Genomic DNA, 144,179 nt, shown 5'->3' on the forward strand with positions numbered 1-144,179 from the left:
CGGCCCAGGAAAAAAGAGTTCAAAAACACTAGACTCTTAGGGTTGTGTCTAGGCTTATATATATGATGCAGCATTTACAACAATAAGAAAGCAATTTTCATTCACTAAGACTACCTGCCCTAGGCTACACAAGTAAGAAGCTTACATAAAGCCACCTTCTCTATGACTGGTGCTCTGTAAATTGTCCTTAGGTCTACACTTGCTGATGAGCAGCATTCCGCAAAGTGCCCAAACTCCAATGTGGAGGTAAAGCTATCATCAACTTCTACAACAGAAGAGATGAGAAACACCTGTGCTCTGCATATTGACCTCCACCATCCTCCTCAGTCTCCTTCAAGGTCACAGATCATGTAACAGTGATCTGACTGACCAAAAGCAATTCCTGACACATGACTGTCATTCTAACATACACAACGCTTTACAGCCCATCCTCCTGAATAATGAAGCAGGTAGGTGGGTGAGTTTGGGCAAACCTAGCAGTTTCAAAAGTAGATTCTCCCAGTGAAATGAGCAAAAGGGACACTTAGTGAGGTTTTTTTAGTTGAGTGTAATTTCCCAATAATAAGAAATGTAGTATTATTTGCACATTCAGTGGTTTTCTCTCTAAGGGTACTAGGACCCTGGCCTAAATTTATTGGCAGGCTAGATGTAAAACCATTAGGAAAATAATAGTTACTGATTCATGCCAATGAGGAGATGTGAATCTTCTCTAGTGCCTGCCCATGGATAAGATGAACCGGTCCTTATCTCTTTATTTAAATAAAAATAAGATTTCTGTCATCTGAATGTTAATCCATGCAGTCTCACAGATGTTATTTGAATGAACAGAAACTGTCAGCATGGCTCCATTTAAACAGCATGTTGCTTGGACTTTTCTGCATGACAGAGCAGGGCTGAAATGTGGCAGGTGTGGATATGCCAGATGACACACTGAATCAGGCCATGCTCAGGGGGATGAGTCTGATGATGCAAGCCATTAACAGGAAGGAAAAAGTACGAAATAATAAATATGTTCTTCTTAAAACACAGCCTCAACCACTAACTTGGAAGAGGAAAAAATATGGTCGTGCTTAACAACTGGGTTGATTCAGAGAGTCTGCTAGGAAACCACATAATATAACAGGCTCTAATCTGCCTTGGCCCATGGAGAACAGCAGCACTTAAGATACCAGTTCTATACAAAGTGGCTTTATGTGTGGCCTTCTATGTAAAGGGTAAGTGTTATTTACAATAACAGTAACAATAAATGTATTGTTACTGCAATATCTTCTATGTACTTCAGTCCAAGTTCATGTCCAGAAATAAAATGTACAGGCACCATGAACTCTATCTCACATTTTTAGCCATACTCAAACCGCAGTCTCTGATAGTCAGTCATAGGTTTTAGCTCTAAAATTTCTAAGGTAATTACAAGCAAGGCATGAAGTGCAAAAAGAACCTCCTTGATGCTTGCAAATTTAATTTGCTGCAGAAGGTTTGTCATTTGGCAAGCATAAGCCCTTAGTTCCAGTGGGCCGTCCAAGCAGCACACAGTATTCAAATCCCTACTGGTTCATCCAGGCTAAAAGATTTGCCTCAGTTTCGGCTTGGTATTATAGTGTTATTAGGTCTGTCCTATTTAGCCAGGATTGTGAGCCTGGTTAACTATTTGAAACTGTTCATTTATGGAGAGCTGAAACCCTCCCCCTCTGATCTCAGCTGTAGTCTAGTCTGGTTTGGAATAATGATGATCTGGAGAACTCATTCTGATGCCTCCTGAGCTTCACATGTTAGCACTGCCTAAATCCTTCTATTGCTATCTACCATCTTCCAAACTGCACCACCACTGAGCCAAAGTTTACTCTGGGGATCAGACAGCTGACTACCCAACTTGAAGCAAATCTTAGAGCAAAGACTGTTCTCTCTAGATCCACAGAACTCTGGATGACTCAAGGGTAAGTTTCAGACAATCTATGAACCCTCAAAATTAATTTTATATAAAGTTTGGGGTATATGCAAGTGAATTTCATCAAAGTTTCAAAGGATCCATAGCTCAAAAGAGGATTAAGATCCATCATCCAGGAAAGAGACCTCTTTTTCTTGTCCACGTTTCTCCTAGTCTTATTTCTTTTCCTTACTGATAAGCACCACTGAAATTCTATTTTTAAATATTTTATTTATTTATTTGAGAGAGAGAGAGAGAGAGAGAGCAAGCAGAGGGGAGCAGCAGGCAGAGGGAGAAGCAGGCTCCCTGCTGAGCAAGGATTGCGGGATGGAGTCCCCAATGCGGGACTCCATCCCAGGACCCTAGGATCATGACCTGAGCTGAAGGCAGACACTTAACCGACTGAACCACCCAGGGGCCCACCACTGAAATTCTTAAAAAGTACAATGAGCAAGATGGAATTATAACAACTATAGAGCAGGTTTTATAGGTCAATTATGTTATTCCAAACTTTACTCCAATTTCTTCTTCACATTTCCTACTTGCAGTTAAGAAAATCAGCAACTGCTATTACTTAATGATACAATATTCTAAAACAGTTCTTTAATAGACACTTAATTGATTTTCATTCAATTAAAACATTTGCTTTCAAATTGCACAGGATGCTAGTGAAAGGTATCAATTTCCAAGAATATTCTCGGCCACAAGTTTTGTTTCTTTTCCTTCACTTTGCTGTTCCTGCTGTTTTTATTAAGCTATTATCATAGTTAAAAGGGGAAAAATATCCAAACTCAATGTAGTTGACAGTGAAGATTTTAAACACATGCCAATTAGCTTTATTTGAAGAGCCATTCTCATACTTCACATTGTGATCTTCAGAAACTAAAGTTCTCCTATCAAATCACAATTCATAACTTTTATCACTTCTTACTGATTTCTCCTTCCTTCCATTTTAATTGCAGTCAAATACACATAACATATTTACCATCATAACCATTTTTCAGTTCTTACTCATTTCTATAGAATATTATTCACATGACAACAGTTTTTTATTAGATTTCATTTTCATTCTAAACACTAAATTTGTTGATTTATTTTTATCAGATATTTTTCTTCAATCTATGTCTAGCTCTCTCCCAGCTCCTCCCCAGAAATGAAGTTAAGACAGCTCACTGGTTGGTTGGTTCTGCAGGAAAATTAACAAGAAAAAGAAGGACTCCTCTTCTTGGACACTTCTATGTTGTCTTTTTTTTTTCTTTCAGTTCTTGATTCTTTATAGCTAAATAGTCACACTATCCCCACAGAAACTACTAATAAAAGCCAACAGCAAAGAGAAAATAGAATACATTGCCAGGTATGGAAAGAATGAGGTTAAGGTCTGAAATTCCTTACAATAGTAATACTTTTGTTTCATTATATCAAAAATTATAGGCAATGTATTTGAAATCCTAAATAAAAAAGTCTTTTCATTTACTAACATGTGAATAAATTAAATTTAAAACTAGAACTTTCAACAAATGAATTCTTTTGTTTCAACAAATGAATTCTCAACTGAAAAGCTGAGCGATTTTTTTGTTTGTTTGTTTCAAGTTTTTATTTAAATTCCAGTTAGTTCACACATAGTGTAATACTGGTTTCAGGAGTAGAATTTAGTGATTCATCACTTACATATAATACCCATTGTTCATCACCACAAGTGCCCTCCTTATCAGCCAGCCCCCACCCACAACCTCTCCAGCAACCCTCAGTTTGTTCTGTATGGTGGAGTCTCTTATGATTTGCTTCCCTCTCTTTTTTTCCCCATTCCCCTTTGTTCATCTGTTTTGTTTCTTAAATTCCACATATGAGTGATATCATATGGTATTTGCCTTTCTCTGACTGACTTGTTTCACTTAGCATAATACACTCTAGCTCCATCCACATCATTGCAAATGGCAAAATTTCATTCTTTTTGATGTCTGAGTAATATGCCACAACTTCTTTTTCCATTCATCACTCAATGGACATGGGCTCTTTCCATAATTTAGGTATTGTAGATAATGCTATAAACATAGGGGTGCATGTATCCTCTGGATCAGTATTTGTTTTATTCTTTGAGTAAATACCTAGCAGTGCAATTGTTGTAGGGTAGTTCTATCTTTAACTTTTATGTGGGTGTAGGTATGTGTCAGAATTTGCTCTATTTTGTTTTTATTGATTTTTCAAAAGAACAATAAATATATACATGTGTATATATATGTATATATTCCTATAGGCAACTGCTTTCAGCATTTGAGCATGAACAACTTCAGTACCCAGCAAAATAAAGGCTTGTGTATTAAAAAGATAAACAGTGGTGGAGAATACAATCTATGAGGCTAGCTTCAGAAATGAAGTTAAAAAAATCAAAACAAAGATAAAAACATTTACAGAGCTTTGGAGAAGCCCCTTCTCCTTTCTCCTGAGATCTAGCCATAAAAGGCCTCACCCTACAAAATTCCTGGGAAGAAGTAAAAATACATCTCCCCATACTTCATTTCCAGCTATGGGATTGTAATCAGGATCATAAATGTCTTCAAGATTGGGCAGCCAACATAAATAACTGAAACTGTTGTGTATTTAGTAACAGGCAGTGGCGCCAGTGGTAAACTGAAGACTCCACACCTGAAAGCCTTCAAACTAAAGAAATAAAGGAAGGAAGGAAGGAAAGAAAGAAAGAAGGAACGAAGGAAGCCAGCCAGCCAGCCAGCCAGACCGTCGCCAAACAAAACAGAGTAGACTCGGCTGTGGTTTCATCCATTTGTTCCCCAAGACCTCTTCACATTCCCCAAATCCAAGTTTCTGATTCAGTCCTCATGGCCTGGGGAGGGACTCCAACAGAACATAGCTCGATGGGGTTCTTAAGAACTGGAGTGATGATAAATAAGGCCACCGTCTTGGTCAGCACCCTGTCACCCCTTCCTTATCTCCTGAAAGCCTTGAGAATTAGCCAAGCTACTTCTACTTTTGGTACTATGTCTTTTGTTTCTGCCTAGGGCTTTTCTCTGGCCAAATGAGAGAAATAGCAGTCTCACAGCATTTACCCTTTTCTCTTGGTCTTAAGGCAAACATAAAACTATTTTTGTGGCTTTTCTCACAGTTTTAATAGTTATCAGATAAAATGTGATTTAATGATAAAATGTGACTTACATAATGCATATGTATATCAAATTACCATACACTTTAAATACCTTAAAATTTTATTGTCAATTATACTGTAATAAAGCTAAAAAATAATAAATGAATAAATCAAAATGTGACTTAAAACACTGCTTGCTACATACCTAGTTTCGTTTTTTCTTATTTTTCTACTTCAATGCTAGTAGAAAAGATAGAGAGGACATAGATGGTAAGGGCAGGGTTATGCAGTAAAATATGCCTTGTGTTCAGAAGAACTCTAAAGCATTTCATAAGAGCATATGGGACACAGTCTCTTGGTAAGAAGCTAAATGGGGAAAGGGGTAGGTTTTGAGAAATGAAGGGAAACATTCCAACAATCTGAACCAGTCCTGGGGCTAAGAGAAAATAAGGGTAAGAAAGGAAACAGCAGCTGCCTTAGTGGCTTATAGGCTTACTCTTTTCCTACCTCTGTTCAACCTTTTCCCTCTTGCTTCCATAGAATCTACATTAAAACATAGTGAGAAAATGAGCAACAGAAGAGATGCTTTTGAAAAAGCAAGAGAAAAAGACAGACAAGGGGTGAGACAATCCTAGGCTGGAGTAGATAGAAAGAAGGGGGTGGCCTGAGCCCAGGGGACTCTGTCTGTGTAGCCATTCTCATGAATGGGAAGGAGATCCACCCTCAGTTTGGGCCAACATCCAGTGTTGGCAATACGAGCCAAGCAAATCCTTCAGTCTTTCACCTGTATTCAGAGCAGGCATGCCACAAACATGATAGCAATAATGTGAACTAAGCACTCCCAAAGAAATGTCCGTGGTTAGCCAATATTTGAGCATTGGTTTTATTCTACTTCCTGTTTTAATAGTATTAATTAAAGTTGTCATACAATTCCAGACTCAAACAACTGAGAACAGTATTTGAAATATTCACTTGGTTTCAAACACAGGGCAGTGTGTATTTCAGTCAGTAAGAGTGTGTGTGTGTGTGTGTTTATCAGTAAGAGTGTGTGTGTGTGTGTGTGTGTGTGTGTGTGTGTGTGTGTTTATTCTAGCTGGTTTATGTTACTGAAGTCAAACAGATAACTTTTCTGTATTCCTTTAAAAAGCAATTAAATACAGAATTTAACTGATAGGCAAAAACTCTGTGAACAAATTAATCCAGAAAAATGAAGAGAAAGAGCAGAAGATGGTCTGTATTCATTTTTGTAAAACTAACCAAAACATACTAACTGGAACGTGTGACCTTCACTATTTCAACAGGGAAAAAGGAAGTCAACATCTCAGATTGACAATTTCGTTGGAAGGCTCTCTCAAGCAATTTTTAACTGGATTGGTACAAATGTTTTCTGCCAATTAAAATTGTGCAATATTCTCACAGATTAGAATATTCTTGGCAACTACATCTCCTTGGGAAAAAAAATAAAGAGTTGAGTTTAAGTGCTTAATTTAGGAATGTCTTAAATAGGCCTAACCAGTAAATATTCATTTTTAAAATATTATAAACATTTTAAATTACCATTTTGAGGCACTGAAAGTGAAGGCCCAGAAATCTCTCCATTATCAACACAAAACATAAAATAGTCCCCAATGGTTTGCTACATCATTTTACAAGTCTAAAGAATTTCTAAAAATTATTAAAGTCATTTCCTGTTGATCTACTACGAGTTGGTTCTTTTGATCTGCTACAGGTCCAAGGCACTGGAAACACAGCAACGACAAAAAACCACTCTCATTTATGTAATAAAATTTCATCATCAAGTGTCTATGTAAATAAAGCAAAGGACAAGGGATATGAAAAATAGATCATTCACATAAAAGGAAATCCACATGAACAATAAACATACAAAAAAAAGGTAACATAACTCATAATTCTCAAGAGCATGGCTCTAGACTCAGACCATCTAGATTCAAGTCTAGGTTATCACTTCCTAGGTGAGTGACTCCGGACAAGGCATTGACCCTTCTATGCCTTTTGATCTACAATGTAAGGATCAGATATTCTAACTCTTAATTGTCATGGTATATGCACTCAATTAATATTAGTTATTATAACTATTACCAGAAAATAGACTCAACCTCATTAGTAATCAGGAAACTGTTAAATTAAGATTTAATTTAGGAATTAATAGTACCCAGTGTTAGCAAGAGAGTGAAGAATGTAGTATATATATATATGTATATATATATATACATATACATACATACATACATACAATTAGTAGAAATACATATTGGTTCTGCCTCTTCGGACAGCAATTCAGGGTGAAGGAGGGAAGTGGGTTGTGGGAGAGAAGAAAGGCAAATACGCATATGTAGTGTTCCTAAACTCATCTTACTAAAGGATATTTTTCATGATCATCATCATTTGTTACACCCTACTCCTTGCAAGTCATTTACCAGAAGTTGTTCATTTAGGTACTGTATTTTACAAACCAAAATAAGATCAAAAGAAACCGAATACACAAAAACACCCTGTATTCATGTGAGTGCTCTTTTCTAATCCAATGACACAACACTTTTCTTTCAGGGAGTCCCTGTAGATCTTTAAATTGACTCTGTATTTAACAAAACAACCATGTGGTATCTACTAGCTCTTTATTAAAAATATTCCTTGATATATAATATCTAAATTTTTTTTCTTTCTTCCTTTCTCTTCTTTCTCTACTAGGAAATATTCCCAAGACTTCATTCTTCTAACCTGAATCAGACTAACATCATACATTATGGTTGGGAAATTCCTTTGGCCACCTTTTATAAAAATAAATAAAACATAAAATAATAAACTGTTAAGTGGTAGCCATGGCGTGGTGGAAAGAAAACTAGTCCAGTCAAGAAGCCTGAGCTGTACCATTTTGAGACCTCAGGCAAGTCTCTTAACCTGGCTGAGACTCAACTTTCTCATCTGTAAAGCATAAGAATACTATGATTTCCTAAAAGCATAACATGGGAAAAAAATATATCACCCCCAAACTGCTGTTTTGTTAATATCTGGAACAACTTTTCTCCTCTCAGTTTCTATGGCAACAGAGACACGACCTTGCAGAGCCCTCCCTTGATCTTATCCAAGTTCAAGAAGAACAAGACCTTCAGTAGATCAGTGCTGAAATGGGATCCTCCAGTATTCACTATTACATCAGCATTACAATAATGATGACCATCATTGTGGGAAAGGGTTAGTAGGGAAGGGAGAGTTGAGAGAGGGGAGAGGAAATTATTTTTAAAAGGGGATTAAAGTTTATTCCCTTCATTTGATTCTCACAGGGAGAAACAAAGGGATTATAAATCAAGCCAGAGGGATCAGTTCTCTCTTTACTGCCCCCAAAGAGTAATATCAAGAGAGACCCAAGAGGGATGACGGGGTGAAAGAAGCCCAGGAGGGGCAGATGGAAGGAAGCTCAGGCCTAAACCTATCCTAGACCTTAACCCAGCATAAAAATAATCCCTCAGATCTTGGATATGAGGAAACAAGAATCAAGCATGAGCAGGTGCAGTGCCTGAGGATTTCTTTTATCTTTTCTTGATGTTCTAAGCAAAGTCCTAAGTGACTCAAAGGGCATTTGAGATTTTGAGATTGAGGATTTGGCTTTAACTTGCTCAATAAAGGTTCAAGCTTTAAAGTCATATAAGATCTGGAATTGGTTCCCTCCTTTCTTTCCTCCTTGCTTCTTCCTTCCAACATGCACACAATATTAACATTTCCACATACACTTCCTGTGATAATCTTTAACTCCTTCAGTCTTAACATAGGTTAGGACTCTGGAGACAATGCCCAGAGGCCTGGTCTTTCATTCCTTGAGGCCTCTAGATATAGGACAGTCTGTTCTAACAGAGCTTGGGGCTCCAGGAACAGAGCTTTTGTTATTATTATTTTTTTTTATCTCCATGATCAATAACACCTCTCTGGTAACTCCAAGTGCAATCAGAATCCCCAAAAGGATACTCCCTCCTGGAATTATTGCTTCATTTGGGGCATTAAAAATATTTATAAAGATTGCTAAGTTTCTGAAGGCTTATGTTTCAAACCAGGAAATCCTACAACAACTCAAAGTAAATGTTCTATAGAATTTCTGCATTCCCAAGGATTTATTCTGAATAACTCTGGGGAACAGTACAGGAAGTACAGGGAGTGCTCATTTGGATCATTAAAAGTGATAAATGTCCACCATTACTTGCTGTCATGGGTTGATGCAATCTGAGAAAGTGTCCCAAAATAATAAATGGTGTTATTTAAAAATTAATTAGGTAATACATAACATTTTTACTTTTATATGTCTTAAGATCCAGAAATTGGTGATGCCCAGTTTAATGTCAACAAGGCAGAGTTAGCTGTAGGCAAATTTATGAAAAAGAAAAGTTTTCTTTGGCCCCCTCCAAACATCATCTACCCTCTACTCTGTCACTTTGTGAAGAACTCTCAGCACTTAACTCCCTCTTAATGCCTTGTGGTGTGCCAGATACTCCCTGGAAGTGTCCTTCTCTGATTAGCCCGCCTAAATAGGGCCTCATTACTTAAGTCTTTACTTCACAGTAACTTCTAGTCAAAACTTAACCTGTCATATATTCTACTCTTATTAGACTTTTTTTTAGCTTAAAAATTGTTTATTACTAAGAAGTTAAAGTCTGTTAAGCCTTATTACTCATTGGATATAGTTGTATTATCAAACACTAATATATTAAAAAGAAATTCATAAGATCCACAGTATTTTTGCACAAGACGCTTTGCCAGAGTTAGCGACAAAGCAGTCATCGGCAGCACCCCCACCTCAAATGCTGCAAGCAAAGGTTCTGTCATGTATCAAGGCACAATGCCACGTTAGGGGTACACGGTATGGCCACTATGAAACGACGCCTTGAATTCACTCTCTTCCTCAGTATAAACAGACGGAACATTTTATGGATGGAATTAAAGGGTGATAGAATTATGGCATTACATCCTGCATTTTTTCTTCTCTTTGGCAAACATTTGGGGATCCAGCCTTTTGTTTTGGGACATCTTTGACCACAGTTCGCTAAGGGGACAAGAGTACTACCCCCAAGGAAAGAAGGAACCTCATTTGGATGCCCAAACCTTGGTCTTATGGTCATTTCAAGGGATAGTCATAAAAGAGGGTAGAAAGAAAGAAAAGTGGAAAAAGATTCAGGATAGAAGCCCTGTTTAGAAATAAAGAGTGTCTCTGACCAGGGACGTTTTCATTATTGTACTTCTCGAGACTCTAAGCTCAGGAACAGTGACTAGAAGGTAAGTGGGTTTAATGGAAGCAAACAGTTTCTCAGTGAATTACTCAGTTTTCCCCCAACAATAAATTACATTATTCTGTAACTATTTCTTACTCCTTTCTTGTTTTGTTGCCTCTACACATAATATCTAAGGAAGAAATCAGTCTCTCTTTTTACCCCCAGTTCATAAACTGAATTTCTCCTTGTTTTTCACATTTGGTAAGCTAAAAAATCTTTCTCTTTCTCTTTTTTTGCAGCCATAATTTAGCCTCCATCCTCAATCACTGGAAATTAGATCACTGGAAATCCAGGGTCCAAATCCAGAGTAAATAATCTTGACAAAATAAGTTCATTTCTGTCAAAACATTCAGACCTTGTCAGTGGAGACCTTTTACCTTGCACCATTTTCCCACTGAGTGATCTTGGCCTGTGATATTTGAGCGCCTTAAAACAGTGAGATTATAATAGTTATTAGCTCAATGATATGAAAGGAAAAAGACAATTCAATGATAGTTGGAGACTTCAATATTCAACTTTTAATAATGGACAGAACAACTAAGCAGAAGATTAACAAGGAAATAGAGAGTGGAACAACACTATAAACCAACTAGACTTAACAGGTATCTATAAACACCCAACAATGACAGAAAATACATTCTTCTTAAGTGCATAAGGAAGATTCTCTAGTATAGATCATATGTTAGTCTATAAAACAAATCTCAAAACTTAAAAGGATAGAAATAATACAAAGTAGGTTTTCCAATGAAAATGGGATGAAAGTAGAACAACAGAAAAAGATTAGGAAAATCCACAGATATGTGGAAATTAAACAACATACTCCTGAATAATCAATGGGTCAATGAAGAAATCAAATAAGAAAAGAGAAAATATTTCGAGATGAAGGACAATAAAGACACAACATACAAAACTTACGGGATTTAACTAAAGGAGCGCTTAATGAAAAATTTATATCTGCAAATGCTTATATGTAGAAAGAAGAAAGATCTCAAATAATACACCTAAGCTTCCACCTTAAAACACTAGAAAAAGAAGAGCAAATTAAATCTAAGGGAAGCAAAAAATAAAAATTATTAATAAAAATTGGAGCAAGAATTAATGAAATAGGGACTACAAAAACAATAGTGAAAAATCAATAAAAACAAAACCTGGTTCTTTATAAAGATGAACAAGTTTGACAAACCTATAAATAGATTAACCAAGAAAAAAATAGAGAAACTCAAAATACCAGAATCAGAAATAAAACAGAGGATATTACTACCAAACTTATAGGGAAAAAAAGTATTATAAAGGAATACTATGGGGCACTTGGGTGGCTTAGTCCATTAAGCATCTGCCTTCAGCTCAGGTCATGATCCCAGGGTTCTGGGATTGAGCCCCGCATCAGGCTCCTTGCTCAGTGAGGAGCCTGCTTCTCCCTCTCCCTCCCCCAACTCATTCTTTCTCTCTCTCAAATAAATCCATAAAATCTTTAAACATAAGTAAATAAAGCAATACTATGAACTGTATGCCAATAAATTAGACAATCTAGATGAAATAACAAATTTCTAGGAACACACAAACTACTGAATTGACTCAAGAAGGAATAGATAATCTCAAAAGATCTATAATAAGTGAAGAGAATGAATTACTAACCAAAACCTCCCCAGGAAAGCCAAGCCCAGATGGCTTCACTAGGGAATTATACCAAAGAATTAACACGAACTCTTCACAAATTCTTCCAAAAAATATAAGAGGAGGGAACACTTCCTAACTCATCATCTTGTAACCTGATGTCAAAATCAGACAAAGACATCACAAGAAAAAAAAAAAAAACCCACAGACCAATATCTCTTATGAATATGGATACAAATATCCCCCCACAAAATACTAGCAAATTGAATCCAGTAACTTATTTTTTAAAAACTTATATACCATGACCAAGTGGGACTTATCCCAGGAATGCCAGGTTAGTTTAACATCTGAAAATCAATTAATGAAATACATCATATCAATAAAATGAAAAATAAAAATCACATGATTATCTCAATAAACACAAGAAAAGCATTTGACAAAATCTAGTAACTTTTCATGATAAAGACACAAGACAAACAAGGAATACAAGGGAACTTCCTCAACCTGATAAAAGTCATCTTCAAAAAACATATAGCTAACATCATACGTAACGGTGAAAGACCAGATATCCTCCCTCAAAGATCAGCAACAAGACAAAAATGGCCTTCTTTCAGCACTTTTGTTCAACATTGTACTGGAGGTTTAAGCCGGGGCAATTTAGGCCAGAAAAAGAAATAAAATACATCCAGGTTGGAAAAGAAGTAAAACTATCTCCAATCACTGATGGCATACTATATACATGAAATCATAAGGAATACACTAAAAAATGATTAAAACTCAAAGAAATGGAAAACAGAATGAAGGTTCCTCAAAAAGTTGAAAATAGAGCTACCCTACGACCCAGCAATTGCACTACTGGGTATTTACCCCAAAGATACAAATGTAGTGACCCAAAGGGGCACCTGTACCCCAATATTTATAGCAGCAATGTCCACAATAGCCAAACTATGGAAAGAACCCAGATGTCCACTGACAGATGAATGGATAAAGAAGATGTGGTATATAAATATATACAATGGAATATTACACAGCCATCAGAAAAATGAAATCTTGCCATTTGCAATTACGTGAATGGAACTAGACGGTATGCTAAGCCAAATAAGTCAATCAGAGAAAGACAATTATCATGTGATCTCACTGATTTGTGGAATTTAAGAAATAAAACGAGGATCATAGGGGAAGATAGGAAAAAATAAAACAAGATGAAACCAGAGAGGGAGACAAACCATAAGAGACTCTTAATCATAGGAAACAAACTGAGGGTTGCTCAAGGGGAGGATGGGTGGAGGAATGGGGAAACTGGGTGATGGACATTAAGGAGGGCATGTGATGTAATGAGCACTGGGTATTATATAAGACTGATGAATCACAGGCCTGTACCTCTGAAACCAATAATACATCATATATTAATTAAATTTAAATTTAAAAATGTTAAAAAAAAAAGAAATGAATTCAGCAAGTTTTCAGGATACAAATACAATATACAAAAATCTATTGTAATGGAAAAAATATCCATGATCATGGGTTGGAAGACTTACTATATAGCAATATACCCCAAATTGATCTAGAGATTCAACACAATGCTTATGAGAATTTCAGCTAACTTCTTTGTAGAAACTGACAGACTGATTTTAAAATTCATACACAATTACATGGGACCCAAAATAGACAAAACAATCTTGAAAAAGAGGAACAAAGTAGGAGGACTTACACTTCCTGATTTTAAAACTTACTACAAGGCAATGGTAATCAAAACTGTGTGGTACTTGCAAAAGGATAAACAGATGAATGGAATAGAATTAAGAGTCAAGAAATAAAATCATGTGTCTATGGCCAACTGATTTTTGACAAGGGCACCAAGACCATTTAATAGTGAGTATTTCAACAGATGGAACTGGAATAACTGGATAACCACGTGCAAAACACAGGACTTTGTCCCACACCATATACAAAAATTAGCTCAAAATGGATCAACAACATAATCCTAAAACTATAAAACTCTTAAAAGAAACCAAAGGATAAGTCCCCTTGGACTTGGAGAAGATTCTTGGATATGACATCCAAAGCTCAAGCAACAAAAGAAAAACAGATACACTAAACTTCATCAAAGTCAGAAATGTCTGTGCTCCCAAGGATATCCCTGAGAAAGTAAAAAGCCAACCCACAAAATGGACAAAAAAATAAATCATATATCTGATAAGGAACTTGTACCCAAAATATATATGGGGCGCTGGGTGGCTCAGTCCATTAAGCATCTGCCTTCGGCCCGGGTCATGATCCCAGGGTCCCAGGATCGAGCCCCAAGTCGGGCTCCCTGCTCAGTGGGGAGCCTGCTTCTCCCTCTCTGTCCCCTGGCTCATGTTCTCTCTCACTCTCTACCTCAAACAAATAAATAAAATATTTAAAACAAAAAAAGTATACAAAGAACCTTTACAACTCAATACTAGACAGATAAATAAGCAATTTTTTTAAAAAAAGGTGAAATATTTAAATAAACATTTCTCCAAGGAAAATATACAAGCTCATAAAAAGATGCTCAACATCATTAGTTATCAGAGAAATATAAATTAAAGCCACAAAATAGCACTTCATACCTACTAGAACATTAGAATCAAAAGCCAGATAATAACAAATGTTGACAAGGATGTGGAAAAATCAGAACTCTCATACACTACTGGTAGGAATGTAAAATGGTGCAGCCACTTTGGAATAGCAGTTCCTCATTTAAACACAGAGTTACCATATGATCCAGTAATTCCATTTCTGATATATACCCAAAAGAACTAAAAGTAGTTCTATGCAAATACTTAAGCAATACTGTCCATTACAGGCAAGAGGTGGAAATAACTCACATGTCCAACTGATGAATGGATAAACAAAATGTGGTATATCCATACAATGGAAATATTATTCAACCATAATAAGTAAAAGAGTACTGATGCATGCTACAGCATGGATAAATCTTGAGCACATTATGCTAAGTAGAAGAATCCAGTAACAAAAGACTGCATATTATATTATTCCATTTATATAAAATATCCAGAACTGACAAATCTATGGAGATAAAAAGATTAGTGGTTGCCCAGGGCTAAAGAGGGAGTGAAGGGAAACAAGTAGGGAGGGTAATAACTAAAGTGGATGGGGTTTCTTTTTGAGGTGATGAAAATGCTCTAAAATCTGTTGTGACTGTAGCATTTATCTGTGAATGTACTAAAATCTACTGAACTGCACAATGTAATGGGTGAATTGTATGTAAATGACATCTCAATAAAGATCCTTTTGAAAAAGCATTCTTCTGGTTTGCAAAACAAAAATTACTGACTCCAAACACAAAACAATTTCCACAAAATAAATGTTATATTTATTTCATATATTGTTAAATTTAATACTAATAACAATTTAAGGACCCAGAACAATTTGTCTCATTTCTCATTTCAAAATAATTCTCTACTAGTAAGCACGATTCTTTAGAAATCAGAACTAAACATAATTTCAAAAACAAAACTATAAAAAACATTTACATCCTGTTCACTGGGCAGATATTACCTTTAATGAGACAAGTGGGTACACTTAAGAATGTTTCATATGATGTGGAGCACGAGTTCCAAAAGTTAAGTGTTGCACACTAACAAACCCTTAAAATATCCCTGCTTTTACCATGTCTTTCACCACAGGCACATGCCCAGACACTGTGCTTGTCAGTAAAAAAAAAAAAAAAAAAAAATTACAAATTTCAATGTCATTCCTCTTGACTCAACACATTTTGGTTTCCAGGGACTCTTAGCTCCAGGTTTCTCCTCTGGATTTTGATCAAATTTTTGTCATCTTTCAGCACACCAAGGCTTATGCTTTCAGGTAAAAAATAAGGAAAATGTGAACAGATAAACCACTATAATGTGGATTGAACAGAAAAGGACTACAACATGGATTAGCTCATTTTCATGCAAATGTCTTTATGAAGAGAAAATGTCTTTATGTCAAGATAGAAGGGTTAAAAGTGCCAATCTATGAATGCCTGAAGTAAAATTGGTATAGTACATAAAGTTATTCCTCTTGAGATAAAATTGTAGCTAGTAAGTATTTTAAATGTGGCCAGTCATCAAGATAGAAAGCTTAGAGACACTTCGGAGACCGATTATCCCAGGTTTGGATCCCCTGGCTTTCATTTACTGGCTGGATGATCTTGAGCCAGTTGCCCAAATTCAATTCTCTTATTCACATAAAAGAGGATAATAAATTATGCATACATCATAACATTATAAGGAAAAAAGGACTATGCCTAGCAAAAGTAGGCATTCAAAAAACTTTTTTACCTCAATATTCTGGAATCTCAGTTAAAACAGAAATTCCATAATGGCACCATTGGCCGTTCAAGAAATGTTACTAATAATCCCTAATAACTAAAAAGATTTATTCTCTGTTTGTTCTAAATACCAGAGATAGATCAGACACTACTGGTAGAGTACAAATAAACCCTCTCCCTACTGCTGCTCATACTCTCTAAGTTTTTATAATATCTAATGAAATAGTTCCAATATAGCTTCTTATGAAAATTGGGAAGTACAGACTCCAGAAGAGGGCAATCACTGGAGTACATGTAATAATAAACAGACAATAGGCCCTCAAGTTTACTGACGGTAGAATAACTCTGGTCATTTCTTCCTCTCTGGTGTAGCATTGCATCTACAGACTGCCTTACGTCACAGGGATGTTGTAAAGAACTAAAGACCCAAAAGAAACTTATAAAATGATTATAGGCACCAAATGCCTAATGAATTAATGAATGAATAAATAAAGCATAAAAGAACTAAAGGATGGGAAGGAACAAAGTAAAGATGAAGTTATCTTCAGCTGTAGAAAAAAGGAAAAGCAACTTGAATAAGGTCAAGAAAACATGTTAAGTAGAATAGTTGAGAGAAGCCTTATAAAGGTTTCTGAGTATCAGTGATTTTGTTTCTTTCAACTTGAATTTCTTTTTTATTCCTCACTTTCCTTCACAAATCAACTCTTGTGAAATTGTACTGTACCTATAATGGAAGGGCATACACATAGTGATAGAAATTTTCTAACGGGGTAAGATGCACAAGATAAATTCTGACCTTTTCATTTGCCTTCTCCAGACCCTGTCAAAGTTAAGCTTAAAAGAACTGGCGTCAGGAAGAGCTGGGGACTGATTTAGTTAAGTCAATTTCTAAAGGAATTTGGAAATGAACCACATGGAAGAGAAAGGGATTTCCTTGTTTGTGTTTGTATTTTCCCTTCTGCAAAATAAGACTACATACTTCCTACTACTGGAGGAAGGAAACAGATAAAGTTTTGAAGGTGTCTTTATAGTCAAGATGATTTATGCAATAAACTGTGGCATATCCTTAATCAATACATCAGAATCTACACACAGAGTTGAAAAACCACATATTTTTAAAGTTTTTAAAATTGTGATAAAAAAATACGTAATATAAAATTTACCATCTTGGTGAATATGGCCAGACGGCTCGGACTGAGCATGGTTTTCCTTGCCAGTGGATTCTGTAGAATGCACTGCCAGCCTCTTGTCCGCTCTTCACCATGGCTTCTTCTGATATCCCAGTGAAAGAACTGGAAAAGCATGCCTCAGGCCAAGTTTTTGAGTTGATTCTCAGCCCTCAATCAAAAGAATTCATCCCAGAATTCCCCATTTCCCCTCCAAAGAAGGATCTTTCCCTAGAGGAAATTCAGAAGAAATTAGAAGCTGCAGAAGAAAAATACAAGTCCCATAAAGCTGAGGTCTTGAAAAAGCTTGCCGAGAAATGAGAGCATGAGAAAGAAATGCTTCAAAAAGCAACAGAAGGACCACCTCAGTAAAATGGCAGAAGAAAAACTGACCCACAAAATGGAAGCCAACAAAGAGAATCAGGAGGCACAAATGAATGGCTGCCAAACTGGAGTGCTTGTGAGAGAAGGAAAAGCACACTGAAGAAGTGTGGGAGAACAAAGAATCCAAAGATCCTGTTGATAAAACTGATGCTGACTAATTTGTTCTGAGAACCAACTTTCTCCCCTTCCCCTTCCCAAATACCGAAAGACTGTACTGGCCAGTGTCATTTTATGTTTGCCCTCCTGACAAATATTCTAGAAGCTGATGTCGGACTGTATTGATAGAGCTAGACGGTATGATGTTGTCTTAGGGGCTAAAGGGGAAAAACTGAGTGTTGCACTCTTTTTCTCAAGTATTGAAGTCTTTCTAATGTAGCTATTTTTGTTGTTGCATCTTTTCTACTTCAATACACTTGGCATCCTGGGTTAGTAGCTAGTACCGTACCGGCTGTGTGAAAACATGTTTGTGAAAAGAGTATATAGTGGCTTTTTTCAAACTGTTAGATGCTGAATATCTGTTCACTTTTATTTATTTTTTTAAAGATTTTATTTATTTATTTGACAGAGAGAGACACAGTGAAAGAGGGAACACAAGCAGGGAGAGTGGGAGAGGGAGAAGCAGGTTTCCCGCTGAGCAGGGAGCCTAATGCGGGGCTTGATCCCAGAACCCTGGGATCATGACCCGAGCCAAAGGCAGATACAACGACTGAGCCACCCAGGCGCCCCTCTGTTCACTTTTAAACCCCAATTCTGTCCTGATCTTACCAGATGCTACTGTACTTGAATGGTTAATAAAACTGCACAGTGCTATTGGAAAAAAACATTCACCATCTAAACCATTTTTAAATATATAGTTCAGTAGTTATAAGTATATCCATATTATTGTGAAATAGATATCTAGAACTTTTTCAGCTTCCAAATCTGAAACACTATAGCCATTAAACAACTCTTATTTCCTCCACCCCAGCCCCTAATAACCACCACTCTACTTTCTGTTTCTATGAACTCTATAATAATTTTAAGTACACCTCATATAAAAGGAATCATATGGTATTTGTCTTTTTGTGACTGGCTTATTTCACTTAACATAATGTCCTTAAGGTCCATCATGTTGTAGCATGTGAAAAAATGTAAAAAGGATCCCCTTCCCTTTTAAGGCTGAATAATGTTCCACTATATGTATATACCACATTTTGTTTATCCATTCATCTATTGATAAACATTTGGGTTGCTTCTTCTCTTAGGCACTGTGAATAGAGCTGTTATGAACATGCATATGCAAATATCTCTGAGTCCCTACTTTCAATTCTTTTGGATATACAGTCAAAAGTAGGATTACTGGATCATATGGTAGTTCTGTTTTTAACTTCTGAGTAACTGCTTTCCATAGCAGTTGCATTTTACAATCCCACAGTGTACAAGGGTTCCAATTTCTCCACATACTCAACCAACATTTATTATTCCCTGTGTTATTTTTAATAGTAGGCATGCTACTGGGTACAAGATAGTATGTTATTGTGGTTTTGACTTGCATTTTTCAGATTATTACTAATGTTGAGCATCTTTTCATATGGTTGTTGGCCATTTGTATTTCTTCTTTAGAGAAATGTCTGTTCAAGGCCCTTTGCTTATTTTTAATCAGATTATTTGATTTTTTGTTGTTGAGCTGTAGCAGTTCTTTATTTATCCTGGACATATTAATCACTTATCACATATATAATTTGCAAATATTTTCTCCCATTCTGTAGCTTGCCATTTCACTCTGTTGTTTGAGCCCCTTGATACCCAAATTTTTTTCAGTTTAATGTAGTCTTATTTTTCCCTTTTTGCTTGTGTTTTCTCTGTTTTGGGTGTCAAATTCCAAGAAATCACTGCCAAATTCAACATGATGAAGTTTTCCCTCTTTGTTTTCTCCTAGGAGTTTTATTGTTTTAGATCTTTATGTCTTTAATCTAGTTTAATTTTTGTAAAAGATAAGGATCCAACTTAACTCTTTTATATATGTATACTCAGTTTTACCAAAAATATTTGTGGAGGAGACTGTTTTTTCCCATTGGGTAGTCTTGGCACCCTTGTCAAAGAACATTTGACTATATAGGTAAGGATTTATTTCTGGGCTCTCTATTCCATTGATGTAGTTGACTGTTAATGCCACACTGATTTGATTACTGTGACTTTATGATATGTTTCAAAATCAAGAAGTATTCCCCCAACTTTTGTTTTTTTATCTCAAAATCGTTTTGGCTATTCAAAGTCCACTGAGAATCCATAAAAATTTTAGGATAAATTTTTCTATTTCTTCAAAAAATGCTGTTGGAATTTTGATAGAGATTGCATTGAACATGTAGATCACTTTTAGTACTATAGACATGTTAACAATATTAAATCTTCCAATCCATGAACATGAGATGTCTTTCCATTTATTTGTCTTCTTTTAAATTTCTTTTAGCAGTGTTTTGTGGTTTTCACTGTACAAGTCTTTCACCTCCAAGGTGGCTCTGTGGCACAATGGATAGCGCATTGGACTTCTAGTGACAAGTCTTTCACCTCCTTGGTTAGATTTATTCCTAAGCATTTTATTCTTTTTGATGCTATTATAAATGTAATTGTTTTCTTATTTTCCTCTTTTGGATTGTTCATTGTTATATCTGATAGATTATTAAATAAATCACCATTAGCTGTCCTCTTCTTTGGCCATGATTCCCTTCCATGGTAAGTCTAATTATTCATGGATGCCAGGGTCTATGTTCCTCTGATGCACACCCATTTCACTGTCAGCATTCTCCCTGTTTCCAACCATGGTGACTTCAGTATTTTAAGACAACAGACTCAAAACAGAGAGTCAATCAGGATGGTAACATAGGAGGCTCTTGAGCTTTGCTCCTCCCATAGATATACCAAATATATAGTTACACATGGAGCAATTCCCTGTGAAAAAGATCCAGAAACCAGCTGAGTTACTCCTATATATTGGGCAAATGAAAAAATACATTGAAATGGGTAGGAAAGGCTGAGACACACTTTGGCCATAAAACTCATGCCTGATACAGTGCCGTCCAATCAGAATGGAACTCCCAACTGCCAGATTCTTCCTGAGGAGCAAAGAGTCCCCACCCACATCTAACACTCCAACTTTTAAGACTCCTACATTTGAGATAGGCTCACAAATACTTAGTTTGAAAGCCAGTGGGGTTTTCATCCATGAGAACCACAAGATTATATCAAACAGAAAAGCAGTTCTTAACTGGCTATCCCATCCAAGGCACAGGATAGAGGAACAGGCAAAAAATATCCATCTCCCTGAATAGATAAAGAAGATGTGGTGTGTATATATATATGTCTGTGTGTGTGTGTGCACACACACACACATACACACACAATGGAATATTATGCAGCCATCAAAAGGAATGAAATCTTGCCATTTCCAACAATGTGGTTGGAACTGGAGGGTATTATGCTAAGCAAAATAAGTCAATCAGAAAAAGACATGTATCATATGATCTCCTTGATATGAGGAATTCTTAATATCAGGAAACAAACTGAGGGTTGCTGGAGTGGTGGGTGGTGGGAGGCATGGGGTGGCTGGGTGATAGACATTGAGGAGGGTATGTGCTATGGTGAGCGCTGTGAATTGTGTAAGACTGTTGAATCACAGACCTGTACAAATAATACATTATATGTTAAAAAAAAAAAAAAGAAGAAGATAGTAGGAAGAGAAAAATGAAGGCAGGGAAATTGGAGGGGGAGATGAACCATGAGAGACTATGGACTCTGAGAAACAAACTAAGGGTTCTTGTGGGGGGTGGGGTGATGGGTTAGCTTGATGATGGGTATTAAAGAGGGCACATATTGAGTGGAGCACTGGGTGTTATATGCAAACAATGAATCACGGAACACTGCATCAAAAACTAATGATGTCATGTATGATGATTAACATAACAAAATTTAAAAATGCAAAAAAAATATTCATCTCCCATTTTTTTTCCCTGAAAGGGCTTTATCTGCACATTTCAAAAGCTGCTGCCTTAAGTTCAGGCCTATAATTTAGCAGGCATCTAGGGGCTCTGCTCCTCCTTCACAGACTAGGAAAGTTGGCATACATTCCCCCCCATCTTCTCCCTCCACCCTACTCCAAGTCACCAGTGTTTCCCTGAGAGAAGCTTGTATACACATCCATACCTCAGTTTTTGCAGCTGCTGACCACGGGATGGATCTCTAGATTGCCTAGCTCTGACAGCCAATGGAGTTTCCATTCATGAGTTCCACAGGGATGCAGCAAATAAAGAAGCAAATCTTAACCAGCTATCATCTCAGAGCTCAACACGAAGAAAGCAGGCAAAAATGCCCATCTTCCAGTTTTTATTTGAAAGGGATTTATTTGCGTACTTTAGAAGCTGCTGCCTGAGGGCCAGGTTTCTAATTTAGCATGTACCTGGTGGCTGGTAACCATCATCTCCAGACACTGGGAAAACCAACAGATACCTCCTGTCTTCTCCCTCTAGCCTGCTCCAATTCACTCACCAGTATCTCCCTAGAAGAAGCTTGCATACACATCTGCACTCCAACATTTACAGCTGCCTCAAGGGATAGATTCGCAAATCACCTGGCTCTCATAGCCAGTGGGGAGACCTTTCGCCACGCCCCACAGGAGTGTAGGCTGGCTATCCCTCAATACAGAAGCAGGCAAAAATGCTCCTCTCCAAGTTTTCCTTGAAGGGGATCTAGCTGTATACCTTACAAGCTCATGGCTGAGCTCAGGCTTTTAACTTTAATACATATCTAGGGCCTGACTGTGACAAAAGTATATACTTTCCAAGCTTCTGTGTGAGATTCCAGCTTCTAATCAATCTACATCTAGGTGCCAACTGTAATCCTCCCTTTTGGAACACTGATGGCCTTAACCACTGGGAGCCACTAAAACAAAGAAGGCATCTTGGTGAATCACAAAGATTTGAGAGAAAACCAAAAGCTTGGTTGGGCTGATTAACCAGGTTGGTCTCCTACATGAGATAATATGTCAAGAGTGCAACAGGTGGCTACTTTATATAATATACAGAAACCACCAGAGTCTAGGGAAATGGAGAACAGAGAAATATGTACCAAACAATAGTACAAGATTAAACTCCAGAAACAGACCTTAATGAAATGAAAATAAGTGATTAACCCGATAAAGAGTTCAAAATACTGGTCATAAAGTTGCTCACTGCATCAGAACAATTCAGTGAAAATTTTGACAAAAAGAAAATATAAGAGACTGTCAATCAAAAATCACAGAGCTAAAGAAAGCAATAACTGACCTGAAAATTTCAATAGAGGGACTCAAAAGCAGAGTAGATGAAGCAGAAAAATAGATCAACAAATTCAAAAGACAGGGTAGTCTCTAGCCAACTAGAGAAGTTAACAGAAAAGCAATGAAAAGGAGTGAAAATAGCTTAAGAAATTTATGGGACACCATCAAATGGGCCAATATTCATATAATAGGGATCCCAGAAGAAGCCAGAGAAAAAGACAGAAAGCTTATTCAAGGAAATAATGGCTAAAAAACTCCCTAACCTAAGAAAAGAAACAGATGCCCAGGTCAAAGGATCCCAGAGAGTAAAAAATAAGAGAAATCCAAAGAGATCCACTTCAAGATGCATTGTAATTAAACTGTCAGATGTTAAAGGTAAGGAAAGAATCTTAAAAGCATCAGGAGGAAAGCAAATTGTTATGTACAGGGAACCTACATAAAACTATCAGCAGATTTTTCAGGAGAAACTGCAAGCTAGAACAGAGTTGGATGATATAGTCAAAGCAATGGCAGGAAAAAGACCGCCACCCAAGAATACACTACCTGGCAAATGTATCCTGCAGGATTGAAAGAGAGAATTTCCCAGACAGACAAAAGCTGACAGAGTTTATCACCACTAGACCAGTCTTACAGGAAAGGTTAAAGTGACTTTTTCAAGCTGAAACAAAACAGTGCTAATCAGTTACATAAAAACATATGAAAAGATTAAACTCAGTGGTAAATACATAGCTAAATGAAGAATACTTTAATATTATAATGGCGGTAGGTAAATCACTATTAACTCTAGTATAAAAGTTAAAGGACAAAAATATTAAAAATAAATATAACTACAAAAATTTGTTAATGGATACGCAATATAAATAAAAAGATGTAAGCTGTGATATCATAAACACAAAATGTTGAGGGGAACTTAAAAATGCAGAGCTTTTGTATGCACTCAAAATTAAGTTGTTCCCAGCTAAAAATAGGCTGTTATAAATATAAGATAATTTATATAAGCCTTATGGTAACTACAAGGCAAAAGCTATAGTAGATACACAAATAATAAAGAAAGAAATCAAAGCATACCATTACAGAAAGTCATCAAATCACAGAGTAAGACAGAAAAGAACAAAGGATTTACAAAAGAACCAAAAAACAACAACACAGCAACAGTAAGCCCATATCTATCAATAATCACTTTAAATATAAATGAACTAAAATTTTCTAATCAAAATATATACAGTGGCTGAATGTACAAAAAAAACCAGACCCAACTGTATGCTGCCTACAAGAGACATATCAGCTTTAAGGACACACACCGACTGAAACTGAAGGGACGAAAAAAGAGATTTCATGCAAATGGAAACCAAAAGAAAGAAGAGGGAGTTATATTTCCATCAAACAAAACAGACTGAAGCCAAAGATTATAACAAGAGACAAAGAAGATCATTATATAATGATAAAAGAGGTCAATTCATCAAGAGAATATAACATTTGTAAATATTTATACAATGAATATAAAAGCAACTAAATATATAAGCTTATATTAATGGATATAAATGAAGAAATAGAAAGCAATACAATAATAGCAGGGGACTTTAACAATCCACTTTCAACAATGGATAGGTCATTCAGACAAAAAATCAATAAGGTAACATTGGAGTTAAAGGATCCGTTAAAGCAGATGCAACTATTGTGTATATACAGAACATTCCAACCAATAGCAGTAGAATACATTTTTCTCAAGCACGCATGGAACCACCTCCAAAATGGATCATATGGTAAGCCACAAAATTATTGAAATTGAAATTATTTAAATTCAATTAATAAACTGAAATTACATCAAATATTTTTTCCAACCACAATGGTATGAAACTAGAAATCAATAAGAAAATTGGAAAATCCACAAATATGTGATTGAACAACATGCTCCTGAACAACCAACAGGTCAAAGAAATCAAAAAATAAATCAAAATAATCTTGAGACAAATGAAAATGGAAACAAAACATACCAAAACTTATAGGATGCAGCAAAAGCAGTTCTAAGAAGAAATTATAGTAATAAATAATTTATTAAATAGATAAATTATTAAATAGTAATAAATAAAGGAAAAAGAAAGATCTCAAACAACCTAACTCTACATCTCATGGAACTGGAAAAAGAACAGACTAAGCCCAAAGCTAGTAGAAGAAAGGAAAATTGTGTAAGACTATTGAATCACAGACCTGTACCTCTGAAACAAATAATACATTATATGTTAAAAAAAAAAGAAGATAGTAGGAAGGGTAAAATGAAGGGGGGGGTTATCGGAGGGCAAGACGAACCATGAGAGACTATGGACCCTGAGAAACAAACTGAGGGTTCTAGAGGGGACGGGGGTGGGGGGATGGGTTAGCCTGGTGATGGGTATTAAAGAAAGCACATATTGAATGGAGCACTGGGTGTTATACGCAAACAATGAATCATGGAACACTACATCAAAAACTAATGATGTAATGTATGGTGATTAACATAACATAATAAAATTAAAAAATAAAAATAAAAAAATAAAAAGTGGTTTTTAAAAATTAAAAAAAATTGAAGTGGAAATAAATGAAATAGAGACTAAAAAGAAAATAGAAAAGATCAATGACAATAAGACCTGGTTTCTTTGAAAAGATAAACAAAATAGACAAACTTCTACTAGACTTATCAAGAAAAAAAAGTAGACTCAAATATATAAAATTAGAAATAAAAGAAGTGATGTTACAACTGATACCACGGAAATATAAAGTATCAGAAGAGACTAGTGTAAACAATTATACACCAACTAATTTGACAATGTAGAAGAAATGGATAAATTCCTAGAAACATACAACCTACAAAGACTGAATCATGAAGAAATAGAAAATTTGAACAGACCAATTACTAGTAATGACTTTGAATGTTTACACAAAAACCTCCCAACAAAGAAAAGTCCAGCACCAGATGGCTTCACTGGTGAATTCTACCAAATATTTAAAGAGGAACTAAAACCAACCCTTTGCAAACTCTTCCAAAAAACAGAACAATATGGAACATTTCCAAACTCATGTTACAAGGCCAGAATTACCATGATACCAAAACCAGACAAGATCACCACAAGAAAAGAAAATTGCAGTTTAATATCACTGAGGAACATAGATGAAAAAATCTTCAATAAAATATTAGCAGAGTTCAACAATATAAAGGATCATACACCATAATCAAGTGGGATTTCTTCAGGGTTGTAAGGATGGTTAAACACCCACAAATCAATGTGACACATCACATTAACAAGATGAAAGATAAAAATCATATGATTGCAGAAAAAGCATCTGACAAAATTCAACATCCTTTCATGATATAACACCCAATAAACTGGGTATAGAGGAAACATACGTGAACATAATAAAGGCCTATATAACAAGCCCATAGCTAACATCGTATTCAACAGTGAAATGCTAAAAACTTTTCCTCCTAGATTAGAAACAAGACAAGAATGCCAATTTTATTCAATATAGTACTAGAAGTACTAGTCAGAACAATTAGGAAAGAAAAAGAAATAAAAGATGTCCAAATTGGAGGAAAAAGTAAAATCAGTTCTATTTGCAGATAATATATCATATACAAAAAATCCTAAAAAATCTACCAAAAGCCTGTTAGAATAAACAAATTTAGTAAAGTTGTAGGCTACAAAATCAATATACAAAAATGTTTCATTTCTATACATCAATTATCAGAAAGAGAAATTAATCCCATTTACAATAGCATCACAAAGAATAAAATACTTAGGAATAAATTTAACTGTGGAGGTAAAACATCTGCACCCTGAAAACTGTAAGACACTGATGAAAGAAATTAAAGTCATAAATAATGGAAAGATATCCTACGTTCATTGATGGCAAGAACTGATACTGTTAAAATGTCAGTATTACTCAAAGCAATCCACACTTTCAATGCAATCCATACCAAAATTCAAATGAAATTTTCCCCAGAAATGGTAAAAAAACAATACTAAAATTTGTATGAAACCACAAAAGACCCTGAATAGCCAATGCACCTTGAGAAAGAACAACAAAGTGTACTGCTGGAGACATCACATTTCTTGATTTCAAATTATATTACAAAGCCATAGTAATCAACACAGTATAGTACTGGCATAAAACCAGACACAAAGATCAGTGGAACAGAATAGAGAGTCCAAGAAATAAATAATTACATAGATGGTCAATTAAAGGGTCTAGGAGACCAAATCAAGAGGACAGAGTTTAAGCCAGTAAGAAGACAGGTTGGAATATAAACTCAGGAAACCAAGATAGAAGTTCCCTCATTTGGACTTTGCAGATACAATTAGGATTTGGGGAACGGTTCATCGAAAATACTGAAGCTCAGCACTAAGCCTCACCCTAGACATAGCAGTACCTACAGCAGAGAATTCTGAGGTAATATGCAAAACATTTAATAACTAGGACAAAATAAGCCCTGACCATCAAAACAGATGCTACTTATAAACACACTGTCCAGAGGTACCCATACACAATCCCTGAACAGTATCCCTGCATAGTAGAATACCTTCAGTTCAAAATAAGTAAAAATTCCAATCCAAACCTAAAACACTAAAAGTGATTCTAAGCTGGAAACTGCTATTAGCATTTTACCTAAGACAATGCCTTATTATTCACAACTATTCTTTACATCACAAAATGTTTACCATCCCTGGCTTTAGGAACTAAATGCCTGTAGTAATGGCTTCTGACAGTAGCATCCCTCACAATCAAAAATAGGGGATAGTATAAACCTTGGTTTAGAATGGCTGCTAAACAGTTCATAAGTAGGTTTCAGGTCAGACTTAATCTAGACATTTGTCAAAAGTCAATAGTGTATCTGTTCTCTTTAGTTTGTTCAGTTGTTCCCTCCTTCACTGGCCACCACTGATCTCAGGTTGGCCTCTATCCTAACAATGGCTGCAACAATTCCAGACTTCACATTCTTATCACATTGTCCAGAAGGAAATAGCATCTTTACTCCAACATTCTGAACAAAATTCTTGAGGTTCGCTGTAATGAGACTGCCTTGGTAACATCCCATCCTTGAAACAATACGGACTGCAGGGGAATGCAATACTTCATTGACCTTGCTCACATGCTCCTCTGGCTGGGTAAAGGGATGGAGCTGGTTTCCTCAGGGTGAGAAGCAACCCCAGAGAGAAAATTAAAGTCTTCTGTGAAAGGGACAAGTTGAGAAATGGACACTGGGAATATAATCAACAAATGAACACTCTAAGAGTGCAACTCAAAGTATCAGTGCCTGAGTTGTTACCAACTAAGGACAATGTAACAAAAGTTGTACCATAATGTACATCACTATGTCACTAGATTAAACACAGTTTAGCTGATGTTTATTTCATAGTAAGACTCAGTGATGTTTATTTCATAGTAAGACTCAGTGAAATAGACATCATGTGCTTCCTGCACTGAGAAAAAAAAAAAAAACAGCACATCATCACTTTTGGGGCCTTCCTACCAAAATTTACACATCACCTAAATCTCATCATGAGAAAACATCAAACAAATCCAAACTGAAGTGCATTCTACAAAATAACTGGCCCATCCTCTTTAAAAATGTCAATGTTATAAAAGACCAAAAAAAAAAAAAAAAAAAAACCCTGAGTATTCTAGATCTAAAAAGACAAAAGAGACAAAACAACTGAATGCAACATGTGATCTAGGATTTCCTTTTGTCATCAAGGACTGGTAAATTTGCAAAAGTTGCCTAAGGTCTATAGATTAGATGATAATATTTTGTGAATGTTAATTTCCCAATTCTAACCATACTATGGTTACATAAGAGAATATCTTTGTCTTTAGAAAATAAATGCCAAAGACACCATTTTTATAGCTTCCTCTCAAATGATTCACACACACACACACACACACACACACACACACACACACACACACGAGGGAGGTGGCGAAGACAGAGAGGTGTGTGCATATGTTTATGTGGAGAGAAAGAATGATAAAGCAGATGTGGCAAAATGTTAAATGTGAGAAATCTTGCTTAAAGACGTACACAAATTTGTTGCACTATTCTTATAAATTGTCTGTAAGCCTGAAAGTACGTTTATTTAAAATTAAAGGAAAATAAAATTTTAGAATTCATAAATAACAGCAATAATAAGGATGCTTCTATTTAAATATTCACTCAATCTTGCTTAAAATGCATATGTAATTTTTTAGCTACTGCCTCAAGGTCTTATTTTTATTTTTGGAGTGTATAAATCAATATACATGTGTGCATGTGTGAGAATATCAGCTATTTGAAATAAAAATATTTTTTAATAGGAAGCCAGAAAAAAAACAGAAAAATAGAGACAGTCTTAGAGTGTGAAAAGTGAAATTTTTATACTGGTTTCATAAAATCTGGGATTAAAAAAAAACTTTTTTGTTTAATTTTTAAAAATTAAAAAATTTTTTTAAATCCTATCTATACTTCCAGCAAACCTCCTGAAAGCTTTTTAAAGATAATGTTGACACCTTTAAATATCAAATCCAGAAGAAAAAAAATGAATGCAAATTTATTAGGGCCCTGCAGATGTCCAAAAGTCTCACCCAGAGAAATCTCCAGAAAGGCCCCATCTAATCTTTGGTCCATCATTTCATAGTAAGACTCAGTGAAATAGACATAATTGCAGAGATGCCCATGGGTACTTGACTTCTGTGCCAGATGTAAAGGCAATGGAATCCTGGCAAACCTGGGGTCCTGCCACCTTAAGCGCCCTCGCAGTCATTCTTTCCCAGTCCTGCCATCTTACTTTTCCTCCCACAACAAGGCACCACCACTGAATGGGGCCTAAGCTCCCCATACTCGCAGACTTACCGAGTTCCAGCTTTCTCCCTATCTCACTATGTGAGCCTCTGTTCTCCATCCACTACAGCATTCTCCCTCCAGCTGCACCTACCTGCAAAAAACAAAAGCCTGCAAAATCTTAGGCCAAGTGGCTTCTATTTCCAGACCTATCACTAACTTTCCCTGAGGAAGGTGGTCTCTATCTACCTGCAGGCTTGAAATGAGGAAAGCGGAGAATATAAGGAAAACAAACTCAGTACATTATCATTTCATATTCATGAGCCAAGACCCTTTTTTGTTGAAAAGAAAGAACATTTGTTCAGTAATTTTCCTGATATGCAGTTTATCCATTTTTAACTTACCCTGGAATAGAACAGTGCCAGCCACTGTTTCAAATGGTTAGAGTGAACACTGTTGATACTGTGACCATGTCCCTTGGCCTCTGCAGAGGCTACCTTGGTGGACTGTTCCCCTAACAGCTTTTTAGCACAAACACTGGCATCTCTCTGCCTGAGGCCTGTCTCTGGCTACAGAAGCAAGCTTAGCTTGAATGCCAGCCTGCCAGAAGAAATTAACTCCCCCAGGAGCAACTCTTAGTCAGTGAAGGATCACACTGTCCCATTAGGGGCAATTACAAAGTATGTTCTCTATGCTGTCCAATACGGTAGCTACTAACAAATGTGCTTATTGAGCCCCCAAAGTGTAGCAGGTCCAAACAGACAGCCACTTTAAATGTAACATATACACTGGACTTTTAAGATGTAGCATAAAAAAAAAGGTAAACTACATCATTAACATTTTTATTGATTATATGCTGAAATTATAATACTTTGGACATATTTTTCTAAATAAAATATAACATCAAAATTAATGTTACCTTTTATTTCACTTTCCTTACTAGAAAATTTTAAATTACATAAGTAGCTTATACTACATTTCTGTTGGACAACCCTATATACAGTTTATTAAAGTTCTTTTGCAGAAATGAGCTGCAATTGCCCTCACTAACAGCCTCACCATTTTGATATATCTCCCCTACTTTTGTCTGTACTGAAAACATTATTTAGGAACTGTGACACACTATAAAGAGATGGGGTTTTTTTTGGATGGAGGCTTGCATAGACGAAATCAGATTGAAATCTGTGCCTGTTGTTGTAGGGATGGCAGAAAATTTGTATTTGGGGAAAGACAGCTCCTTGGTAAAATAATGTCTTTTTGTGGCCCTTTAAATTAAGCCAAGCAAAGGAGAAAATGGAAATGGAATGCATGAGACAATGAGAAAGGAATGTGCTCTATTTTCCTTGAGGCTATGTGTTATCCCTGCAGAGATTATGATGATGTTGGCTGGTTTTTGCTTTTCCTTGAGAAAGCTGGAGACAGAGCAAGTGGGGGACTTTTCACTTCTGAGAGGCGAAAGCAGGAGTAAAGGGACATCCATCTGGGGAAAATGAGTCAAGCCCTGGGCCACAGAGACAAAGCAGGGGAAAGGAAGGAAGCTCTTTGGAAGGCATGACTACTGAATGAAATCCAGGAGAAATGGCACCCAATGCTTCATCTTAGGTTTCTTTTCCTGAATTGTATTATCACTTCTTGAATGCTTTAGTGAAGTCTTATAAAATGCCAAAGCTGTGCTTTGGGCAATTAAAGGTCAGGAGCCATGTCTGTCTTTGGGGCATAACTAATTTGATAAGATGAAGTACGCATAAGACAGTGATGAGCAGAAAAGCCTGAAGCAGTGATTTTGTGGGGGAAAGTGAGCAACAAACACTTTTCCAGCTAATAATAATAATACATTCATGTTTTTTTGAGCCAGACACCTTTGAACTACTAGGTTCCAAGTATTTTCATAGGTTATCTCATTTCATTCTCACAATAACCATGTTAAGTAATATTATTATTACTCCTGCTTTATAGATAGAAAACTGAGGTACAAAGATACTAAGTAACTTGATCAGGATCAAACAGCTAGCAAGTCAGGTACAAAGGCAGAGTCAAGGTACAAATCTGGGCAGTCAATGTTGTCTTGTGCCTTAACCGCTGTGATATTCGTTCTCTTGGGACGAGTTTGTGAAACAAGGACCTACTCCCTATGAATTTTCAGAAATCAGGAGGCAAACTTTATAAGAGAACCGTACGGCAAATCAGGCCTTTCACCGAACCTCTCAAGTAGATGGGAAAAAATCATTTTTCACAAAAATTCTCAAAGAGGCAGAAAATTTGAAAGGAGAGAACAAGTTCCTAAACGTCACACACTTCATCGTATCTCTCACTGTAATCTGTGCTTAACAGTAATTCCTGGTTACTGATGAAACACACAAATGTGGGAAATGTTCTTTATTTCCTTTTATACCTAAATGTCCCAATATATTAAACATTGACTTTTAAGCTGTCCAAACAGCGTTTTTTCCTAGCACAGCTTTGAGTGTGTGACAGAGTATCTGTAGTATTCTAATAGTGTTAACTAATTTGCTAACTACAGATATATGACTTTAAAAATACTATCAAGTGATATTAAATTTTAACTCAATATAAACCTCAGCTTCAGGCAGTGAAATCCCCATTATTACTTTTTCAGGGTACTTTCATTCTACTTAATCCAAGGATTATCAAACACATGCTGCAGGACTGAATGAGACTGTAGAGACCTTCTCTCTTCATAATTATAGTCTGGCCATTTTCCTTCACTGAATTGCTTATTCAAATGTGTACAATTTTAACCAAACTGCTTATTCAAAAGATTTAGAAAAAAAAAAGACCTTTTTAATATGCTATACATGATTTAAGCAGGAGAAAGCTCAGCCGTCACTCCACTCTTCCTTCCTGGGACCTGCTCTTTCCCTATGATTTTCTCCATATAGTTGTTCTCCATCCCAAACTTTCTGTTTCTATAAGGATCTAGGCTTTTGGAAACCAAACCAGGAAGACCAGCAGGCCTGTAGCATCCCATTTTGTCATATCTTACTGCTCAGGAATGAGCCAAGAAAACCAATTGCTTGTATGGGAGAAAGGAAAAGGAAATCCCTAGGAGCAAAAAATGGTCAATATTTCAAAATTATTATTCTGCGTAAGGCACCATGTTCAGCATTTTACATATATCATCTTAGTTCATCCTTAAATAACCCTAACGTTATTTATTGTGTTGTTTAATGCTCCAAATGCTATTATTTACCCTCATTTTAGAGTGAAGGAAACTGAGACATGGTAGGTTGGGCTACCTAGCTGCGGTGATAAAGCAGCCTCTGAGATGACGTCTGGAATTCACACCCTTGGGTCATCCCCTCGCCCCGAGTATCAGGTGAGCCTAGTGACTTGATTCTCACCAAAGGAAGATGGTCCAAATAATGAGGTGTCATTTTTGAGACTAAGCTATGCTTTCTCTCACCCCTTCTCACCTGTTTGCTCTGATGGAAGCCAGCCACCATATTGTAAGCTGTCCTAGGGAGAGATCCACATCAGTGGCCGGGAACTGATGACCCCAGTCAACAGCCAGTGGGAAGCTGAGGCCTGCCAACAAAATTATGAGTGAGCCTGGAAGGGATCCTCTCCCCCAGCTGGGCTCTGAGTTGACTGAAGCCCTGGCCAACAGCTTGACTGCAGTCTTGTGAGAGATCCAGCCAGAGGACCCGGCTAAGCTGCACCTGAATCCTGTCTTGCAGAAAAGGTGAGATAGTAAGTGTTGTTTTAGGCACTAAGCCTTAAAGTAATGTATTGTGTGACAATAAATAACTCAGACAGCTGGTAAACTTAAACTCAGGTGATTTGGCTCCGGACATCATGTTTTAGCCAGCATGCTCTTCTGCTCCCTAGGAACTGGGACTGGTTCTCTCAGCTTCTGTCACAGAGGCCACCATGTGCAGCCAGTCCCAGTATATTCCCTCCCGTCTCTCAAAAGCCCGAGTGGTGCCGAGATTCCAGCACAGAAATCAGGAGGCAATCAGGAGCACACACCATAATCACCTCCTTCTCTTGTACTAAAGAAAGATGCCTGTCCTTTTGCTTGCACTACAAAGTCACTGGTAATGTCTGTTGGGTTCTTGTATCCATTCTCATTACCATTTCATTTATTTCTCTCCAATTCCTTACTTTCTCTTTTTTCACTGATTTTCTGCTCTTTTTTTTTTTGTTCTTCTTTACTCTTAGACCCTATTTTCCTCTTCATTTCCATTTTCTCCTGTAAACTGTTTTCTCCTGCTTCTATTTTCACTTACAGAAAAAGGTACTATTTGCCTCCTGGAAACTTTAATGCTTGTCTGAAAAGAACAGCTTTCTGGAAATATCAACAGAAAGAAAAACACAGGTGGAGAGTGGGCTTGGGGGTGGTGCAAGAGAACTCTCTTTAGTGGGTTTTTTGTTTTTGAGGCCACCCGCCTCCCATATCAAAACATCCCTTAGGGCAGTTAAAAGCTGCTGGCCACCCCAATTAAAGTGTTTTCAAAGAAACTGTAAGAAATAGTTCCAAGAGCACTTTTAACTTATTACATGTGGGTTACATAAGCACTGGAAGCTTGTTAAAACATTCAAAATATGATATGAATTGAGTCACACAACAGTGGGTCAAAGCTTTAGCTTTTTAGTGTGACTAACATGATCGTCTGTGATTCAGGCGCCCTGGACAAAAACGGATCTTAAAGAAAATCAATTAAGGGATATCTTTTGCTCCTTCTAAGAACCTACATTCCTAACTTTAAAAATATGGCTATAATTCCTTTGTATTTGGATTAACTATGCTTTTAAGCATAGCTGTAACAGGACTGGTCATATTACAAATCAGATATGGGAAGCAAAGGTAATTCTTTATTTGATTTAAACAAATCTTATCTTCCTCAAGAGCCCTACCCACTAGGTTGTGTGGAAAGAAAAAACAAAACAAAACAAAAACAAAAACAAAAACACCCAAGCTGTTAAGCCACCCTCTAAACCCAAATGAAGAGCATGATTTAAACAACCCCTTTCATATTTCTCATGATAACTCAAATGGCATGATGGGTAGGACAGTTCTTAGAGCTTGGCAGGCATTGAGCACCATCCCCTTCTTATCACCTCCTTCTACAAAAAACCAGTAGCAGCCCTTCCTAGCATGCTGACAACCTTAACTATCCTTACACATTTCCAAACCACCCCTTTGTGGGTCAGTACTGCCCTCCCTCTAAAATATAACAAATCTAAGTAATGCTCAAGTATTTGAGTAAATTATTTAGTGTATGAGATCCATCTCTCTCCCACCTCCTCTCCAAGATGGCATCTGGACTTTACACAAAAAGGAGTTAGCCAGGATCCTTAAATCAGTGCAGTGTTCCCAGGTCCTCTGGTCTCCAAGGCAACGGTCATTACTCAGCTGGCTGGCCTCCACAGCAAAAGTCAACAGCTAGTGTCATTCCTGAGCTGGTCTCCATATATAGTCAACCCTTGTTGATACATGATTAAAGGAGAATTATTCTCAAATGTGACACTTCAAGTATGACCTTGTTGCACAATTGATTTGTCCAATTATACCCTGGTACAAAAAAGGAAATATTCTTATCAATCCTATGTAAAAAATCACAGTGCTGTGAAAGTAAAGAGACTTAGTAAAAATATTTGTTTCTCAATTCTTAGAAGTCAGGAGCATCAGATCCCAAAGGCAGAGTCTATTAAAGATTTGAAATAACTTTAAAAAAAAAAAAGAAAGAAAGAAAGAACTCTCTCCTATGTCTATGAGAAATACAACATTAAAATAATACCAAAAATATTCTGAATAAATTACCACATTAAAATTTTCCTCCTTAACTTACTAGGTTCACTGTAATTAATATTTATTTTAGGGGCACCTGGGTGGCTCAGTCGGTTAAGTGTCTGCCTTCAGCTAGGGTCACAATCTCGGGGTCCTGAGAGGGAGCCCTGTTGGATTCCTTGCTCAGCGGGGAGTCTCCCTCTCCCTCTGCCCCTCTCCCCACTTGTGCGTGCTCTGTCTCTCTCAAATAAATAAAATCTTTTTAAAAAATACTTACCTTACTTTGCTTTAGATCAAGCAATTAGGTTTGATCAAAATATGTCTGCTTTTAGACAGAAAAGAGCCTTGCAAATTCTGACTTGGTCTACAGGTACAGACTGAAAGCTTCCTAAACAATGTTACCTTGGAAGATTGTACCCAAGTCTCTGTTCTTTGAAATATCCATAGTTCAGAGTACCTAGTGCCGTCTTTTTCCACAGGGCCCCGAGACTGTTTTTTCTTAAAAACACAATCACTAGCTTGTTGCCTAAACTGAAATCTCAGGCAAGCTTCAGAGGGAAGCAGAAACCTGTTTAATGATGAGACTGAATTGCTCTGGACCACTGATTATAGTACCAATAAAATCAGAATGAAGAACAGTAAAATTTTCTATTATCTATTTTGTAAGGGTTTAATCAATGTTTCCCATGAACTAAGAATGTATTGTGGACAGTAAGGGCAGTGACAAATTTCTAGGGCCTTCCCTTAAAATCTGCAATCTGTGAGATTTTTATATAAACTTATCCTAGGGAAGGCTGAGATCTCTTCTGGTCCAACAATCCTTCCCGTGCAATTATTACAGCAGTAACGCAGAACATACCAAACAAACCTAATACTTTCTAGCATCTCTCCAGTGTTAGTACCTGTTGTGTTAGACATAGAGAAGCAGCATTCAGACATTCACATCCCTCTTCAAGAAAGGACTTGTGGCCTCCAGCTATTAACTCCTTCAGCTTGGCTTCTGCTTTTGAGCTCAGGTCATGGTCCTCTTGTGGTGGCCCAAGCTAATGACCAAGCAAGATGTGTCACACAGGCCTAGACTTTCATCCAATGCAAGACTCTTCTAACAGGCAATCTTCACTCTGGACCTCTCTGTTGAGCTTTCAGAGACTCTGTCATATCTGCATCATGGTACTGTTGACTCTTCCTGCTCAATCCTACTTCCTGTCTTTTTCCATTCTCAGTTATTACTCCCACATAAATCGTTTATATGCCTATCTTCACCTCAGTGTCCACTTCTCAGAAGACCCAACTGACACAGTGGTACCAGGAATGAACAAAAAAAGCAAGTGGTAAGTTGGGATTTTGCGATTGTATCCCTACCTGTTTGCCTGGCAAAGATGAGCCCATCCCAGGTGGTATGTGGGGTAAAATTAGTCTTTGGCACAATATGGTAGTGCAACTGCTAAGCATAACACTAGCTAGGAAGAGTTTATCAATTTGGGGGTACTCTCTTGGAATACAGGATTGAACACTCTGGAAAGGATCCAAGGGGATGGAGCAAATTCACAGGTAGGGCGACTCCCAGACACCTGGAGAAAGCAAAGACTTGTGCTGAGTAAAAATGAAATACCTGAATTGTCACAGCTGACCCCAGAGGAAGGAAACAAAAAGCCCAGGAAAATGGATATGCTAGAGTAGTGAATATAGGAGGCCAGAAAACCTACCAGGGAAGTATTTTCCACAGGAGGGCTTGGAGAGCATATCATTTCACAAGGCTAACAGGAATGTGCTAGTTACAGGGACATTAGCATCATGAAGATGTCCAGTGCCTGTTCCTCCTTACAGGTAAGAGCTGACTATAGAAAGTGCTGTCATGCCATATATGAAAAACCCAAAACTAACATCATCCTCAATGGTGAAAAACTAAGAGCTTCTCCCCTAAGATCAGAAACAAGACAAGGATGTCCACTCTCATCACTTTTATTCAACATAGTACTAAAGTCTTAGCCAGAGCAATCGGACAACAAAAAAAAGTAAAAGGCATCCAAATTGGTAAGGAAGAAGTAAAACTTTCAATATTTGCAGATGGCATGATACTATATATGGAAAATCCTAAAGTCTCCACCAAAAAACTACTATAACTGATAAAAAAATTCAATAAGTTCATAGGCTACAAAATCACAGAAATCCATTGTATTTCTCTACACTAATAATGAAGTGGCAAAAGTAGAAATTAAGAGAACAATCCCATTTACAATTACATCAAAAATAATAAAATACCTGGGAATAAACTGAACCATGGAGGTGAAAGGTCTATACTCTGAAAACTGTAAGTCATTGCTGAAAGAAATGGAAAACAACACAAATGGAAGGGTATTCCATGTTCATGGACTGGAAGAACAAATACTGTTAAAATGTCCATACTACCCAATAATGCAATCCCTATCAAAACACCAACAACATTTCTCAGAGAACTAGAATAAATAACCATAAAATTTGTATGGAACCACAAAAGATCCCAAATAGCCAAATCAATCTTAAAAAAGAACAAAATAAAAGGTATCACAATTCTAAATTTCAAAATGCACTACAAAGCTGTAGTAATCAAAACAGTAGAGTACTGTTACAAATATACACACAGAGCAATAGAAAAGGATAGAGATCCCAGAAATAAACTCACAATTATATGGTCAATTAATCTTCGATAAAGAAGGCAAGAATATGCAATGGGGAAAAAAAACAGTCTCTTCAACAAATGGTATTGGGAAAACTGGACAGCTATAAGCAAAAGAATGAAACTATATCACTTTCTTACACCATTCACAAAAATAAACACAAATTGGATTAAGGGTCTAAATGTGAGCCTTGAAACCATAAAAATCCTAGAAGACAGCACATGCAGTAATGTCTCTGACATCGTCCCTAGTAACATTTTTCTGGATATGACTCCTTAGGCAATGGAAACAAAAGCAAAAATAAACTATTGGGATTACATCAAAATAAAAAGCTTCTGTACGGAGAAGGAAACAATCAACAAATCTAAAAGACAACCTACCAAATGGGAGAAGATATTTGCAAATGACATATCCAATAAAGGGTTAGTATCCAAAATATATAAAGAATTTATACAACTCAACACCAAAAAGTAATCTAATTAAAAATGGGCAGAAGACATGAATAGAAACTTCTCCAAAGAAGACATACAGATGGCCAAAAGACACATGAAAAGATACCCAACATCACTCATCATCAGGGAAATGCAAATTAAAACCACATGAGTTATCAGAATGGCTAAAATCAGAAACAGAAGAAACCACAAGTGCTGGTGAGGATGTGGAGAAAAAGGAACCCTCGTGAACTGTTGGTGGGAATGCAAATTGGTGCAGCCACTGTGGAAAACAGTATGGAGGTTCCTGAAAAAATTAAAAATAGAATTACCACATGACCAGTAATTCCACTACCCAAACAATACAGAAACACTAGTTCAAAAAAATATGTGTATCCATATGTTTACTGTAGCATTACTTACAATAGGCAAATGATCTACTATTGGAATGAATCATGTGCCGGCCAGGTAATAAATGGAGTTATGGCCAAAGTCTGGTTCACAATGGGTCCACTGGGACCACAGATCAACTCAGTGGTCATTTACCCAATCCCAAATTGTATAATTGGAATGTATATACTTCACAGTTGGGAGTCATTTCCATTTATTGTCCTCGGCCTATGGAGTAAGAGCTGTCACGGGGGGAAGGCCAAGTAGACATCTTTGAAAATGCCTCCCCTGGCCAAGAGAGTGTATCTAAAACAATATCACAATGCCAGAGGATGGTGGAGATTAATAATACACTTAAGGACATAAAGGATGCAGGAACAGTAGTTCCCATCACACCTTCATTTAATTTGATACTCTGGCCTGTAGAAACCAGATAAATTAGCGGAATGATTGTTGACTACTGTAAGTTCAACAAAGTAGCAGCCCCAACTGTAGCTGCCATGCCAAGCAAAGTATCATTATTAAAGCAGGATAACATGGCCTTAGGTACACAGCCACTGATTTGGAAAATGGATTCCCAATCCATTCTCCAATATATCCCAATCAATAAATATAATTAGAAATATTAATATACAAATGATAAGCAGGCAACAACATGCATTGACACTTTAGCCCCAGGGCTATGTTAACTCTCCTGTCTCTCTCATAATATAGTCCAAAGAGATGTGGATCATCTGAAAATCCTGTAGAGTATCATAATGATCCATTATATCAATGACATCATGCTGATTAAACAGGCTGAGCAAGAGGTGGCTAGCATGCTGGAGGTTTGTGCCCCGGAAAGTAGGAAATTAACCTTATGAAGAGGTCAGGGATCTGTCCCTTCATTAAAGGGTTTAAATGCCCAGTGTTCTGAGGAGTGCTAGAACATCCCCTTCTCAGTAAAAAACAAATTGCTGACTCTTGCATCCCCTACAAGAAAGAAGAAAGCACAGTGCCTACAAGGCTGCTTTGAGTTCCGTTAATCAACATACTGCACATCTAGGAATATTTTGGGGGCCCTCATTCCAGGTGACACAAAAAGCTGCCAGCTTTACAAGCTGGCAAAAGAGCTTGACAACAGGTCTGAGTGGTGGCGTGAGCGGCCGCGACACTTGTGGTATAGGATCTGGCACATTCTAGGGTGTTAAGAGTTGTCACTTTTAGAAAAAGACGCAGTATTGAGTTTACGGAAATCTTAGTGGGAGAATCACAGTTCAGGCACCTGGATTTCTGAAGCAAGGTTCCACACCTTTTAAAAATTAGGTCTTGGCATGCTACTGGAAAAAAAAAGGGAATGTTTGACCATGGGACACTAAACGATACAAAATGAAATATGTCTTGTTGAACACATAAGGTCATAAATTCTGGAGGGCCCAGTCATATAATTCATCATAAGATGAAAGTATTATATTTGGGATGAAGCACTAAGAAGATGAGAAGGTACAAACAATCCACATGAACAGACAGTCCAGACCTTGATGTCACCCTTCAGTTGCATCCACACCCCTCTCAGCTTGCACTGATGGCCATATGGGATAGGGGTGGTGTCTTCAACAACAAGCTGAAGAAAGAAAAAAATGGCTGAGCTTAGTTTACAGATGAACTGGCTAAGTATGTGGATGAAACCTGAAACTGGACAGCAGCTACAGTATAGCCTCACTCTAGAATAGCCCTGAAGACAGGAGAGTGACAATCTTCCTATGGGGTAGAGCTTCAGGGGGTGCGCCTAGTCATCCACTTTGTATGGGAAGGAAAGAGGCCTAATTGTCAGAGTATAAACAGACTAACAGGAAATGGCAAAAAGCTTGGCTGGCTGGTCAGGGGTCTGAAAGAAAGAGATTTTAAAAATTGCAGACAAGGAGATCTTAAAGGGTTAGAGGTATATGGATATGCCTATTGTTGTGGGTAAAAAGTGTGAAGATCTTTTGAACACAATCAATGTCCACAAGAAAGCATACATTATAGAAGAGGCACTAAACAACCAAGTAAACAAAATTACGCAGCTAGTTGATGTTAGCCTTTGTTCGTGGCTACTCCAGGGCTGGCACATGGACACTTGAGTGAAATGGTCATGGTGACAAAAATGGAGTCCATGCATGGGGTCCATGAATATGAAGCCCATTTACCATAGCTGACCTACCTACTGTCTCATTTGCAAGTTCAATCTGCCAGCAAAAGAGAGCAATGTTGGGCTTCTAATGTCATCACTCCTTTAGGAGATCAAGTAGCCATTCCGTGGCAAGTTGACTACACTGGAACCTTTCATCCTGGAAGGGGCTGCAGATCCATCCCATGGGAACAGACTACCTATATTGGGTATGTGTTTGCACTTCATATCCACCAATCTTTATCTAGCACCACTATTCAGGAACTTATACAATGCCTGATTCACAGATGTGGAATACAATACAATATAGCATCCAACCAGATAACACTTAACAGTAAAGGTAGTGTAGGAGGGTGCCTGTGACCATGGGTTCCACTAGTTATATCATATGCTGCATTTCCCAGAAGTTGGAAGCCTAATAGAGCACTAGTATGGCCTGCTGAGGGTAAAGTTCAAGCACCCAATGGGAGACAATACTCTACAAGGAAGAGTTGCCCAGGATGCAGGAGATTTTGATATGGGCTAGAGTCCCCATTAGGAACAATACATGGCTCCACAAGACAAGGGATTAAAACAGGATTAGCCCCATTTACCATCATTTCCAGTGACCCATTCCTGCAATTCTGAGTTTTGTGGAATTAGAGGTCCTAGTCCCCAAAGGTGTTATATTCATGTTAGAGGACACAGCAAGAGTCCCACTGAACTAAGCTTCATCAGCTGCATGGGCACTTTAGACTTCTTGAGTTCAGGTACAAGTAGGCAAAAAGAGGACTCAACACCTTGGTAGGAGAAGCTAACTTTGATCAGCAGGAGAATGTAGGCTTGATGTTACATAACAGGAACAGGTAAGAAAATGTGTGGCACTCAGGTGATGACTTGGGCATCTCTTTGTGGTACCTTGCCCAATAGTGACTATAAATGGGCAAGTGCAGCAACACCTGCATGAGAAGACAATTATTACTAGGGACTCAAGTGTCTCAGTAACTAGGGTTTTCACACCACCAGTTTAACCACTGAGACCAGCAGAAGTGGTAGCTGAGAGGGAGAGGAATTTAGAATGAATAGGGGGAGAGAAAGGTTCAGTTGTGGCCCAAGACCAACTGCAAAGATGGGTACTGTAGTTTGTTCCACTAACTTTTGTAAATTTCTCTTCAGGAAGAGAGGCCACTGGAACCCCATAGGAATTACTCCCTGAATGTATATACAGCGTGGATCTAAACAGTGCAAGGGGTGGACTGTGACAGACGAAGAGATAATCTACTCAGATACCTTTTCAAGAAAAGGCTCTTTGCTAGGAGTGTGGTTAGGTGACAAACTTCAACTGTTAACACTTCCAAGCACATCTCAGGTTTTGAATGGAGGCCACATTTTCCTTGAGGTGGGTCTAGCCAGTGACTGGGCAGGACTGTGTTACAAGGGCCGAGCCATTTTATCCCAGTATGGGACTCTTCACCTTTGCTCTGGGGTTACCCATGCCCCATCCAATTTCCTCCCTCTTCCTTTTACCATTTTACATTCCGAACCCTGTATCACAGTTTGTTTCCTGGAGGAAGCAAATTCCAAACGACAAACCTAGTCTTTTCCAGCTCCATTTAGCTCCCCTAGCTTCAATTCTAACTTTCCTATTTCTATTGATAATTGTAGAGGTGGTATTGTGCTTTTTTTTTTTCAGATATGGATACAAATGTTTACCAGACTCCTCTCCTGTGCCCTGTATTGGTACAACCGAAATCTAGTCACTTAAATATTTAGACACCAAAATGTACTTTAACTATGGTCAAATATGTTAACTATGAAAAAGAATAGGTAATACTGTTATGTAGTAGGAATTATGTCACATACATCAAGTATGTGCTAATTCATTCTTAAAAGTATTCTATGGGGTAGGTACTAATTTTTTTCCCTACCTAACAGAAAATGGGCACACAGTGTTGCCCCAGAAAAATCATCCAGGAGTACATCAATAGAAAGAGTTAAACATAAGTAGGCCTGCTCCAGTGCCTTTTTCTGAAATCACTATACCCTTCTGCCTCAAAAAAAAAAAGGGGTGGGGGTCATTAGCATGAGTACTCTAAAATTCTAATAGAGAAATGTTTGGAGAAACCAGGCCTGGTGTATAGAAGGTTGGGGAACATAAAGATACAGTTGCTTTAGGAAAAGAGAGTTTCCAAAACAGTAACAAGGAGTTGAACTTTTAGATTTTGTTACTATTGAAAAGTAAAGAAAACTATTCCACTGATTACCTCTGATCTCTGCACAGTCGGCTATTTCCAAATTGGCCAGCCAGTCTCCTTATCCTCAGGATGTCTTCCCAGCTGGTACCTTAAACTCAAACAGAGGCATCATCCTCTCTACAAAATCAGCTTCTCCTCATTGCTTCACTTTGTCTGTGGTCCCATTCCCGTAGGCTTGAAATCTTGGAACTTTATAGGCACTTAACGCTTCTAACAGTTTTGCTTAGAACCTTATAAACAGGTTCTTTATATAACCCCACTGAAAAGAGTCTGAAAAAGGTGTCTGCTCTTCTTAAGATTTTCACGGAAAAGTGACTAGAAAGGTTTATTTTTTGCCAACAGCCGAGAACGAGCTTTAGAGTAAATTTTGCCAGAGCCTCATCACTCCCAGGTTTCAGACGAGCCGACTGTATGTCTCCGGCGCCTACCGAGAAGAACTACAATTCCCGTCGTACCTTGCGACCTTCTCAGCCTTAAAAAAATACAATTGTTCACGTCATTTCCGCCCTCACAGGCGGCGGATGCTGGACTTTGTAGTTTGAATTAACTTCTCTTTTGTCGCCGTCTTGGAAAAAGAAAATTAAAGCCAAACCAGCTGCTCTAAATTTGTAATTACGATAGGGCATTTAAAGTAAATTAATAGATAACGTTTTAAAGTGAATTTAGCGTCAGGTTTTTATGTATTTCACGTACCGCCTTCCTCGCACTGCCGGGCCGGGAAGGGGAAGTGACGTGTATCCGGTGTAATGGCGGCGCGGTGTAGCTCCAGGTAATTAACGAACTCCGTAGACTCGCCTCAGGCAGCGAACCGGAGTGAGGGTGGCGGGTTGCCGGTCCGGGTGGGAATTGAAAGGGGACCAGGAGTGGGTACCAGCTGGGTGGGACCGCCGTGGACAGCGCCGGGTTGTGCATGGCTCTCCTCTTGGCGCCCGCAGACCCGCGAGGCTGAGGTGTGAGAGCCGGTCGGGCGGAGGAGTCTGAGCGTGAACTCCGTCCCTGACTGCGCGGACGAACCTAGCTCCTTGGTGAGGTTCCTGGAGCTCTCTCGCCGTGGTGTCTTTGTTGCTGCAGTCTAGCGCGGCGGTGGGCCTCTTCTTCTGTCGGAACGGCTCACTTAGAGTTTCTTCAGTCGTTTTGGGGTTCCCAAGGCCTCTTTCTTAGTGTCCGGATTCCAGGCCGTGGGGGTGGGATTAATGAACTGTAGTTAATTAAAAAGTAGCGGAAGTTCCACTCTTATGCCTGCTTCTAGCGTAATATACCTATGACAGCTTCTTTAAAATTTCATTAGTCGTTTCTTTTCCATTTATTTGCCCCGTAAATAAAGATGCTTTCTAGTGTTGACTCCTGGGGCTCTTCGTTCCTCATTAAGTGAGCCCTTTGTCCCCTTTTATCGTTGATCTACTTCCAGTAAGGTGATACTCCCCAACTTGGGCCTCCAGTGTGTCCAACTATCCAGCTTCGGATCCTACAATACACTGGTACTTATCGGTCATAGTTAATTTCTCTGAGTCTAACTCCAATAATCGCTTTACTTATTTTACCTTAATCCTCACGACTTTTTGAGATAGAGAAGGAAACGATTTGAGAAAGGTTAAGGGATTGAAAGGATGGTAAGAGTTCCCTTTACATTTTTACGTGTCCCACAGACTAGCAATAGCAGATAGAAAAACAAGCAAATTTGGCCTTCAGAAGACTACTTAACCTGCCTCCTCCTTATCATATTTAAGCTTGTTTTAGGATTGCCTGTGAACTTGGGAGTTAACCTCAATTATCGTCCTACTGTAGAAAAGCGAATTTAGATTTGGCATTAAAAGTGTGACTTTGTTCGCAGAAGCGTTGTGACAAGTAGCATCGGTAGGAGAAGACCTAGTTGTGTTGATGCTGGATGATGGACTAGTAAACCAAAGATTCGGCACTTACTAGGTCTGTCACTTGGGGCACGTTACCTATCATTTCTAGTCTCAGCTTCTTCACCTGAAAAATGTGAATGATAATAATATCCAACTTCGTGAGTTGTTTTGAGGATAAAGGAAAATGATGGATATAAGGCACTATGCATAGTGCCTGACATACAATGTTAGCTATTATTGTTACTGCTGTGATATAGTTGATGAATTCTCTTGCGTCATTTCTTTTCCTTTAGTTTTGAAGGTTGCCCTTCCACTTTTAAGTGTCCATGCCACTTTCATGGAGCATTTCCCACTTCATTTGGCTGGGGTCTCGTTTATTGTCTTCCCTGATGATTGCACATTGCCAGGTGATCTACATTAACTTGTACCTGAGACCATCTAAGAGAGCACACAATTAGTGTGTGCAACAAGTTGGTGCCCTAACTTAAACATTATTTTCTGTTTATTATCCACTTGTATCGAGACTAAATTTTGTACTACCTGGTATGTCCCTAACTTGGTATAAGTTAAGGCTGGCCTAGAGCTAGTTTAAAAGAGAGGTGGTTATTGGTAATATAGCTGATCCTACTGATGACTCCATGGGCTTCCTTGTTGCATTTCTCTACCATCTAAATTTGAAAATTTTAGCGTGGGAAGATGATAAAACAAAAAGGCCTCTGGCATATTAGTTTCAGCAAACTTCTGGACTTACTAAACATGTAGCCTATATATTTTATCAGTGTATTCATTTCCCAAGTGAATTTTGGAATAGATAATTCATTGCCTACAACAGAGTGCAAATTTTCAAAGCATTTTCTTAAAAAATAATACATCAGGAGAGGAAGCGATGGATTAAAGCAAGCCTTTGCTATTTGTAGCCAAGTTAGTGAGTCTTTTCCCAGAGAACAGATACCAAAAGGGTGGCATAAGCTGCCTTGGTCTGGAGACATTAGGGCTCCTGTGATTATAGAAGCTAATGGGAGCCAAATTATGCAAAGAGCCCAAATGTCCATTGAGTGATGAATGGATAAAGAAGATGTGGTATATATATTATATTGTGGTGTGTGTGTATATATATATGTATATATATATATATTACTCAGCCATCAAAAGGAATGAAATCTTGCCATTTGCAGTGACCTGGATGGAGCTAGAGTTTATTGTGCTAAGCAAAATAAGTCAGTCAGAGACGACACCTCTCTGAGGTGGCTCAGTTGGTTAAGCATCTGCCTTCAGCTCAATTCATGATCCCAGGGTCCTGGGATTGAGTTACATATCGGGCTCCTTGCTCAGCAGGAAGCCTGCTTCTCCTTTTGCCTCTCCCCCCTGCTCCTGCTCTCTCTCCCTCTGACAAATAAATAAATAAAATCTTTTTTTAAAAAAGAGAAAGAAATACCATATGATTTCACTCATAATTGGAATTTAAGAAACAAAACAGATGAACATAGGGGAAGGAAGGGAAAAATAAAATAAGATAAAAACAGAGAGGGAGACAAACTATAAGATACTTAACTATAGAAAAAAACAGTGTTGCTGGGGGGGGAGGTGGACAGGGGGATGGACTAAATAGGTGATGGGTATTAAGGAGGGCACTTGTGATGAGCACTGGGTATTACATGTTAAGTGAAGAATCACTAAATTCTACTGTTGACTAACTTGAATTTAAATAAAAACTTGAAAGATAAAAAATAAAATAAAATTCATCATGGGGGAAAAATAGAAGCTAATGGGAGGAAGAAACTCAGTGAAGATTCATATTTTCCTTCACTTTGGGCCTAATTCAGATGGATCAGGATAGACAGAGTTTAGCACTTCCAGATGAAAGGTCACCCTGTGAGTCCTTTCCTCAATTTTATTGAGACAATTTTATTCTACATTTGGTGACAAGTGCCTCAGTAATGGAATATAGTGCTGTGTGTCTGGGGGCTACTTCATAAATTTCTCAGTGGAGGCCACCACTTCCAAGTTTTCTTTAAAAACCCTGGTTGTGGTTTACTAAATGGCTCTTTAATAATCAGAAAGGCCACTTTAAAAGCTGTGCTGTGAGTGTTGGCAGAATATGTTCAACCCATATACTTATTTAGGCAAGCAGAGGAACACATTTTTGGGGAGAGGGAACAAAGTGGTATGAATGTTTGAAGGCATGAAGTATATTCAGTAATTAGATGTGGTTTTGTAAGTTGAAGTATCTACACCTTTAGGTTCAGATTTCCCCTTGGAATGCCTTTAAAGGAACTGGTATTTTTTTCATCTCAATAGGGAAGTTTATTCAGGCAGCTCTCCAGGTTAACATGGGGTGAAGACAAGGGATGACACTTGATAGTAGTGCTGTCTTGCAGTTGATGACAAACAGCTTGGGGGTTCCTAAAAGTTGGGGTTGATAAATGAGACAAGTCTGTTGTGATGGTCGTTGGTAAAACACCTGTCAAAATATCATTATAGGGAATTCTTTGTAGGAAGAGATACGGATAATCATTAGAAGTCTACATGCCCCCCATATTTAATTTTAGAATTGGAATCTATAAAGTGGCAAGCACTGTCCTAGGTTCTTGATATATGGTAGTGACCAAGAACCTCAAGAATCCAGTGGTCTCATACAAGGTCTTTCATGCTTTAGCTTCTTGAGCCTCATGTACCATCTCATTTCTGCTCAATCTTCTGTATATACCCTGTACTCTGCTCAAAGGGCTGAGAATCCCCTAAACTCTTTTATATCTGGAGTCTTTACACATGCTCATTTCATTTTCTGAATGACCTTTTTCTCCTCTCCATGTGCGAAATTACCTTTTCCCCCTCTTCTACTTGTTCTTCGGAATTCAGCTTCTAGAACCACTTCTTTCTGTATGCCCCAGAACCACTTAGTTGCACTTCCTCTTTTCCAGAAGTACTATGTCTATAACATTGCTACAGCACTTAGACTTTTCTTCTCTGCCTGAGGATAGGAACTTTCTTCTCTCAGACATCAGTGCCTTGTGTGCAGCGTAAGGTATGTATCACCTCACTATTCACAGACACTGCCTTTAATCTCTCTTAATTTGTTTCCAAAGAATAGGGGTAAAGTAAAAAACCAGGAGGAAAAAGACTATGAACCATACTTCTCTTTCTCTTAACCTTATACTTGTTTTATTTTTTCTATAAGTGCTTTACTGTACAACTTCTTAATGTAATTATCAGTTTTGGCTCTATCCTCATTGTTTTTTTAGTTCTGTTTGCCTGTTTGTGTTGTACAAAGTTTCTCAATTTTTTGACCTCAAAAAGAGTCTCTTCACAAATTCAAACTTTAATGCAAAATGAAAAAGGAAGCATTCAATGGGTGATAAGAAGCACTAGAGCCGTTTCTTTACTACAAGGCTGTTCCTTTACCATTAAGTGGTGAGGGTTATGGTATTGATTTGAAATTTAAGGTTTTGTCTCTTCTTTGTGATGATGAAAATGGATGTAAATTTAGCTTAATCACTAGACCAAGAAAACCCATAGTGATAATATTTGTTCAATGAATGAAGATGCTGGAGTTAATGAGGAAAGTTAAATCCTGTTGCCATGCAGTTGAATTATGAACCAAGGGGTATATGGGCAAGATGAGGTGGGCTTAGGAGGATGTAAATACAAGTGATTGAGGGTGCAGTAGTAGCAGAGATCTCCCTTAGGATTTGTTTTTATTCGGTAATTAGAGGAGTGCTACTGAAGAACAATCATATGTAGAAACAGATTGTTAATAATTGAGCCATTGAGACAGAATTTCCATTTTAAAAACTTAGAAGGTAACTTGGAAAGCATGAAATAATTTTGAATATATTGTGGTAGGATGTGCTTTTAATTTAAGGACTAGGCTTCTCTATGGATGGCTTTGCAGATATTTAAAGGTACCTTTTGTCCTGTATGGGTGGAATACAATGAAACCTGACCAGTTAGACGTATACATAAGTAATTAATATTTTAGAGGCAAATTGGAGAAGTTCTTATAACATAGACATAAAGAAGACCTTGAGGGAATCTTATTAGAAAGGTCAAAAAAATTTTTGCCTTCCTCTAAAATGAAATTAAGGTTGTCTGATTATGGAAACTTTCGAAACTGAGCCTTCCCCCTACCTTCTTCTGTACACAATGGCAGAGAGAATAAGGAGAGGGAGTAGATTTGATTCTATGTCCTATTTATAAACTTGAAGGTAGAATTATTAGGATTTAGTAACTAATTGGCAGGAAGGAAAAGGAAATTGTCACTTAGCTGGGTTGTAGGTAATATCTTAGAGGAAGAAGGGGTTTGAGGAGAGGAGGAAATGATGAGTACCAGTTTGGACTTCCCTAGTTCTGAGGGCCTTTGGGGCATCCACATGGATTTTTTTCTGTAGACATTTGGACATAAAGATTTGGAACTCTGTAGAGAAGATGAGGCTGAAGTAAAAGTCATTCTTGTAAATGTTAGTTGAAAGTGTGAGGATGTAGATGGTCTTCCAGAGAGAATATGGAGAAAGAAGAGATAGACTATTCATTTGTTCATTTAACAAATATGTTTTGAGGGCTTTCTCTGTTGGGAGAATGGCAATGAACAAAACAGACAAAATGCATAAGCAAGATTAAACTCTACAGGATAGTAAATGTTAGAGGGGTGGACAGGAGAAGGGAGACAAAGAAAACCCAGTAAACATGGTGTCCTATAAGTTGAGATTCGAGAACTTCAAGAAGAGGGATTTAGCAGTACCAATTGCTAGACCAATGGCAGGTAAAAGAAGGAAGTGGCCCCAGGATTTAGCAACAAGGATGTCATTGTGTAACTTTAATAAGTACTGTGGAGTAGTGGGAGTGGAAAACCAAATTGTGGAGTGTTAAGAGGGGTTAATGGAAGGTTAAGAATTGTAGGCATCAAGGGTAGACTCATCTATCAAAATAAGTGTTAATAAAAACTTGGCTATGTAAGGAAAGAGAAAGAGAATGGAACTTGAGAGGGAACAGGATAAAGGGAATTTGCCCCATAAATATCATAATTTATATTTAAGTGAATCAGTAAAGAAGTTCAGTATGTAGAATTTTTCTTGAAAACCAACTAAATTGGAAATCAATACTATGAATCAAGAAAAAGTTGATAGAAATTTTGAAACAAAAAAAATTGACAGATTCCTGCTGTTAAAGAACCTACATTCTGGTGAAAAGGAGCACATTAGAGGATCTTCCTATGTACCAACAGAAGAATTTTTTTTTTTTAATTAAGTAGCATACTGAAACGATCATATCACCTTTCATTTTATTTAGTTAAGTACGGACCATTATGGACCAGCTTCATGATATGGGGAAATGAATGAAGGATAATAACTCCTCTCAGTTTATGAGTAATTTTTAGTATGGCTATTGATAACACTGAGTTCATTAAAATGTTAAGAACTTTTAGATTTTGTCATTTTTTTTTTTACTCATCTGAGTGTCACTGTCTTAAGATGTCCCCAAATTGGGGCTGTCTCCCCTATGCAGAGTCAGAAACTAATCAAAATCTTTTATATTTTGTTCATTCCTGTACAAACAGTAATTTAGGTACTATCTGCACAATTTTCATCCCTGTACTTGAACATGGGAATCTTCTTTCATTCAAATGGTTCTAAGTTAAAGAGCACGCCTGATGTATGCATTGACTAGGAAGCAAACAACAGGGAGTAGAGGTCTCCAATTCTTTATTTGTAATTCTTGGAGCCAGAACTGTTTGACATTCAGAATTTTTCAGATTTTAAAGAAACACAATGCGTATATACTTATGAAGTAATCACTCTTTTGGGATCCAGGGTAACATCTAATCAAACACGTTAATATTTCTGCAGTGCATCAGATTAAGAGTTACCTTAAGTCTCAGGTTGGTGCCAAATGAGTTTCCCACGAGCTTAAGAAAAATCTTTGGAAGTTGTGCTGAGCATAGCATAATGTATAGAGTTGTTAAATCCCTATGTTGTACACCTGAAACTAGTATAACATTGTGTGTCAACTATACTTCCATTAAAAAAAAAAAAAAGAAAGGTAAAGAAAAACCTTTGTGTTTTCAGAGCTTTTCAGATTTCATAATTGCAGATAAGGGATTGTAACCTGTACCTGGTGACTTTTTCTCAAAATGATAGTAGTGTTTGGGTGCTTTTATTTTCTTGAAATTGTAAAACTATGCTGAAATCAAATTACAACATCATTTTTCCTTATGTGACATATTATGGGGCATATTTCTCACTAATATGTGCACATTTTTAAAAATAGCAAGAAAAAAGTAGGAAAGCTGTTTTCTTAAAAGATTTTTCCTTCAATACAGATATATAAAGGCCATAGCAATCTTGTCATAGTTATGACATATATAAGTTAAGAAATGTGGCCAATCTGTTTTTCATATCTGTTCCCTGAGAAGGAAAATCACCGTGTGGAAGGGCCAAGGGATTGGGTCCTTTTTGGGGATTTTCTTGAGGATCCCATTACCACCTCCTTGCCCCCATTCAGTTTTGCATTTAGAACATATTTAAACTAGTTTTTCTTTTGAATATTGTTTAATATTATCATTTTCCCTGTTGAACAACTAAGTTGTTTTTTTTTTTTTAACTCTGTTACAGTGGTTGAAGTTTGCCAGGTGTGCTGCTATGTAGAATGCAGAAGAGTAAACTAAAGGGAATCTACTTTGTTGATTCCCCTTTAATTTTTGATAGTAAGTTACAGCAAGTTCCTTTAACATTGGTTGAGGACACCCAAGGGAAAATGGTAGGAGTACTCAACCAAAGTCATTGAGTATGTTTTCATCTTCTGAATTTTTGAGATAATTGCAGAATTTACAATTTCATAGTTTCCAGTTAACAGTCTAAAGTGCATCCTACAAATATTATTAAATATTTTGCTTTCTGATGCTTGCTGAAACTGATAGGAAAATTATTTTTAAACTACATCTTCTTATTATAAAATACGCTCCTTGTTCAGGGGAGCAGGTGTGGTTTTGCCGAGTTGCTTTCTTGTGACAGGAGAGAGAAATTTAATAATTCATCATAAAATCCACACAGTGATACTAAGAAGAGCAGCGAGAGCTATAAACTCTAGATAAATTGCTCTCATCGCAGGAATTTCCAATTAGTCTAAATATCAAGCATGCACATGTTGAACTCTCAGAATTTCCCTATGGGCATATTCTGTACAAATCTGGACGATGATAGGACTTTATGCATTTTTTGTTAGATCTGTAGTAGCAGTCTACTTTATAATATTGTCAATTTCACAGCTACGTTTTGAGACACGGAAATCTAACAGATTGTGTTTGATTGCCAGGAAATTATTTGGTGATGATGGTTGAAGGATAGAAAGGGAAAGACAGTACACACTGATCAAAAAGAAAACTCACAAAGTTCAGATAAATAAGGTAATTTGAAATAAAATACACAGAAAATTGCTGTGTGTATGTATGTGTAGATAAGTTGAGAAAAGAAGCCAGGCTTCAGAACCAAGAAGGATAGCCAAGGAAAATGTTAAATTTTGCACAATAGAGTTAAGTGACTTATTTGCTTATAGAGTGAATTCTAGCTATGCTGATTAAATAAAGGGAAACTTTAAAATATTATTTGGCATGTTTAAAAAGATGTACATAGGGCCTCATATCAACACCTTTGCTATCTGGAACTTTAGAAGAATGGTTCAGTTTAGGATAGGAAGATTTTCTGGATAGTAGAGACTATATCTGTTTACATTTTATAGTTTACCAATTTGGTATCAATATATTAATGTTATTTTCATTGGGATGCAATATCATTTTCATTGGGTTTTGGCATCAGAAAAACCTTTTGATTTTAGCTCTGCCCTTTACTAGCTATAATTTACTTCGACACATTGCTTCAACTCTTTTAACCTCAGTTCTCCCATTGAAAAATAAGGTTAAAAAAATAAAGCAAGGTAATTATGAGGATTGAATAAGAAGATATAAATGAAATGCTTAGTGTTGTATCTTTGTGGCTGTGCTAATTTATCATTCTTTATTGTTGCTGTTATCTTAAATTACACATTTCAGACTTCTAAAACGGGAAGTATATGTAGTTAATTGGTTAATCTCTGGATATCTCAGGAACCTCATTGTAATGTGCTATAGGCTCTATTAGTGTCAATGGTAAATTAGTTTGTTGAAGAGCTACTGTGTACATTGACGGTTCTCCTATTGGCTGGTTTTGAACAGTAATGTGGAACATTCACCACTGCACATCAGCTTTGGGACACTCACCATTATATTATTTTAAAATGACTTCTATATCAATGGAAAACGTGTTTATATAGTTGAGGAAAATACTTAAAAATTTTTTTTAAGATTTATGTAGAGGGCGCCTGGGTGGCTCAGTTTGTTAAGCGACTGCCTTCGGCTCAGGTCATGATCCTGGAGCCCCGGGATCGAGTCCCACATCGGGCTCCCTGCTCGGCGGGGAGTCTGCTTCTCCCTCTGACCCTCTTCCCTCTTGTGCTCTCTATCTCTCATTCTCTCTCTCTCGAATAAATAAATAAAATCTTTAAAAAAAAAGATTTATTTAGAGAGTGCCCACGCATGAGAGTGGGGGAGGGGCAGAGGGAGAGACTCTTCAAGCCAGACACTCCCTGAGCAGGGATCCTGATGTGGGGCTCCATCTCACAACCTGAGCCAAAACCAAGAGCCATGTGCTTAACTGACTGAGCCACCAGGAGCTCCAGAAATTACTTTTTAAAAGTTTGTGTATTATTGGCATTAAAGCTGAAAGTATCTCCATTATCAACTTGGGCACAGTATTTAGGTAACAGGTGATTTTGAAATGAGTCTTATTTCAGGTACATACTAAGATAAGTTTTCCTGAATAGAAAATATGTAATAAGGATTTAAGTAATTCCAGGAGTCCATATCCCACCCTGTCTTATTCTTCCCCAAAAAACCATGATGTGAATATGCTAATAATATCAGCAGGTTCACAATCAAACTAGATTAGAAAATGTTCTCTTCCAATAATTCATCCTTTTTGCAGAAATAAGAACTTCAGCCCATCTCCATTTTAGAAGGAAAGTTGGGGAGAGTTTATTAGTCAATTGAATTAGTACTGAATCAAGTTAGTAACATGGGTTCTACTACATAAATACATCCCATTTTAGAGAAGGGAAATTGTTCAACTCAGGATCTAAACAAGGGCTGCACATTACATTGAATCTGTTAAGTCACTTTTATTCTATAATAACTATCCTGCTTTTTTACTTTTCTTTCTTCTTTTGTCCCCCGTGGCATTGAATTGTTTGAGAAACTGGATCATTTGTCATATATGTTAAAGCTCACTAGTGAGTAATCACCAATATCATACCTAATTAGTAATCAAAGTCAAGTTTATTAATTTGCTGCAGCAAGGGAGACAACATACTCTGAGGGACTGTGGGGTATCTCATAAGAGGGTTTAAGAAGGGTACTTACAGACTTTGTGAGAGTAGGGGTAGTTATCAGATGGTCTTGGCAGGGATTAAGCAGAAATTGTAAACTAGTGAGTTGCTAGAACAGTAGATGGTCATACCTTTAGAACGTACAGGTCCTTGCAGACATAATTTTGTGTTCTTACTTTGGAACAGATGGGTCTAAAGTAACTAGAAATAAGAATTTGACCTTAGCTAATCCAGGATAAGTATATTGTGACTTAAACCGGCATGATATTTCTGTTTTGCAAATTAGTGGAGTCCATTTTACAAGTAGTAAGGTTTATATTTCATTTGTCAGTTCTCTCTTCATAGCTGTCATCGGGGTTATTTTTAAATTCTATTAGTACCCCTGGTTACTCAGCTTAAGCTGCAGAATAGACCATTATCTTCTGGGAATGCGATCAGTCCATATCTACACTGTTGTTCAGTGGGTCATGATCATGTATCAAGTTTGTGATTGTCATAATATCTCTAATACCAGATTTTCTTGCTGTTTATGTTAAATGATCAATGGCGTCATGGTGGCTGCACTGCATTTAAGACTCTAGAGATCCCACATTGGTGATTGCAACATAGACAAACTCTAGGACCAGGATTATTATATTATCCCTTATTTCCCATAATCTGAACCTTTCTTAGAAAATAACCAAGTGACTTTTCCTGTAAATTGGGTATGAGTTATTTTGCTTTGTTAGTATCTGAAGAATTAACACCATATCTAGAGATTGTCAAGGACAAGGATCTTGAAGTACCATGACTAAAAGGCCTAAATGTCTAGTAATCATTTAGAAGTATGCTGTCCAATATGTGTAAACTCTGATTTTCTCAAATCTGCTAGGCACATTTGAAGTGCTCAATAGCCACAGGTGGCCAGTAGCTGTTGTGTTAATGAAGTAGCTACTGACGGTGCAGAATATGAACCTTTCCATCAGTGCAGAAAGTTCCATTATACAGATTTAGAAGCATCAACCAGCAGAGAGGGGAAAAGTAAATAACCAAGAGGATAAAAAACAAAAATATGCAAAGAAGTAGCATTTCTAGCGTCAGGGGAAGGAGAGCCTTATTCTGATAGCCTTGGACAGAAGCAGTTTTCAGTGATTTCTGCTTCTGGACCCAAAAAGTCCTGGAAATCAGTCACAGGTGATGTGTGGTGGTGATCATGGCAGCAGTATCCATCAGGTTATTTCCTGTAAATTAGTGAACAGTAGTGAGTAGAGTCTTTCACACAGATTTCTTTTGATGTTCCTCTGTACAATTCAATTCTTAATGTTAGTTTATAGAAGGAGTGTTTAGTTGAAAGTAGGGAAGCAGAAACTCCTGTGGACAATAAGTGACTCTGGTTAATTTATATGATAATATTAGAATAGAAGGGAGTGGAATCCTCCATTGACGTATAATATAGTACCAATTTTATAAGGACTTAGTCACTGATTATCCTGGATGTAAGAACAAATTAAGGACACTGACAAATCTCTAGGCTTTTAATTTTTCCCTAAAGTATATTCCAGATTTCATTAATTAGCATATTTAAACCTATAGGCAAAAAATTTTTTACAAAAATTATTTGTCCTTGTATATGAATATATATGAAATTTGTATCTAGTTTACCTAGGAAGGCAGTTAATGTAGGTTTTTTTCTCTTTTCCTGTCTCAATTTTTCATGTCTTATATTCATTTTAAGAATAATAAAAGCATTTTATAAACATATTTTGTCATCTGGATGACTCCATTTCAGTGCTTAAAATTGTGCTTGTGCCCATGTTGCAGTAGGTAATGTTAATTATCATGGCATATATGTTAAACTCCCAATGAACCTGTGCTGTGGCAGTCATTACATAACCAGTGAGAATTTTCTCCCTATGAATTGTGCCCAGAATTTCTCAGATTTAAAAATCACTGATATTGATATTCTTTTGCATGCATATATACACTTCTTACCAGTGAGTTAGTATGGATTAATACATTTGGAATACAATTTGGAATGTATATGTCCCTTTCCAAATGATTTATGACCACATACTTCACTATAAAGGAGGTAGGCTATGAAGTCTCCAAATTTTATCTAAGTAGTTCATGGTTTACAACAAACTGAGAACTAAGATTTCTCATCCAAAATTGGAAAGCTGAAGAAACCTGGGGAAATACCTTGGGGATGCTTTCATAGAACAAGCATGCCTAGGCCTCCCCATTGCCCCGCACCACACACACACACACACACACCACACACACACACACACACACACACACACACACACACCCCTGATGTAGTAAGTCAGGTAGGCCCCCATATAGGTACTAGTACTTCTGTTACACAATATTCATAATTTAATATAACATAATGACTTAGGAAACCAGCTTTACATTAAATAATGATTTGAAACTTGCATGTAAAAAAAAAAGCCCAACAAGCCACTTTGCTTGAGCAGCTTAGTGCTTTGCTTATCAATATAGATTTACTTTTTGTAACTAGGATATAAGCTCCATGTGGGCAGGGGATTTTGTTATGGTTGTTCACTGCCATGTACCCAGTACCTAGAAAAATGCCTGGCAAAATAATAGAAGTGTAGTAAATATTATTTGTTGTTGAATGAGTGTATATGTAAATAATACTGTGTGATAAAGGTGATAAGAATTTGTTAGAAATGATATGCAGGTTGTGCTGGTAGGGGTAAAAAAAATAACCATTACCTTTAGGCAAAAGTTAATTGAGTAAAATTTTGAATTTTATGGCTCTATACATTTATAGCCATAAAAACAGGACCTTTGAAAATAGTCATGTAAAAAAAGAAGAGTCATGTGATTTGTAGAATATGGCACAAAGTCAGCTTGTTGAGAAGACATGGGGGGCCTAAAACCCATCCAAGACAGGATCTGTGCCTTCAGGGTTGCATCCACCTGAGGGGAGGGAGAACTAACTTCTCTTTGTTAGACATGTTTGTTCATTAATATTTGATATAATTAGCAGTTAGATTAAGTCTGCCATCTTTTTTTTATTTGTCCCTCCTGTTTTTTGTTCCTTTGTTCCTTCTATCCTGTCCTTTTAAATTATTTAAATATCTTTCTAAATTCCATTTTAATTTATCTACAGACTTTTTAGCTATATTTTTTACATTACTTTTTTAGTCATTGCTCTAGGGAACACAATATATATCCTTAACTTTCCACAAGTTTCTTAGAGTTGATATTACTACCACTTCACAAAAAATTTAGAAACCCTAGAACATGTAGGTCTGTTTTACCTCCTCCTCCTGTATGCTACATATCACATATACCCCATCTACATACACTATAACCCCTCAAGATGTTAATTTTTGCTTTAAGTAGACCAGTGTATTTTTTTTAAAGATGTATTTATTTATTTTGAGAGAGTGAGAATGAGAGAGAGAGAGAGAGAGCACATGAGAGGGGGGAGGGCCAGAGGGAGAAGTAGACTCTTCGCTGAGCTGGGAGCCTGATGTGGGACTCGATCCTGGGACTCCAGGATCATGACCTGAGCCGAAGGCAGTCGCTTAACCAACTGAGCCACCCAGGCACCCTAGACCAATGTATTTTAAGTGAAGGAAAAAGTAGCCTTTTATACTTCCTGAGAAAGTTACCCGTTTCCATTGTTCTTCATTCCTTTTTCAAGTCTCCATCTGGTATCACTTCCCTACAGCCTGAGAACTCTAGCATTTTTTGTAGTACAGGTCTGCTGGTGATACATTATCTTGCTCTTAGTTTTCTTTGGTTAGTTTTAATTAGTAAATGTGTTTATTTTCATTCTTAAGATTTATTTTTGCTGGAATTCTGGGTTAGCAGTTTTTTATCTTTCAGCACTTTTAAGATTGTTTGTCTTCTGGTCTCCTTAGTTTCTGATGAGAAGTCAGCAGTAATTTGAACGGTTATTTCCCTGTATGTACAAGGTATTGTTTTTCCCCTTTTGCTGCTCTCAGGATTTTCCCTTTATCTTTGATTTTCAGCAGTTTGACTGTTGACCATTATCTATGACTATGTGCATAGATGTGGTTTTCTTTGTATTTGTCCTACCTAGGATTCCTTGAGCTTCATGAATCTGTAAATTTATGGCTTTTGCCAAATATTGGAGAAATTTAGTTATTTCTTTTTTTTTTTTGAAATTTAGTTATTTCTTGAAATATTTTTTTTATTGCATTTTTTCTCTCTTCCCTTCTTGGACTTTGATTACACAGATATTAGGTCCTTTGATATTGTCCCACATGTCCCTGATAATTGTTCATTAAATTTTTTTTGTTTCTCTGTTTTTAGATTGGTTAATTTCTTTTGATCTTACTTCACGTTCATTGAGTTTCTTTTATCTCCATTTTGCTTTAAGTCTAACCAGTGAATTTTTCACTTCATATATTTTTCAGTTCTGGAAATTCAATTTGGTTCTGTTTTCTTTTTGTTTCCTTTTGTTTTGTTTTTGCTGAACTTTCCTGTTTTTATTCCTTGCAAGCATGTTTTCCTTTACACATTTGAATAAGCTTTAAAAACCTTGTATTGCCAATTCCAACATCTGGGTCATCTCAGTGTTGGTCTCCTTTGATTGTCTTTTTTCTTAAGCTTGGACCACAGTTTCCTGATAAGTTATTTTTAATTGTATCCTGGACATTGTTACTGTTATGTTCTTAAGACTGTAGATTCTGTTACATTTGTCTGAGGAGTGGTGACTTTTTAGGCAATTAACTTGATTAGACTTAAATTGTAAGTTCTCTTAGGTGGCTGTTCATATCACAGTTCACTTCTTTGATCCTTAGCAGTACTCTCTTTTGTATGTGTGTTGGTTCAGAAGTGGTCAAGAGATTAGGGCACATGGGGCTCCTCTCCTCTGGCTCTCTCCCTGCTGGAAGTCCCCTAGAGGCATGTTAGTCTAACTGCAGCTACAAATACAGAAGTGGTAATGTGCTTTACATTGCAATTATCTTTTATAGATTAAGTTTATAAACTCATATATTCATATATTTTGCTTTTAAGAACTTTGATGCCATGTTAACCGCTGTAATAGAAACTTTTCTTGACCTAGTGATTTGTGTACTTCCCTATCTGCATTAAATGATAGTAGCTCTGTGTCACTATTTTATAGTGTCAAGATTATTTGTGTATGTTGTCTAGTGGAAAGAAAATTGGGTATCCTTAGGCTAAGTTTCTGGTAGTATAGCTTAGGACATTGAAATGACTTATCTGGCCTTAAGTATTTTTATCTTTAAAAAGGAATTGAGCTAGATAATCTATAATCCTTTCTGGCATTCAAATATAAAAATTTTCCTAGCTCTATTCAGTTATTTTGGTACTGGGCACAGTTCTTTCTGTATATTCTCTACCTCTTTTAATTCTCTTATTTTCTTCTATTTCATTTGATTTTTGTGATTTCATTACCTTACACCAAACCATAAACCACTTAGATATGTAATTAGAATTAAATACTCAAATGGTAGTTCTGTGTTGACATAAGTAGCAATTGAGCATTTTTCAAAAATTCCTAAAACGTAATTAACAGGTGTATATTGAAAAAAATTTTATTTTAGCATTTAATGTTGGTGACTAGGTTTATTCTGAGCCAAATAACTTAGTTCTCACACCTGCATATATCTGAAGTCCTGTGCCTTTGACAGATTATGTTAAAATTTAATTATTTTAACACCTTACTTTTTATGCAGAGCGTATTTATTTCTGAGTGATCATTATTATAAGAACATTGGATAATTCATTCTTAGTTTATATAGAAACATGGGATATTTTATGCTCAGTTTATATAGACTATCTTATATAATTATTTCTTCTGTTCACTTGTTTTTTATAATATTACAGTACTGTTTTATGATGTAGGTTTAGGTGTCCCTCACTGAAAACAATTTGAATAAAGTTATCTGACATCAGTTATTAAATTAATTTTTGTTCCTCTCAGTCATTAGACTAAAATACCTTATGGTGCTTAATAAGCCCTTATTATTTGCTCTCTTATTCAGAGTCTTTTCTATGAATGTGTTCTTTTTATACATTGTTATGTGGAACTGTTTAAGGAATTTTTGAATTTTTATTTAATTGATTATCTGTGCATACTGATTAAGAAAAATAAGATGGTCAAATGTTCATTGTGTGTAAATAATAATGTTATTTCACATACATTTTATCAGTGTTAACAAAGCTTTCTTTGGTATATCTTTCAGGTGACATTTGCAGACAGGAAAAGTAAACTGTCAAGGAATTCATACCATTTGGTACCTGTTATTTGGACCAACTTAAGGAGTCTTTAATTTATCAGATCAACTGGCAACAGAAAATGAAAAGTAGTGTGGCACAGATAAAAGTAAGTGTTTGAAATTTATAATGAAGAACATAAACTTGTACCTGTCATTTAATCAAAAAATGCATTTATAGAATTAGGACATTAGAACCAGGCAGTAGAGTGGCATCATACACATATCTAACTTACACAATTTCAAGTGTTGCTACATGATCAGATAGAAGCAATAGTGTGCAAGAGGGCAAGTGAGAGAACGTGCAAGATGTATGTATGTGTGTCCATGTACATGTATACGCATATGTGTATCATTGCCTGCCCAAATCAGGAAAGTGCATGTGAGTGAGCACATGCAAAAGAAGAATAATTAACAGGGCAGGGAATTCCACCATTCTTCTTAAAGAGCATACTTCCCTGAATGCGCGTGAAGTGGAAGACAGGCATCTCCTTCCTCAGGTTTTTTTTTTGTTTGTTTTGTTTTTTAAAGATTTTATTTTATTTATTTGAGAGAGAGAAAGAGAGCACAAGACGGGGTAGGGTCAGAGGGAGAAGCAGACTCCCTGCTGAGCAGGGAGCCCGATGCAGCACTCGATCCCGGGACTCTGGGATCATGACCTGAGCCAAAGGCAGTCTCTTAACCAACTGAGCCACCCAGGCGCCCTATCCTTCCTCAGTTAATCATAGTTCCTGCATGTCTATCTACAAGGGAGCCTTTTATTGCATTTCATGTGCATAAACAAGCTCTTTATTCTGTGCTGTCCTTTAGACATTATACACTCACTTATTCAACAAATATTCACTGAATTCTTAACTATGTCCCAATGACCATTGTAAGCACTTTAGGTAAAATGGTAAACAAAACAGAAATCTGTGGTCTCATGGAGTTTTCATTCTAGTGGCGGAAGACAGAAAATAAATTATAAACTTAATCCATAAGTAAATGGTGTGGGAATAGTGTTCTTAAGAGCTAGACTTGTGCTATAGACAAAAGAAGTAGGGTAAAGTTGATCATTAGCATTGGGGGTTGCAATTTTTGATAGGGAGGGCCCACTGAAAAGGTAGCCATTTGAGCAGAAGCTTGAAGCATATGAGGAAGTTAGCCCTGCAAATACCTGGGAAAAGAGTATGCCAGGCAGATGGAACAGCAAGTATAAAGGAAAGAGTCTAGTGTGGCTGAGGCAGGTTATAAGAAAGGGAGAATAGTAGATGCAGTCAGAACAGTGATAGGGACCAGTAACTCTGTCGACTCTCAGAACTGTTCCTCTGCTTGTCAGTGGACTTAGCAGGAGAGCAAACCATTCCACTTCTTTTCAACTGCACAGATCTACAAGCAGACATATCACTCCTTGGGGCTTGGAGTAAAGGGGAAGGTGTATTTTTACTTAATTACAGATCTAGGCCCTGCTCCCTTCCTCTCTCCTCCACCAGTTCTGCACCCCTACACCTCCTTCTTTAAAGAGAACCAGTAGACTGAGCTTAACAGTAGACACCAGGTAGTAGGCCTGGTGCCTGGTAAGTGTTTAATAAACTGAATTGATAGACTTGCAGACTGAGGCAGGCTCTGCTGCCATCTTTTCTAAATTTTGTCGCGTATGATACTATCAAGTATAAGGCTTGGTAGACACCCAGCCCATGCTGCATATCTCTTTTGGTGGGAGTTCGTTGTCTCAAGCTAGACCCAAAGGTCAGTAGATACTTTCATATATTGTTCTGAAATCTGCCTCTTTGGACTTGTACTCATTGGTCCAGTGGCACTTTACGCAGTTAATTAATTGTGGGCCTAGTAGGTGGCCGACTGTGCTAAAAGCTGGGGACATAGAGAGGAGACCTGGTGTGGAACTGGCTCAATTGAGCCATATTAGATGAGAGCACTCAGATTTAGCCGGATACCTTTTACACAGAGGGAGATGTGTTTAGTCTTTTCAGAATCCTTGTCCTGCTCCCCTTACACTGTGCTTCTCCACCTTTACCTCCTGTGGCCCCCATGGGTCCTCAGTGGCACCCTCCCATCCTAGGAGTGGGTATCTTCAGTCAGCATGCCCTCCAAGCTTAGTGGCTCAGCTGTCTCTGCCAGTTCGTAGCCTAGTCTGCCTCCCTTTCTCCATCCTGTTAGCCCCAGGCAAGTCCACTAGCTGGGTGGGGCCCATTTTTCACCTCAGGTGAAGCTGACATCTTCCCCTTGATGTTCTGAGGACTCATCTGCTAGGTTCGGGAGGGTTCAGCTGAGGATCCCTTGTTTTTCCATTGAGCCTTGCTGCAGCTTCCTTAACTATCAGGAACCAAGTTTCCTACTTGTTTCAGCCCTTTCTCTCCTTGCTCTTAAAGACTGGTTCCTGAGCCTAATGGACGCTCAGACTCAGGCTCCCTGCTCCACTTACTATCTCATACTGCTGTCTTTTTATCGTTAGAGATTATAGGTAGGTAACCACATAGTACAAACATTTGTTTTGCTCCATGAACAATTGAGAGAATTTTTTAAAGGTAATTTTGACAATATATTATTTTCAGTGCCTACTCTGATTTATAATCTGGACTCTGTGATAAAGGAAATAGGAAAAATCTGGTTATTATTATTTTTTCTTTTTCTTTAATTTTTTTATTGTTATGTTAATCACCATACATTACATCATTAGTTTTTGATATAGTGATCCATGATTCATTGTTTGCATATAACACCCAGTGCTCCATGCAGTATGTGCCCTCCTTAATACCCATCACCAGGCTAACCCATCCCCCAACCCCCCTCCCCTCTAAAATCCTCAGTTTGTTTCTCAGAGTCCATAGTCTTTCATGGTTTATCTCCCCCTCCAATTACCCCCCTTCATTCTTCCCTTCCTGCTATCTTCTTTTTTTTTTCTTAACATATCATGTATTATTTGTTTCAGAGGTACAGGTGTGATTCATCAGTCTTGCCCAATTCACAGCACTCACCATAGCACATACCCTCCCCCATGTCCATCACCCAGCCACCCCATCCCTCCCACCCCCCATCACTCCAGCAACCCTCCGTTTAAATTCAGGTTATTATTTGAATCACATCTCAAAATGTTATTTTACTTAGTGAAATCCTGTTCATCTACCAAAGCCTAGTTCAAATCCCCTTCTACCCACCTTCATCCCTCAGTATTCAGTTATTGTTCCCTACTCAAGATGTCCTGTTAACACTTCTGTGTGTGTCAGTCACGTTAACGTCATCATATTTATGAAATCATGATTCATGACTTCAATATTTTTGGTTTCCCCCCTTGCTTACAACAGATGTTGCGGAGATGTGTTAAAAATCATTAGCACAGCACTGAGGCCTTCTCCCTAATGTAATCAAAATAATTGCTGTGCGTTGTAAAAGAAAAAGTAGACTGCAGTTTTGTTCTCTTTGTCTCTTCCTCCTCTCCTCCTCATCCTTCTCTTCCTCCTCCTCTTTTTCTTCTGTTATCTTATGTTCTCTCAGGAACTCATAATCTGATATGTTGAACTGTGGAAATCTTGACAGCTATCTTTCTACTGTAAGATCATAAATTCCTTGAGGGTTTTTACTAACTTCTGTGTCCTCCAGAGTGTCTACACAGGAAGGGCTATGTCTTAAATGATCAGTAAATACTGTGTTTGGTGTTGCCATGAATCAGATGAGTCTTGTGCTCCATATTGGTTTGGGATCTTGAAGTCAAGTTTTATAGAAAACTGTGTCGCACATATTGAACAATTTTATCTCATTGTGTTGCTAAGTGAAATAATTTTTAAAACTTTCTTATATACATTAGAAACAGGATTTTAAGATGGTTGCATTCAGTATAAAATAGCAGCCAAACTACGGCTACCATAAATTAACAAATTTTGATCACATGCTTATCCACCTACACCGACTAGTCTAGGTAGTATATACTATTAGAAAAATTCAATAGTTAATGAGACTGTTTGGCAGTTTACTTGTGACAATGTTAGACTCAAACTGCTGTTAATTAGTCATAAAATAAGAGGAAGTTGGACCTTATTTACATTCCTGTGCAATATAATTTTCTATTTTTATTTTTTATTTTTTTTAAAGATTTTATTTATTTATTTGAGAGAGAGAATGAAATAGAGAGAGAGAGCATGAGAGGGGGGAGGGTCCGAGGGAGAAGCAGACTCCCCGCTCAGCAGGGAGCCCGATGCGGGACTCGATCCCCGGACTCCAGGATCATGACCTGAGCCGAAGGCAGTCGCTTAACAAACTGAGCCACCCAGGCACCCCTAATTTATTTTTAAATGCTTCTTTTTCCCATTAAGGAGGCAAGCATGTAAATATGCAGAACAAGTTGTTCATTATTTGATTTCCTTTTTCTTAGCTTTTAAGGTAAAGCTGCTTTTTAAAAACATACTATTTTTCCTTTCTTATACTTAGGTTAGTTAAAATTATTTTAGTCCTTAAAAAAAAGGCCGGTCAATGTGAATGTTCATCAGTGATATAAAAAATTTACCTATTTACAGAGATAAATATTTTGGCTTTTTAACTGTATTTGGATTTTTAAACTAAGATTTGTTCTCCAACTGGATAGTTCATATCTCTGTCTCTGTGACATTTCTTTTCAGTTTCATGTTACAGTGGAGTTATTTATTTGTATGTCTTGTTATTTTTCAAAGGATTTGGTATAGGAGCTCTCTCTCACGAATCATGTTTTTCAAATCTGTAGAGTCTAACATAGTGCCATACATATCAGACATTCACACAATGTTTCCTGAAAGTGAAAATGAATTTTTATAAATATATTAGAGTCAGTTTCTTCTAGCTGTTTATTTTATCCAGATTTAAAGATGACAGAGAGAGGCACAGTGAGACAGGGAACACAAGCAGGGGGAGTGGCAGAGGGAGAGGGAGAAGCAGGCTTCCTGCGGAGCAGGGAGCCTGATGCAGGGCTCGATCCCAGGACCCTGGGATCCCGACCCGAGCCGAAGGCAGACACTTAACGACTGAGCCACCTATGCACCCATTTTAGTAACCTGAACTGCAGTGGTTTTTATAAGACCAAGTAGATCCAGGAAGATAAGTGCAGTATTATAAGACTTTGATATAACCACAGGAGTGAACTCTTCTTGCTAGAAGATCTCTGGCCCTTAGTCATGTTTCTCACCAAGAAAAAGCTTTGCTCTTGTTTTTTACCAAGAGAAGGTGTTTATAAAAATGATGTTCTATATATTTAAAACTTAATACATAGGAATAAAATATCAACTAAGTGGCATCGAAAATTTGAGAATTATTTTCTTCTACCTTGAATTTTTTTTGGTTGAAAAAAGTATGTGGTCCATAGTGAAAACAGATTATCTGCCACAGATACTCACCTTGGAGGGCCTGAAAATTTTGTTTTATCTTATATACTGTTTAGACAACATGAATTATTCTTATGATTAAAAAAAAGTTTTGAAATAATTTGTAAAGCACTTCTAATTTTCTGAGATACATATTTCATTTTCTGTGTGTTTTATCATAATTTTTTAAATAACCCCTCCCCCTCTTTTTTTTTCCCTTTGAAAGCATTCTTCTTCTGGTCATGACAGAAGGGAAAACTATAATTCCTATCAGAGGACCTCCTCTCCAGAAGACAGGTAAATAATTTTATGTGCTTCTAAAATTTAAATTTTTTGTAATAAGTTTAAAAAAATTATTTAGCTCTTAGTTTCTTCATTTTAGGATGAACAGTTTCTTTTAGATGGTTTTACAATATTACTTGAATAAGCTTGAGGACAAATTCTTGAATGACTGTTCTAGGAGTTTCTAGTAAATCTAGATTTTATCTAATTTTGGAGGTGAGAATAATTTCAGTATGTCAAATACTACATAAAAGTTTTATAAAATGAAATGAATATTGAATGAAACACTAAATGAAAGTTTATAAAATGGAAAACTGAGTTGAAATCACCTTATTTTGAAGTGCTGCTTTTACTGTTACTACTATCCTTTACATAGCTCTTAGTAGATTTTAGAATACGTTTATATATATGTATTATATCTTATAATTGTGTTAAGATGAAAGATCTAGAAATACTACTGTTAGTGTTCATCAGGCATTCATAGTAGTACTTGTTATTTCACTTAGTGAGCCATGTCCATTAAAAATAATTTATGAAGAGAGAAGCATCCTCTGAACTTCCTTTCAGTGGTCTCATCTGTTCCTTGCCCCATATGTACTTTCTTCTTATTTCACTCTGTTGTCTCTAAAATCTTTTGTTTCATGGACATTGAATTAATTGTAATGGTTTGCAACTACTTAGTACCTTTCATCAAAGTAAGCTAGAGAAAAGAAAATGTTACTAATGAAGTCATAGGAGAAAAATACATTTATAATAGTGTGCTATATTAGAAAAAATTTGGTAAACCCACACAATTCAAACCCGCAACTGTTCAAAAGGTTAACTGTATGTAAAATATGAATTACTATATATATTACTATGTATATTTATTATGTGTGTATGTATTTAACTTCTCTTAAGGTTCTCTGACTTTATTAATATTTAACGGTCAAATGGCAGATCTTATTACTGTCATCCTTGTTTGCTAGTAATTTCAATCCTTTCTCACGGCTATTCAGTAAAGCAGGTTCAAGAATAATAGCTAATGTTTTTTGGATGTCTCTTGGAATGAGTTAAACTGCTCTTTATGGAGGCCAACCAATGACATTGGTCTCATTTGTTCAATGCTTTAATAAAATGTGCCAACTAGGCAAAAGGAGTCATTTGCAGGGTGGGCTTTTTTCATGCCAACTATATATGATATCCAGATATCTATCTTTTACTTAAGACAGTGTGAATCAAGATGACAGGTTTGGTTACGTGAACTCCAGTAGTTGTTTTGTACACAAGCTGAAAGCTTTTATAATCAAGACTAAATAAATGGTGTCAACAAAATAAGCTGTTTGTTAAAAAGTTCAGTAAGACATCGTTCAGTCATAGAGTTGCTTTAGCATTACCGATATATGATTTTCCTAGGTATTTATAACATGTAGTTTTCATCTTATAACTTTGGTTTTCTTATTTAATGTGTTAGATATGCAGAACAAGAAAGATCCCCTCGGGATAGAGATCACTTTGATTACAGCAGGTCAGACTATGAGCATTCAAGAAGAGGGCGTTCTTATGATAGTAGCATGGAGTCACGGTTAGTATTGGAAATTTTAACTATAGAAAAATCATATTTGTTTAAATTTTCTTTATGCTTCATAAAAAAAACAATAGTAATAGCTAGCATTACATGGATGTTCTTAGGTGCCAGGCTTTCTAATAAGGATTTCATGTAATTAACTCCTTATTGCAGTAAATATATGAAGTAGACACTATTGTATGTTTTATAGATGAAGAAACTGAGGCAAAGAGGATTTAAGTCATGTGTTTGTGTTTTAGAAGCATGTCAGTGGGAGGTCCAGGTCTGTCTGACATTGAGCCTAAGCTCTTATTCATTACATGGTACTGTACTGCATGAAGACTTGGCAGTGTGAGTTTTTGAGATTCCTTACTGAATGAAAGTCGTTTATATTATATGACAGTGATCAAAATATACTTTCCTGCATGATTGCACTGGGACAGTGAGAATGAAGTTACCAGTCTAGTTTTTACCTAATATAAATTATTGTTTCTTGAGCCTTGGAGAATTTGACTACCCACCCTATTAGTCGTCTAGTTTCAAAAACTTGTCTACCGTATTTTATTGTTCACGAAGGTCTGTATCCTTTTGATGTCTCCCTCATATTACCCACTCCGTGACTATCAAGACTATACCCCCACCAAAATTTTGATGACACTCCTGTGCAGTTTGGAGCTAATCACATTATTTGACATCTGCAGCCTAAGTTTCCTTCTCACTGCTTAGTTTCTAATATATACCCAAAACTAAAATGTCAGATTAAATTAACTTCCAAAAGCCAGGCTCATCTGCTGTCACCGTAATGACCCCTTGGGAGAACCAACTACTGCCACCATAATTGGTGAGCTAAGCATTCTGCACTTTTTCTCAAATACTGTTAAAATTCTTAAAAAATAGTATTTTTTTCACAATTTGCAAAAAAAAAAAATGAAGTGGGTTTGAAGTTATTATGTAACTTACCTGAGGTTGCAGTTGCCCATCTGGTAGACAATGAAAATGGGATTTGAACTCAATTTTGACTCCAAAGCCCGTGTTTTCTTCCATAATCTCTGACTGTATTACTCCATTGTAACTGTGTTTGATCCAGTGTGTGTACATAAGTCTCATTTGATCCATACAGTCACACTGTGAAGTATGCAAGCTGTGTATTATGTAGCAAATACAAGCTAACAGTATGAAAGCATTGGAAGAGAAATATTTCTATTTAGACTTGAAGAAGACTCTATTACTTCTACACTCTAAAGGAACAGTGAAATTCTAAAGATGCAATTTTATCAGCCAGCTAGCAGTCTCACCTAGTGTTTCTCAGAAGAATCCTAACCAATGCCAGTAAATCCCTGCTGTAGCTACTCTCTTAGAACATAGTACACTCACAGTAAGAAGCAACTCAGTTGCAAATCACTGCCTAGATTACAGTGCACCTGCCTTTGTGACTAATTGGGGTATCTATTTAGAACCACTTTTTTTCTGTTCACTCTGTCTTTGCGTGTACAGTGGTATACTTCAGTTTCAAAACATCTCCTCTGAATCTACCTGGCTAGGTGACCCTCCCTCTTTTTGTAAGTTGTATTACTATATATTAAGACAGACCATCTCAAATACATCCCCCCTAGATCTAGCTGAAATCTGTCAAGCAGTTTCCTGGTAATCGTGATAAATGACACTTGTTTTTATTTACTATATTCATTTAACTAATGGTTGCAAAAGCATGAGCAGAATGATCTAAATTTCCAAGGTAGTATAGGTAAAAAAAAACAACTAAGTGGACAGACTCCTCTAAAAAAGCAGGAATTTACTCTTCCCATTAGTTCTTGATAGTTTCAGAGAATAAGACCTTGATTGTTTTAAAAATGTTAGCTTAAGAAAAGATACCTACAGTAGTCGGGAAGAGTTATAGCTGGAAAATAGTTGATTTTTTTTCACATTGTCTCAAATAACCACATGTTTTTGATATTCTGAGGTTTTAAATGTCAGTTCTATCAAGAAATAATTCCAAATGTTACAGTTTTTTAGGACATTTTTATTCCTAAATTGCCATTATTGGAGATAAACTCTGATTTCTTCTTTATACAGTATATTGTGTACATCGCGGGCTAAATTGTCTTCTTAAAACACTATTTTCATGTCACTATCACATTCAGAAACTATTAGTGATTCTCCATCAACTCCATTATATAAAACTTAGTCTTTTGCTTGTCTTTTAAGATTTCATAGTCTGACTCAATCTTATCTTTCCAACTACCATTATACATGATTCTTTATTGTTTCCTGACAATACTACTTATTAGCTTGAACACTCCTGCTCTCTTTTTCAGTAGTTACTCTATTCTCCACTAGTTGCGGAATGCCCTCCTTCCTCCTCCACCTTCCCACCCTTGCCCCAGTATAAATTCTGTCAAGCTTTGAAGCCCTAGTTTAAGTTACATTTTCTCTATGAAGCACTTCCTCATCATTCCAGACCAGTTTCCCTTGTCTGAATTCGTGGCCTGCAAATGGTCTCGTTCATTTGGTATGCAGCTCATTTAAGAATGTAATTTATATTGCCTTTTCTCCATTAAAAAATTTTTTAATATTACAGAAGTAGGGACCGAGAAAAACGCAGAGAAAGAGAAAGAGATATGGATCGTAAAAGGTCTCGGAAATCCCCATCTCCTGGGAGAAGAAGCCCAGAACCATCAGTAACCCAGAGTTCCTCTGCTCAGGATGAACCTACTGCAAAGAAGAAGAAAGATGAGTTGGATCCTCTTCTTACTCGCACCGGTGGAGCATATATTCCTCCTGCAAAGCTCAGGATGATGCAAGAGCAGATCACAGACAAAAACAGGCATGTCAATATCACTGAGTATACAATATCGTTGAAAAAAAGTCAACTATGGTCTAATTAACATTGGCTATTGAGAGTTTACATTATTAGTCCACAATGGTAGAGACCTCAAATTAGATTTCTCCTCTTTACTCCATAAGCTTCCTTGGAGCTCTGCTTACTATTTTCCCTGACATTAGCTCAGCTTCTTTATTTTTTTACATGAATAAATAAAAAGGGTTTGAAGAAAGATTTTTTATTTTTACTATTTTCAAACTATTCCTTTTTTAGTTGTATGCATACCTATTAGTAGTGTCCATTTCTTCATAGATAATCAAGAGAATTATTGATATTTTAGAACTAAAATCCATCTTTCCAGTTGTACCAAACCACGAGTTGGCAAACTTTTTCTGTAAAAGACCAAATATTTTAGGCTTGTGCAGTGTTCTATGTCTGTTGCAGCTACTCAGCTCTGCTGTAGTAGTGAATACGGCCATAGGTAATATGTAAACAAATGAGTGTGGCTATGTTCCAGTGAAGCTTTCTTTACAAAAATGGGCTGTAGGCTGCATTTGAGTCATGGATGTAGTTTGCCAACGCCTATACTAATCTATGAAATGAAGTTGACTATGAAATGAAGTTGAATCTTATCTACTCCATAGTTTTCTTAGACCTTACCATCTTAGACTGTAATTTTTTGCTAAGGCAAACAATCAAAATTCATTGATGAACACTCACCCTCAAAATACCTTCACTTCCTTTTCAAAATAATTGAGATGAGAGGAGCTATATATGAAAGTATCGCTAAGTTTTCAGGACCTTTTTCTCTAGCGGAATGAGAGGATAATTACAAAAAGTATGGTCCAAGATTGAAATGGTCACTCAGTTGCCAGTTAGGTAATAAAAAGATTGGGATAGAAGGTAGCTACACTTTAAGAAAAACAGATTTCCAGGTGAGCCATGAAGGAGTATTCCCACATCTTTCGTAGGTATTTTAATGGCAACTTGAAAGTACTTGAGACCCTTAGATAAATGAAATCTAAATTTACTTCATGAATTAGCTTGAAGTATAAATGTCATTTATATAAAGTATAAATATTTGAAATAAAATTTTTAAAATTTATGAGCTAGCAAGGGACATTAGATGACATTAAATTTAAAACTAATTAGTAAGTTTCTCTGTATGTGTAATATTCCAGTACGTGGTAGTGATGCCTGCAGTGTTACGTTTAGAAGGGATTTGGAGATGGCTTCTGTGGTGAGCAGGAGCTTCAGGAGCACGTAGGCCTTCTGCTCCCCGCTCTCTAGAGGAGGCAGCAGTGGTGGGTTTAGTGAGAGTCGTTGTCTCCAATCCAGTCCAAAGCTATCTTGATTATAGACAGAAACATTGTTGTGAAGCCAAGTCTTACTTCTTTATATATAAAGTGGGTGGAGAAGAGTCCCCAGTATATGTAATTTTACATAGATTTCTGGAAGATAATTTTATATACAGTTTAAATCTGCTCATGGGCTGTAAAGGGGACGAGGAGAAGTAGAAGTCTCTTAAGAGAAGTCTATAGACTTTACTGTGAGTAGATACTAAGTCGGGGGAATTACGGGCTTCTCAATCAGGAAATACAAGTGTGCTTGGTTATAGTTTTTGTTTGTGTGTTTGTTTGTTTGTTTTACCGAAGTTTAATAGGACAGAATGTGATTATGTATGAGCACTCTTATTAATTAGGCTAGTTTTAAAGCCATTGATCTTGTTTCTCAAATAGTAGCATACCAAAGGGTTGGGGTTGGGGGCCATTGGAAATGTTACACCACCTCAAATGCAGCCATTTAGGGAATACATGATCTATAGGGAATTAAAAAACAATATAATTTAACTGCAAGTCAGTCTGCTTTTTGTCCTTACTGTCTGCTGAGGACAATGTCAGTGATAAAATACTCTTCCCCACCAGGGTAGACTGCTGTCACCACCTCTCCCTTGGCATACCACTCCAGAACAGGGACCCTTAACCTACAGACCTTCCAGAGGTCCATAGGTAGAATCTAGGCAGTCCATGAATGTAAATGGAAAGAAAAACTTGCATCTTTATTTTTACTTATGTCTAACTAAAATTTCGCATTTCTTTCTCTCAGGAATATAGGCAGGAGACCATAGTATTAACAAAGTATTTGCTGCAAATATCTTAAGATATTACTCAGTGGCTGTGCTACTTGGAAATTAAAGAAGTTATTAGGCCTACCACCACTTCTTGTTATTTAATGAAGCACAAAGAATTCTATATCAAACTTTTTTTTCTTTTCATGCTTTGAAAACTATTTAAATATGATTGGTATCCTTTGTAATCCTATATATTTATATGTATTATTCCAAGAAACCCTTCAGCTTCACCAGACTGCCAGAGAAGTATAAGGAAGGAAGATGAAAAAGATAAGACTTTCTGCAGCTGAAATCATATTCCACAGAGAAATAAATATAAAAAGCATAGAATTATAGAATTTAAAAGACCTTAGTTGTCACCAAGTTCAACCTAAACAAACCCAGTTAGGCTAAAGTATTTGCCTAAGGTCTAAGTTAAAAAACAAGTAATACAGATGTGGGACTACTGCCTAAATGCAGAGATGTTCTTTAAAATACAACAGTCTTTCAGCCCCATGATTTCATATGACTTTTCCTTTTCCTGTATTTATCACTATTTCTTTACAGTTTAAAATACTTAATTTTGTTTTCCTTATGCTTTTATAAGAAAAGATGTAATAAAAATCTCCCTTTGTATGGCTTATACTTGGGTATTTCATATTATAATTTAAAATTTTTTAAAGTTGTCATTTTAAAATATTTTCTTTAAAGACAATTTTAACTAAACAGAGTATAATAATATAAAATAAGCATGTATTGAATCTAATAAAGGAATGTTATAATTTCCAATATGCATGGACATAAGAACAAAACATTATCCTTATATATCCTTATATAATTTTATTATGTTATTAAAGAGAAGTGATCTGTAGTTGAGCATATGTACAGAACATCAAATGTAGATTTAGGTATTTAGGTATTTAGTAAAATATATAGTCATATATTTTACTGCACTTTGAGGTCATTTTGTGAAAATAATGTTAAAAACAGAAGAACTCCAAGTATTTTTTATGTTATTATAATCTGCAGTTATTGTAATTGTTGATTAAGTTTTCATCTTTATTAAAATCAATTCTTTTTAGCTTAGCATACCAGAGGATGAGCTGGGAGGCCCTAAAGAAGTCAATCAATGGTCTTATCAACAAAGTCAACATTTCTAATATAGGTATTATTATTCAAGAACTTCTTCAAGAAAACATAGTTAGAGGAAGGTAAGCATCAGCTATTTTATTTATAGTATTTCATAGCAATTTTTCAAATGAACATAATATCTACATGGACAATAATCATTGATTTATTGTGCTACTTCAGTAGTAGTTGAGAATAATTATTTAAAATGCATTTCTTGTAAAAATGTAAGCTATTAACAAGTAACTTGTACTTCACCATTAGAAATTGTTGCAGAGTTTTTGCTTTTTGAGAAGGTTTGATGTCACATACTGATTTTTGTGCAGACATTTGTTTACTGAATACTTCCAATAATTTAAACCCATAAGAAATAATGAACATTTTATTTATATATAATTTTAATTTCTAATGAAAGTAAAGTGAGAATGTAAAAGAAATGAGAAAGATCAGTGATAAATCTTAGAAAAGCAGAAGAGAATGACAGTCATTTTTGTGTACTTTTAATTGGTTGTGATTTTAAAAAAAGGATCAGGAAATAGAAATATTTTATATTCTATTTTTTATTTTGAAATCTAAGGGATGTTTTCTTGTGTCATTTCACATGACCCTGATTTATCATCTCCAAAACATTGGTGAGGGGGCGTATAAAGTAAGATATAACATGTTGTGGGGATATAGAAAGTTGACCAAGAGGCAGCTTCTGTCCTCAAAAGTAGGTAGGTAGAGCTCTCCCATTTTAGTCAGAAAGCACCAGAGGCTATATGGGTTGCTTATGATCTCACAATTTATAAGCTGCGTTTTCTTTTCTCATTTTCTACTCTGTTGATTCAGTTGTCAAAGTTCAACCTGATAACTATTAAGATACTCTTTTACTGCCTTTTGGCAGTCCAATGATTATTTGTCATTAATTGCTAGAAATAACTTTGCATCTCTCCCCTTATCAAATGCATATAGAACCGTGCTCACTTCAAAATGAGTTGGAAGTGGAATCTTGTTGACTTTTTTTTTCGTTTTTAAACAGAGGCCTGCTGTCCAGATCCGTTTTGCAAGCGCAGAGTGCTTCTCCAATCTTCACCCATGTTTATGCAGCGTTAGTGGCAATTATCAACTCAAAATTTCCACAGATTGGAGAATTAATCCTCAAGAGGCTAATTCTTAATTTCCGAAAAGGCTATCGAAGAAATGATAAGGTATATATGATGGGCTTATAAGTCGACTGCCACATAGGGACAGTCAACTGAGCATGCTATATTTTATATATATACTAATAATCTAGTATCAACAGTGATAAGCAATGTTGATTGCAACATAGGAATTCTTTTTAAAAACTGCATTTCATGAGAACATTTTTTTGTTCCATTAAATATCTCTGGCCACTAGTGATGAGCTACAAAACTGATGGCTATAACTGTAGAATTATAATTATTTAACCAGGAATGGCACTATTTCGCATGTAATAGTTTTTAATCTTGTAGCTTTCTTATATTATAAAAATTATCCTTATGTGCTACATATTTTAAATAGAGTGTAAATAAGCTATAGATTTAGTAGTTAAATGAAAATGGTTTTAGTTTATAGATTAAAATTGTCTCTACCTTCACTTTTCAGCAACTCTGTCTTACTGCTTCAAAATTTGTGGCACATCTTATTAACCAAAATGTGGTAAGTAATTCTTAAAATTTGGTACCATTCACTGGCATTAGATATCACATGCTTGATGCCACTTCATTGACATATCTCTATCTTTGTTTTGCCTTATACTCTTTCAGAAAAGTATGTTGGATGATATTTTAGTTTTAAAATGTAATAAATGTGTTTAATATTCTTAAATATAAAAAGAAACCTAGAACAACTATTTTATCAAATTAATCTGACTCTTAATACTATACATAGTTATTCAACTACAAATTGTTCCTTCAAAGAATGTAATTTAATCATATTTATGAGACAATAAAGTTGATAGTTCTTCCACTCTTTTCTCCTGTACCTGTTGTTCATGAGAATGTAATACTGATATTCTATAAAAAAAATAGTCTTTTCAACAACATGGTATATAGTCACATATTCTTAGAATCAGTTTATAGGGGTGCCTGGGTGGCTCAGTAAATTAAACATCTCCCTTCAGCTCAGGTCATGATCTCAGGGTCCTGAGATCAAGCCCCGCATCTGGCTCCCTGCTCAGCAGGGAGCCTGCTTCTACCCCCCACTCCCGCTCATAATCTCTCTCACTCTCTCTGTCAAATACATAAATAAAATCTTAAAAAAAAATCAGTTTATAAAATATAAATGAAGTAATTTTAATCTGTTTTAATTGCAAGTAATTTTGTTCAGGTTTTGTGCTTATTTTGTATTCATCCATTCATCTATTTCAGAGGGGTTTTTTTTATATTTGAGAGTTTTGAGTTAGCTTCTATTTAAACTTAAAAATAATAGAATTGCTCTTATTCATACTCAGAGGTTTCCTTTAGATGTATATTATGTTTAATTATATAAGGAAGAATTTTGAAGTCACATTTGATCTTATTTATCACCATTAATATTTTGATTCTTTCCTACATAAAATTCTTTCCCATGTTCATTTTTTTTTTAAAGATTTATTGATTTATTTATTTATTTGACAGAGAGAGAGAGAGACACAGCGAGACAGGAAACACAAGCAGGGGGAGTGGGAGAGGGAGAAGCAGGCTTCCTGCAGAGCAGGAAGCCCAATGTGGGACTCAATCCCAGGAACCTGGGATCATGACCTGAGCCGAAGGAAGATGCTTAACAACTGAGCCACCCAGGCATCCCCATCTTCATTCTTAAAAACCCATTAGATATTAACCTAATGAGTTAAATTATTACAATGGTAACTTGCTTTTTAAGACCATGGAGACTTAATTTCACGTATCTATGTGAAAGCACAGAAAGTAAGTTTTAGTTTTTGAATGTATATTCATTAATATTGAAAATATTTTTGTCATTACCACAAACCAGTTAAAAGGTTAAATATTTTAGATCTTCCAACTGTGGTACAGGGCAATATTTTCTTTTTCTTTTTTTCCATTGGTTTATTTATTTATGTATTTATTAAATTTTATTTTATTATGTCAATCACCATACATTACATCATCAGTTTTTGATGTAGTGTTCCATGATTCATTGTGTATAACACCCAGTTCTCCATTCAATACGTGCCTTCTTTAATACCCATCACCAGGCTATCCCATCCCCCCACCACCCTCCCCTCTAGAACCCTCAGTTTGTTTCTCAGAGTCCATAATCTCTCATGGTTTGTCTCCTCCGATTTCCCCTGCTTCATTTTACCCTTCCCCTACTATCTTTTTTTTTTAACATATAATATATTATTTGTTTCAGAGGTACAGATCTGTAATTCATCAGTCTTACACAATTCACAGCACTCACCATAGCACATACCTCCACAATGTCTGTCTATCACCCAGCCACCCCATGCCTCCCACCCCCCACCACTCCAGCAACCCTCAGTTTGTTTCCTGAGATTAAGAATTCCTCATATCAGTGAGATCATATGATACATGTCTTTCTCTGATTGACTTATTTCACTTAGAATAATACCCTCTAGTTCCATCCACATCATTGCAAATGGCAAGATTTCGGGTTTTTTGATGGATGGGTAATATTCCATTGTATATCTATACCACATCTTCTTTATCCATTCATCTGTTGATGGACATCCTGGCTCTTTCCATAGTTTGGCTGTTGTGGACATTGCTGCTATAAACATTGGGGTGCATGTAACCCTTCAGATCACTACATTTGTATCTTTGGGGTAAATACCCAGTAGTGCAATTACTGGGTCGTATGGTAGCTCTACTTTCAACTTTTTGGGGAACCTCCATACTGTTTTCCAGACTGGCTACACCAGCTTGCATTCCCACCAAGAGTGTAGGAGGGTTCCCCTTTCTCCGCATCCTTGCCAAAATCTGTCGTTTCCTGACTTTTTAATTTTAGCCATTCTGACTGGTGTGAGGTGGTATCTCATTGAGGTTTTGATTTGGAATGCCCTGATGCCGAGCGATATTGAGCACTTTTTCATGTGTCTGTTGGCCATTTGGATGTCTTCTTTGGAAAAATGTCTGTTCGTGTCTTCTGCCCATTTCTTGATTGGATCATTTGTTCTTTGAGTGTTGAGTTTGAGAAGTTCTTTATAGATTTTGGATACTAGCCCTTTATCTGATATGTCACTTGCGTATATCTTCTGCCATTCTGTCGGTTGTATTTTGATTTTATTGACTGTTTCCTTTGTTTTGCAAAAGCTTTTTATCTTGATGAAGTCCCAATAGTTCATTTTTGCCCTTGCTTCCCTTGCTTTTGGCGATGTTCCTAGGAAGAAGTTGCTGCGGCTGAGGTCGAAGAGGTTGCTGCCTGTGTTCTCCTTTAGGATTTTGATGGACTCCTGTCTCACATTGAGGTCTTTCAACCATTTGGAGTCTATTTTTGTGTGTGGTGTAAGGAAATGGTCCAGTTTCATTCTTCTGCATGTGGCTGTCCAATTTTCCCGACACCATTTGTTGAAGAGACTGTCTTTTTTCCATTGGACATTCTTTCCTGCTCTGTCAAAGATGAGTTGACCATAGAATTGAGGGTTCATTTCGGGGCGCTCTATTCTGTTCCATTGATCTCTGTGTCTGTTTTTGTGCCAGTACTATACTGTCTTGCTGATGACAGCTTTGTAATAGAGCTTGAAGTCCAGAATTGTGATGCCACCAGCTTTGCTTTTCTTTTTCAACATTCCTCTGGCTATTCGGGGTCTATTCTGGTTCCGTACAAATTTTAAAATTATTTGTTCCATTTCTTTGAAAAAAGTGGATGGTATTTTGATAGGGATTGCATTAAATGTGTAGATTGCTCTAGGTAGCATTGACATCTTCACAGTATTTGTTCTTCCAATCCATGAGCATGGAATGTTTTTTCCATTTCTTTGTGTCTTCCTCAGTTTCTTTCATGAGTATCTTATGGTTTTCTGAATACATATTCTTTGCCTCTTTGGTTAGATTTACTCCTAGGTATCTTATGGTTTTGGGTGCAATTGTAAATGGGATCAACTCCTTAATTTCTCTTTCTTCTGTCTTGTTTTTGTATATAAATGCCACTGATTTCTGTGCATTGATTTTATATCCTTCCACTTTACTGAATTCCTATATGAGTTCTAGCACTTTTGGGGTGGAGGCTTTTGGGTTTTCCACGTAAAATATCATATCATCTGCAAAGAGTAAGAGTTTGACTTCTTCTTTGCCAATTTGGATGCCTTTTATTTCTTTTTGTTGTCTGATTGCTGTCGCTAGGACTTCTACTACTGTGTTGAATAGCTGTGGTGATAGTGGACATCCCTGCCGTGTTTCTGACCTTAGGGGGAAAGCACTCTGTTTTTCCCCATTGAGAATGGTAATCGCTGTGGGTTTTTCATAGATGGCTTTTATGATATTGAGGCATGTGCCCTCTATCCCTATACTCTGAAGAGTTTTCATCAAGAAAGGATGCTGTACTTCATCAAATGCTGTTTCTCCATCCATTGAGAGGATCATATGGTTCCTGTTCTTTCTTTATTAAAGTATTGTATCACATTGATTGATTTCCGCATGTTGAACCAGTCTTGCAGCCCAGGAATAAATCCCACTTTGTCGTGGTGAATAATCCTTTTAATTACTTCTGGATCCTGTTGGCTAGTATTTTGGTGAGAATTTTTGCATCCATGTTCATCAGGGATATTGGTCTGTAATTCTTCTTTTTGATGGGGCCTATTGGTTTTGGGATCAAGGTAATGCTGGCGTTGTAAAATGAGTTTGGAAGTTTTCCTTCCATTTCTAGTTTTTGGAACAGTTTCAGAAGAATAGGTATTAATTCTTCTTTAAATGTTTGGTAGAATTCCCCTGGGAAGCCATCTGGCCCTGGGCTCTTGTTTGTTGGGAGATTTTTGTGTTTTGTTTTGTTTTGTTTTTAAAGATTTTATTTGTTTGACAGAGAGAGACACAGCAAAAGAGGGAACACAAGGAGGGGGAGTGGGAGACGGAGAAACAGGCTTCCCACGGAGAAGGGAGCCCGATGTGGGGCTCGATCCCAGGACCCTGGGATCATGACCTGAGCCGAAGGCAGACGCCTAATGACTGAGCCACCCAGGAGCCCCTGTTGGGAGATTTTTGATTACTGCTTCAATTTCCTTAGTGGTTATGGGTCTCTTCAGGTTTTCCATTTCTTCCTGCATCAGTTTTGGTAGTTGATACATCTCTAGGAATGCATCCATTTCTTCCAGATTATCTAATTTGCTGTCATATAGTTGCTCATAATATGTTCTTATAATTGTTTGTATTTCTTTGATGTTGGTTGTGATCTCTCCTCTGTAATTCATGATTTTATTTAATTGGGTCATTTCTCTTTTCTTTTTGATTAAGTTTGGCCACGGGTTTGTCAATCTTACTAATTCTTTCAGAGAACCAGCTCCTAGTTTTGTTGATCTGTTCTACTGTCCTTTTGGTTTCTATTTCATTGATTTCTGCTCGTATCTTTATTCTTTCTCTTTTCCTGCTGGGTTTAGGCTTTATTTGCTGTTTTTTTCTCCAGCTCCTTTAGGTGTATGGTTAGGTTGTATATTTGAGACCTTTCTTATCTCTTGAGAAAGGCTTGTATTGCTATATACTTTCCTCTTAGGACTGCCTTGGCTGCATCCCAAAGATTTTGAACAGTTGTGTTTTCGTTTTCATTGGTTTCCATGAATTTTTTTTTTAATTCTTCTTTAATTTCCTGGCTGACCCATTCATTCTTTAGTAGGATGCTCTTTAGCCTCCATGTATTTGAGTTCTTTCGGACTTTCCTCTTGTGACTGAGTTCTAGTTTCAAAGCACTGTGGTCTGAAAATATGCAGGGAATGATCCCAGTCTTTTGGTACCGGTTAAGACCTGATTTGTGATGTAGGTTGTGATCTATTCTGGAGAATGTTCCATGGGCACTAGAGAAGAATGTGTATTCTGTTGCTTTGGGTTGGAATGTTCTGAATATATCTGTGAAGTCCATCTGGTTCAGTATGTCATTTAAAGCCTTTATTTCCTGTTGATCTTTTGCTTAGATGATCTGTCCATTTCAGTGAAGGGGGGGTGTTAAAGTCCCCTGCTTTTATTGTATTGTTGTCGATTGTTTCTTTGCTTCTGTTACTAATTGGCTTATATAATTGACTGTTCCCATGTTAGGGGCATATATATTTACAGTTGTTAGATTTCTTGTTGGATAGACCCTTTAAGTAGGATATAGTGTCCTTCCTCGTCTCTTATTATAGTGTTTGGTTTAAAATCTAATTTGTCTGATATAAGGATTGCCACCCCAGCTTTCTTTTGATGTCCATTAACATGGTACATGGTTTTCCAGCCCCTCACTTTCAATCTGGAGGTGTCTTTGGGTCTAAAATGAGTCTCAGGCAGGCAGCATATAGATGGTCCTTGTTTTTTTATCCAATCTGATACCCTGTGTTTTTGATTGGGGCATTTAGCCCATTTACATTCAGGGTAACTATTGAAAGATATGAATTTAGTACCATTGTATTGCCTGTAAGGTGACTGTGACTGTATATTGTCTGTGTTCCTTTCTTGTCTACATTACTTTTAGGCTCTCTCTTTGCTTAGAGGACTCCTTTCATTATTTCTTGTCGGGCTGGTTTGGTGTTTGCAAATTCTTTTAGTTTTTGTTGTCCTGGAAGCTTTTGATCTCTCCTTCTATTTTCAATGACAGCCTAGCTGGATATAGTATTCTTGGCTCCATATTTTTCTCATTTAGTGCTCTAAATATAGCATGCCAGTCCTTTCTGGCCTGCCAGGTCTCTGTGGATAGGTTTGCTGTCAATTTAATGTTTCTGTCATTGTAGGTTACAGACCTCTTGTCCCGAGCTGCTTTCAGGATTTTCTCTTTGCCTCTGAAACTTGTAAGGTTTACTATTAGATGTCGGGGTGTTGACCTATTTTTATTGGTTTTGAGGGGGGTTCTCTGTGCCTCCTGGATTTATTTATTTTTTTTCTTTTGTATTTGACAGAGAGAGAAACGGTGAGAGAGGGAGTACAAGCATGGGGAATGGGAGAGGGAGAAGCAGGACTCCCGCGGAGCAGGGAGCCTCATGTGGAGCTCGATCCCAGTACCCTGGGATCATGAGCTGAGCCGAAGGCAGACGCTTAACTGAGCCACCCAGGCACCCTAGTGCCTCCTGGATTTTGATGCCTGTTTCCTTCCCCAAATCAGGGAAGTTCTCCACCATAATTTGCTCCAGTATACCTTCTGCCCCCCCCCTTCGTTCTTCTTCTGGGATCCCAATTCTAATATTGTTTCATCTTATCGTATCACTTATCTCTCAAATTCTGCCCTTGTGATCCAGTAGTTGTTTATCTCTCTTTTTCTCAGCTTCTTTATTCTCCATGAATTGGTCTTCTATATCACTAATTCTCTCTTCTGCCTCATTTATCCTAGCAGTTAGAGCCTCCATTTTTGATTGCACCTCATTAATAGTCTTTTTGATTTCGACTTGGTTAGATTTTAGGTCTTTTATTTCTCCAGAAAGTGTTTCTCTATTATCGTCCATGCTTTTTTCAGGCCCAGCTAGTATCTTTATAATCGTTATTCTGAAGTCTAGTTCTGATATCTTACTAATGTCCGTATTGAATAGGTCCCTGGCAGTCAGTACTGCCTCTTGTTCTTTTTTCTTGAGGTGAGTTTTTCCATCTTGTCGTTTGTCCAGAGAACAGATGAATGAGAGAACAAAATGCTAACAGGGTAACGACCCCCAAAAAATACACACTAACCAAATCAGAAGGGACCTGAAACCGGGGAAAAAGAAAGGGAAAGAAAGGAAAAAGAAAAAAAAAAAAAGAATGTGGTCAAATATCATCAGGCTAGTGAATAGATCAGTGCCACACACTAGATTTTGGGCGTATTTTGATCTGTTAGAAGAAAGTGCCTCCCAAAATTTTAAAGAAAGAAAAACTTATATATGTACAAAAATAAGGGTAAATACGATGAATGGATGGAATATGACTATAAAGATGAAAATTATAAAAGATTTTATAAAAGGAATTGATAAGATGTTTGGAAAAAGAAAGAAGAGAAATTAAAAAAAAATAAAAGGGAGAGAATGTGATCAGGCAGGAGACTAGAACAAAGCCATACACTAGAGATTTAGGGTATATTTTGGTCTGTCAAAAGAAACTGTATTCCAAAATTTTAAAGAGAGAACAACTTATATATATACCAAAAATAAGGTTAGCTACAATGAAGGGATAGAACATGACTCTAAAAACGAAAAATTAAAAAAAAAAAAAAAAAGGAATTGAGAAGTTGTTGGTTGAAAAAGGAAAAAGAAAAATTCAAAAAGAATAGAGAAAGAAAAAAAAGAAAATTAAAAATTTAGCTTTGAAAGACTAAAGAATCATGGGGAAAAAAGCCATCAATTCTATGTGTAGTATTTCCTTAGTGCTGAAGTTCTGCTGTTCTCATTGTGATCGGTAAACTCGGTCTTGGCTGGCTGTTCTTGCTGATCTTTTGGGGGCAGGTGCTGTTGCAGTGATTCTCAGATGTCTTTGTCAGGGGTGGAATTGTCCCACCCTTGCCGGGCCGGGCTAAGTAATCTGCTCGGATTTGCTCTCAATAGCTTTTGTTCCCTGCAAGCTTTCAGTACAGCATTGGAGGACGAGAGTGAAAATGGTGGCCTCCCAGTCTCCGGCCCAGAGGAGCTGAGAACTGAGGTCCCCACACCTCAGTGAGCCCCCAGAGAAAATCAGTCAATCACTCCCATCTCCCCGGTCTCTGGTGGCACTCTGTGCTCACCCGGCCACTGTCTCTGGCACCCAACACCGTTTGGAGTCTCCAAACCCAGCAGATTCCTGCGGTGCATTCCCACACCACTTTTCCCAGGGGAGGAAGGGGAGTCTCCCCAGATTTGCCGCTTGTTGGGTCCCTGCTGGAAGAGCAGTGACCCTACTGTGCCATGGATCACGGTTTATGGCAACCCTGAGCTGAGAGCCCACTCCTTGGTTCCATCTTTGCAGCCGGCTTCCCGGCTCAATACCTGGGAGCTCTGCTGCACTCAGGTACCCCCGGTCTTTTTGTGACTCCATGGGTCCTGAGACCACACTGTCCAAGTGAGGGTTCCACCTCCCGCTTAGCCACTGGAGCGACGTCCCTCAACGGAGCAGTCTTCTAGAAGTTCCGATTTTGTGCTCTGCTGCTCTATCACTTGCCGATAGGGGCTGATGGAGGCTCCCTTCCCCCGTGGTCTGTCTTCCTGTATATCGCCTCTGATTCACTTCTCTGCACCTCCTACCTTCCAGAAAGTGGTCGCTTTTCTGTTCAGAGAGTTGCTGCTATTCTTTTCTTCGATCTCCTGTTGAGTTCATAGGTGTTCAGAATGGCTTGATACCTATGTAGCTGAATTCCTGGGACCAGACGAAATTTATGTCTCCTACTCCTCCACCATCTTGCTCCTCCAGGGCAATATTTTCTTATCACTGATCTAAAATTGTTAGACCTCCCCACCATCCCACAAAATAAAAGCAGTATGTATTTTTGATGTTGTGCTCAAAGGAAAGGATGTTTTCCTGAGTTAAGACTTAAGACTGTTTCCTTCCCCATCTCAAAGAAGTGTCTGACCTTAGGAAGGCATACATACGGTGTCTTGAAAATGCTTCCTAGTACATTTCCTTTTCACAGCAAGCTACTCAATACTTTTATTCACACCCTACCTGGCATTGTTTTTAAGTATTAATTTTTGAACATGGCGAGTGTCAATAACTTTATTTAGTAAAGAAAAAAGAGGGAAGTGTTCCCAAACTGTCCTTCAGTTCCAGAAGCAGTTAAGATATTTTCTGATAAAATTATTGATGTAATTTAAGAACTATTTGCTGTATAACAGAATTGCTGATAGAATGAACTAGAAAATGGATATAGTTATGGGTGTGAAGAAGGGCATTAGAAAAAGTGTAGTTTAATTTTTAACTTCTATTTTGAAGCTAATTATGGCATTTCCTGTAGATATTTTATGTAATGTATAGAATTATTTCTTCTGGAAATAAATAGTTGTATTTAATGTAATCAATTTAGATTTTTGGAGCAATCACCTGGAAATTTTTAACAGACATAATGAGAGTGAAAGAAAAATTTTATCCCATATTTGGAGTATTTCTGTATGCTAAAACTTTGCTCATCATATGTATAATGTTATTGCTGCAAAAACCAGATTTGCTAATTTTTTAAATTACTATCAGTAGTAGGTTAATATATGTAAAAGCATTTTCTCAATTCCATATGTCCTCAATCTGTTTAAGGCACATGAAGTTTTATGCCTAGAGATGCTCACTTTGCTCCTGGAAAGACCAACAGATGATAGTGTTGAAGTAGCTATTGGTTTTCTCAAGGAATGTGGCCTCAAATTAACACAAGTGTCACCAAGAGGAATCAATGGTAACTATAAGCCCTTGGCTTGATATTGAACTTTTGTTTGAGTATTATAATATCTTTTGCTTATTTTATTGCTTTTTTCTTTCATTTTAACTTTAGCTATATTTGAGCGCCTCCGAAACATTCTCCATGAGTCTGAAATTGACAAAAGGGTTCAGTATATGATTGAAGTGATGTTTGCTGTACGGAAGGATGGATTCAAGGACCACCCTGTTATCCTAGAAGGACTTGACTTAGTGGAAGAAGATGATCAGTTCACCCATATGCTCCCTCTGGAGGATGACTATAATCAAGAAGATGTTCTTAGTGAGTCTGAGTTGGGGTGGGGTGGGCCGGGTACAGGGTGAGTTGGGAAGTGGGGCACCAACAAATGTAAATATAGAAAATAAACAATTTTTAATTTATGTTTTTAAGATGTTTTCAAGATGGATCCTAATTTTATGGAGAATGAAGAGAAGTACAAAACTATTAAGAAAGGTATGTACAATTTTATAATCTATTTTTGATAAGTAGAAGCAATTCATGTAGTTATATAATACTAATAGAAAGGTTTAGATCACTGACCTAATGAAATCTCTGCTATTATGAAGCCATTCTCTTCACTGTTTTCCCATGCATTATTTTCTGTCTGGTGCTTGTTTGTGGTATTACTTCATTCTAAATTGTTTACCTCATTGTCCCTGTTGTCTTTCCTTCTATTTAAATTATACAGCCCTTAAGTCTCATTCCTCTTAAGAAATGTCTATATAGGGTCGCCTGGGTGGCTCAGTCGGGTGAGCATCCAACTCGGTTTCGGCTCAGGTGATCATCTCAAGGTCCTGAGATTGAGCCTTGTGGTAGGCTCAGCAGGGAATCTGCTTGAGATTCTTTCCCTCTCCTTCTGCCCCTCTGTCTGCACATGCGCACGTGCTCGCTCTCTCTCTTTCTCTCTTTCTCTCTCTAAAATAAATAAATCTTTAAAAAAAAAAAGAAATGTTCCTATATTACTAGTGGCCCTTATTTTAACTTCACTACCACTTAAGAATTGGTGTTTAAATTGATGTCCAATGTAATATTCAACTAGATGCTATACTTTTATTATAAAGTACGGTATTTTATTATTTCTTCAGAGCAGGTTGATATCCTGATAAAATCAATGACAATTCCAGATAGGCTATCAGTGCTCAATACATTAATAAATTGATTATTATTATCATTTGTACATCATCAATATACTATAAGCACTAACTTTGGACAGACTTTGGTTTGTATTTTGCCTGTGCCGTCACTAGCTAAATGACCTGGCACAAATTACTTGTTTGATGTAGATGTTACTTGTTTGTTTAAGAATAAATAAAATACAGTGCTTTGTATTATCGTAGAGCAAGTATTTAGGCGATGCTTTTTTTTTTTGACATTTGTATCATTTCTAAAGTTAATTTTTAGGGATAACTATATAATTATAATTATAATTTTATAAGTTCATTTCCCTTGAGTTGTGATTTTATGTGAGAAGTACTTACTGTTCTGAAAGCTCTCAGGAAGACAGCAGGAGGCCTAGAGCTCTGTCACTTCCTCCATTCTGTGCTTTAGCCAGGCTTGGAAGTAGAAGGAAGTAGAAAGTAAGGCGTAAGCAGCTTTCCATTTCTATACATTATTCTAAAAATGTGCTACAATAAAGAGATTGCTCTCCTTAGGTGCCAATTTCCTAGGGACATTTCACTGCAATTACAATTTAGTTTCTAGACATGGGGAATTTCTCAGACCTATTTTGCCTTTTTATGAACTTCTTTTTCTACAGTATCACTCAAAGATTCTGAATGGTTTTATGGAATTTTTATCATACCTAGTATGATTTTTTTTTTTCTTTTAACTTGGAAACTCCACATCCATTTCTTTAGGCCAACAGTGGTTGAGCAATGCTAGGAAAGTAGTACTTTTCTTTATTATAGCACTTAAACTCTCTGAACTTAAGTTCCCTTTATACTCTTGAAAATTATTTAGGACTCCAAAGAGCTTTTGATTGTGTGGGTTACATCTATTGACATTTACTTCATTAGCAATTAAAACTGAGAATATTAAAAATATTTATCAAATCATTTCAAATTAACAGTAATACACAGTGTTATACATTATATACTTTTATGAAAATTACTTTATGGAAACAAAGAAATTTAAGAAAAATGGCATGTTTTATATACTTGATACAATTTAATGTCTGACTTAATAGATGGATTTTCATATTGTTTGTGATTTCAGTCTCTTGCAATAGGTTGTTTTCATCGAAGTATATGAAGGAAATTTAGCCTCATGGATAATATGTATTTGCAAAAGAGAGAAGAATTTTAATAACCTTTTTAGATAGTGTGTATATTCTTCCTTAATACTATGCCAGTATTTAAAAGCTAATTTTTTCTTAAAGATTAATTGCAGTGTGAAACCTGAAACAATATTCTTGAATTTTCATACTCTATTACATCAAAATCCATTGGCCTATCACTTTGAATGGATCTTTTACCCATGCAGGATTTTGCAACATATTCCATTGGTCATTTAGAAAATATCAGTTCACTCAGTTATGCATATCTTCTAAGTGTTAACATGTTAACATTATCAAAATTAACACATTAACACAATATCAAGAAATCACATTTATTAGTATTGCCACCTACCTCATCAGAAAAGTCTAAACATTGGGAAGCTGTCAACCTCACAGGAATGGATCCAAGTTCTCCAAAGTTCTAATTTTCTCTTGAGAACTCCCTATTTTATCATGGTAATAAATACTGTTAATTATTTTCCTTGAAGGGACCGTCTCACTTTGTTTATATTTGAGAAAATGTCCGCCAGATGCCTAACAACTATAGTTTGCCAGCCATTCTTTCAAGTAAAAATGGAAAACATCACTAATTGACCTTGCAAGTCAAAGAGTCACACAAGTGCTTTTCTTTGAGATAACCATCACCATTGTGCATCTGTCTTTAACAGAAGGGCTATGTATGAATTCATGTTTTGCTACTCAGATGATTATATATGCTTATACTTCAGGGCTGAGATTGAGTGAAATTAGCAGTTTTCTACTTCTTCCTCAAGGGCATCCTCAGGTCAAGCTGGCTCTTTGTCTGCCTCCAAGAACATGGCAGTAAAGAGCACAGTGATGGCTGTTCAGTTTGATGCTTGATTTGTGCTCAGATTGCAACAGCTTCAACTCCCATTGCTTTTGGATGCTTGTAGATGGTAGCACAGAGAAAAGGCAGATAATGTCTGGATATTGTTATGAAAATAGTTGTGACCTCAGAGACCACCTGACAGGTCTCACTAATCCCCAAGGGACTTACAGATCATACCTTGAAACCGCTGCTTCATTCAGTTAATGAAATCCCGTTGTCATTTCCTAAGTGATTTCAGTAAGTAGATTCTCAAGTGGAGAGATAGGGAGAGGATGATGTAAACGACCAGACAATTCATTTGACCTTCATTCTTTCATAAAATGTTCTTCTAGAACTGGCATTAAAAAATGGCCACAGCAGGAAGTGGGCACAGCTTTAGTAATTAGCACCTTAGAGTGACCCAGGTGCACTTGTGTTTTAGGTCTTACAGCATTTGGGAAGACAGCAGGAGTGCCTGTCTTCCTACTATTGAATACTAAATAGTTTCCTCTCTTAAAAGTCTGTCTAAACTACATTATATAATAGGAAACTAGACACTTTAGATTATTTCTTGAAGTCACATTTGTTAGAGATATTCTTGGGATTTGTTTGTCAGCTAAGGGCTGAATGACAACTCTTTGTTTTAATAAAAATTTATTTTTCACAGTATGAAGTTTTCTGCTAGCATTAAATATTATATGTGGCTCCTGATTTATAGTGCTCAGTTAAATATAAGAAATTAGAATTTCCCTAAAAGTAAGTTCACCCTAAAACTTTATCTTTTTTTTTTTAAGATTTTATTTTATCTGACAAAGAGAGACGCAGCGAGAGAGGGAACACAAATGGGGAGTGGGAGAGGGAGAAGCAAGCTTCCTGCTGAGCAGGGAGCCTAATGCAGGGCTTGATCCCAGGACCTGAGCCGAAGGCAGACACTTAACGACTAAGCCACCCAGGCGCCCCCCTAAAACTTTATCTTAAAAACTCTGATTTTAGAAGAAATGCAAAAGTGGAATGTTAGCCAGGTTTGTAAAATCTTTTATCAGATCAACAGAGCACACACCATTGGGCGAAATATAACTTTAGTTTTTTTTCACTTGTTAACTATTAATATGATGACTAGCTTTATGTAGTCTCTTATTTACATTGCTGTTGTCATCCAGTTCTAGATGTAAGTTGTATTTTAAGAAGTGATTTTCCAGTGAAGTGTTCATCTTACCAATTTTTTAAAAGGCTTTTAAACTTCTGTTTCTGTTTACATGTGGAAAGTCTTGAGATTAATTGTAATGTTCTATTCAATAGGTATACATTAGAATAAAAATCTCATTACTGTTTATTTAAAGTAAACACTAAATTATGCAATTATTTTTTCTCCCTTCTTTGTCTTTCATAGCCTAAATTCTTATTTTCTATATCTACCCTTAGCTTTGTATAATAGACTGTATCCTTTCTGATGCTGTACTAATAATATTTTGATTCCAGTATACTAGTTTCCATTCATAATTTGTTTTTCTGGTGCTCTTGCTCTTTTGGAAAACCTTCATCTACTTTTTCGTTGTTGTTCTTCTCATCCCTTCCTTATTTTATGACCATTTTCTACTTGGCAGAAGAATGATATGTATGGCTCTCTCACCACCTAGGCAATAACATGAGACCCCTGTGCTCACTTCGTTGGTGATAAACTGTAGCCACTATGGATTTTGGCGAACTGAGAATTATCTTCTCAGAATGAGATTCATGTGTATCACTTGCTCATTAATATTTTCCCATACTTTGTTCTGATAGAAATTCTTGATGAGGGAGATAGTGACTCGAACACAGACCAAGATGCTGGAAGTAGTGAAGAGGAAGAGGAAGAAGAGGACGAAGAGGGAGAAGAAGATGAAGAAGGTGAACGTATAGCTCATTCAAGTAATACTGTAAAATACTCTGAAATTAAATTAATTCTAATGTAATCCTCTAAAATAGTGGTTCCCAATCTGTGGAGGGCTGGGGGCTGCTACTGCTACTGGCATCTAGTGGGTGAAGGCTGGGGATGCTGTTAAACATCCTACAAGTCACAAGACTGCCCCCACCACAACAGAGTATTATCTGGCCCAAAATACCAGTATTGCTAAGGTTGAATAACCATGCTCTAAAAGTATTAAAGAATGAAATCGTTTTTTAATATCGGCATAATTTCAATTTGACATTATATGCCTTTGAGTATAAACCATGAAATAGATGCATTCGTGTTGAGTGCATGTGATTTCTGCAACCCGACATGAATGTGACAGATGAATGTGGCTAGGTATTTGCTATTCGTTTTGGCAGAATAAAGTGGGGAGGCCAAAAGCTGTGTTTGCACAAAGCAGGCATGATGTTCTTGTTCAGCTTTGATTACTTTATTTCACAGAAAAATAAGCTCAGAACATTATTTTATTTAAGTCTTAGTTAAAACGTCAAAACATACGTAAGACTGGTCATTATTTACTTATATTGCATATTGAAAATATTAAGAGTATATCTTTCCCTATTAGGGCATAATATATTTTAGTTCTGTCCTAAGGTGTAATTATTCTTCTACAACATATTTTATAAAAATAAATTCAATTTTTTTCCAGTGTCTTTCTTACTTAAAACATTTCCTAACTATGTACTATATTTAGCTTTAGAATTTCTTTGTTTTATGTGAAAATACTGTTCAAATAAGAACTACTAAATATTTATAGGGGAAGTTGTCATGCATTAGATAAGAGAAAATTTTGACAAATACACATATTCATATTGGACCCGTCTAGTCTGCCATGATGACCCAGTGTTCTCTGAAACTGATTTTCTATCCATAATTTACAGTTTTTCCAAATTATCAAGATACTGTTTATAATTCTAGAAATAATATTTTACCAAACAACAGCATGAGTGCTGCCTTTTATAATGTCTAAATGAGCAGGCAACACAGAAACAAAAATATTTCTGGCTTGATTCTGGACTTCTTTGAACTGACAAAAGTTATTAAAATACTCTAAGATATGGCAGAAGACTGGAAATGGTTACTTTGAGCTCTGCAAATACTATTTTACACTGTAGAAAAGAGCATTATCGTTAAACTCATAGATTCTAAATATTTATGAAAAATTATAATCTAGAGATATATCTTCAGTCCTTCACATTTATTTTTGCAGTCTCATAATTTTGTTATGTTTAATTTCTTTCAGGACAAAAAGTGACCATTCATGACAAAACAGAAATTAACCTAGTCTCATTTCGTCGTACAATTTATCTGGCTATTCAGTCAAGGTAAGATACTGTAGCTTAGTTGATCCTTATTTTTGATAGGGGATTGACAAGAAGATGGGATTTTTAGAATCTGATGACAGTAAACTAGATACCATTTCAGGGATTCTCAAACTACCTGCCCAACTTCATAGATCCCTGCTGTTGGTTCTTTGCTTCAGGAGAAAATTATCTTTATTTGGAAGGTCTAATTGTGTTACATAATTAAATGTTGTTTTTTTTTTTTAACTGTGTCATTCCTTATAGTTAAATATCACTAATAAAAACCTGAAGACAACTCTCTGTTATAGAGCTGGCACAGTATATAATTGTAGTGGAAATATAATATTTTTTTAATTTGGTTTCTAATTCTGATTCTAAGCAAAGAAGTACTTTTATGATAACTTTTGGACACTGATTTTTTTGTGTGTGCAAATGGAAATGAACATAAATGGAAATAGGAATTGGGAAGGTTTTGAGGACCCTTTAAAGTAATGTTAAGTAAGAACTACTGTGATCTCATGTGAATATCCTATTCCCTTTGAAGGCTGTGAGTTTGGTTTGGAAGAGAAATAAATGAAATATTAAATGCTTAGTACATCTGTTGTTTTTTATGCGAATCAGCCTATTGATTTAATGGGCACAGTGTTTACATTTTGCACCGGAGGAGGAATGTTTTCTCAGTTTTGTTTTCTTACTAGGTTTTGTATATTTCCATTTAGTATGATGTAATAGCAAAAATGATTCATACGTAGGAGTCATCCTGTTTTTATTCTGTCTGAAAACTTTTTGGCTTAGATTCATCTTCAGAAAGGGAAATGTTAAAAAACAAAACATTGGCTAGAAATATTTTTGGTTTATCCTTACCTATTTCTTTGCCTTTCACATGAAAGAAAAATCTATTAACTATTTTTTCATACAAACAAAGTGAAAAATGAGAAGTTTTTGTTATAGGTAAAAATTCCTAGTTTGACCTTTCATTTATCCTTTTTTAGAAATTTAACAGTAATCTATTGAGAACAGCAGATTCACTGTTTTAATATTGCTGTTAACATTAACTTTGAAGAGTTAGAGTGGAGCTGTTTGGATAACTATTTAAAGGAAACTGTTTTTTTAGTTTACCAGACCTTGATAATCCTTGAACCACACAAAAGATTTGAAAAATGAAAGCATTAGACAGGTGACAATCACGATTATAAAGTGGTACCAACGCTAGTAACAGCAGTACTGTTTTATGTGTTGGTATTTGTTAAGAGTTCTGAGCCCCTGAATGTCTAGTAAAAATAATTTATATATGACAAAGTTAACTATACTTAAAATCTCATACATATTTTAGAAAGAACCACAAGGACAGATGTTTAAAGGACATGGTTGAGGGAGTCATGTAATGGGATCCTGAATCATAAAGTTAGTGAACAAATATCACTCTAGACTAATAAGTGCTATTATTGGTCATTAAAACAGCTGAAGTGATGTACTTTAATTTTTTTTTCAAAGCAGCAGTACTCAGTATTAATGATTTTACTAAGATACAGGTAAACATCATTGATACACTCTTTTTAAATTTAAATTGATACGCTCTTTTTAAATTTAAATTGATACACTCTTTATGGTAAGCCTTTTAGTACCATGAATCAGGGACTTAATGTCCATGCCATTTGACCATTCTTTTTCATTATATTTCTTAAAGAAATAGAAATTGACAGAATTATATATAGAATTGTTCAGTACAAAGAAAAAAAGACCATCTTGTCCAATACCAATCATCAAATGTCCAGTTTATGCCACCATTGAAAGTTAGGCTAATGTGGGTCTTGTTACTGATGTGGGCAAGTGGTCTGACTTAATGTGAAATGGGGCAAAAACTGTATAGACACTATAGTACTGTACCAGTAGTATTATCTTTACTGTTTAAATAGGTAGACAGATTCTAAAAGTGATACATTAACATATCAACAGTGGTAGTCTTGAGAGGAGATTGGATTACAGATTTTTTTGTGTCTGTTTTCCAGTTTTTTGTGTTTTTCAAAAGTCTTACGTTTACAGTATACCAATCTGTACCAAATATAATATAAATCAAGAATGGAATATAATCATCAAGTCAGATGGCAGTGAGGGCATTTTATAGAGTTTGCTTTTGGAAATCTTGCAAACAAAAGGACTGACAACTGTGTGGTGATTTTATTTTTTTAATTTCTTTCCTTTTAGACTTGACTGATCTCACCTGTACTCTTATCTTCTTACTATCCTGGCTCCTAAATGACCCTCTCTCATTTACACAAAACAAAATTATACAGTTGGTTTTGTTATTAAAAAGTAAACATTCCTGTTTATTCTTGCTTTCAAATGATATTCCACTCTGATTTTGCATTATTGAAGCTGTAGCATCAGAGGGAGGTGGGTTTATCGTTTTCCCACCAAAGTTTCTTAGATTGGAAACATCAACAAAACCACGTGTAAACACAGCTGGGAAACTAGCATCATGTAAAATCATTTTTCTTTACCCTTCCCTCAGTCACTGTTTATTTGTGTTAAACCTGAAATTCATTTGATTTAGCAACCTAAGATAGCTGAACAACAAGCAAATTTAATTCATTTAATATTTACATTTAGTACAACTTCAAAAGAATCTTGGTATAGGAAATTACCAAATACTTTTAAAATAAGAACAAGGAAAATAGACTATCATACAGCTGACTTTCTCACTGGTACTTAATAGATAAACCGAAAGTTATAAAATATTTTTATTAATTGATTGACTTATTTTTCAGAAATTGCAGGGTTTTTTTCCTGCATACTAATTCTGTTTGAAAAAAAAATTAAAACTAGAAAAGAAAATGTCAACATCTTTCAAAATACTTTTTGGTAATATTGCTATATTGTTGAAGTTTATCAACTACAGTTTAATATTTTAATCTTACTGCCAGATATTGTTTAATATTACCTGTTGCAAAAGCTCTTTCTGATATATTTCTTTCTTCATTTTAGTTTGTTTTTTTAAATTCTACTACATTGTACCATTCTGAGTTATTACTCTATTGTGCTTATGAAACTCAGTAAGTATCAGAAGCTGAGGAATCAGATGAACTATAAAACTAAATTCATAATCATTCTATTTCAGTGGCTGATTATTTTATACTGCTTTTATCAAAAAAATGAAGGTTTGAACATTCTACAAAAAGTACAAATATATTAGTATTATTCCTGTATTGAGCTCACATTAAATTTGATAATTTTCTTAAGTATATTGGAAATATTTTTAATGAAGCTTACATGAATGTATAAAAGCAAATTATTTTTCCTTGTAAGTGATTTTGGTTGTTTACTATTTTTATACTTAGTTTTTGAAAATGTAGAAGCACTGTGGTTGGGTATGAATCATGATAACTTTTAAATGTGATGATTAAGCACTAGATGTCATGCTGGGCTCTGGGGCATCTTTTACCTCTTACTGACTTGGGTCAGAGATAAGTGGAAATATTTAACAATGTCATAAAAATTTGTCTACTTTCTTTCTATATATTTGCCCATTCTGGACAGCTTATATAAATGAAATCAAACTATATGTGGTCTTTTATATCTGACTTTTTCACTTCACATAAATCAGAGTTCATCCATGTTGTAGTACATCTCAGTACTTCATTCTTTGTAGAATTAAGAGCTATTTCTTTTCTATATACATGATACAGTACTGTGAAGTTACAATAAAAAAGTTATTTTAAACAATTATTAAAGCAAGATCCTTGTTTATAAAAGAGTGCTATGGTTTAACTAACAATGCTGCAAGTTTTTAACTTATTGTGACCATTTTATCTCTACAGTTTAGATTTTGAAGAATGTGCTCACAAATTGCTGAAAATGGAGTTCCCTGAGAGCCAAACAGTAAGTTAATATTTTTTTCTTCTATTAGGAAATAATATTGGTTATAAAAATGTTTAAGACAATATAGGCTTTATGAATTGAAATAACTTAGTATTGAATATTCATTTTTTAATGTAGCTATTCTAAAATTTTAAAATAACTTAAAACTTAGTTCTGGGGTGCTTCATAAATGCTACTCATTGCAGTGAATTAAATGGACTGCTTAAATTGGATGTGGGAAAAGGAGGAAGTCTCTGAACCACTGCACTTTACATGAATTTCTGAGTGGTTGCCTATAAATCAAATGGTGGCTTAAAATACAATAGGAAATTTGTTCCTTAATGAATTGCCTACTCCATCTACTTAATGCACTAAAACATTCTTTTGTGGTAGAAATTGTAATGATCACCATACATGTTGTTACATTGTTTTAATTGGATATAGAAGAATCTGTCATTTTTTTTTCATTAATTCAACAAAATGTATTCAGCATATACTACATGTCATACTCTCTCCAGGGTATCAGGGATTCAGTAATCCAGTACATATTAGCCCCCTCTTAGTCCAGGGGACTCATAATTTTATAACTTAGTATATACTTCACTGTTCAAAGTATCATAGAACCCTAATGACAAAAATAATAAAGACTGGATTGAGTAGATTATCTTGGGTGTTTTTTATAGTTGCATTCTTATCCATAGTGCTCCCTGCCCATCTATATTTTAAATCCTTGGAACCTGAGCCAAGACTTTTGGGGTTTTGTTTTTCACACCCTGGTTTACACATGGTAGACCCAGCAGAGATGCCACAGTGAATAGATCAACTCTAGGCTGTTTCTATTTCTAAAAGATCTTGACTATCTGAACTGTTACTATTAGGTGTAAGTGCTTTGTTTTAAGGCTTTAAATATGATCTGTTACGGGGATTGGCAGACTGTGGCCCAGGCCCACTACCCATTTTTCTAATTAAAATTTTATTGGAATACAGCCATGCCCATTGGTTGGTGTACTGTGTATAGTTGTTTTCACCTTATGGCAGCAGAATTGACTGGTTGCAACAGACATCTTATAGCCTCTAAAGCCTAAAATATTTACTGTCTGGCCTTCGATTGAAAAAGTTTATCAATCTTTTTCTAGATTGTGGATTTCTTCTTGAAATGCCATGGTATGTAATTTTGAGAGGAAATGAAAGTTCTTTTTTCCCTCTTAAAGTTTGTTTATTGGTATATTAGAAACAGTGTACCTATTTATACCCTGGGTGCACTTGATGTGTTCACTTTTGAAAGGAAATAAATTAGTGAATTAACCTTTAAAATGATAATTGAAACTGAAATTACTATATGATCTTGTCACATTATTGAGGAGTATAATTAAGTCATTATAACTTTTATTAATATTAATTCAGAGCATAGTTGTTCTAGAACCTCAACATATTTTGATAGCATTTGGAAGAATGTCGTAGTGCATCTATTTTCATGCACTCAAAAGACTCTCCTAAAATTGCTATAATATTTAATTAAAATGTTAAAATATTTAATTATTATAAGCCACAGGGAATAACTCTTATAATTGAATTTAGTCTAGGGAAGAAAGTAATTTGTTTTATAAGTAGCACTGGCTTTATTAGCAATGCTGTCAGCATATTACTATGTTATATTGTTTAAAACCTGATTAACTTATGTTATTGTAAAATACAATGTTAGTAGAAAGAGTTGGAAATGCATTTTAATATATCAAATTAACATAATATGGCAGAACTCAGAAAAACCTCATTTTAACTTTTTAGTACTATATTAAATTTTGACAAAGTATATCTTTCCAGAACTTACACATTAATAAGCATTGTTTTTAATTGAGGTGACTTGTGACTAATCATAAAAAAATAATTTAGCAATGTAACGACATCTAGAAACAACTTAATATTGTGAATTAAGTTAGGCTTTTTGAGTAGATTGTTTTATAAGTAGATTATCAACTTCCAGAACAGCGCAACCAATAGAACTTTCTGCAGTGATGAAAATATTTGTATTCCACTCTGTCTAGTATAGTAGCCACTAGTCACATGTGGCTTTTGAGTACTGAAAATGTGGCTGGTATGACCAAAGAACAAAAATTTTAATTTTATGTAACGTTATTTAACTAATTAGCTAGGGGTTACCATGCTAGACAGCACAGTTCTAGAGTATCTGTTCTGTGCCTCTTTGGGACCCTTTTCCTCCCTCTTGCACATAGATATATGCAGTAAATATAGATAGACCTAAGTTTTAAAAATATTTACAATATTTACTTAGGTAACATCTCACATTGTTAAATATGACAAAATGTCAAAATTTTTAATTGAAAATATAAAGGTAAAATTAAATAGAAGTAAAAATGAACTGAAAGGGTATATATTATATTTTATATAATAAATATATTTTTATATATTATACATTATATTATATTTTCTGTTTATAGAACACAGATACATTGCAGTTACTATATTTGGAAAAAATAATCTTCAACTTTTTGGTAAATGTTTTGTAGAAAAAGATATTTAGTCAATTCTACAGCAGTGGTCAGAGAATGAATTTAGGCCTTTTTTCATTTTGTCGCCATTGATTTGTCCATGTTTCCTGAGTTTCTTTGTCTATGTGATTGATATAATCAATACATATTTCATTAACAGTATTTTAAAATTATAAATCATTTGTGATGATGGTATTTCCTGGTCCTGGATTTACTCTTGCATTTATTAGTTCAAGAGAATTTTTACACAGGAGTTTTCAAGGCACATAAATAGCTGATTAGACAATATATTACTCCAGCAGTTATGGAATGATTTGATCTATTTGTATAGATTTATCAATAGATAGATGTTTATGTGTAACATTTATTTTAAGGCTAGGAAATCCGGCCACAGAGGTGTTTTTTTCTTTGTTCTTGTAAAAATATTTTTTCTTTATTAACCAGAGTGTCATTTAAGTTAATGTTGTAGCTGTGCTTATTTATGCTTCTATGAAGACTCATGTTCTAATTTTCCCATACTAATTAAATATATTCCTTAATAATTGAGTTTAAAGGTGTATATCTGAATTGTTAGGTGGCATATTGATGATCTATATTTTTCAAGATTTTGTGTAGAAACTTTTTAGAATACAGTCTATTCAGTCTCTTCATGGTGTATCTGTTTCATATAGTAGATTTTCTTGAAGTAGTTCATACTTAATATGAATTTAGAATTTTGTAATCAATCTAATTAGCATGGATGACTATGAAAACTGTCAGCTAAGCTGAAGGCTTTAAAAAACTATAGGCTTGACATAGACTGAATTTTTTAATTTTGTCTTAACAAGCTCACAAAGCTTTGGAAGTTTTGTATATTTAAAACCTTATTTAAAAATTCAGGCTGTCTCTATCATATTGATAAATTATCATATAGCATAGATTCATTGTGTTCTGAATCATTAATGCAGTTTTTTCCTCCAAATAGAAAGAACTCTGCAACATGATACTTGACTGTTGTGCCCAACAAAGGACATATGAGAAATTTTTTGGCTTATTAGCTGGGGTGAGTTCCAGCCTCATTTTTCTTGTTGGAATGTAATAGAATCACTAAGGGAATCCTTAACATGAATATTGTGAATTAATGTGTCTGCCTTGTGGTCTTGTCTAATATAATAGCAAATCTTTGCTAAAAGCTCGTTGCTCTTCCCTTCCTCAGGTTTCCCATCCTCTTTAGTTTCCTCCTTTCCTACTTCATTTTGTAGTGCCTTAACATTGCATATGACTCTTCCAGAACTTTTTGAAATTCTGTGTGCTTTGTAACAATTTCCCAAAGAGGACAATTAAATGTTGCCTTTTCAAAAATCTCAAAGTAGTTTCTGTTAGTACATGTTCAGGCAGCACAAATAGAGCATGAGCTAAAATAAGTTTTTAAATCTAAACTCTACCCACAGAGAAATATATTTACATAGTATGCAAATGTATGTGTCTATGATAAGCTACTTGTATAATTTTGTTTTAGCATATAAACCCCAGGTAAATAAGGATGATATATATATTACCTTCTTTTTTAAGCATTCCATCATACAGCACAAAAAGATTGAGTGATATGATATATAAAATATTTACTAATTTTTGATTCAGTAAATTTAGAAGGATCAGATATGCTCATAATGGTATTGAGAGTCAATTTTTAGTGGTACTGACATTCAATTTTTTTTATTAGCGATTTTGCATGCTAAAAAAAGAATACATGGAATCCTTTGAAAGTATATTCAAAGAACAATATGATACCATCCATCGCTTGGAAACAAACAAATTGAGAAATGTTGCTAAGATGTTTGCTCACCTTTTATATACTGATTCACTTCCATGGAGTGTAAGTAGATGGGTTGATATTTATACTTCCTTCCTAATCCCATTATTCCTTAATAGGGTATAATATAACCATACTTTTCCTATGTAGGAAATGTACTTTTAAAAATGAAATGTATAGCAAACTTTTACTGTAATGGCTATCTTTGAGGTTTTATTCATATAACATGGGATCGAGAAGCTAAGTAAATAACATGAGTATAAGAAATACCATCCTAGGTGATTTTAACAGTCCAAACATCACAGTCCTTTTTAATAGTGATGGCTTAATGGTGTTTTCAGGGAAAATAGAGATTTTCATCTTCTCTAGGTGTGCACACGTGAATACACACTCATACCCACATACATCAATAGCTTGGTGATCCATGCATCATGTAGTCAGTTCTTTAGAACAAGATGAGATATCCTTGATACACAGATATATACTGGATTGGAATTTGAAATGCATTCATGAAGCTGGAATTTATTGTACAACTGCTGTTCATCCAACAACCATTCATTTAGTTACCAGCTATGTATGTGCCTAGTCACTTGAGAGAGATACTGGGCATCCAAAGTGAATTATATATGATCTCTGCTTTCAAGAAGCATACCATATAAGAAATACATAAGGTAAGATATGCCCATAGCACCAATACGAAATAACAAGTGATAGGTTATAAGAAAAGTGAAGTTGAAAGAAAGAAATTACATCCAAGAGGAAAGAAAGAAGAGGATCACATTGTAGAATACCACAACCTGATGGTAGAATGAGGCAGCAAAGTGACCTCATAAACATTAGATTGTTGTAATATTGTAAGTACTAAGTATGTCTAGCTGCATTAATAAGCATTTTTTAAGCTCACCTAGGAGCCTGATTATAATAATATTTTTACTTCTTTTTCCCCCTCTGGGAATGAAAATGAAATCAAGGTTTTAACCAATTGAAGCAGATGGGTTCCTGGAACAAAGAACTCATAAAGACTGGAGGTTACTTTTAGTTTTATTTGTCCTAAAACATCTCTCTATGGCTTCAGTTTTTAAGCCTCAATCTTAGTATTCAGAACAAGCCATCACTCTTCCTGTCTTTACCCTTATTGTATATGTACTACACAAAACTATAGCCTAATGCTCTAAGTGGCATTTTGCCCCAAACCCTTATATATATCCACATTTTGATGAGTGAGTTTTAGGAGCTAGTAATCTTTGCTTCAGCATTATATACTCACAGCAGAATATATCTCTGCTATAAAAAGCACATTACTCAAGAAAGAATGAACTATTTCTGTAGTATCTTAGCGTTACGAAAATTAGCATAGAGAGGTAGTCTTAAACTTTGCCAAGAAGTAATACTTCCTAGGACAAAGAAAGATATTCATGGATAATTCTTTAGAGACACTTAGAGTTATAAATGTTGGTCAATTTGTTTTTTGAACAAAATAAAATTGTCTTTTAATTTTAATTTTCAGGTTCTTGAATGTATAAAGCTAAGTGAAGAAACCACTACATCATCCAGTAGAATTTTTGTTAAAATATTTTTCCAAGAACTTTGTGAATATATGGGTCTTCCTAAACTTAATGCAAGATTAAAGGATGAGTAAGTTTATCATTATGCACTTTTTATTCTAACTGTCCTCAGGAATTTTCTTCCATTATAGCAACATAAGTCCACACTTGGTTGTAAAAGTAATAGTTAAGCCTCTAGGACTTTCTTCATCCACTAATTACTACTCTGAATCTCATGTTCTGTAGCACAGGACAACATGCAGTTTTTAATGTTGGGTTTTAGTTGCAGTAGAGAAAACACAGAATCAATGCCTCTTTTAGTTAGAACACATGGAATTCTTTTGTATGTTCGCTGGAGTTTTCCAATAATGAGTACTACTTACAGTTTTATTTTCATTTTTAACCCTAATTTTGAACGTTAGAAAATTAATTAATTTTTGTTATCAGTGGATAATTGTAAATATATTTAGATGACCCAGTCATGTAATTGTTCAAATTATTACACTGAATGAGAGTCTTGTTCCAGGACTATCGTGTAATCCCTATCTCAGCTTTCTTATTTCCTGTTTATTCAGATTACCCATTGCCACTCACATTGACTTCTACTGTATTCACACTGCTGAATCGTCCTTTCAGATTTCTTAGTGACTACCTGTCAAGTCAAGTACTTTTTCTCAGTCCTCATGCCCCTGGACTTCCCAGCCTTACTTACACAGTTGACCACTTGCTCACTGTGGCTCCTCACTTTCTTCTCATTCTGCCTCACTCTTCATGGTCTCTACTCCTCAGCCTACCACTCCTCTTTGCCACAGTTTCCATTCTGGGTTCAACATGCCCTCTCTGGGCTAGTCATTCTGCTCCCCTTAGCTTCATAGACTAACTTATTGGTCCCTGTCTACTTCACCAGGTTTATCTCCTCCCTCTCCACAGGCTGAACCAACATTGCTCAGCTCATTCGTGCTTCCTTACCTCCATTTCCAGAGCTAGAAATCCCCTCTCTTGGTCTATCCAGCAAAACTCTTAATTATTCTTCTTATATGTCACCTTTTTCTATGAAACAGTTTGTCCTGACATTGCTGGTTAGTCATTCAATGTGGTACTCAGAACAACATGTCCAAACCACCTTGTATTGTTAATGTTTTTTGTTTGTTCCCCTGCTAGAAATAATAATTATATGCAGGCTTCATCCATGATTTTGCGCTTTCGTTGACTACTTTTTCCCCATCCCCCAGTGCCATGCACAGTACTGTGTGTGCGTGTATGTGTGTGTGTATATATATATATATATACACACACACACACAACTCTATTATGTATATTCACATACTACATATATATGCGTGTGTGTATGTTGTATATAGTCTACAATATGTGTGTATGTGTGATGTATAAAAAAGTTTTTAAAAACTTCTGTGGATGCCTGGGTGGCTCAGTCAATTAAGCATCGGACTCTTGGTTTCCGCTCAGGTCATGATCTCAGGGTTTTGAGATTGAGCCTGGTGTTGAGTTCTACACTCCATTGGGAGTGTGCTTGAGATTCTCTCTCCCTCTCTCCCTCAGGCCCCGCCCCCCATGCACACACCTGTGCAGGCTCTCTCTCAAATAAATAAATAAATAAATAAATAAATAAATAAATAAATCTTTTCTTAAAAAACCTCTGTTGTAAGTTTAGTAAATTATGACTTGACCCTACTCATTTCATTTAGATAGCATGTAGTCTAAAAAATGGTATAAATCACTTACTTAATTGTATTTCATTTACTAATTTAATAATACATAGAAAATCTGAAAAATGACTGCACACTGCCTTTTTATCTTTAAACAATGTGTTCTCTTTTGTTCATACTTTTTCTTGTTTTAGAACCCTCCAGCCATTTTTTGAAGGATTATTACCCCGAGATAATCCAAGAAACACTCGGTTTGCCATCAACTTCTTTACTTCTATAGGTCTTGGAGGTTTAACGTAAGGATAATTTTCGGAATTTTATTTTCATTTTATACAATTATCTCACAGTTGCCTTCGAAGCAGAAACTAACATATTATATCTTTAATTAGGGATGAATTGCGTGAGCATCTCAAAAATACACCAAAGGTCATTGTGGCACAGAAACCAGATGTTGAGCCAAATAAATCCTCCCCCTCCTCTTCCTCTTCCGCATCCTCCTCTTCAGAGTCTGACTCCTCCGCCTCTGATTCGGACAGCACTGACAGCAGTTCAGAGTCTTCCAGTGAAGAGAGCGATTCTTCATCCTGCAGTAGTCAGAGCTCTGCCTCAGGTATGGAAACTCATTTATAATTGATTGGGCTCTTCTCTAACAAGTACATTGTTGGTGATGTTTACAGCAAAGGAACAAAATAATTTGATTGCTTTATTATTATAGATTCAGTTGTTTAAAAGCCACGATTAATAATATAAATGATCATCTATCACTGCTGGAGTCTGTAGTGAATTGCATCATTTATAATGCTGAGATTACCTATTGGCATCCTCTTCATAGAAATGAAGATGTTTCATTGGCATATACTTATTTGAGTGATGACTGAAATACCATTCATTCATAATGCCTATAATCCAGTTTATAGCTTTCCTGGTGTTTATATTTTAAAGAAATTTTAGTTTTTACATTAATGAGGGTTTATGTTATTGACATGTGCCATGCATGGTGCGTACTTCCTGAGTGTAAATGTTCATGAAGAGAACACATCCATGTGCTAGCTACCCGTAACCGGAGTTACCAGCTGCTGCGGCTCCTCCCACTGCCCCAGGGCAGCTTCTGCTCTCATTTGTAATTCCGTAATTCATTGTGCCTGCTTTTAACTTTATACCTATGTTTTATGAACTCCTTTATGTCTGGCTTATCTTTCACAATTACTTTTGTGAGATTCATCTGTAATACTGCATTTAGTTATAGTTCATTCAGTCTTACTGCTGTGTAGTTTTCCACTATATGAATATGCTACAGTCTATTTAACATCCCTTTTACTCAGCAGCAATTTAGATTTATAAATAGTATTCCCGTGAATACTCTTATTCATACTTGGTAGATATACGTATATGTACATATGTGCATTTCAGTTGGGTGTGTACTTGGAGAATCACTGGGAATCACTGGGTTGTAGGTTGTTTGTGTATTTAGCTTTAGTAGATAACTGCCTGTTTTGCAAGTGGTTATTTCAGTTTATACCCCCATCAGCCATGTTTGAGAGTTCCAGTAGCTCCCATCCTCACAACACTTCAGTTGGCTGTCTTCTTCTTTTTAACCATTCTGGTAGATGTGTAATGGTATTGCATTGTGGTTTTAATTTGTATTTTCTTAATCACTAATGAAGTTGAGCACTATTTTATATTCTTATTGGCCATTTGGGTATTTTTCTTTTGTTAAGTGGCTGTCCCAGTCTTTTGCTATCCCCCCCTTTTTTGTTTTATGAAGTTGTCTCTTCTATTAATTTGTAGGAGTTCTTTAGATTTTCTGGATATGTATCTTTTGTGACATGTGTGTATTGCAAATAGCTAGTTCAATTCCATTCTTGTCTCTCCAGGCCTGTGCAGCTGTCAGAGCTCTGTTGGTCTCTCTGTCCCTCAGCAGCAGCCCTGAATCAGCAGATGCTCACAGGGAGAAAGTGGCTGTAGATTGTCAGCTTACCTCTCTATGGTTCTGCCCTCCTTGAATCTTGGCCTTTATTCAACTTAAAGTTGCAGATAGTACAGAAAATTCCCATATAGCCTTCACCCGACTTCTCCTAATGTTAGCATTGTACTAACCAGAGTTCAATTTTCAAAGCCAGGAAATTAACATTGGAACAATACATTAAACAAATTCTTGAATTTGAATTGAATTTCACCAGATTTTCCATTAATGTCCTTTTTCCTATTCCAGGATCCTACTTGCATTGAACTGAGTTTCTTCTTAGTCCTCTGTATCCTGTGATAGTTCCTCTCAGGCTTTTCTTGGTTTTAATAGCTTTGATACTTTTGAAGTCCTCTGGTCACTTATTTTTTAGAATGTCCCTCAATACGGATATCTGTCTGATGTTTTTACATAATTAAAATGAGGTTATGCATTTTTGGACAGAATACCATAGAAATGTATTCTTAATGCATCTTATCTTGGAGTTCATAATATTGATATGTCTTATTGATGACATTAACTTTGATCACTCAGTTAAGGTGATATCTGCTCGATTTCTTCATGGAAACTCCTTTTCTCTGTAAATTAATGTTTTGTAGGGAGATAATTTGATACTATGCAAATCTTCTCTTTCTCCTCTACCTTTCACCCTTTTATTTTAGCATCCATCTTTGGATCTTGTCTGCAATACTTAACTACTGTCGTGTTTGCCGAATGTGGTTTTTCCATTTGCTTTTTTTTTTCTGCATTTAGTAATTGAATTTCTTCTGCAGGAAGAAGTCCCTCTCCCCTCTCCACATTTATTTATTAACTGTATATTTTATCAGTGTGGACTCATGGATATTTATCTGAATTAGTTAAACTCCATTACTGTCATTTATTTTGTTGTTCAGGTTATTTCAGCTTTGGCAATTAAGAGCTCCTGCAAGTTGACCCCTCTGTTCTTTCATCATACCCCTATCCTTTTCTTTGAGCACTGCCTTTCTTTATAAAATCTCAAGTTGTTCAAGATCTTTAGTGCCTTTACGCAGAAGATTTTAAATTTTTATCTGGCATTTCTAGTAGTTTTTGGCAGGGGCACTGGTCTTCCACAGCTTTCTTCATCCTCCCTGGAAGTGGAAATACAGTAGTAAAGGATTTTTTCAAATGTGCCATTTTCTGAGAAGGTCTGTGGTGTTTTCCCCAGGGTCAACTCTGTTTTCTTCCATCATAGTATCTTAGTCTGAATAAGAGATAGTCTTAATTGTCCAAAACACATACCATTTCTTATTTTTTAATGCATATTTTAGTGGCAGGAAAAAGTAGTCTTTATACTCTTGTTCTCTGGCTTGTTGCACTTAAAAGAGTATTAGATACTGTGTGGCAGCCAGAATTATGGGACTCTCAGTATTTTATATTGTTAGAGCAAGATTGCATTTGCCCACAGGAAGTCTTATTCTTGAATTAAAATATATTAACATTGTTCATTTAATATTCACCTCTTTTAATTCCAAAGAATTTGTTATTTCATGGTATCTGTTTTGAGAACAGATGATAACACAGCATGAATTGCTGCAATAAGGAATCTTGCCGATTCAGAATTAATTTGCCTCATCATACAATTTCAGTAGAAAGCTTTCAGTTTTATTAGTAAAATATTAAGTAGCATAAAAACAGTATGAACTGCCCCCAAATTAGAAAATTATAAAGCAAACACCAAAGAGTGGGGAGGTTGCATATTATGGTAGGGCTCAGGGTTTTGTGTCAGCAACACAAAAAAAAAAGAGTGGTGTAGAGTAGGGTCAGAGAGACGCTGATTTAGCACACAGCCAGATGGTTTCTGCTTGGGTAGCTGCAGCTCAGCTGAGAACCAGAGAAATAAATCCTTAGTGGCAAACCAATGGACTGTGCCAAGGGTAGGCATTTGGCAGAAGAAATACAGGTTGGTACAGTGAGATTTAGATGGAGAGAGGACGAAGGTAGGCAGTTTTCTACCATATTTTCTTCTTTCTGTATATGTATGAATTTGACAGAACTTTTGGTCATCTTAGCAACTTTGACTTATGTACCCAAAAGAAATGATATAAAGTGAATAAATTTGTTTTATAGCTTAAAATTTCACTGTGATTAAGATTTATATTTGTGATTATATCAGTGAGATTGAATTGTTCTAGGCCATTTCAGAAGAGTTTTCTCAGAAATCAAGCCTTCATAGCTCTCATAAAGCATATGATTATATGTCTTAACAAGCTTCTCTTCCTGGTGCAGAAACTGCTTCTCTGATAGCACTGGTCAGCAGAACTATTGTTTTGTTTTGTTTTGTTTTTTTAAGATTTTTTTATTTATTCACTTGAGATAGAGAGAGAGAGCATGAGCAGGGAGAGAGGGAGGGGGAGAGGGAGAAGCAGTCCCCCCGCTGAGCAAGGAGCCCGATGCGGGACTCGATCCCAGGACCCTGGGATCATGACCTGAGCTGAAGGCAGACACTTAACCATCTGAGCCACCCAGGTGCCCCAGAACTATTGTTTTTGTAGAAAGAGGTTTTTATTTGAAAAATGTATATTCATGATGTTAAACAAACTCATGCACCCCACTCCCCCACCTTTAGGGAATAATGTTGCTGGCATGTGTGATCACTGTATTTTTTATAAGTGGAAATGTTAGTCACTTTATAAAAAACTTTACATTTGCTACAGTTTATTTAAAGTTCCTGTTTACTGCTTTGAGTCTAAAGATCAAAACAGTACTTTGGTAACTAATGGTGATATGATGTATATACTTAAAAATTACTCATTTTATAAAATATTCTGTCATCAGACTTTCCATTCAATCATTTAATTTTGTGTCCAGTTTGTCTGAATTAATAAACCTACGATGGATCAATAAATGTAATTGTTAAATTATGAAATTAAAGATTAAAATAAAAGCTAACTATTTCATTTTACACCTGCAGCTACAAATAGAAGAAAGAAGGGACAAGGGAACACCAGAAGTAAAGAAGTAGATAAATTGATCAGGAAACAACAAACCCATGATAGGAAACAAGAAGAAAGAAGGCCAGAGCAAAGGCATCAAGAAACATGGACTGAAAGAGAAAGAAGGTCAGAAAAACATAAAGATAAAAATTCAAGGGATCCAAATTGGAGAAATCCCATAACAAAATACACTTCAGACAGAGGTGTTCCTTCTGAACGAAATAGTTACAGTAGAATCACGAATGACAGAGACCAAGAAGCACACGCAGATTTGGAAAATAAGCACAGTGACCCCAAAAAGAAGAGAGGAGAGAGCAGAAATTCTTTTTCTGAAAATGAGCACAGACACCGAAATAAGGACAGTGAAACTGTGATAAGAAAAGATAGATCAAGGTCAAGAGAGAAGAACCGAAAACGTTCAGGTTCCAGAAGCGATGAAGACAGGTATCAGAATGGTGCCGAAAGGCGATGGGGAAAATCTAGCAGATACTCCAAACAATCCAGAGAACCAGAGAAACATCAGGACTGGCGAAGAGAAAAGTCTCCAACAAAGCAAAAAAAATGATGCTACAAAATGCCAGAAACTGAACATGCCTTATATTCAGTTGAAACAAATTATTTTTTACATTAACGAACTTTATAGAGAATTCTTGTATAAAGTAATGGTTTGTATTTGTACATTTAAAAATTTTTTCATTTTAACATGTTTTATAATTGATACATCTCAAGGCCCTCCACATAAAATTATTTGAAAAGTTTCACCAGAGAGGGATGTAATTCTTGCTTATATTTTGTTAATAAAATGATCAAATGCTCATTGAATCAGTGATTTTTTTCATTGACAAAATTTTTTTTCCTGATAATGTTTCCAACTGTTTATAGAACTATTATAATGAATTATTAGTGGCTTTTTTTTTTTAATAACTAGAGACCAAAATAGATGAACCATTGCAATGTAATATTTTTGCTTTGTTAATGAGATGCTATGAAACTTTTTTAGGAGTCACCCTTTTTATAAAATAAGAATTATTTCCAGTTTCATATAACATCTTGAACAAAATAGGTATGTGTAAGTTTTTTAACGAGTGTTTTGGTGAAGCTAAGATTATGTTAGTCTTTTAAACAGATACATAGCTATATTATTTAGAATTAGGACTTCTCTCATCAATAACATTTCTTCTCTCTGGACTGCTAGATTAACGTTTAATTGAAATTCTTTGTGATTAGTGCTTTTTCTCAGCCTTGAAGTTATATCATTGTTGGTAAGTTAATGTGTGTTTAACTTTTAATTTAGATTAATAGGTCATTGGAAAACATACAGTCGTGAGAAATGTGAACAGCCTGTGAAATAATTCCAATTTTTATAAGAATTTTAAAGGTTTCCATCACTGTATCTCTTACCAATTAATATGTGACCATATTATTTATTACTTTTGAAATAAAATATTGCCTCTGAAATTTTAGATTTGCTGACATTTAACCCTACTTACCAAATAGACTGCTTGTGCTTACTCACTTTTAAAGTACTTAAAGTCCATTTTAGCTGATGTCTGGTTTCAAGAATAATGGGACCACCATCTTTAATGTTTGACTTTCAGACATTTTCTGATTCAGAATGTTTTCTATTTTTGTTCAAAAACTTGAATATAAATAACAATAAAGTCCATATAAATAAATAAATATCCTCTCCTCCTATCCTCCTGCCCCTGCAAAAAAAACAACAAAAAAGTAATATGGCAGCCTGGAAAAATTCTTTTTAGTGTTGTCTCCTACTGTGGTGGTTAGAAGGTGCTGAGTTCTCATTAGAAGGTATATCATGCATGCAGTGCATTTCACAAAACTATGAAGCTCAGCAAATTGGATTTAAGGAACACATAGGCTATAAGCCCTAAAGGAAAATAGTTTATTTTTGTAACTGAACACTGATCTTTGGGGATGGTAAAAAGGACAAAAACTGGACTAGAAATTTTAACTTATTTTCTTCACTTTAAGTTTATAATTTCTTTTCTAAATGTAGAAATGGGAAATCATTCAATTTACTGAGTCGTTCAGACCTTACAGAGAGTTGTTCAAGTCGATAATTTTTTAAATGTAACAAATATTTATTGAGCTTCTATTATATGCACAGACCTGTTCTAGGAACTAGAAATAAACCATGAAGAAAACAGAACTCTTACAGGGCTGATATTATGGTAGGGAGATATGGTGGTCATGATATGGGTGGGGTGGTTGGTAATTTTCCATAGGAAGGTCAGAGATCTCTGATAAGGCGATGTTTGCCCAGATTGTTGAAGGAAATAAGGGCTTCAACCCTGTGGACTGTTGTGGGGGGAACCCAGGCAAAAGGAATTGCTGAGGCATAGATGTTTATTTATAACAAATATTGCCTGGAAATTTATGTTAACATTTCCTATTCAACTAGTTGGATTTGTTTTTCTCCTCACTATTTTATTTACTTTTAACAAAAGCAGTTAACACCTAACTCCCTTCAAGCAGAAAAGTATTTTGAGTTTAACTGAATCATACAAGGGCACAGTGAATGGGGGCCTGGGGCAGAACTGGACTGTCGGCCTTCATGGTACATTTCTAGTGCATCAGATGTGATATGCTCACATCCCCCGCCCTGCCATTCAGGCAGGTTTTTCACATTCATCCTTTTAAAATGCAGACAAGAAACATGTTGACTGTGTCTGCTATTTCTGACTTTTTACTTCTTAGGATTAGCATTTTTTTGAGGATCAGCTGAGTCCTGTATATTTTAATGCCATTACTTACTGTTTTTCAGTTTCTCAACTTCTTGCATCCAAGGTTTCTCTATCCCTACTACATCCCTAACCACCTGCACCCATGTCATCCCCTTTATGTTGACTTAAGAATCCACACCATCTCTGAAATCTCTTCTTCCAGCATCACACTTTGAGCACTGCCCATCCCACTCACATGCTCTAGTAATGCTAGTCTAGGAATCCTTTCATCAAAACTTAAGATGTACTGACTTTGTTAAAATTTATCATCGCGCCCCCCCCCCCCATTCTTTCACTTGCTTTTAGGAAGAGACTCGGGTTCATATTGGGTAAGTTATTACCATTTCATTTGAAAACTATTTGGCTAACTGCACATTTAAGTCTGACTAGGTTTTTATCTGACGTATACCACTTGCTGGCTGTTGACTTTGGGCAGGTCCTTTACTCAGTGTATCCATTTGTGTCCATTTTCTCCTATGAACAGTGGGAGACCAGTAACTCCCTTAAACAGTGAATGGCCTCTGGCATGAACAGGGCCTGGAGCTAAGTGCTCAGTGTGACTGTTTTATTTTTGTCACTAAAGGCTGACATAGTACCACTAGAGCAGGAGTTGTAAACTCGAATTCGGGGAAGACACAAATGAGACAAATGGGATTGGGGGGTGAGCTGGAATGACGTAAGGGCAGCAGAAGCTACTCAGCTCCATCCAGTTATGCCTATAAAAAAGAAGGCCAAAGACTGACAAATCTGCCTGATTCTCAAGAGAATTCAAGAATTAGGATTTTTTCCCTTCTTTTTTTTTCTTAACATATATTACATTATTTGTTTCAGAGGTACAGATCTGTGATTCAACAGTCTTGCACAATTCACAGTGCTCACCATAGCACATACCCTCCCCAATGTCTATCACCCAGCCACTCCATCCCTCCCACCCCACCCCTACTCCAGCAACCCTCAGTTTGTTTCCTGAGATTAAGAACTCAGAGGGGGAGACCAACCATGAGAGACAATGGACTCTGAAAAACAAACTGAGGGTTCTAGAGGGGAGGGGGGTGGGGGGATGGGTTAGCCTGGTGATGGGTATTAAAGAGGGCACGCTCTGCATGGAGCACTGGGTGTTACGCACAAACAATGAATCGTGGAACACTACATCAAAAACGAATGATGTATGGTGATTAACATAATAAATTTTTTAAAAAAAGAATTAGGATTTTTATATAGCTCCTGATTTTTAAATGTTGATGATTTTTTTCTAGTTATTAAAAGTCCAAACAAAATGATCCCTTCAGGTGAATTAGCTTTTGAATAGCTAGTTTGTGATTCCACTCTAGATCCTCATAAGCTATTTATTATTTAATCTTGAAATGACAGTTTGTTATCCAAACCTCATCACAGTTTTATTTTCTGCTCTTCATTATAGTGGGAGGATAGTCCTATCATCTTTCTTAAGAAAACTCATTTACTGGGGCGCCTGGGTGGCTCAGTGGTTAAGCGTCTGCCTTCGGCTCAGGTCATGATCTCAGGATCCTGGGATCGAGCCCTAGTCGGGCGCCCTGCTCAGTGGGGAGCCCGCTTCTCCCTCTCCCACTCCCCCTGCTTGTGTTTCCTCTCTCGCTGTGTCTCTCTCTGTCAAATAAATAAATAAAATCTTAAAAAAAAAAAAAAAAGAAAACTCATTTACTTTGCTAACTTCAGCAGTCCCTTCTTGCTCTAAAACCGTTGCCAAATGTTAGTTCTTCGCTTCTTTGGCCTGCTCCTTATAATCTCATATATCCAAAATACAATTCATTTTTCCTCAGATCCACATCCTTTCTAACTTAACTGCAATTGATTCCACTAATCTCCCATCATTTTTGGGTTCCCCTTTCCCCATATCACCAAACTTCTGCAGTATCTTTTTTAAAGATTTTTTTTTAGAGAGAGGGAGGGAAGGGCAGAGGCAGAGGGAGAGGATCTTCAAGCAGACTCCCTGCTGAGCGCGGAGCCCATTGTGGGCGGGCTCTCAGGACCCATGAGATCATGACCTGAGCCAAAACCAAGAGTCTGACACTTAACCTACTGAGCCACCCAGCACCCCTGGACTTCGACAGTAGTCGGTGCACATCCTCCTGTGTGCCAAGTACTGCTCCAAGGAGAGAGGAAAAGCAAACAGGCCCTGTCTTCAACTGAGCCTAAATGCTTGCAAAGGAAAACAAAGTTTAAAAAATAAAAACTTACACTTTGAAAAATGTTAGCTAATCAGAAAAACCAAAAAAATAGTGCAGTGACCACCTATAAACTATCTACCTCGGTTCTGATTTCAGCAATCTAAAACCTTATTTCCATCCTGTCACCTTCTTCTGCATGGACGTTCAATGAGTCCTCTAGCCTATAGGATAAATGTAAATTCCCAGCCTGTTATTCTAGTTTCTTTGAAGTTCAAGTTCAACCTGTCCTAATGATTGTTCTAGGAGCTGCCAGCCTTTGAGCACTACTACATTTTAGAATGTTTAGCAGCATCCCTGACCTTAGCTGCTAGATACTAGCTGCTAGATACAATTTTGCCTAGTTGACTACCATAACCATAGACTTAGCACTTAGGAAATACTCTTTAGTGGATGTCAATGTAGTGCTTGTTCTGGAAGCATCACTGTGCCCATTCATAGAAAGCTATGTCTATAATACTGCCCTCTTTTTGCAAGGGGAAGATTTGTTTTAAATGACTATTTAATACTCAATAGAGTAATGGACAGCAATATTCCAGTTTTTGTTCAGCAAAATTGTCTGATATTCTAGGGAAGACATTCTGGTTGACATTTTAAGAGGTAAGTTTTCTGCAAATAGAAGCATGATTATTAACCTGTTAATAGGATTGTCTCATATAGGTTCTGGCTTCTCACTGTAGCTGTTTATTATAACCCACACACTTCAGGATGGCAAATAACGAGCTGTGACTATTGTATTATTTTTTTAAAGATTTTATTTATTTATCTGACAGAAAGATACACAGCAAGAGAGGAAACACAAGCAGGGGGAGTGGGAGAGGGTGAAGCAGGTTTCCTGCCAAGCAGGGAGCCCAGTGTGGGACTCGATCCCAGGACCCTGGGACCATGGCCTGAGCAGAAGGCAGATGCCCAACCGTCTGAGCCACCCAGGCGCCCCTATTGTATTATTTTTAATCCTGTAATAGAGAATTAGATTATCCAATATCCAAACACCTTAATTTTTGATCAAACACTTCAGTGACCATCAAATGGTCGCTGAAGTGAATTAACTAACTAGTCATTTAATCAGTAATTTCATGCACTATAAGACCTAAAAGATGGCCAAATGGGATTTAATCTTCGCCGAGTTAGATTGTCTCCTGGAACAAGTATCTGGTATGAATTAAAATTCCTTATGAGTCCTGTACTCTATACAGCACCTTAACCAGAGATCTTCCTCCACTATTTCTATGACCAATACATGAGAAGTCCCTGTGAAGGCTGTACCAAACATTTGCTATTTCTGTCTGAGGATGATTGCTTATCTCTGATCAGATAATTTTGGGAACTTGCCAACAAAAACACTCCCTGGCCTGGCCATACAGAGTACCCAGTCCCCTGAATGATGGAATTGGTTCAAGAATGAGCATGTGACCCAAGCTGGTCCACTCAGAATTCTTGCCCACTTGTTCTTCAATTCGGAGCATGAAACCACAGGACCATGTCTAAGGGCACGCAGAGCAGTTGAACTGTGGCAGAAGCTACACTTCCCAGGTATGAGTTAATGAATCCCTTTTCTATTTAAGATACTTTGATTTGGATTTATACCGCTTGGAATAAAAACATCTATTCATGGTGATTCCTGTTGATGGACAGGATGGAATCATTTGGACAGTTATTCCCACCTCACCATATTTTTGCTTACATACTTTTACTTGAAGAACGGTAGAAGGAAATAGATGTATACCCAATAGAGATGATCTATGGGAAAAAAATACAACAAAGTACCTTTGGGTGGGTCTTAATACTTTATAGAAACATCTAAATGAGTAATTTAAATGAGGTTAATTTTATTACCAGTGATTTTAAATGAGGTTAATTTTAAATGAGGTTAATTTTATTACTAGTGATCTATTTTTATAAATTACAGAACCTCACTTTTCCTACAGCACTCTTCTTGGGCTTTGAAATGTATTGCACAGATGCAACAATTCAATTCACAAACAAAAATTGGTTTCATGTTATCAATGAAAAGGACTAACTGCAGCTATTTTGAGAGCTATAATACCTCCTTTAAGCCACAAAAATACTTTACCTTAACAACTAATGTATCCTCCTGATCATTTTACAATATGAAATACTGAACAGTAAGAACACTACAAACATTTGCAATCTTCTTACACAAAATAAAAGCAGTCTGAAAAACCCATTATATACAAATACCTGCAGACTCTTCCTTGAAATACAGGAAAAAATGTGAAAAGTCAACATTGCCACCATTCCTCAAATTTTAAGAACAATTTTGCTTGTGTCCTTATATTATTTTTTGTCTAAAAAGGGAGAAGACGAAACTCTTAGGGGTATTTAGCCAAAGAGGGAAAAGAGAGGAGGAAAAATTGTGTTTGTGCTTAATGAAAGATCCTGAATTGCTCATCTAGGCTAGAGGTAAGTATTGGAGAAGTGATAGGAGAGGTGGGAGGCACTGGGAAGGAGCTGGTAGTTGCTGATAAAAAAAGAGTCATCTTCTACTGTACATACTTCTCAGAGGTCAGAAGTTCAATTTTATATTCCTTTGTATCCCCAGATTCAAATCTAAAAATCTCTTGTAGCTGCTCAATAAGCATTTGATGAATGAATGGGGAAACAGAATATTTTGGTTTATTGCTAAGCAGAATAATTTTATACACTTCAGGATTCTTGGGGTTTTGTGAAATTTTAAATGCAGATCAACTACTATTAACCCAGTTGGAGTCCAGGTATAACTATTTTGCCATAGAGGACAAGAAAGTAAAAGTCAAGAACCTATTAGCTTAAAACCTGGGACATCAAAATGAAGGTAAAATTTATGCATAAGAGTATATTAAAGGTAAAATACATAAAAGTAGAGGGAGTATAAATGAGTAGAATCATTTTAGAAAATTGTTTGACAGTATCAGCTAAATTTGAACATACATGTTCCCTATTCTCCAGCAATTCCACTCCTAGGTGTTCAACAGTATAGTAGAACACTACATGTTAAGTGGAGAGAGGTTGGTAAAAGGGTACAAACTTTCAGTTATAAGATGAATAAGGCCTGAAGGTCTAATGTATAACATGGTGATTATAGTTGATAACACTGCACTGTATAATTGAAATTTGCTAAAAGGGTAGAACTTAAATGTTCTCACACAAAAAAGTGAGAAGTGGGATGATAGATAGGTTAATTGACTCAATAGGAGGAACTCACAATGTATATATACATCAGATCATCATTTTGTATACTTTAAATATCTTACAATTTTATTTGTCAATTGTCAATTATACCTCAATAAAACTGAAAAAAAAAAGAAACACTGCATCTTGGGTACCTAGATATACAAACATTAAAGAATACTGTGAACATTTTCAATCTTTTTTCTTCCCAACAGAAATGTGTACACATGTGCACCAAAAGATGTGTACAAGAATGTTTGGAACAGCATTATTCTTAATAGCAAAAAATTGGAAACAGCTCAAACGTCCAACAACAGTAGACTGGATAAATAAATTAGTAGTTTATTCATGCAGTGGAATACTGTACGGAAATGAAAATAAAACCATAGCTATGTCCAACAACATAGATAAATCAAGAGAGCATATATGTTGAACCAAATAAGTCATACTGAAGGGAGCACATACTGTATGTTTTCAACTATATGAAGCAGGAAAACAGGCAAAACGTTACTAGTCAGAATAGTAGTTACTTTTGGGGAGGAGGGTAGGATATGTTGAAAGAAAGGCTAAATGGGACTATGGGGATGCTGGCATTGCTCTAATTCCAAACATAGGTGTTAGTTATACATTGTCTTTATTTTGTGCCAGTGCATTGACTTGTAAATGTTCAGGATTTGTGCACTTCCTTTGCAGTAGCAAAAGCAAGTTAAAAGAAAAAAGATATAGATGTGTAAAATCTCCTCTAGTAAACTGTGCTTTTGACCTTCTTTCCAATTCAAATACAGTTGCAATTATTGCCTCATGTTAACTATAAACAAAAGTATGTGATGGAGATTGCATCATGGCCATTTCTCTAATCCCTTTCTGCGTGTCACCATTAAGAGGTATGCTCTATTACTGCACTGTTGAGACCAAATGAGATGCCCAACACTGAATCTGAGTTTTTAATCTGAATCCTAGTTATAGTTTTAGCCTTTTTACACTAAGAATCTATTTTTACACCTCTGCAAGAGGTTTGAATGTAGGTATATGACTTGCTTTGGCCAGTCAATTATTAGCAGATATGATGCACAGGGAACGTGAAATAGTCTTAGGTATTGGGGCTTGTCCTCTCCAGATGCTAGAAATCTTTCCTCTACCAAGTGCATGAGCCTAGGCTAAGCTTGCTCATGATGAGCGGCTGTGGCCATCCTGTTAGCTGACATTGAGCCAACTGTCACACATAAAAGTGAGCCCCCCCGCCCCAGACCAAGCAACCTGCCAAGCACCAAACATGAGTGACCCCTGACCTGGCTGGCACAGACCAGAAGGCAACCCTCAGAGCTTTAGGAATTAATCAATGTTTCCTCTTTTAAATCATTAGTTTTAGAGTAGTTGGCTATACAACCAAAGCTAACTGATACACACAATAATGATCCCTAAACTTTTTGCAGAGAAATTAATATAATACCTACCACATCACTAATAGACATTTAACAAAGTTTCTTGATAACGATGGAGATTTCTTCTTGTTCTTCTAGCCTTTTCTCCTAGTCAGTTTTACAACATAAACCCCAAAGATTTAGCTTCATAATTATTAAAAGATTTTAAATATCTATTGCATTGTTTTTATCACTGTTGAGTTTGTTTTGTTTTACTAAACCAGCCTCTTTGAAATCTTCAAGAATGATCTTCAGATATGTTATGATTTTCCCCCACAAAACCATGCTGATTACTATTAACTATCTCTTTAGAAAATAATAGTCAAAACCGTTCTTCAGCACTTAACAATTTTTTCTTTTTAAGAAATATATTCCTGTCAGAGAAATGTCAAACAAATTTACCGTGGAGGGTTGTGGAATCTACTTTCCTTTAAGCCTTTGGAAGAAAGACTTCTCTCCTTCTTGAACATATCTAAAGGTAATATTTTGATCCCTACCAATCCAATGATTTCAGCTTATGCCTCAAATGCAACATGAATATGAAAGCTCAGGAAAAATTGGCACGCATATTTGCAATGTAGTAGGACTGCCAGTAATTTTTGCAATGTTCTTAATTCTAAGAGACTTGTGGTTTATAATTTGAGTTTTAGGAGAATGCTATATAATCAATTAGTTCTGTTGGCTGTACTATTGTAGGCCAAACCCCTATCTCTTGGCTACTGCCCTTCTGGTATGTATGGCCAATCAGAGACACAGGTGAGAAAGACTCTGGTGAATGATTAACACAACTATGTGGCTACAATAGGAAGTATTAAAAGAACTCATGAAAAAAGTGAACAATATATGTGAAAAGATGGGAAGTATCAGAAAATATATGCAAACTATAACAAAGAGCCAAAGGGAAATCCTAGAAATGGAATTATGGTGACCAAGATGAAAAATTCATCAATGGGGTTACAAGCCCAGAGGATGTGCCATACATAGGAATGAACTAATGAATTTAAGGATAAGTCAATAGAAATTTTCTAAAGTGAAACACAAAGAGAAAGAAAAACAAAGGGGAACACATATCTGAGATAAGTGGGACAATATAAAATGGTCAATAATACATGTAACTGGAGTTGTAGAAAAAGGGCAGAGAGAAAATGGGACCAAAAAATCCTAAATTGATGAAAATTATTAATCTACATATCTGAGAAACTCAGCAAACCCTAAGCAGGATAAATACAAAGTAAACTACAGGAAGGCACATCATAATCAAACTGCTGAAAGACTCAAAGGTAAAGTCTTGAAAGCATCTGGAGAATAAAACACATGGCATACATGTGAGCAGCAATAAGAATGTTGACTAGCTCCTCATTAGAAAAAAATGGAGGCTAGAAGAGTATAGAGCAATTTTAGGTGCTGAAGGAAAAAAAACTGTCATCTAATATTCTATATCTAGCAAAAACTACCTTCAAAAATGAAAGTAAACACATCTGTACATGAAGAAAAGCTGGCAAAATCCTCATCTTCATCAGATCTGCAATAAAAGACATGTTAAGAGGGGCGCCTGGGTGGCTCAGTCAGTTAAGTGCCTACCTTTGACTCAGGTCATGATCCCAGAGTCCTGGGATCAAGCCCCACATCAGGCTCCCTGCTCAGCAGCGAGTCTGCTTCTCGCTCTCTGTCACTATCTCTATCCCTATCTCTGTCACTCTCCCTCAAATAAATAAAATCTTAAAAAAAAAAGACATGCTAAGAGGTTTTCTTGAGACTGAAGGGAAAATATGCCAGATAGAAAAGTTACCAGATAAAAAATTATCATACATATATATTCAAATTTTATTTTAGAAATTACTGATTCCTTAAATTAAAAAATATAGTGGGATTTATAGCATACATAAAATTAGACATATAAGAAGAGTAGCACAAAGTGAGGGAAGGGAAGCAAGTCCACCGCTGTAAGGTGCTTACACTATTGATGAAATAATAGCTATTTTGGGGAGATATACTGTGAAAATTAAAGGTGTATAATGTAATCTCCAGAGCAACCACTAAAAAAACCCCACAAAGACACAATTAAAAAGTCAATAGAGAAGTTAAAATATAATATTAAATAAATATTTGATTTACCAAAAGGGTGATACGAATGGAGGAACAGATAAAAGAAGAAATGGGACAAATAGAAAAGAAAGCACAAACAATAGAGAATTAAACATAAATATATCAGACCCTTCAAAGAGTATTCTTAGATAAAAGACATTTCCTAATAATAAAACAGAAGACAATATGTAAAATACTTGAAGTAATTAGTATGAAGTAGACAAATCTAGTGGGAGATTTTAGCACCTCAGTAAGTAAGAAAGTAGACAAAAAATTAATAATGATACAGAAGATTGGAAAAACTCTTATCAACTAATTTGATCTAATTGTCATTTGTAGAACACTATAGCCCAAAATAAGAGAATACAAATTCTTTCCAATTGCACATAGAAAATTTATCAAGATAAAAAAAAATAAAATTTATCAAGATAGACCGTATATTGGACTGTAAAACAAGTCTCAAGAAATTCCAAAGGTTGAAATCTTTGAAGTATGTTTTCCGACCACAAGAGTACTAAGTTAGAAATTAATAACATTAAGATGTCATTAATGTTATTAATCTAAAAAATCTTCAAGTATTTGGAAAATAAACAACACATTCTAAATAACTCATGAACCAAAAAGGAAATCACAAGAAAAATAAAAATATTTAGAATGGAGTAACAATTAAAAAGCAGCATTTCAAAATTTGTGGCATACAGTTAAGCTGTGTTTAGAGGTAGATTAAATTTCAAATATAAATGCTTGAATTAGAATATATATAGTCATAATTAAAGGCTATATTATGAGCTTGTTTTTTATTTTTTATATTTTTATGAGTCAATATATCAGAAAGAAGGATAGATGAAATGACCTATGTTTCCAACTTAAGACATTAGAAAAATGAGAGCAAGTTAAACTCAACATAAGTAAAAGATATGATCTAGTAAGATAGAAGTTGAAATCAGTGAAATAGAAAATAGGCAAAAACAGAAAAATGAACAATGTCACAAAAATTGTTTTTTTAAAAAGAGTAATAAAATTGATAAGTACCAAACAGGACTGATCAAGGAAAGAGATAAAACACAAATAGCTAATATTAGGAATGACAGAGAGGACATCATTACAAATTCTGCAGCAATTAATGGGCAAAAAGTGATATCACAAACAATTTTATACCATTAAGTTCAACAACTTAGATGAAATAGGCAAATTCAAGGTAGAAATTATAAATTACAAAAACTAACAGGTAAAATATAGAAAACTTATAGATTTGTATCTGTTAAAGAACTAAAAACCTTCATATAAAACCAAATACAAAACTTCCCACAGTTTCAGAAAATATAGGAAGAGGAAATACTTCCCAGCTTGTGTTATGAGGCCAGATTTCTCTGATATTAAGACCAGACAAGAATATTCAAGGAGAGATAATGATAGCCCACCGCACACCCACTAAAATAGCTAAAATGAAAGTGACTGACAATACCAGCGTTGGCAAAGAGAGAATCAACCAGATCTCTCATACATTCATGGTGGAAATGTAAAATGGTACAGCCACTTTGGAGAACACTTTGGCAGTTTTCTTAAAAAACATATTTGTTTATAATTCAGCAATTCCACACCTGAGTATTTAAAACAAATTAAAACATAGTGTTCACTAATGCCTTATACAAAAACATTCATAGCAGTTTTATTTGTAATTGCTAAAAACTGGAATCAGATGCCCAGGTGGCCATCAACAGGGAAATGAATAAACAAATCATGGCATACAATAGAATAAAAAGCATGAAACAATTTATAAAACATGCTGCATGAAAGAAGCCAGACACAAAAGAGTGAATATTACATGATTCTTGAAAAAATCAAATACATTCACTGATATTAGAAATTGGGACAGTGGTTGCATGGGTTATGGGTTGATAGAATAGGGGAACAAGGGGAAGTTCTGGGGGGGATGGCAATGGTCAATATCTTTATAGGTGTTGGGGTTACACAGTTAAATGCATTTGTTAAGTTGGATCGAACTGTATGTATATGTACATTTCTCTGTATATGATTATATAAATAAATATGGCTGGAAACCAAAAGAATATTTAAGACAATTTAGGTCACTTAAAATAAAACTTGCAAGCTAAGCTATACTTTTCAAATAGGAAACAGTTTTCACCCTTAGGCATATTATAGCTTACTCTTTTATGTTAGAAAAACCGAAGCAACTTCTAATGACATTTTTTAAAATTTTTATCTCATTGTTTCCCTTATATGATTTTGCAAACTGTAATTTTATAGTAAGTTGAATTCAGCGCTTCAAAAAAGTCTTTTCTCTTTTCTCTTTAGGATTTGATTATTCAACTAGTCATCTAAAATGCTTTGAAGCCTAAGCAAATTCTTTGTCTAAAAACCTACTGGTGGGGCGCCTGGGTGGCTCAGTTGGTTAAGCGACTGCCTTCGGCTCAGGTCATGATCCTGGGGTCCTGGGATTGAGTCCCGCATCGGGCTCCCTGCTCAGCAGGGAGTCTGCTTCTCCCTCTCACCCTCCCCCCTCTCATGTACTCTCTCTCTCTCATTCTCACTCTCTCAAAATAAATAATAAATAAATCTTTAAAAAAAAAAAACCTACTGGTGTTAGTGCTTCTGTTACCAATGGGCCTTATTCTAACCCTTTCTTTCTATAAACACATTATGTCCCAAATTAAATCAGTTATCTTTGCCACTGACTCTATTTGGAATGAGTGTAAATCTCAGTAGTCTTATTATAATTTCATCAGTCCCAGATCTCTAATTAATTTGTCACTAAATATAATTAAGAAACTGAAGTAATTCATTTTGAGAATCTGCACAAGTGCCAAAGGGTAATTTAAAAGCTTCTTTGATTCACTGGGAATTTAATCTTATGTTTCTACTCACCAGGGAAAAAATAACCCAAAGAAGCCTTCCCACTTCCGTATGCAGCATTTAAAAAAATTTTATTTATCTGTAAATAAAAGACAAGGTCCTAGATAATTGGATCACCTGAGTTTGCTATTTTATGCAAAGACATTTATTATGTTGGGAAACCGTATGCTTTTTTTTAAGTGTGTTTATCCTTATATTTTTATTGTAAATTTAATAGTTTCATGAAAGAAAATTCGAAAGTGTCAGAAAAGATGGGAAAACAAAAAATGCCCATAGTTTCATGACTCAAATGCAACTGCAGTTAACTCCATGGAGTATTTCCTTTCAGACTACTTTATAAATATTAATTAAATACTGGCAATGTAAAAAAGTGTTTAGTATGTATTTTAAGAAAAAAAATTAAAAGGAACACTTGCATACCCACTACCCATTTTTGTTATTGTTGTTTTGGGTTTGTTTGTTTGTTTGCCTCTGCCGCTGCTGCCCACCTCCTGCCAGGCCAGGCCACCCCCCTCCTCAGTCCACCAGTCCTGACTGCTACCGCCCCAGCACCTACATCACTGTCCCCATTGCCGATCTTAAATCAGAGAATATATTACCAGTGTTTTTAAAGTCCTACAGGCACATGACCCAGTGCTTCACTGCATCCCACAGGTAACTATTGTCCTAAATTTAATACTTATCATCCCCATGCTTCTGTTTATGGATTTACTCCACAGGTGTCCCCCTAATCATTCTGTCACATCTCTTAACCTCTCCTATGCATTTGCCACTTCTGTGACACGTTTTGCTGCATCCTGGATACTTCCTTCAGATCTGCCTTCTGATTTTCCAAATGAATGCTGTCTTCAGCTGTGTCTAATATTCTGTTTAAATTTTCCACAGAATTTTTAATTTCCATTACTTGATTTTTTATTTCTAGAAATGTTACATTTTTCCTTCAAGTCCATTTTTTCTTCTGTTTTAATAACTCTGCTCTCATATGTACAATTCTTTTATTTATTTATATTAAACTTGTTTCTAATTGGTGCCCAGCTTAAATATTTAAAACTTCTGGAGGTCTGATTTTACTGTCTTGTTAACTATTGTCTTATTTTCTTGGATGCTATTTTCATTTTTTAATATGAGCTAATATTTTTCACTTGTGCTAATTTTTGAGGCTGAGTTATAAGTGTGTTGCCACAGAAAGGATTTGCATTTGAATCAGCCAGAAGCCTGGGGATTCTATCAACTGGGACCACTTTTGAATTTTGGCTTAAAGTTTTTTGAGCCATGTAAGTAGTATGAGTTTCAGGTCCTAAAACTTTGGTGACATTGAACTTTTCAGGGAAGATATTTTGCCCCCCACCTAGCATCAAGTTTGTTTCCTTGATAATTCCTTCTGTGGAAAAAGCTTATTTCTACTTCTCTGTCCTACTAACTATGGAGCTCTTTGGGGCCGCAAATTTATGCAGTCTACAGTTAGACTCTCAATCTTTCATAGACCCTTGAATTTGCTTCCTGAACTTGGTAAATGCATAAGGACTGGGTCTCTGAGGAAAAAGGAATTTCCTGATCTGTACCACCTGGCAGTTTTTGTGTTATAAATACTCACATGGCTGATTTCAAAATCAGTTTGAAACATTGAACATGAAGTTGGGAAGAGATATGTATAGTCAGCACTCTGGGCTGGTGGTAGGAGCTCCACACTCCACTGCTCATATTCTACATGGCTCAGAAAATGGAAGCTCAATTCACTAGTTTGGCATAACCCTCAGAGTAGAAAGACAGTTGAATTATTGCTTACCTCCTTGGATTTCATCTTTGATCTTGTTTTAGGCTATTTCTACCATCTTGGCAGTATGTTTTAAAAGGAGGAGTTTTATATACTTGTTTATTTTTTAGCCCAGAATTTCTTTTTACCCAAAGGGCTGTTGAGGGTATCTACTTAGCCTTATTGTCAAAAATAGAAGTTCTCTTTGTTTTCTTCTTCTCCTTTAAAAATGCAGAGTATTGGGGCACCTAGGTGGCTCAGTTGGTTAAGCATCTGACTCTTGGTTTCTGGTCAAGTCATGATCTCATGGGTGGTGGGATCAAGCCCTGCATGGGGCTCCTCGCTCAGTGGGGAGTCTGCTTGAAAGAGTCTCTCCCTCTGGCCCTCCCCCCTCTCAAATAAAAAAGTAAATATTTAAAAATAAAATAAAAAATACAAAGTATTGTTTTTATTTTGTAATTATAAATATATTACATGTTAATTATAGGGACTTTGAGAAATATACAAAGTACAGAGAAGAATATTAAAGCTCATCCATAAGCTCATAACCCAAAGCTAATTACCAATAATATTTTGGTGTTTTTTTTCCCATCTTTATATTATGTACATGCATGTGAGTATCTATTTCTGTGTTTCATCTAATTTTCATCATATTGTATCTACCATTTTGTAATCTGTTTTTTATTTCTTTATAATATTGAATGGATTTTTCTCATGTCATTAAATATTCCTCCACAACCTATTTTTACGGCTACGTAGTGTTTTCTCACATGAGTGAACCATAATGACTGATCATTTATATTGTTTTTAAGTCTTCACCATTACAAATAATGCTGAGATGAACATGAAAGTTGTGTTTCTGGTCAGTTTCCTGGGACAAAGAATTTTTACTTTGAGCTTGGAACTGAAACAACCTTCCTCCATGGTGTTAGACCATTTTTCTCTTATTTCTGCCTTGCTCAGCTGTATCTCATTCTGCAGCAACTCACTTTTTCCTACTGTATCTTCAATTCTTCATCATTAATAATTCTTTATAGATCTATATTTTTACTTTGTCAGCCAAACATATTAACCATTTTAAAAAATGGTACCATGAAAAGATATATTTTTAAATGCAGTTTTTTAAAAGGCCAAAGGAAAAATCTGCTAAGTACTTTTTCCAGTTCTTTATTCACTAAAATCAATTTTGCTCCTGGATTTTGATGACTCTATTATGGCCACCTTGTAAACTATCAAAAGTATTGCTTCCCAGCAAATAAAGATATTTCCAGTCCATTGTGGCCATCTTTGTTTGGCAAAGCTATAGAGATAGCAGGGCATAAGCACTGAGTAAGGCTGGTATTTGCAACGGAAGTGAGTCATCAGCTTGTGAGAAATTACAATGGAGGTCAGTCCTTGCTCACTGAACACTCTTCATCTCTCCTCCTGCCCTATGACTTGTTTTGATTGAATCTCTCTTGGTGTGAATCATCTATCAGGAAAGGACAAAGCAAGAGAAGTTGAACGAATGATTCCAGGTTGACCCCTGTGAAAAGATAAAATATTTAATATAATACAAGCTTGAGGTAGGAAGAGTAGGTGATGTTTCCCTAGAGATTTGTAATCAAAAAGAGAACATTTAAGATTGTTATTTTTAATAATGCAATAATTATGGACTATGGAATATCCCTTACGTTAAGACTAATTCATCTCGGGCACCTGGGTGGCTCAGTTGGTTGGGCGACTGCCTTCGGCTCAGGTCATGATCCTGGAGTCCCAGGATCGAGTCCCATATCGGGCTCCCTGCTCAGCGGGGAGTCTGCTTCTCCCTCTGACCCTCTTCCCTCTTGTGCTCTCTGTCTCTCATTCTCTCTCTCTCAAATAAATAAATAAAATCTTTAAAAAAATAAAACTAATTCATGTCAAAAATTCAAGTTGTAGAAATAAAAGTAACTTCACTTCTCCAACAGAAATAGTTGGCAATCTCAGGGCACCTGGGGGGATGGCTCAGTCAGTTAAGCGTCTGACTTGGTTTCGGCTCAGGTCATGATCTTGGGGTCATGAAATTGAGCCCTGCCTCAGGCTCCAGACTCATCAGGGAGTCCGCTTGGGATTCTCTCTCTCCCTCTGCCCCTCATCCCATGTGCTTGCTCTCTTTCTCTATCTCAAATAAACAAATAAATCTTAAAAAAAAAAGAAATGGTTGGCAATCTCATACGAAATCAGAAGCTATTTTAATATCAGGCTTTAGGGGCACCTGGGTGGCTCAGTCAGTTGGGCATCTGCCTTTGGCTCAGGTCATGGTCCCAGGGTCCTGGGATCGAGCCCCACGTCAGGCTCCCTGGTCAGCATGAATTCTGCTTCTCCCCCTCCCTCTGCTGCTCCCCCTGCTTCTGCTGTCTCTCTCTCTCTCTCTCAAATAAATAAGTAAAATCTTAAAAATATATATATCAGGCTTAATTCTAGAGGATTACAGAAAATAATTTTTACTAAATTCAATTTTCTCTCCCCCATGTGAGTGATGTATCTAGAAAGACTCTCTTCTACTCACCTCCTTCTCCCCTACTCCATGGTAAGTATTAAATTCCTAGTCAGTCATATCCCTGATACTCAGTTCCGTGTACTCAGATAAATAGAATGTAACAATGATACATATTTTCTATGTGGTCAGTTCTTATTCACCCTTTACCCAGAAGCAAAAACACTTTTGTTAATATCACTTGCCCTAGCCAAGTCCTAATAGTGCAGTAGATGATAAGAATATAATTTTAATTTTAGGCAATTTGGATTTGAATCCCAGACTGCCACTAGTTATCTTTGTGACCTTGGTCAAATTACTTGATATTTCTTCCACTTCTTCATTGTAAAATGGGCAGGATGGAGCCTACTTCACAGGAAGTAAATGAGGATTAAATGAAGATAATACATGTAAATTACTTATTATAATATTAGGACTATACTAAATGTGCTAAATATCTTATTACCCATCAACACTTATTTTATGTGGGCACATTTATCTAGTATTTATTAAGTACTTATATATATATTTATTAAGTACTTATATATTGGTAAATTGGAAGAGTATATGGCACATATTTTTTGTTTGTATGTATGTATTTTTAATAAAAGTATATATTTAAGGTATACAACATGATGATTTAATATATATATAACATAGCAAAATGATTACTACAGTTAAGCTAATTAACATATCTTCACACAGTTATCTTTTGTGTGTGTGCGATGAAAGTACCTGAAATCTACTCTCTTAACAGGTTTTAATTGTTTAAACACAGCATTATTAATTATAGTCATCATGCTGTACATTAAATCTCTAGATTTATTCATCCGATATAACTGCAACTTTGTACTCTTTGACCAGCGTTTTCCCATTTCCGCCACCTCCCTTACCACCATTTTGCTCTCTGCTTCTAGGGTTGGATCCTACATATTAGTGAATGGCTTATTTCACTTAGTACGATGTCTTCCAGGTTCACTACAAATGGCAGGATCTCTTCCTTTCTTGAGACTGAATCATATTCCATCATATATATTTGGATATAGATACAGATATGACGAATATATGTCATCTCTCTATAAATGTGTATATGACATATGTGTATATATGTGACATATGTATGTATATGAATACATGTGTAAATGTATACGTATATATGACATGTGCATAGGTATCTATATCACAATTTCTTTCTCCATTCATCCATCAATGTTTCCATATCTTGACCATGCTTCAGTGAACATGGGAGTGCAGCTATCACTTTAAGGTATTTATTTCATTTCCTTTGGGGGAAAGTGGGATTGCTGGATCATATGGCAGTTCTATTTTTCATTTTTTAAGGAATCACCATACTGTTTTCCTTAATAGCTGTATCCATTTATGTTCCTGTTAACAGTGTACAAGGACCCTTCTCCACATCCTCACCAACCTTGTTACCTTTTATTCTTTGATAGTAGTATGGCACATATTAGACATAAGCCTACCTTCATGAAGTTTACAGTCTACTTGAGGAACAAATTTCACACTCTTCACACATGTACATAACATTATATAAACCAGTATATAATAAAAATATGTACATGGAAAAAGCTTTGATTTAGAAAAGGGAATGAGATGTGTGTGGGCTAGAAAAGTGGGCAAGTCTTTTGAGGAGATTTAATAATTAATAATAGAACGAGTAAGAACTCAGGATTGGAGTCAAAGAGATATGATTTGAATTCTGCCTTTTGCACCTCTAACTGTGATCTAGGACAAATTTTTAACTTCCTTATGCCTCAGTTTCCCCATCTGCAGGGTGTTGAGTCCTTAGACATAGGGTTGTCTGAAATATTAAGGAAGATTATGCATTAGAGTGATTAGTGCTGTTCTTGACCCATGGTGCGTGCTTTATAAATGTGGTGGTGGTGGTAGAAATTGCTATAAATGAAGACAGGGATGAGAATGAACATAGAAACTACACAAAGATCAATTTTTAATGCATCCCTATTCTGTTATTTATGTACTTGATATGATTTTAAGGGAAGTAGACAGGAGCTTAATAAATACCACTTGAAGGTTGTGATGATCATGTTTTATTTACTATTCCTTATTGAACTTTTTAATAAAATACCAAGGATTTTTCAGGCTAAATTATTAAATTTAAGTAAGTTTCAGAACCAAAACAGATACATGAATCATTTTAATTCTTTGTAGGGTATACAAATTTTTTACAACCTTCCATACCATAATGTTAATTTTAAAATCTATTTCCTAATGCCCTGTTTCTATTTATAATTTTTACTTTATTCCATTCCCTTTAGATATAATTTCACTTTATGTAATTTTGTCTTTTTCTTTCGTAAAATTATATTTATTGTTCTCATAATAACAAACATACATTTGAATACAAAACACAAAAGCCCTCAGCAGTGAAGTTATTAATATACCTACCAGATAAACATGATTGAATTAGAGGCATTTACATCTCTGATGGATAATCCAGAGGCAAATATGTTGAATAATAAAACCTGCTTTGGTGCTCTATTAAATTATTGAAAATCTGAATGGTAAATGTTAGTATACTATAAGACTTGATGTTTATTATATTCCCTCCACCTTTACATTTTCCTCTCATTTGGCAAAGTATTATCATCATTTCCATAAAGCTGACTATACCAAATATCAGAAAGAAGTATTTTTAAGAGTAATTTCTATCATCAGAACCTGGCTGCTTTCTTTAAAAAAATCAGCTGATTCTTCTTTTAAAAGTTTGGGTAATATCAGCAATTACTCCCCAATTAATAAAGCTCCTACTTTGGAAACTGAGAAGGAATTAGTTAATTACAAGTTCATAAGTGGTACTTCAGTAGATGAAAGGAAATTCTTCCAGGAGACAGAAACCAATGGGTTAAGGCTGAAACACAGCATGGATAAAGGAAAATGAAGAGAAGCCAGTCACAGGGCTGGATCCAGGAGCTTTGTATCCCAGAAGGTAAAGGTGACTCTTCAGGATGGTGTGCAGAGGGGCAGCATCACAAGCAGGATGCACGAGACATTTTGGTGTTCAGAGTCAGCACCGGCTACCGAGATGACAGTAGCCGGACATTGTAGGTGTTGCTTTGACAGGAATTAGTGGCAGATTTCGAACTTTCGCCGTGGCAATTCAGGTATTTTTTACGTAGCTTCATCACTAATATGGACTTTTAGGCTCTGACAGTTCTCTGAATTAAGATGGGATATTCACTCCCCTAAAAGGAAATCTTTGATTTGGGGGTAAGCATAGGGGTCAGAGGGAGTCCTTTACATCTAAGGAGTCTAGAGTTCTATGGACTGGGTACACATAAATTTCTTCAGCTCATTATTATCCTTTGGGAATTATCTTTTCTCTGAGGCAGGCCCTATCCAGTGATAGCTGTGTCCTTGAGTCTGGCATTGACAATTGTTTCTAAAATCCTGGCTCTAAGATACTCTTTGGTAATCCATTAGACACACAAGGAGAAACATCACTCTTTCAGGTCACTGGGACTACATTTATTGAATTTCTGTTTCAAGGGATTAAATGCTTAGTTAGTCAACCTTTATTGAGCACACATTGAGTAGTGTCCAGCACTATATTAGGTGCTATAGGTAGGCAGAAAAGGTATGATAGATGAGGTTCATGCCCCATTCTAATTTTGACATAGGAAAAATAAAAAGAAGAGCCCTTGAAATAACACATAAACGTATAAAAGCACATTTTGTGTATGCACCACAGTCTATCACTGATCACACATGTCATTCATTTAACAGTTATTGCACACATATGATGATGTGTAAGACCCTAGGTTAATGCTGTGATGTTATAAACTGAATACAGCACAGCCTACCCTTAGATTGCTCCTAACCTAGAAATAGCTGTGACAAATAGACAAGGAATTATAATATGCACAATGTGCCAAGTAACCAGTACAGATCTGAGATTGTTATATCTAAGAAAAGCATTATTAGAATAAGTGGTATTTGTGTTTCCCTTAAAAGATGAGGAAATTGCAATGGGAGGACATATGCAAAGAGATTCCACACAGAAGAAAAACATAACAGAAGACAAACATAGCCTATCTGTATTAGTTATCTCATGCTGTGTAACAAATTGTTTCCAAATTTACTTCCTTAAAACTATAATAATAATTTATTATATCTCATGGTGTCTGTGGGAGAGGAATTGGAATTGGCTTGGCTGGCTGGTTCTGGCTTGAGATCTATCATGAGGTTGTAGTCACACACTGGCCAGGGCTGCACTCATCTAAAAATCTGACTGGGGCCAGAGCATTGGCTTCCAAAGTGGCCATCTTATACAACTGGTAAACTCATGGTTGCTATGGCCAGGGGTCTCAATTCCTCTTCAAGTAGGCTTCTCATGGGCCATGCTAGCATTCTCATAGTATGTGGGTGGCTGGTGATCAATCCAAGAGACCAAGGTAGAAACTGACACCTTTTATGACCTCAGAAGCCATTTCTGTTATATTTTGGTCATGCAGGTTAACACTGATTTAATGTGGGAAGGGGCCTTATAAGAGGATAAAGATCAGGAGGTGAGGACATTGGAGGTCATCTCACAGCTTTGATACCACACCATCGAAAGTGAGGGTGATTTAAAAATAATATATGACATAGTTGGTTTTGGAAACATCTGCAGACCTCTATCAGGGGTTTCTTTGTCTACCCTCCCAACTAGAATGTGAACACCTTGAAATAAAAACAATGTCCTTTATCTCTGTTTTGTTCTCAGTGCCCAGAACACCCCTTGGTAAATAATAGACACTTCATGCATGTTTCTTAAAGAAGTGAATTAATAAACATATGAGTGAATATGATCCAAGAGATAAAAATATCAGAAGCATGGGGTGAAGTCTTGATTCAGGAGAATGTGAGAAGCCACATAAATGAGCCAGGGTCTGCATGGAATCTGGAAAAGTAGGTAAGGTGGATAGTAAGAATTGTAGATGTTATCTGGCTTTAACCAAGGCTTCATCTGGCAGACATGATTATTTCAGTCACTCAAAAAGTCTGTGTTAAGGGGTACAGGGAGTCTTGTTGGGTGAAATAGTCCTCACAACAACCAAGCAGTCTAGATTATCAAGACAGATCTCTGAATTGCATCTCTGAATTAGCCATCAAATAAACCTTGCCTCTAAATGTTGTCACAGAGATCACTGTACTGACACGTTTACTGTACTGTGAGAGATTGCTACTTTTCACCTTAAAATTTCTTTGGTGGAAATGGCAAAGAATTTGGAGTCAGTTATTTATTGTATTATTTGTTCTTCACAACCATGATAGACCATGGCTGAAGCAGTTGCGCTGAAGTCCCAAATAAACCCTGTGGCTCAACAAGAAACAAAGGGGGACACAGATCTTAATATAGCTGCAATGTATCATGAAATCCTAAAGGCACCTGGGTGGCTCAGGTGGTTGAGCATCCAACTCTTGATTTCAGCTCAGGTCATGAACTCAGAGTGGTGGGATCGAGTCTCCTTGTTCCTCTCCTTTCCCCCACTTGTTTTCTCTCTCTCTCTTTCTCTCTTCCTCTGTCTCTCTCAAATAAAGAAATACAATCTTTTAAAAATAAAAGAAATCATAAACCTAGAACCTGGACTTTAGGTCTGAGTGATGTAGGCTGCTAGGTTCCTGTAGGCCACACCCAACCCATCCCCTTTTAGAAGTATAAATATTAGGCAGCATACCTGTAGGATCTTTGACCTGGTGGATTCCTCCCTCTGCATGGCTGCCAGAACTCCAAATTTTGGGAATGCATCCTGAAGAACAAAAGAGCCCTGGGAACCAAATCTACTTACATCATTGTGTGTCCTTCATCTTGCACAGCCTCTTGGCTGGTTCTGCACTGAAACAAGAACTTAGCCCTAACAGGGCCTGAATGGACCACTTGCCCAGCCCTGGAACATGGACCAGACTTGACGTTCTGTTCTCATTCTACCCCTGAGCACAGAACTAAATTAGACCCCATCTATGTACAAACAGAACTATAAAGTTACCAGAAACACAGAAGGCTCTGTATCATCCTTTTCTCTCCCCCCTCTTCATTTATTTGAAGAAAGTGGTTACGGGTATTCTTGATAACTCCACTAAAACAGGAGAGGTGAAATACTTTCCTTCTGTGCATGAGATGCTATTGGGAAGCTGACAGGGATGGCATCTGACAGGTGAAGCCCCGCTTCCCACTCATGTTTCCCTCCTGAGGTGTGCTAAGGAGCTACATCCTCTCCCAGATGCAGCATAACCGAGCAGGGATGAAGTCAGAGAACACAGGATGGAGGGCTGTTCTGCTGGGAAGAAATGGGTCCAGGTTGGAGTAAATAAGCACAAGAGCTCAAACTAAAAGCTCTAAATGTTCTTTCATTGCTAGCAAAACTGATGAACTCCTCATGTGAAAGGGTTGACATTTGCTTTTGACAGTAGTGTTATCACTTTTTAAAAGAAGGAAGTCCAAAAGCAGTGCCAGGAGTGCACATAGTGCAAGGAGAGTGCATGCCCAAGCCTGGGGACAAGGTCAGGACCAGTGAACAAACCCAAGTGAACAGAATCATCATCTATTCATGTACGCCCTCAGCTGGCACCCACACACCCTTGCTCAACTCTTCCCTGCAGCCCACTCTGCGCTGGAAATAGATCGATAGAGTGTGCTGTCAGACTTATGCAAGGCTTACAGGCTCTCAGCCCTCTCTCAGCCTGATGTTCACAGTGAGAGGTTCCCCGTGAGGTCAAGAGTTGAGGTTTCACAGCGTTTCTCTGTAGAGGAAGAACATCTATGGAGTTGAGATGGTAATAAAACAAAGCAGAATGGAGACTGTAACAGTCTTTGGGTTCTCCATTTCCTGAGTCACCTGTCTGGTGCCCTCCTCTTCTCCCTCTCCCCACAAGTTCCGTTTTGCCCCATAGTTGGGACCAGTTTTGTCCTCTACAGAGGTCTAGGAAGGAACTCTGGTTCAGCACCACGTCAGTGATCCTGGTGGTCCTTCACTAACTTTGGTAACCCAACCTTACCGTGACTATGCTCCTGCCACTGACCCTGAGCTTTCCAGCCCAAGACGTGAGTCCCTGTCCTGGGTCCCCCAGAGTATCTTCCCTGGCCATTGCCAAGGTGGTCTCTTCCATGATTTGCCCAATCTGCCTTTGCCTCTGACCTTGGACACTGTTTAATCCCTCTTTCTCAATTCTGTTGCATATCAGCATTGCCCAAAAAGGATCTGTGTGTGTGTATTTGTTTTTTTCCACAGTTTTTTTTTTTAAAGAAATAATTGATATACATCACTGTGGAAGTTCAAGGTATACAGCATGATGATTTGATTTATATATGTTGTGAAAGAATTACCACAGTACATGTTTTTTTATGGCAAAATACGCATAACATGAAATTTACCATTTTAACCACTTCCAAGTGTACATTTCAGTGGCATTAAATACATTGGTATATAACCATCACCGCCATGTATCTCTAGAAATTTTTCATGTTCTTAAACTGAAATTCTATGCCCATTAAACACTAACTCTCCCTCCCTTCTCTTCCCCAGTCCTTGGAAACCACTCTATTACTGTCTCCATGAATTTGATTATTGCAGGTACCCCATGTAAGTGGAATCACACATATTTGTTCTTTTATGCCTGGTATCATTTTCCTTATTATAATGTCTTCAAGGTTCATCCCTGTTGTAGCATGGGTCAGAATTTCCTTCCTCTTTAAAGCTGAATAATGTTTTATTCTATGTATATATTATATTTTGTTTATCCACTTATCCACTGATGGACGTTTAGGTTGTTTCCACCTTTTGGTTATTGTGAATAATTCTTCTATGAACATGGGTACAGATATCTTTTTGAGTTCTTGCTTTCAATTCTTTTGGGTGGATACTTAGAAGGGGGCTCACTGGATCATATGGTAATTCTATGTTGTTGTTTCTGTTGTTTTAAGAGGTGACATAGTGTTTTGCACCAGCAATTCACAAGGGTTCCAATTTTCCACATCCTTGCCAACGCTTGCTATTTTCTGTTTTTTGATAATAGGTATGCCAGTAGGTATGAAGTGGTGCCCAGGGAGTTTAAAAAATTATCAGTGCCTATGGCTTAATCCCAGAGACTCTGATTTAATTATATGGAGGTGAGGTCTTGTCAACAATATCTTGAAAACTTCTCAGATGATGTTAATGTGCAGCCAGTGTTGATAACCTCTAATATATTTTTGGCTTATGCTAGCTGACTCTATCCCATATTCCTAGGCTGCCTTCCTGGTCTCACATGAAGAGACAAAAGCTTAGAAGGACTTGCCAAGTAAGCAGTAACTAACAAGGTCTGTCTGACTCCAACCTGTGCTCTGTCCCCTGTACCCCAACTGTGCCCTAATGGCCTATTTTCGCAGGGTTCCCAATGCAATCTGCCAGCACAGAGCACACTAAACCCTTGGATCTGGATTGTGGGGTATATTAGTTCCTAGGGCTGCTAAAACAAATGACCATAAACTAGATGGTTTCAAATAATAGAAATTTAGTCTTTCATATTTCTAGAGTCCAGATATCTGGAATCAAGGCATTTGCAGTGTTGGTTCCTTCAGAAGGCTCTGAGAATCCCTTCCATGCCTCTCTCCGCTTCTGGTGGCAGATGGCAACCCTTGGTGTTCCTTGGCTTATAGATGCACCACTCCAGTCTCTGCCTCCATCTTCATATGGCCTTTCCCTCTTTGTGTTTTGTCTTCTTCTGTCTCTTATAGGGACACTGGTCATTCGATTTAGGGCCTACCTTGAATCTAAGATGATGTCCTCTTGAGATCCCTAAATTTATTTTATCTGCAAGGACCTTTTTTTGTTTTTGTTTTTTTCCAGATAAGGTCACATTCATAAGTACCTAGGGTTAGGATTGGACAAATTTGGTGGGTGACACATACAACCCACTACAGGGAGTTTTCTGTTGATCTTCCAAATTGTAATCAGTCCCATCATGAGTCAAGAGTTCAGCATTTACCAAAGCTCAATTTCTTAGAAATCAAACTGCAACTAGACTTGCACTAGCATCAGATTACCAAACTAGCTGCATAAATCTTTGCCTCATGTCAAAGAGGCTGCCTGCTTTTTTAGTCCAGCTCTAAAGGGCTCTGGAGCAAAGTCTAATCCCTAAAATAGTTTTGAGACTGCCTTGGAGCCAGTGAGGTAGTGCCAAGACCCTAACTCAAGATGCCACAGAAATACCCATACTAGAGCACACACCCTGCTTGTTCTCCTATCTTGAAAGGATCTGCTAGAGTACAGGATGTTGAGGCTGCTCTATGATGGAAGTATCTGGGGCAAAAAGCTCCAGTCATTGGAAGAAACTCCATAGCATTTAATGCCTCCCTGGTTGAGCTCTAAGCTACCAGGCTTCCATGGTGTCCTCTCTCCCTGACTCCTTGCTCAAACTTATCCCATGGAGGCTTTGGTATCCACACAGCCTCCTGATGATTTCAAGGCTTCTTGGAAAGGAAACGACAACGAAATAAACCTTTTTCTCATGGAAAAGTCCAGAGCTGCCTGCTCTGTGGTGAGATGGAAAGGCTTCTACCAGGCTATCTCCCTCTTCAGCTAATTTTACCATCCTATTTGGATGAGAAAGGCCCATCCCTAATGGTCAGTCTCTCCAGACCCTGTATAATCTGCAAGCAGTTTAGGGGAGAGGAAATTGCATTTTGTCTCATAAATAACTCCTCTGTGTGCCAGAATCAGGCCAGCCCCACTTTTCCAACTGTGCAGGCATCTGGGATGTTGGGTATAAAATCCTGAACTGAATTATTTTCAGTTTGGGAATGTTTAATAAGTTGTCTAAAGTGAGAACATTTTTTTTTTCTCAGCTTTGCAGAGAATTGCACACGTGGTCCTCACTCTCATTTTTTTTTTAACATTTGGAATGATTTTATTACAAACTATGACTCTGTTAGGAGTGAGTACATCTGAGAACACCAAATGCAGTCTCCCAGTGGACTTAGCCATTTGTAAAACCATCAAAGAATCTATAGGCAGAGGTTTTAAGAAAGGAGAGAGGCAATTCATCAACTCTTCATGCATATTCTCTTGACTGCCAAGGAAATTAAATTTGTTTTCACCTACTGAAACCTCAGCATATTTTTATTATATAAATATAATATGTGTTTAATGCTAATTTGCGATCAATTTACCCATTAAGGTGAAAACCTAGTTATACGTTTTTTTTTTTCTCATGAAAAGTTTTGCTGGGACGCCTGGGTAGGTCAGTCCATTAGGTGTCTGGCTTCAGCTCGGGTCATGATCCTGGGGTCCTGGGATCGAGTCCTGCGTCAGGCTCCTTGCTCAGCAGGGAGCCTGCGTCTCCCTCTGCCTGCCGCTCCCCCTGCTTGTGCTCTCTCTCACTGACAAATAAATAAATAAAATATTAAAAAAAAACAAAAAGAAGAGTTTTGCCTTGGCATATCTATTGGTGATCTAATTTGTGGGTCTATATTCTCATGTTTTTGTAAATTTACAACTTTTTATAGGGAATTACCAAGTTGATCATTTTTATATTTTAATTTCTCCTATTAGTATGCTTAGTTAATCATATGGAAACACTACAAGTTTAGGGACAGGAGCATATTAATCTTTGCCACCAAGGGCTTAGAGGAGAGCTTGGTTTATAGTAAGCATCCCATAACCATTTATTGAAATGCAGATATATGTGAAGTGGGTGTGTGCCTTATATACAACACAGAAGCTTAATTTCCCCCAACATTTCATTTTCTCCATTTTTAATAGTTCTACATGAGTTCTATTATAAGCCCTCTCAAATCTTCGTAGGGTATTTTTGTTAGACATATACAAAACAGCATAATATATAAAAGTTGTAGTGTACAAAGGGCTAACTGATATATGTAAAGATGTTCTGTCTTATTAATAATTAAATAAATGCAAATTAAAACTGTGAGGTAACATCTCTCATTTTGGCACAAATGTAAAAGTTTGATAACATTTTGATCATTTTGAGCTGATAGGAGCAATGCTATACATTTTTGATGAGAACTGAATAGGTACATGAATTCAGGAATGAAAATGTTCATTTCACTTAAGAAAGCCATCTTGGCATTAGGAATCTAGCCTACAAAAATAATTGTGCAAGTCTGTAAACACACACATACAAAGGACTTTATGAAAACAGATAATTTGAAATGAGTTCAGTGCCATCTCTTGAGGCATGAATAAAGAAACTGTGTTTCATACAGTGGAATATAATACATTTATACAGAAAAAGGTCAATCTATATGGCCCAGAAAGATGACCAGGACATATTGTTACATGAGTTATGGACCAAGATGTCGAGAAAGAACAATTCTGAGTTTTTTAAAGATTTATCTATTTGAGAGAGAGAAAAAAAAATGCACTTGCACAAGTGGTGGAAGGGGGGTGAAGCAGAGGGAGAGGAAGAGAGACCATCTCAAGCAGACTCCCTGCTGAGCACAGAGCCCAATGTGGGGCTCAATCCCAGGACACTGAGATCATGACCTGAGCCAAAATCAAGAGTCAGATGCTTAACCAATGAGCCACCCAGGCACCCCAATTCTGTTTTTTATTAGAAAAAATGAATGTTTATATATGCATAAGTGTGAGTGCGTATAGGTATAAATCGGAAAAGTAGTGGAAGATTGGCCAAATACAAATCTTCCCAATTTTTGTTTTATAAGAAGTACTGTATTTCCCACCTTTCAATTTCAGTGTTAGAATAGAAATAACTCAGAACAAATAGCTAATTTGACATAGTGATTATTAGAAAATCATATATTTTCTTATACTTTTTTTAAAGATTTTATTTATTTGACAGAGAAAGAGACAGTGAGAGCAGGAACACAAGCAGGGGGAGTGGGAGAGGGAGAAGCAGGCTTCCCGCGGAGCAGGGAGCCCGATGTGGGGCTCGATACCCAGGACCCGGGGATCATGATCTGAGCCGAAGGCAGATGCTTAACGACTGAGCCACCCAGGTACCCCTTCTTATACTTTTAATATGTTTCTAGTCACTTATTCTTTAAATCATCTTTAGAATCACTGAGAAGATTTGGGAGTCTGGGAGTTATACAGTCATTAAGAAAGGGAGGAAAAGTGAAAGTTTTAGGGGAAGCTGCACAGATTACAAAGAATGTTGGAGAAAATTAGGGCTGAGATGGAGGGGTTAAGAAATTACAATTCAAAGATGCGTTTACTTTTTTAGCAAGTTTTTAAATTCAGTATCTAGTGTTCTTAGAACTGTTCTGCTGGGGCTCCGTGATGACCAAAACTGGCACAGTCTGGCTGCTAAGTGGTCTGGAAGAGATAGGCTCCTCTCCTCTACCACTTCCTTCTGAGCGCCTCCTACTCCTGACCTTGTGTATGCTGAGGAGAACAGGTCAGACAAGGCTGCTGCCCTTGTGAAGCTGGTAGGAGTATGTGATGAGCAAATAAACATGGGGTATTTCTGGTAGTGACAAGAGTTAGGAAGAAAGCAAAACAGGAACAATGACGGGAGTGACTAGGGGTCACTGAATTTACGTGGCTACTTCTGACAGAGTGATCAGAGAAGGACTTTCCGGGAAGGGACATTTGCCCTGAGATATGAACACGGAAAAGGAGGTAGCCCTGTGAAGATTAGAAAGAATGATATTCTGGGCAGAAAGAAAAGTACAAAAAAATATGTATATAAAAACCCTGAAGTTGCTGTGGTCAAACGTTGTGGTCAGTGTGGACCCCCAAACTCATATATTAAACCTCTAACTTTCAACACAACTGTATTTGGAGATTGGCCTATAAGAAGGAAATTAAGGTCATAGGAATGAGGCCCTGATACACTAGGAATAGTATCCTTATAAATGCTCTCTCTTCCAGCTACGTGAGAACACAGTGAGAAGGTGGTCTTCTGTAAGCCAGGGAGAGAGCCTCACCAGAAACCAAATTGGCCAGCATGTTGATCTTGGACTTCCCAACCTCCAGAACTGTGAGAAAATAAATTTCTGTCATTTAAACCACCTAGTCTATGGCATTTTGCTACGGCAGTCCAAGTTGACTAAGACGTCAGGTTTAGGGTGTATTTAGGTTAGAGTTCATAAGACTTCCTGACAGATTGAAAGTGCAGAATAGGGGGAAAAGAATCAAAGGTAACATTGAGGCTTTTTGCCTGAGCACCTGAGGGGATGAGGTACATTAAATACGATGGGAAGATGGAGTAGGAGGGGGAGTACATGAAGGGGAAGAGACAAATACAGGAGTTTCATTGTACACTCATTAATTTTAAGATCGCCACCTGTTAGACATTGTCATGGAGTCAGACATGCAAGTTGGGGCCACGTTGAGTGTCCTCAACATTTAGATTGGCTTTAAAGCTGTGGAACTGGATGAGTTCACCCTAGTAGGTTGTGTCCACAAGGACCCCAGTGGCATTCCAACCGTTTGAGGAGCATTGAAGACAGGGAAGCCAGTAAAAGTAGAAGAAACTTGTGACACAAGGAAAACACCAGAAACCAAGAGCAGGCAAGTGCTGTTAAGAGATTGAGTGAAATGAAAACAGAGATTGCAGGTTGGGTTTGGCAGGCGGAGGTCTTAGGGCCGTTAGATGACAGGAGTCTTGGTGGAGTCAGGGGAAGCCAAAGCCTGATTGAAGAGTAAGAATGGGAGGTAAAGAAGTAGAGATGAGTCATGTGTGGAATTGTGCTCCAGTGGGAAGCAGAGGAATGAGGCTGTACACAAAAAAGATGAGGATCAAGAGACAATTTCTTAAGATTTTATTTATTTATTTGACAAAGAGAGAGACAGCGAAAGAGGGAACACAAGCAGGGGGAGTGGGAGAGGGAGAAGCAGGCTCCTCGTGGAGCAAAGACCCTGATGCGGGGCTCGGATCCCAGGACCCTCGGATCATGACCGGAGCTGAATGCAGACGCTTAACCACTGAGCCACCCAGGCGCCCCCCAAGAGACAATTTTAAAAAAATATTTTTGTGATGGAAAATTTTAAATGTATAAAAAAGTAGATCCAATAGTACAATAGATTTCACATGCATCATCAGCTTTTAGAATGAGCAATTTTATTCATCTGTGCTCCTATGCACTTACGCAGTTCGGTATTATTTTGAAGCAAATCATATATATTATTTCATCTGTAATATTTGAGAGTATATGTCTACGAGACAAGGACTCCTTGCAAAAAAATATAATCACAATACCCTATGACATCTAAAAAGAACAGATAATAATCTCTTAATATCAAACATCTAGAGTGCTCAAAGTTCTAATTATTTCACAAGTGTCACAAATTTTAATGATTTGTTTGAATTAATTCCCAAACAGGATCTGCCCATTGCAAGTTCTTTTGGTTTGATATTGCTATGTCTTTTTTTGTTGCTGTTTTTGTTTTTTGTTTGTTTTGCTATGTCTTTTAAATCTTTTAGTCTAAATATTCTCTCTCCATCTTTTGTCCTCCTTGAAATTTATCTTCAAAGAAACCAGTATGTCCTGTAGAGTTTCCTACAGTCTGAGTATGCCTGATTGGATTTCTGTGATTTTGTTTGACAAACAAATTTTGTATTTCCCCAAAATTGATGGTTGGATCCAAAAGCTTGATCAGAATCAGGTTTAAATTTTTTGGCATGATTGATTCAGAGATGATGGTATGTTTATCCATCAAGAAGAACATAATGTCTGGTTGTCTCTCTTTTTGTGTTGTTTGCAGCCATTGATGCTCTCTGGCCAGATACATTAATTCATTAAGGATTGCAAAATGGTAACATTCCAATTCTATCCTTGCTTCTTTATTTATTAGCTGGAATACTTCCCTTATCAATTTTTGGTTACTTACTGTTACAGTTTGTTTAGGAAAGACAATAAATGTTTGATTCTTTCTCTTTTAACAGTTTTCAAAAATAATAAGTAAACTCTTTAGCATCTTCCAACTATGAATGATTTTTTTAAAATAATACTATGAAGTAGTGGATTTATATATACTCATTGTGTTTCAATACATTGTAGTTACTATCCTTGAAGTTCAAATTGCCCCCATTGTAGGCAATGGGAACCTCTTTAATTTTGCCCCAGAATATTTTTGATAATCCCGGGTAGTTATTTATAGATTCCTTGATATCTGGTATTCTAGGCTTATCTTGTATGATTTCTATCTTACATGCTAATCAGCTATTTCTTCAAAGAGAATAATTTTTATTTTAAGTGTGAGATGCTGAAGCATATTTGTACATTGAGGGGGATAATCTGGATGAGAGGAAGTGACTATAGGAGCACAATCCTCGGTAGGTAAGGGAGGGTGGGATATGTGGAAACGTTGGCCTTGGATTGGAACAGGGACAGCTAATTCATTGTAGTGGTGCACTGGGAAAGCAAAATGCTCTAGAAAAATAGGAGGCATATGGATGACTAAAAAATAAAACTGCCTATATGATTCTGTGTTAAGTTGCCACATTTCCCACTTATAAATTCTACATTTACAGGTATAAACCTTACCTAGTTATTTCCTGAATCACTGATGTGTTGAACACTTTTGTTGTCCTATAAATAACTTCCATAATAAAAAATCCCAAAATATGGGCTCCTGGGTGGCTCAGTCTTTGGAGCTTCAGACTCCTGGTTTCCCCCGTGGTCATGATCTCAGGGTCGTGGGATCAAGCCCCACATGGAGCTCCACACTTGGTTCAGAGTACGCTCGGGATTTTCTCTCTCTCTCTCTCCCTCTGCCCTGCCTCCCATCTCTCTCTTTCTAAAATAAATAATAAAATATTTAAAAAGAAAACCAAAAATCTCAAAATAGATGACTAGCAATACACTAAACTTTTTTTGTATTTAGCAATACACTAAAGATTTTTCATGGATTGTTAAGATTTCAAACTCAACATAAAAATACTTAGCTTTCCAGATTTAAATATTATTCATTTACAATTATCTTCCTTTTAATTTCCAAGCTGAGTATTTATTTACTCTTTATATATTTGAAAAAGTGAAAAATACTGATCTTGGGGTTTCTTTGCTTTTACTGGCTTGAATCATGACAATAGAAGGGTCTCTCTGTAAGTCACAAAGCTCCCAGCTAATGAATGTCACTGACATACAAATGGCTATCCCATCTTGTCTGACTTGGCTAAAGAGATATCCCTACCCCCTTTCTTCATACTCATTACTGCTGATAGATCCATTCCATTCCTCTCTTTACAGGGGCTGTAACATCATCTCTTCTCCCCATTTCCTTCTCATGTTTGTTTCACTACATTATTAATGCTTTCAAGGAATGTCCAGATATTGTAAAACAAAAACAAAAAAATGTGAACTCATTTCTGTCTTCTTTAGGCCTGTGCTACATGTGCTACATGAGATTGGCACTCTCTCTTCTCCCCACCAGATTCCCTTCCCCCATGGATTCTTGGGCTCAGTTGGATGAGAGGGCAATTTGGAAGAGATAGGATGGGTTTAAGTCATCTTGAAACCCGAAATACATCTTTTAATGCCATTCAAACAAGAGACTACAAAAAGATAACCTTAGAGAAAGACCCTGACAATGGAAGTGGTTAGGAAAGAAAAAGAAATGTAGGGAGGAGAAGAGTAATGATGGTAAGTGTTACAGTTTTGAAATACTGCTTAGAATCACCTAGCAAAAACTGAAAAAGGAAACTGCTCTCCATTCTCTTCTTTCTTCCTTTGACATCAAGGCTCCCTGGCCCCAGGATCCTGAAACTGATCTACTTATTAATGGTACTAATGTGATACAGGGCACTGGCATTAGAGTTAAAAAGTATGATTTTGAGGAACTTGACTAAAATTACTTAGATGGAAAAATTTTATTCCAATTTTTTAGTAATCAGTTTTCAAACTGTCTTTGGAGCCCAGTATAATCATAAATTGCAAATACGTACATGGGCTGTTTATGCAAAGTCAGATCTTCAAAGTTCAAATTAGAACCTAATTACTCAGCTTGTGAAGTATTCACCCTAGGATTCCTTTACAACAGGAACTTCTTTAGTGTTTGGTTCCAGACCATTAACTACTTGATAGAGAATCTATGGGTGAGTTAAGCAGCCTAATGTACAAAAGTTGGAAATTGTTAGACAAAGATAGATGAAAAATGAATCTTAGATAAATTATAGGGAAATAAGAAAATAGAATTGACTTATCGATCAATCCATTTACAAATAAATCTAT

General features: G+C 36.5%; 1 protein-coding gene and 1 pseudogene across 2 annotated transcripts; both read left to right on the forward strand.

Annotated features, from left to right (window-relative positions):
• The first annotated feature begins 17,476 nt into the window (after nucleotides 1-17,476).
• On the forward strand, nucleotides 17,477-17,922 carry LOC114225888 (stathmin pseudogene; annotated as a pseudogene).
• Nucleotides 17,923-44,189: 26,267 nt separating this feature from the next.
• On the forward strand, nucleotides 44,190-109,064 carry CWC22 (CWC22 spliceosome associated protein). 2 transcript variants are annotated; one of them, XM_028125308.2, is made up of 20 exons: nucleotides 44,190-44,226; nucleotides 60,916-61,055; nucleotides 66,496-66,566; nucleotides 68,005-68,115; nucleotides 70,676-70,921; nucleotides 74,111-74,239; nucleotides 75,178-75,346; nucleotides 75,765-75,818; nucleotides 85,469-85,604; nucleotides 85,701-85,907; nucleotides 86,016-86,078; nucleotides 90,512-90,616; nucleotides 91,924-92,005; nucleotides 95,803-95,863; nucleotides 99,314-99,391; nucleotides 100,052-100,204; nucleotides 101,649-101,776; nucleotides 103,547-103,648; nucleotides 103,742-103,962; nucleotides 108,248-109,064. In XM_028125308.2, the coding sequence occupies exons 2-20, from the start codon at nucleotides 61,029-61,031 to the stop codon at nucleotides 108,832-108,834; spliced, it is 2,730 nt and encodes a 909-aa protein (XP_027981109.1). In that variant the 5' UTR covers nucleotides 44,190-44,226; nucleotides 60,916-61,028; the 3' UTR covers nucleotides 108,835-109,064. The 2 variants fall into 2 exon arrangements, with proteins under 2 accessions (XP_027981109.1, XP_027981115.1); XM_028125314.2 differs by lacking the exon at nucleotides 68,005-68,115.
• Nucleotides 109,065-144,179: the final 35,115 nt, after the last annotated feature.

The sequence above is a fragment of the Eumetopias jubatus genome, unplaced genomic scaffold, assembly GCF_037043125.1.
Source record: "Eumetopias jubatus isolate StellerSeaLion01/CBP00866 unplaced genomic scaffold, mEumJub1_p1.0 scaffold_3, whole genome shotgun sequence".
NCBI classification, from domain to species: domain Eukaryota; kingdom Metazoa; phylum Chordata; class Mammalia; order Carnivora; family Otariidae; genus Eumetopias; species Eumetopias jubatus.

What these genes read in the sequence shown, in the direction of transcription:
- CWC22 (XM_028125308.2), top strand. Translation starts at nt 61,029, where the DNA reads ATGAAAAGTAGTGTGGCACAGATAAAA. An exon ending in CAGATCACAGACAAAAACAG is followed by an intron (nt 70,922 to 74,110) that starts GCATGTCAATAT and finishes AATTCTTTTTAG; the next exon opens with CTTAGCATACCAGAGGATGA. An exon ending in AGTTCCCTGAGAGCCAAACA is followed by an intron (nt 95,864 to 99,313) that starts GTAAGTTAATAT and finishes TCCTCCAAATAG; the next exon opens with AAAGAACTCTGCAACATGAT.